At 41.2% G+C, this 144179-nt stretch overlaps 1 protein-coding gene, 1 long non-coding RNA gene and 1 pseudogene across 2 annotated transcripts; all 3 read left to right on the top strand.

Annotated features, from left to right (window-relative positions):
• Window positions 1-20356: 20356 nt before the first annotated feature.
• On the top strand, window positions 20357-22060 carry LOC125359375 (annotated as a pseudogene).
• A 12653-nt stretch (window positions 22061-34713) lies between these two features.
• Lamc1 (laminin subunit gamma 1) lies at window positions 34714-139127 on the top strand. The gene is made up of 28 exons (XM_048357938.1): window positions 34714-35484; window positions 93851-94155; window positions 97561-97691; window positions 101530-101696; window positions 104999-105187; window positions 105940-106057; window positions 106846-106944; window positions 107068-107204; window positions 108186-108308; window positions 108401-108590; window positions 109007-109119; window positions 111583-111804; window positions 111926-112114; window positions 113998-114243; window positions 115182-115335; window positions 115882-116024; window positions 117355-117533; window positions 118548-118704; window positions 124649-124854; window positions 125272-125351; window positions 126820-126957; window positions 127878-128022; window positions 128966-129115; window positions 129587-129701; window positions 131068-131267; window positions 132426-132584; window positions 135523-135622; window positions 136079-139127. Exons 1-28 carry the CDS (start codon window positions 35070-35072, stop codon window positions 136333-136335), a joined length of 4827 nt encoding a protein of 1608 aa, XP_048213895.1. The 5' UTR covers window positions 34714-35069; the 3' UTR covers window positions 136336-139127.
• Window positions 45354-65813, top strand: LOC125360005. The gene is made up of 2 exons (XR_007212635.1): window positions 45354-45411; window positions 65015-65813. It is a non-coding gene; the product is annotated as an uncharacterized LOC125360005 (long non-coding RNA).
• Window positions 139128-144179: the final 5052 nt, after the last annotated feature.

Raw genomic sequence — 144179 nt, 5'->3', positions numbered from 1 at the left:
AAGTACTTTAAACTTATGAATCACATCAAGCCCTTAGGTTCTCAACTATAAATCCATACTAATTTTAAGGGGAATAAAGGTAACTTTTTAGAATTTCAACATGAACCCATGACTTTTTGAAATTACAATGTTTGCAGCACCCCGCCGCTGGTTGCTCACACCTGTGATCCTAACTACTCAACAGGCTGAGATCCATCCGATCACAGTATGAGGCTAGCTGGGCCAGAAAAGTCCCAGGAACTTTATCTTCTAAATAACCAGTAAAATGAAGGGGTGGCTCATGTACTATAGAGTTAACCTAGCAAGTAAGCCAAGCAAGGTTCAAACCTCAATACTGGTTAAATAAAGAAAAAAATAAAATGAAAACAACATAAAATAAAATGTCACAGTATAAAAAAAACCCTGTAAATTCTTAATCCATACACCCTTAGCTTACACCTATAATTCTTGCTACTCAGAAGCTGAAGTCTAGGAATCATAGTTTGAAACCAGACTAGACAGGAAGTCTGAGGCCTTTTTTTTTTTTTTTTTGCCAGTCCTGGGCTTGAATTCAGGGCTTGAGCACTGTCCCTGAGCTTATTTTGCTCAAGGCTAGCACTCTACCACTTTAGCCACAGCACCACTTCTGGCTTTTCCTGTGTATGTGGTACCAAGGAATTAAACCCAGGGCTCTGTGTATGCTAGGCAAGCACTCTACCACCGAGACACATTCTCAGCCCATATCTGAGACATTTATCACCAATTAATCACCAAAAAAAAAAAAAAAGACAGAAGTGGATCTGTGGATCAATTGGTAGGTCACTAGCCTTGATCAAAAAAACCCTTAAGGACAGGGTCCAGGCCTTGAAAGTTCAAGTACCAGGACTGACACAAAAAGAAAAATAAACCCTATGAGATCGTTAATTTTTATTTTATTTTTTGCTAGTCCTGGGGCTTGGACTCAGGGCCTGAGCATTGTCCCTGGCTTCTTTTTGCTCAAGTCTAGCACTCTGCCACCTAAGCCACAGCGCCACTTCTGGCCATTTTCTATATATGTGGTGCTGGGGAATTGAGACCAGGGCTTCATGTATATGAGGCAAGCACTCTTGCCACTAGGCCATATTCCCAGCCCCCCCATTATAAGATCTTTAAAAACATTCAAATTATTTTAAATTAGCTTGTTAAATTTCTAACCAATAGTAGGAGTCCAAGCATTCTAGTAGCTGCTAGGTTTCTGGGAATAAATACCTGTGACAGGAGATGAACAAATACCTCTTAATTGGTGACCCTGCTCTACACTGTTGTTGGCTGGTCAAGGAGTTATTCATTCATAGAGGTGCACACACCCAACCAACCAAAGATCCTTGCTGGATGTCCAGGCAGTCTCCCAGCCAGGGAAAAGGGATTTATTTATTTTTGCCAGTCCTGGGGCTTGAACTCAGGGCCTGAGCACTGTCCCTGGCTTCTTTTTGCTCAAGACTTAGCACTCTACCACTCAAGCCACAGTGCCATTTCTGGCTTTTTCTGCATATCTGGTGCTGAAGAATCGATCCTAGGGCTTCATGTATGCGAGGCAAGTACTCTACCGCTAGGCCATATTCCCAGCCCCGAAAAGGGATTTCTTTATTTCCTCAAGGTGAAACTTTGATCAGTGCTGTGTGGCCGAGCTAAAATGTTTGATGGAAATTTAAACAAGGCCTTAATGGCATTTTGGAACCCATCCTAATTATTCTCCAGGTAAGGAAGAAAGTTACATGATAGATAAGGTCAGATGGAAATATATTAAGGAACTTCATGCTCATTACCACAATAAACATCCACTCTCCAGGCTGATGAATGTTGTTTTTTATTTTAATTTTTGTTATTGTTACTGCAAAGATGATGTACAGAGGGGTTATAGTTACATAAGTCAGGTAAAGAGCACATTTCTCTTTGGAAAATGTCAACTCTTTCCTTGGAATGTTTTATAAATAATAGTAAATTACTCACTTTGGTTCATCTGAGGATGTGATTATGACACACACTGTTAAGGTTTTTGTTTATTGGCTTGTTCTGATGTGTGCATTGGAGTAGTGTGGGGCTTGGACTCAGGGCCTTGATGCTATCCTTTCGCATTTTCACTCTAGGGTCACACTTTACCATTTGAGCCACAGCTCTGTTTCTGGCTTTTTGGTCATTAATTGGAGATAAGAATCTTATAGACTTTCCTGCCTGGGCTGGCTTCAAACCATGAGGTTCAGATCTCATCCTCCTGAATAGCTAGGATTACAGGTGTGAGCCACTAGCTCCTGGCCTCAACATAGTTTGACTATGGCTCTCCAGCCACTCATTTGAGAGCTCAGTACTCAACAAAAAAATGTTATATTACCTTAAGAAAAAGAAACCCTTTTCTTGTCATAGGTGATGACTATGATATCCTGTTCTATAATTTCTTTCCTTTTCTATTGCTAAGGATTGAGGCCAGGACCTTGTGTATGCTAGGGAAGCCCTCTGCCACAGAGTGACACCCTCAAGCAGCTGGTTTCAGAGGCAGTCTCACTAGGTAGTCTAGGCTGGTTTCAAATTCAAGACATTTCTGTGCTGAAATTACAGGTGCGAACCACACTACCCAGTGATACAATTTCATTTTGAAATTACAAATCATTATCCACGAAATTGATTTATGTACAAATTTATGTAATACACACACATTTTTTGGAACTTGAATTCAGAATCTAGACACTGTTCCTGAACTTTTTTGCTCAAGGCTAGTATTCTAGCACTTTGCATCACAGCTGTACTTCCTGTTTTTAGGTGGTTAAGTGGAGTCTCACAGACTTTTCCTGTCCTGGCTGGCTCCAAACTGCAACTCTCAGATCTCAGCCTCCTGAGTAACTAGGATTACAGGTGTAAGCTACCAGCACCTGGATGTATTTGATTTTTTTAAGTAGTTGTATAACGGAGTTGCCATTTAACATTTATCAATACAGTACATCTTGATCCATGTCACCCCTTTCCACATTCTCACCCATCCCTCCCCTCCCCTATATATTTCTTTCTTTGCAAAACCAGGCAAGGGTCCTTATAAACTAGGGCAAAGAATTTGGGAGATCACTGAAAGAGTAATAAGATTTAAAGATAAAAACATCATTTTAGCTGCTATGGGAAGATGAGTTGGCAGGATATGCCGGAGTAGCAAGAGGATGACAGGAGCCCGAGCGAAGGGGATGGCAGCCAAGGAAGCGGGTTGTGCCCATATGTGAAATGTGCTTTACAGACAACCATCAGGACAGACTGGGTGGGTGGGGGGAAGGGAAGGGAGGAAGCTATCCCAGGCAGGCTTTGGTGGCTGAGAGAATGATAGTGGTATTTGGGAGGAGTAAAGTAGAATATATGATACAACATTAAAAATCTCACTTCAAACATCTTTGGTTTGAGGTGATGAAGTTTATCTAAGGGATTTATCATATAATGGGAGTTCAGAAAGAAAGCAGAGAGCAATAAAATTAGAGTCTCTAACAAAAAGACTTCTTTTCCAGTACTGGGGATTGAACTTGCTAGGCAGGCACAGTAACATTTGAACCACATCCGGATCCCAAATAAATAGTATTCGTTTTTTAAAAATATAATTTTATTGTTATTATTAAGATGTGATACAGGGGCTGGGGTTATAGCCTAGTGGCAAGAGTGCCTGCCTCGGATACACGAGGCCCTAGGTTTGATTCCCCAGCACCACATATACAGAAAACGGCCAGAAGCGGCGCTGTGGCTCAAGTGGCAGAGTGCTAGCCTTGAGCGGGAAGAAGCCAGGGACAGTGCTCAGGCCCTGAGTCCAAGGCCCAGGACTGGCCAAAAAAAAAAAAGATGTGATACAGAGGGGTTGCTATTTCACAGTTCAGTTAATGAGTATATTTCTCTTTTGGACAATGTCACCCCTTCTTTCGCTTTCCCCCAGTTTCCCCCTCCCATCCCTGCCCACAATTTGTGTAGTTCATTTTCTACATAGTGTATACTGAATACTATGATAGTATTAATTTTTTTTAATTAGTCTAACCATAGAAACAGATACCCAAGAACTATTGAATGGATAAAGAATAATAATGAATGAATAAACAGATAAAGATAACGAATGTGGCAGCTATACACCATAGAGTATTAGCCATAGAGAAGGATAAAATTGCCAGGCACTGATGGTTCACACTTGTAATTCTAGCTATTCAGGAGGCTGAGAACTGAGGATTGTGGTTTGAAGCCAGGCAGAGCAGGAAAGTCTGTGAGACTTATCTCAAGTCAAACATCAAAACAGCTGGAAGTGACCTTATGTAACTGTAACCCCTTTCTATATAACCTTTATAATAACACAATAATAATTAAAACAACAACAACGGGGCTGGGGATATGGCCTAGTGGCAAGAGAGCTTTCCCCGTGTACATGAGGCCCTGGGTTCAATTCCCCAGCACCACATATACAGAAAATGGCCAGAAGTGGCGCTGTGGCTCGAGTGGCAGAGTGCTAGCCTTGAGCAAAAGGAAGCAAGGGACAGTGCTCAGGCCCTGAGTCCAAGGCCCCAGGACTGGCCAAAAAACAACAACAACAACTGGGAGTGGAGCTGTGGCTCAGTGGTAGAGCTAAAAAACTCAGGGTGTGAGTTCAAGCCCCAAGATGGGCACGGAAAGGGGTGGGGAGAGGAGGAGGAGGAGAGGATGAGGAAGAGGAGGAGGAGGAGGGGGAGGAGGAGGGGGAAGAGGAGGGGGAGGAGGAGGGGGAAGAGGAGGGGGAGGAGGAGGGGGAGGAGGAGGAGGAGGAGGAGGAGGAGGGGGAGCTAAGGCAAGCTCAAAAATACCAAATATTTACACTTTTATGTGGAATCTAGACCTAAAATGAGAATAGCAGCAACAATAATGAGATATGAACATAAACAGAGAACTGCAGGGAGTGGAGAGGTAACTGGTGAGAGGGGGGAGGGAAAAGGAGAGGTACTGGTGAGTGAATATCATTAAAATATATTACATACATACAGTGGGAGAAAATGAGGGAGTGGGTAACACTGTTAAAAAAGAAATGTATTCATTACCTTACTTATGTAACTGTAACTCCTCTGTAATCACCTTCATAATAAAAAATAAAATAATAATAATAAAGTAGATTACAAAAATATATATCTTTCTATCTTGATATGAATACACATAATGAATGATGAAATCTACTAAATACCATTTGAAGAAGGGATGGGAAATAGGAAATAGAGGTAAGGGAGTATAATATAGATATGATCAAAGTAGACTGTATGCATCTATCACAATATAAAAGCCCCTTTCTACAGTTAATTTACGATTGTACAGAAGGGACTTCAGTGTGATAGTCACATACTTGCATGTAATTTGGTCAAGTTTACCTCCTCTGAGAAAAAGTAGTCTTTTTCTTAATCCCTCCTATCACTTCTCCTCCTTTTTAGTTTGTTCCATTATTTTCTCTTGTCCTTTTAAAAAATATTTTTAAATTATCCTACATCCATGGGCTGGGGATATGGCCTAGTGGCAAGAGTGCTTGCCTCGTATACATGAGGCCCTGGGTTCGATTCCCCAGCACCACATATACAGAAAATGGCCAAAAGTGGCGCTGTGGCTCAAGTGGCAGAGTGCTAGCCTTGAGCAAAAAGGAGCCAGGGACAGTGCTCAGGCCCTGAGTCCAAGCCCCAGGACTGGCCAATAAATAAAAAAAAAATTATCCTACATCCATTGTATAATGAGGAGGGATTCATTATGACATTTCCAGACATATTTCCCTCATCCCTTTTCCTCTTTTTTTTTTTTTTTGCCATTCCTGGGCCTTGGACTCAGGGCCTGAGCACTGTCCCTGGCTTCTTTTTGCTCAAGGCTAGCACTCTGCCACTTGAGTCACAGCGCCACTTCTGGCCATTTTCTGTATATGTGGTACTGGGGAGTAGAACCCAGGGCTTCATGTATACGAGGCAAGCACTCTTGCCACTAGGCTATATCCCCAGTCCCCCTTTTCCTCTTTCTTAAAACAATTTCAATAGGGTTCAATGTTTTATTTTCATACATGTTATTGTACTATTTCCACATATAGGTATGCATATATGTATTATATATAACCATAGATAAGCAATATATTAAGAAATACATATGCATATATACATACATAAAATACTTGGAACATATTCACTTTATCACCCTCTCTACAATGAATAAATCATATTTAAAGTTACGAAAATTCTGGGCACCGGTGGCTCTTCAGGAAGCTGGGATCCAATCGTGGTTCAAGCCAGCTTTGCCAGGAAAGACATGAGACTCTAATTTCCAATTAACCATCAAAAATGCTGGAAGTAGAGCTGTGGCTCAAGTGGTAAAGCTCTGGCCTTGAGCACAAAAGTTCTGGAATAACACCCAGGCCCTGAGTTCAAGGTCCAGGAATGGCACTTAAAAAAAAAAGTCTGGGGAGGGGGAAGGTGATGGAAAAGTGAGGGAGGAGGTAACAAGTTAGATAAGAAATGTACACACTGCCTTCCGTACAAAACTGTAACCCCTCTGTACATCACTCTGACAATAAAGAAATGAAAAAAAAAAGTCATGGAAATGATTGTGTCTGTGTTGGAGAAGTACAGAGAGATGAGGAAAGAAAGGACTCAGAAGAGACTTCCAAGAAGAGGGGCTGGAGGTGGGAAGGGGAGATTGGATTAGGAGGAGCTGCCAGTGGAATGTGAGCAATGTGAACCCAGCTGAGCCTGAGAATGGCCGGAGTAGAGCCTGGAGGAGGAAAGGGCTGCTGAATGCTGCTCCAGGGCCAATCGCCAGGAGCAGGAAAGATTACCTTTCTGGCGCTATGCAGGCCTCTGGTAACGTGGACAGGACAGGGCCCTATCAGTGTAGGGACAAAGTCTGGATTTGAAGCTATAATCTAGGAATTCCACCTCTGAGTTGTAACAAATAAGAAACCCTTGTATATTTGCATCAAGAGAGCTAAGCTTAAGAAGTTCATAACAACTTTGGTCATTGGTACAAGAAACTGTACCGATTTGTGGTTTGTTTGCTTTTGCTTTTTGCCAGTCCTGGGCCTTGGACTCAGGGCCTGAGCACTGTCCCTGGCTTCTTTTTGCTCAAGGCTAGTATTCTGCCACTTGAGCCACAGTGCCGCTTCTGGCCGTTTTCTGTATATGTGGTGCTGGGGAATCGAACCCAGGGCCTCATGTATCCGAGGCAGGCACTCTTGCCACTAGGCCATATCCCCAGCCCCTGATTTGTGTTTTAACGAGGATGAATATTTGTGGAACAGAGTGGTAAACAGTAGTGACCATGAATGTTTGGTAAACAGTAGTGACCATGAATGTTTGAACATGGGTAGAGCTCACAAATTCACAAGGAAAGTCAGACAATGCCTGCACGCTTTACATATTCCTCCTCCTCCTCCTCCTCCTCCTCCTCCTCCTCCTCCTCCTCCTCCTCCTCCTCCTCCTCCTCCTCCCCCCCTCCCCCTCCCCCTCCCCCTCCCCCTCCCCCTCCCCCTCCTCCTCCCCCTCCTCCTCCCCCTCCTCCTTCTTTTTGGACACTATTCCTGACCTTTGCCACAGCTCTACTTCTGGATTTTTAGTGCTCAATTGGAGATAAGAGTGTAAGGCTGGCTTTGAACTGCAGTCTTCAGATTTCAGCCTCTTGAGTAGCTACAATTACAGATATGAGCCACCAGTACCTAGCTTGTTTAAGTTTTTCTCTCAAACAGCTTGCTTGTTTGTTCATCTTTCAATGATTGTGTGTGTGTGTGTGTGTGTGTGTGTGTGTGGTGTCACACTAGAAATTACAAACATTACTGACTTAAATTTTTTATTGTAAAATACACAAATCATAAAAGTTACCATTTGAACAACTTTTAAGTATATGGTTCAGTAACATTAAGATGCTTTTCTTTTTCTTTAGTGATAGTGGGGTTTGACACATGAGGTCTCACTTCGTAGCTCAGAGTGGCCTGAAACTCCCACATTCTGGCATTATAGGTACATACCACCACATATAGCAGTTGAAAGTTTATTTTTAAGATTTCTTAAAGTTAACTTGTCTTGTAAAATGCTGTTTGCAAAGAAGTTCATGTGTCTTCCTTTTTTTTTTTTTTGTCTGTCATGGGGCTTGAACTCTGGGCCTGGTCTCTGTCCTTGCTCTTCAGCCTGAACCCAATTCTGCTTCTGTAAATGGCTTGCTTAACTTGTTTGTTGCTTGCTCTACCCCATGCGTCAACCCCCTACATCTGTGATATGCTTTTACCTTTATAAACCCCACTCAGAGGACTGTTGTCACAGTGTTAGCACCCAAGTCTGCACTGTGTCTCTGGCCAGTCAGCCTGCCTTTCACTGTTGCAGTTCAGCTCCTGAGTCTGTGCTGTGTCCCTGGCCCGTCAGTTTGCTTTTTGCTTCCCCAATAAGCCCAACTTTTTGCTTGAGACTGTCTCTGAGTGGTGGACTCTTGAATGGACAGGGAATCCCCTCCCTCAAACCCTGAAACAGGACTTTTCTGCCCGGCTGGCTTCCAACCACAATCCTGAGATCCCAGCCTCCTGAGTAGCTGGGAATGCAGACATTAGCCACCAGCGCCTGGCTTCTTCCATTCTTTAAGAGGAAAAAATACTTTTTCCACCCCTCAATATTGAAAACACTAAAGAGATGACAGGCAGAGGAAAGATTTAATAAAACTAATTAAAATTCTTAGAATTAGGAAAGACATTGGTATCTTCTTAAACTTTCCATTTTCATTGTATGTATTTCTCCTGTAGAAAATGAATTACCTGTGTTTTGAAAACCTGCCTCACATGACAGGCTGCAAAATGGCCCTTTGTCCTCCTTCATGGGAACATAAATATGTTGACAAGTTTCCCCTGTGTCCCAGGGCTCTTCCGTTCATAATTCGGTGATGAGTAGAAAGCCCTGTACATGTGTCTCATGACCAGCGTTTGCACTGAGTGTGTAGCTCTAATCACCATCCTCACCCACAGCTCTTCCAAATGTAAATAGGAAGGACTAAAGGAGAGGAAATGCCGGACAGGCAAGAAAAACAGGTGATGGGAATAGTGCCAGAAGTGGTTTGTTTCAATGGCCATTTCTTTCTCTTTCTTTGTATGTATGTATGCATACATGCCTGTATGCATATATGTATGTATGTATACATACACATCCACAAGATATATCAAGCTTGGTGGGCCTTGGGACAAAATTTTATTCAGGGAAAGGAAGAAGAGAAGGGAGGAAGGGGGGAGGGTGTAAGGGAGGGAGAGGGGAAGGAGGGAAAGAGTAGATAGAGTTTTATAGCTCTAGGCTTAGCTTGGATGCTCCAGAGTTTCTCTCTCTCCTTCCTTCCTTCCTTCCTTCCTTCCTTCCTTCCTTCCTTCTGTCCTTCTTTCCTTTTCTCCCTCCCTCCCTCCAGCCCGCTGGCCACCTCCTGCCTGCCTGCCTGCCTATCTTCCTATCACTTTTCAGCCACAGCTCCACTTCCAGCATTTTGGTGGTTAATTGAAGTCTCAGGGACTTTCCTTCCTGAGCTGGTGGTTCTAAACTGGCATAGTCAGATCTCAGCCTCCTGAGTAAGTAGGATTACAGGCATGAGCCACCAATGCCTGGCTCGGATATTCTTCTTTTGTTTGCCTGTGACAGATTTTTTTTTTTCCAGTCCTGGGGCTTGAACTCAGGCCCTGAGCACTGTCCCTGGCTTCTTTTTGCTTGAGGCTAGCAGTCTACCACTGGAGCCACAACATCACTTCCAGCTTTTTCTGTTTATGTGGTGCTAAGGAACCCAGGGCTTCATGCATGCTAGGGAAGTACTCTACTGCTAAGCCACATTTCCAGCCCCCTCTGATAGATTCTTATTTTTCGATTGTCATGGGTACTGCTGTGTACATTCAACAGTAGTCAATATGCTGCAGCTAATGTAAATCCAAAGTGTATTTGACTTATACAACCATTATAAGAACCAAAGGAATAGTCTCAGGTGGAGTTGGGAGAGATGGGGGAGAATGATGGGAGGGGTGATATTGATTAAGACACATTGTACTAATAAACTGACATGTTTGAATTGAGACTCCTTTGTATAACTACTTAAAGATAATTTTAAAATCATATAAATAAAAAAATAAGCTAAAGGAAGCATCTCTGGACTAAGTTTCCAGTCCCTCCTCAAAGGTCATGCCACAGAGTTGGTCTATTGAAGTAGCTGCTGCCTCAGCTGTGGTCACAGAGCTGCTAAACCAGAAAGCTGCTTCCACAATGGCTAGTCCCAGACCCAGGCTGCCTCTGCTATAGCAGAAGATGCTGTATTGAAACGCTGTTTGCTACATTAGGAGAATGTCTGGGATTAAGCATGCCACCACTAACAGCTCTAGAACCTTGTCACCTCCCCACTGTCTGCCTGTCCATGTCCTCAAATAATTCCATTCCAAGGCAAACAATTCTAGAACTCATATGTTTGTCTGAAGCCAAATAATCTGAATCTGGAAAGTTTGTTTCAAGGGATTCTGGGATGTTTGACTTCCAGTTTTCCTGCTCTGCATTATAGAAAGGCATTCTGGGGGGCTGGGAAAGTGACTTAGTGGTAGAGTCCTTGCCTAACATGCATGAACCCTGGGTTCCATTTCACAGTGCCACATAAACTGAAAAGGCTGTAAGTGGCACTGTGGCTCAAGTGGTAGAGGGCTAGCCTTAAGCAAAAGAAGCTCAGGGACAGTGCCCAGGCTCTGAGTTCAAGCCCCAAGACTGCCAAAAAAAAAAAAAAAAAAAAGAAAGAAAAAGGGCATTTGGAAAGAGGCTAACACAGAGGTTGTGTATTCCATTCCACATTGTGTGTATGACCCTGTTGATTACCCAATATCCACACCCTCTTCCCTTCCATCAAAACTTCCCCACTGGGGGCTGGGAATGTGGCTTAGTGGTAGAGTGCTTGCTTTGAATGCATTAGATTCCACAGTACCACAAAAGTTATGTCTTGTGTTTTCTTTAACATGCTGATTAATAAAAACTCAATCATTAAAACAAACAAATTTCCCCACTGCTGGGGACTGCTGGCTCACAGCTATAACCCTAGCTACTCAGGAGGCTGAGATCTAAGGATCATGGTTCAAAGCCAGCTTAACTATCAAGAAGTTGGAAGTGGAGCTGTACCTCAGTGGTAGAGTGCTAGCCCTGAAATAAAAAGCAGGGACAATGTCCAGGTCTTGATTTCAAACCCCAGGACCAGCACACAAACAAACAAACAAAAACTTCCCCCATAAAACATAAAACACCACTTTATAGTTTGTACCAACGAAAACATCCTTACCATCTTCCCCCCCAAAGGAGATTCACAATTTAGTCACTGCATCTGAATGCTGTTCCTTCCTTGTTGAGTTCAGTCATAACCTCCCTCCCTCTTCCCCTATAACCTGTGAATTGTGAATTAAACTCATCACCATTCACACAGCCTATATAAAATAGTAGCGGAAAGAAAAGAAGAAAAAGGAAAATTGGTCATTAAATTGGAAATTAAGATATATCCACAGGAGCAGGTACCAGCGGCTCATGCCCGTAATTATTACTTCCCAGAAGGTTGAGATTTGAGGATCGCAGTTCAAAGCCATCCTGGGTAGAAGAGTCTGTGAGACTCTCATTTCCAATAAACTACCAAAGGGGGAAAAAAAGCCAGAAGTGAAGCTGTGGCTCAAGTGGTAGAGCACTAGCTTTGGGCAAAAAAGCTCAGAGACAGTGCCTGGGCCCTCAGTTCAAGCCATAGGACCAGCACTACACACACACACACACACACACACACACACACACACACACATACACATACACGTACATGTACATATTTTCATATATACACATTCTTACACACATGCATACATGTATTTACACATGTATACATATATGTACACATATATAGTAGCATAAAACACCTACAATTTTTTAAATTGTTTTCTTTTATTTTCAAAATGTCATTTTCCAGCTTACTTTTTAGGTGGCTACTCTAGCGTCTATACTCAGATCCATTTTAGCCAGCTGAAATCAAGAAAAAAAGAAAGCCAACTACTTTCCTTTAATGGTATGAACTAGAAACCACATTGCTCTCATATTGTATTTGCTAGGACTTAAATCATGAGGCCAAACTCAAGGGCAGCTAGGAAATGTAGTATTTATTTTATTTCTGTGCTAATACTGAGGCTTGAACTCAGAGCCTGGGCATGGTTCCTTAGCTTTTTGATTAAGGCTGGTGCTCTACTACTTGAGCTGCAGCTCTGCTTCTGGCTTCTGCTTTGTTAATTGGAGATAAGCTTTCTGCCCAGCTGGCTTTGAACCTTGATCCTCAGATATCAGCCTTTTGTGTAGCTAAGATTACAGGCATGAACCATCAATGCCCAACCAAGTAAAAAACTAGTCTTTATTTTGTAAGTCATATGAGTAGCTACAAAGCTCTACCACTGTAACACGGAGCAAGAGCACATGAGGAGACCTCTGGTCCATCAATGCTCAGTGCTCAAAAACTGGCAGTCTCTCAATGTTTTCCTTCTTGGAGGAGAGTCGGGTTAAGCATATTCAGAATAGATATGATTTTCTTTTTACTACTTAGCTACCAACAAAACTACGGGTTTACTGGATACCTTAATCCTCACTACAGTATCCACACAATGCTGCTTTTGTGCAGATAATTCGTTTTACAGCAAAACAAAGAACTGATATTATTGAGATAAGCTTATCTTCCCATGTATTATTCCCCTCAAAGCAACTGACCCTTACTGAATACTAGAATGCAATGGAATACTTGGAGATAACTTCAGCTGTCACAGCCTGGGAGATAACTCTTTTAAGCTGAAGATACATGCTCCTGAAAGTGATCAGTGTGAGACGTGATTTCTCCCAGATCCAAAACACCTGGCCGTAGGGATCAACATAATGGGAAAGGCACTTATTTGTATATCCAGTGACTTATAAAATGATTGTTTCTTCCTTCTCTCAGGTAACCCTGGCAACTCTGGTCTCTTCTGTGTTAGTGGTCTTAGGGCTCCAAAGAAAAATGTTTCTCCCAATGGTTCCGCTGAACAAAATCATGAGATTTCCACCTTGCCTCTAGGCCTCCTCACACATTGCACAAATGAGAGAACTAGCATACACACACACACACATCATATATTTACATAAGTCAGGTAAAGAGTACATTTCTTTTTTGGACAATGTCACCCCTTTCCTTGCTCTCTCCCAGTTATTCCCTCCCATCTCCACCCACAAGTTGTTATTGCTGCATGCATTTGTTCACCCTTTGTCCCTCCATTCCTATGCCTCCCCTTACTGAACTGGGATATTTATTGGGAAGAGAAATACATTTCATTCCTATTTTGGGGGAGGGGGGCTTTTGTTGTTGTTTTTGTCAGTCCTGGGGCTTGAACTCAGGGCCTGGGCACTGACCCTGAGCTTTCTTTTCTTTCTTTTCTTTTCTTTCTTTCTTTCTTTTCTTTCTTTTCTTTCTTTCTTTCTTTCTTTCTTTCTTTCTTTCTTTCTTTCTTTCTTTCTTTCTTTCTTTCTTTCTTTCTTTTTCTTTCTTTCTTCCTGTCTTTGCTCAAGGCTAGCACTTTGCCACTTGAGCCACAGTGCCACTTCTGGCTTTTTCTGTTTATGTGGTACTGAGGAATCGAACCCAGGGCTTCATGCATGCTAGGCAAGCACTCTACCACTAAGCCATATCCCCAGCCTCATTCCTATTACTTTTTCCATGCTGATGACACTGTCTTTTCAGTATGATCTCTAGTCTAACCTGTACCATAGCAATCACAGATAACCTTTGGTAAGGAACTATCCATTTTGTTAAGCCCATACATCATCTTCATTACTGCTATTACAGCGAATTTGATGCCTAATCCTACTAAACTGGGAAAACTTTGATGGACAAGCATACAGCACAAACCCATGCTTATCTGATTATTTAGAAATTTCTCTGCTGGATAGGTAGAGAAATAGATGCTCATTCCTATGGGTTATGGGAATGTACTTCTGAATGTTCTCTGAAAAGTTTGTCTACTGTGTACAGCTTATACAAACCTCATTCTTGTAATTTTTCCCAAAGGGCATTATTCTCATATTTCAGATCATACAGCCAAACAATAGATTATGTCTATAAGTCATTGTCTAGCCTTTGGCCATCCATCTATCTTTCCTGGTATAATAAGGAACTATAATTTCTGCTTAAAGTTCTTCCCACTGGGAGGGAAAGAATCTTTCAGGGTGAGGTCTTATGAGTGAAATCCAATTTGATAACAGTTTATTTTCTAGTGTCAGCACATATTCCCAATCAGGCCTAGAGATTGCCTCCTTAGTTCCCTGGTAACACTGGGTGATCATGAAGCCACATCTGCGGGTTGAGGAGGAGAGACGGCATAGAACATGGGAGGGGCATTAGAAGACTACATTGCAAGACTACCTGTGTTCAAGTATCTCCTTCAGATCAAACTCCCAACTAGAGCCTTCACCAGATGATGGAATGTCATTGGTCACACCCAACTACACAGCACTAGGAGAGAAAAACCCAGCCAGAGATAAGTAACCAGGGGGAATTAATCATTTAGTGTCTCCTGGTCCAGCCCCACAGTCTTTATCAGAATTCAATAACAAATTCAGAGGTATTTATCAAAAGGAGAATATTTATTTGTTGAAGAGAGAATGTCTTTGTGATACAATCCAAAGGGGCTTTGATAGTATTCTCTTGTTTAGGCCTACCCAAGTTTCTACACAGCATTCCAAATTAGCCACGGATTCTGCAATCACCACTGAGTCTCAAGAATCAGAAGAAGCCTTCAATGGAGCAGGGAACAGTTGACAGCCGCTTTTCATCATTCAACTTGTCCAACAGCCATGATTTTACAGTACATCAGTAAAAGGTCAGAGCTGTACACCCATTTATGTCAAATTGTAACAAATAGTTCCATCAAGAACTGTAATTTTCCTCAAAGGAGAATGAAGGTATATCAAGGTATCATTTCTTTTGGAGAGAATGTCTTATGTGGTTCAGACAATTGTAAACTTAGAAACTTTACTGATTGTGTGTGCGTGTGCGTGTGTGTGTGTGTGTGTGTGTGCATGTGCATGCGTGTTCCAGTTCTGGGACTTGGGCACTGTCCCCTCCCCACCTTTTTATTGTTTATTTTTTACTAGTCCTGGGAACTGAACTCAAGGCCTGAGCACTGTCCCTGGCTTCTTTTTGCTCAAGGCTAGCACTCTGCCACTTGAGCCACAGCGCTTCTGGCTATTTTCTATATATGTGGTACTGAGGAATTGAACCCAGGGCTTCATGTATACAAAGCAAGCACTCTTGACACTAGGCCATATTCCCAGCCCCTGTTTTCTTTTTTTAGTTTTCCTTGAGTATATTTTGACCCACTTTGCCAATATATATTTCTTTTATCATTATTTCATTTACCTTTTATTAAAAAATAAATTTCAAAGAGTAAAATGATATAGTGGTGAAATAATTTCAAATTAAATTTTCCTACTTAAAAACCTCATATAGAGAGCTACATTTGATAATGAGGAAGACTGGACATACCTTATTGCTATGAATAATGTCATTTAATAAAGGAAGGTGATACAGCTCTACATACAATCTTACCAGAAATTAAAACATGACACACAAGTGTAACATACATTAAGTCCTGCAGGTAAACATCGGCCACATATAGTCAGTTAGGAGAGAATTAGCCTCAGAATTAGCCTCAGAATTAGAGAGAATTAGCATCAGAGATGCAGCATTCTTAACAAATGAAAAAAAAATACACACCAGAGACACAAAACAAAATATACTTATAACTTTTAGCATGTTAAAAACAATCACACTGAAAAAAGTATACAGATAAAAAGTCATAGATGACATAAGAAATAGTGTGTGTATATATATTGGATATATATACATAAATCTACAATATTTATCACCATTTTGGAACAGTGCAGGTGCTGTTTTCATAAACTAAATTGTACAGCTTGGTTTATTACAAGTCTACAAAGTAATAGTTTAAAAAGTGGAATGAGGGCTGGGGATATAGCCTAGTGGCAAGAGTGCCTGCCTCGGATACACGAGGCCCTAGGTTCGATTCCCCAGCACCACATATACAGAAAACGGCCAGAAGCGGCGCTGTGGCTCAAGTGGCAGAGTGCTAGCCTTGAGCGGGAAGAAGCCAGGGACAGTGCTCAGGCCCTGAGTCCAAGGCCCAGGACTGGCCAAAAAAAAAAAAAAAAAAAAAGTGGAATGAATATCCTCCACTACCTTTTTTATGTACGTTTATTTCTCTGCTTCCACGTGATGTAAATCAAGAGCCCAGTTATTTTAGCAGGATTTTGTTCAGTTTCAGTGTCGTATTTGTAGTTTCAATACACTGCATTTGTTTTGCCATTTAATAACATAATTACCAAGTCGATTAAAATTACATTAGATTCATTATATACAAAAAATATCATGTTCACTAGCTAAACAAATGTTACTTTCATTTTAAGACACATCCAGCCCCTGTTTTCTGCTTCTTAAGCTACAAAAGAAGTGCATTTATCATATAAGCAGTTACATGCTGTTGGTGATATTTTGTGGATGTCATCTAGAAAAGAGGTCACAATTATAATTGGTGACTCTTCCTGACTAAAGTTATAATGATGAACTTCTAATGGTTTGTCTTCAGCATAGGCCAACTTCAAGTTCAATAAAAATATGAGAGAGACATGGTATTTCTCAACCATTCTCTAAGGTTGTACTGTTATTATTTCCATTTTACAGATGAAGAAATCCAGGCATTGACTCTAAGAAACTTGCTCAATGTGACATGCCAGGAATGAAATACATGTGGTTTAGATTAGGTCAACTCTTCTCATTTCCTTGTGAAGAATAAAATACCAGACCTTGCTTCACACAACTTGATCTCAAGAGAAAACTGAAGAAGTTACAATAAGTTATTCTTTAATAACAGATTCAACAGAGACCCTTGACATTCTTTTCTTTCTCCCTTTCTGCCTTTCTTTTTCTTTTCTTTCTTTCTCTTCCCTCCCTCCCTCGCTCCCTCCCTTCCTCTCCCTCCCTCCCTCCCTCCCTCTCTCCCTGTCTCTCTCTCTTCCTCCGTCCCTTCCTTCTTTCCTCCCTCTCTTCCTTCCTTGTATAGGTACAGGACTCAGAATTCTTACTCTCACCTAGTTTCTCCTCTACCCCAACCCCCAGCTCAAAGCTTTTCTGGTTTTCTGGCTTTTTACTGGTTAATTGGAGATAAAAGTCTTATGGATTTGTCTTTCTGATCTTGGCTTTGAACCTTGATCCTCAGATCTCAGCCTCTTGAGGAGCTAGGATTATAGGCTTAAGCCACCAATGGCCAGCTAACACTCTTGACATTTCTTAAAATAGCTAGACTAGGTCACCTTTCTGATAATTTTTCTTTTGTTTATATTCTTCTAATGGTTCACTTTACCAGTTGTATAATTGTTCTATTATTCTCCTACAAATGGACAATTTGATCTCATTGTTGGTCTTCCCAACTAATACAAGGAATTCCTTGAAGGTAAGGATTATATATTATCCTCTTTTATCTTTGGTATCTGAAGTATAATAGAAGACCACCCCAATATAAAAACAGTTAATTATTATTTTCAAAACAAATGGCAGTAATTACTCCTACCTAGTACTATGAACACAATCTATTCCCCCTAAGGGAACAATATTGTTTTAGAGTCTTTAGTTGGAAAAGTCCTAGTGTTGTTCTTGTCAGAGAGTTAAACATTATGTTTCTTATTTCACAAACCAGGGCACAGCTGTGGAAAAAGTTGAGCAACTTACGACAAGCCATAGCCAGTGGCAGAAGAAAACCATCTAGAAGTTTCTTGTCTTATTTCAAAAAGATTCTCCAAAGTTAAATCAATGTAATACCCCTACCCCAAATATAAAAACCGTGACAATCCTTTATCAAAGTAAAAGAAAAACCCTTTTTTGTGTGTTCTGGTTCTGGGGCTTGAACTGAGGATCTGGTATAGTCCCTGAGCTTTTCTGTTCAAGGCTAACATTCTACCACCGGAACCATAGCTCCACATTTGGCTTTTCGCTGGTTAATTGGAGATAAGAGTCTCATGGACTTTCCTGCCCAGGCTAGCCTTGAACCTTGATCCTCAGATTTCAACTTCCTGAGTAGCTAGAATTACAGGTATGAGCCACCAGTTCCCAGCCTAAAGGGAAACATTATGTTAACATTATGCACATGTTCTTTAAAAAACCAACCCCAATCACTGCAGAAACTTCTTTTTATTTATTTATTTTTTCCACACAATATTTCAGTAAGGATTGTATCCTCTCCTGAGATGTGCGGTGAGGATATGAGACAAGCTGCAGATGAGTGAAATTGTTTTGGCTTGGATGAGGAAATGCAGCTGCTCCTGGGGCTTCCAGGCTGGGAAGATAGTGAATCTTAGTAGGTGGGAGAAACTGGGCTCAGAATGGGAGGTGAGGTTGGAGGGGGGAAGTGGAAATGGAGGAGGTTTTTTTTTTTTTTTTTTTGCCAGTTCTGGGGCTTGAACTCAGGGCTTGGGCACTGTCCCTGAGTTTCTTTTGCTCAAGGCTAGCACTCTCCTACTTGAGCCACAATGCTACTTCCGTTTTTTTGTTTTTTGTCCAGTCCTGGGGCTTGGACTCAGGGCCTGAGCACTGTCCCTGGCTTCTTTTTGTTCAAGGCTAGCACTCTGCCACTTGAGCTACAGTGCCACGTTTGGCCGTTTTCGGTATATGTGGTGCTAGGGAGTTGAACCCAGGGCTTCATGCATTGGGGGGGAGCCGAGCACTCTTGCCACTAGGCCATATTCCCAGCACATTGCTACTTTTGTTTTTTTTTTTTTCTGTTTATGTGGTACTGAGGAATTGAACCCAGGGCTTCATGCATGGTTGGCAAGCACTCTACCACTAAGCCACATTCCCAGCCCTTGTTTCCTTTTTTTTCTTTCTTTTTTTTTTTTTTAAATAATAACAGGGGCTGGGAATGGCCTAATGGTAAAGTGCTTGTCTTGTGTACATGAAGCCCTGGGTTCGATTCCTCAGCACAGCATATATAGAAAAAAGCCAGAAGTGATGCTGTGGCTCAAGTGGTAGAGTGCTAGCCTTGAGCAAAAAGAAGTCAGGGACAGTGCTCAGGCCCTGAGTCCAAGCCCCAGGACTGGCAAAAAAAGCAAAACAAGTAAAAAAAAAAAATAACAAAGTCTACTCTTTCATTGGCAAACGTGTGTGTGTGTGTGTGTGTGTGTGTGTGTGTGTGTGTGTGTGTGTGTGTGTGTCCTGGGGCTGTCCCTGAGCCTTTTTGCTCAGGATAGTGTTTGACCACTTGAGCCACAACTCCATTTTTGGCTTTTTGGTGGTTAATTGATGATGAGTTACACCAATATTCCTGTTTTGGCTGGCTTTGAACTATGATCCTCAGATTTTAGCCTCCTAACTAACTTAAGGTTACAGGGACGAGCTAGTGGTGCCTGGCAAGAATTTATTCCTTCCTTCCTTCCTTCCTTCCTTCCTTCCTTCCTTCCTTCCTTCCTTCCTATTCAGAATATAAGCTTCCTAATACATTTATACCTTTTTCACTACTTATAATTACCTTATTTTCTTCTCTGTCTCTGCAAACCCTATCCTGCAGCTGTGGATTTCTTCCTGCCTTTTCCCAGTCATCTCCAGCCTGTCCACCTTCTTCAAGCTTGGTGACTTTGCCTCCAGAGTCCTTCTTCTTCCTTCATCACTGGCCCATCTGTAAGGTTTCCCTCAGGTCCCTGCACAAATGAGGCCACTGTCTGAAGGCTGTCTTGACACTTTCATAGGGTTAATCACTCCATGTCATACCTGTGGTAGAATTTTTTTCCCCCAGTCCTGGGGCTTGAACTTGGCCTGGGCGCTCTCCCTGAGCTTCTTTTGTACAAGGCTAGTGATCTAACCCTTACGCCACAGCACCACTTCCAGCTTTTTTGAGTGGTTTAATGGAGATAAGAGTTTTTCGGCATTTCCTGCTGGGCTGGCTTTAAACCATAGCCTCAGATCTGAGCCTCCTTAGTAGCTAGAATTACAGGGGTGAGCCACCAGCACCGGACTATGTGGTAGAAATTCTTGCTCCTCACTGAATAGTCTCATTTTTATTTTTGAGGCAGGGTCTGGCTAGCCCAGGCTAGTCTCTAACTCAAATTCTTCTCACCTGATCTCAGTGCTGTAATCGCAATTCACTTAATGTTCTATACCTCCCAGTCTCAGGGCTTGAATTTGAGTTTTGAGTTTTTGGGCTCACAGCTGATGCTCTACCACTTGAGCCATGCTTCCAGTCAGGTTAATCTTGTTGGTTACTTGAAGATGGAGATGGAGTCCCATAGACTTTTCTGCCTGAGCTGATTTTAAATGGAGATCTTCCAGATCTCAGTCTCTTGAGTAGCTAGGATCACATGAATGAGCCACCAGTGCCTGGCCCCCATCAGCCTCTTAATGAGGTAGGGCCAAGTGTCTTCTTGCTAAGGAGCCTGGGGTAGGGAAGTAAGATGTATCACTTCTACTTCAAAACACCTCTCCAGGACAATAGGAAAGCCGTGTGATGAGACCGGGAAAGCACAGATGGAATGGCTTCAACACACTATGTGGGGAGTTGTTCTGCAAAGTTCTTGAATCTTTATTATACTTTACATAAACAATAAATAAACTTTGGTTGGTGGACTCATGGAGCTTTAGGTTCCATTTGCTACCACAGTGGAATCCCACTATTCTAAGTAACTCAACATGCTCTAGATCTCTATTCAGACTTTTATTTTACTGAATTATAATATTATTTGACTCCTCTAATACTATTGACTCCTCTTCAAGTTTAGACACTGTCTTATTTTACATCTAACACAAAGTCCTGACCCAAACTGAACTTCTTGAACTTGAACTCATCATTTTCAATAATTTCCATATCTTTTTTTTTGGGGGGGGGGAAGGGAGTCAGGCATGGGGCTTGAACTCAGGCCTGGTGTTGCTGTCCCTAAGCTAGCTCTCCATCACTTTGAGCTACAGCTCCACTTCCAGCCTGTCTCTACCTCTTGTTGGTATTAATATATAAAACAAAAATTTCGGCCTTTAACTTCAGGTGATGTGAAATAAAGTGCTATGGCCTATGAGTGACAATAGGCCTATCTGATGTCTCATGCCTGCAATCCTAGCTACTCAGGAGGTTTAGATCTGAGGATCATGGTTCAAAACCAGCCTGGGTAGAAAAGTGTGTGAGACTCTTATCTCCAATCAAACACCAGAAAACCAGATGTGGAGCTGTGTCTTAACGTAGTAGAGTCCTAGCTCAGCAATAGCACCCAGGCCCTGAGTTCAAGCCATATGACTGACAAAAAAACACACACACACAAAAAAAAACAAACAAACCATCACACCGGGAAGTACAAATCCAGCATGTGAATACAAGAAAGGAACATATACAATCCATAGGAATTTTAAAAGTTTGCTTGTGCCTTTTGGCTGGAACCGCCATCTTTCAGTAATTTGCCAAAATGATGAACACAAAGGGAAAGAGGAGAGGTACCCGATACATGTTCTCTAGGCCCTTCAGGAAACATGAAGTTGTTCCTTTGGCCACATACATGAGAATCTACAAGAAGGGTGATATTGTAGACATCAAGGGAATGGGTACTGTTCAAAAAGGAATGTCCCACAAATGTTACCATGGCAAAACTGGAAGGGTCTACAATGTTACCCAGAATGCTGTTGGCATTGTTGTGAACAAGCAAGTTAAGGGCAAGATCCTTGCCAAGAGGATTAATGTGCGTATTGAGCATATTAAGCACTCTAAGAGCCGAGACAGCTTCCTGAAATGAGTGAAGGAAAATGACCAGAAAAAGAAGGAAGCAAAAAAGAAAGGAACTTGGGTTCAACTGAAGGGCCAGCCTGCTCCACCCAGAGAAGCACACTTTGTGAGAACCAATGGAAAGCAGCCTGAACTATTGGAACCTATTCCCTATGAATTCATGGCCTAGAGATGTAAAAAATAAAAGACCTCTGAACTATACAAATGACCTTGAGTAGAAGCATGGTGTATCTTCCCAAATCTATAAAGAAAACTTTGTCTCCCTGTTTAAAAAAAAAAATAAAAGTTTGCTTGTTTGCCTGTGTTTTTCCTTTCCTTTTTTTTTTTGTGGGGGGGGTGGGGAGAGGGGCCAGTTCTGGGGCTTGAACTCAGAGGCTGGGTGCTGTCCCTGAGCATATTTTACTGAAGGCTAGTGCTTTACCACTAGAGCCACAGCTCCACTTTTCTGGTGGTTAAATTGGAGATAAGAGTCTTGAAGACTTTCCTTCTGGGGCTGGCTTTGAACCACTATCCTCAGATCCCACCCTCTTGAAATCACAGCAGTGAGCCATTGATATAGGTCTCACAATGCATATTTTTATATAATGTCATCTGTCAACATTACTATGGGCATATTATTTCTATTATACTTGTGAAGTATACTTCAAATTTCAAAAAATTTGAAAAAAAATTAGGAAAGTCTTATTGATGAGATAAGCTAAACACAGACCAAGGATCAATGGTTAAAAAAAAAATCAGTAGAAAACTAATGTATCTTCAGTTGAAAATGATTAGCTGAAGGACTTAAAGACCTGAATGGATATACTAACATTTAAAGCTAAGAGTGCTCTGTTGCAATTTGAGGACTTTAATTACTGTGTACAATTTACCAGACAGTTCAGCCAATGTAACATGGGGTCAACTCTGACTGGCTTTGCTGTTGGATTTGGTTATGAGGTCGGGCTTCTCTAAACTTGGGTGAAAACCCAGCGTTTTCCCCTTATGTGGGGCTAACACAAAGTAAGCCTGTTACTACAGCATATTTGTGAAGTCTTTGAATGGTAAAGTTTAACTTTTAATCTAGGCTGCAGCCATAAAAGAATCAGTCTGTATGCATAATTTAAGGTCAATTGAATTTTGCTTCCCCTCAGCTGATCTTATCTATAACAGTCATTTCTTTTTGTCACAGAATACAAACGGCAGACTATAGTGTATATTTGTTGACATTATTGGGTATATATTATTTCTTTTTTTTTTTCTTTTTTGTTTTTTTGCCAGTCCTGGGCCTTGGACTCAGGGCCTGAGCACCGTCTCTGGCTTCTTTTTGCTCAAGGCTAGCACTCTGCCACTTGAGCTGCAGTGCCACTTCTGGCCATTTTTCTGTATATGTGGTGCTGGGGAATCAAACCGAGGGCTTCATGTATACAAGGCAAGCGCTCTTGCCACTAGGCCATATCCCCAGCCCTGGGTATATATTATTTCTATTATGCCTATAAAAAGATTTTACTGATGAGTAAGACATCCAGTCAGAATATCTCAGCATTGTGTGTGTGTGTGTGTGTGTGTGTGTGTGTGTGCACGCTCACTGGGGTTTGAACTCCAGGCTTCTTGCTCTGGCCCAATTTTTTTTCAATCATTTTACCATGTAAGCCACATCTCCAGTTCCAGTCTTATGCTGAATAATTGGAGATAAGAGTTTCTTGGATTTGTTTGTCTGGGCTGTCTTTGGACTGTGATTCTCAGATCTCAGCCTCCTGAGTAGCTACTGTTATAGGCATGAGTCACCCAGCTTGTCTCAGCACTTCTGGTGCAATTATCAGATGGATGCAAATGTTCATTTGGTAGTATGATGATGCATGTGAACCAATGCTTGACACTCCATGTCTCTGTTAAGTCAATGTAGGTTGAGAGACAATATTACATCATGTGAAGACCAAGACTGTGCAGCCGGGCTCCCTGCATTACAGTCTAGTCGCTGCTGCTGCCAAGTCTCTCTATGCTTCTGTATTCTCATCTATAAAGCAAGTTCCTAGTAAAATACATGTCTCATAGGCTTAGTGCAGAGATTAAGTGAGATAATATATACTAGATATTTAAAATGGCATTGCTGGGCTAGGGGTATGGCTCAAGTGGTAGAGTGTTTGCCTAGCATAGGCAAAGCCCTGAGCTCAATCTCTTGTACCACCCCCTCAACAAATGGCATTAATTTGCTAAAAAACAAACAACAAAAAACACATATCACCGCTCTACAGAAAACTCCATAGTTACGTTGTACATGGTGAATTAGGAGCATTGCCTATCATATCAGACACCTTGGCTTTGAACTCAGTAGCTCAAAGACCTTGGATAACTTCCTTAATTTCATACTTCAGTTTATTTATCTGATTATGTGTCTAATAAAAATAGAAAAATTAAAGTCTCTAGGACATAGTAAGTGTTGACTCAATATTAGCTAGTGGTAGAGTGCTAACGTTGATCAAAAAGATGCTCAGGAACAGTGTCCAGGCACTGAGTTCAAGCCCCAGGATAGGCAAAACAAAAACATTAGCTATGGATATTATTTTCACCTCAGGGAAACTAAGCTAGATACATGTTTCCTGAAGAGCAGATAAAATACAAAATGATACATATGGGATCAAGGGAAAATATATTCTGTTTTACTGTCCTGTTTCACCAGTTTAGAGGATACCTTAAGGCCACATATTTTCAGAAGTAATATGACTCCAAACATGGATCTTGGTTAGTATAAGCATGTCTTTTATTCGGGGGGGGGGGGGGGCGGGGGGAAGGCGTCCCGGTGTCATAGTCAGTCAAGGAGCCCAGGCATGGGTAGTCATCTCAAGGGGTCCACACTGATGCCTATTCTTTATTTTGGGAGGTCACTGCTACTCCTGCAGCAGAGCCCACTGTGGTGGTCAACTGGGTTCTGGGCCAGGCTTCTCTTTTCTTTTCTTTTTTTTTTTTTTGGCCAGTCCTGGGCCTTGGACTCAGGGCCTGAGCACTGTCCCTGGTTTCTTCCCGCTCAAGGCTAGCACTCTGCCACTTGAGCCACAGCGCCGCTTCTGGCCGTTTTCTGTATATGTGGTGCTGGGGAATCGAACCTAGGGCCTCGTGTATCCGAGGCAGGCACTCTTGCCACTAGGCTATATCCCCAGCCCCCAGGCTTCTCTTTTCAATGTGCTCAAACCAGAGAATCCTCTTTCCCATCTTCTTGAAGCAACACTGGGGCAAGACTCAATGAATCCAAGCCAGAAAAACCAAGGTGGGACTTATCCATTTTTTATTTTAATTAATTAGTTAGTACCTGTACTGAAGTTTGAACTCAGGCCCACTGTTATGATGTTTAGCTTTTTTTACTCAAGGCTGGCCCTGTACCACTTGAGATACTACACCTACCACTTTCGGCTTTTTGCTGGTTAATTGGAGGTAAGAGTCTCTGGGATTTTTCTTTCTGGGCTGATTTTGAAACCTAGATCTTCAGATCTCAGCCTTTTGAGTAGCTAGAATTAAAACATGAGCCACTGGTATTCGACCAATTACCCACTTTTAGACAACAATGTAATAATAAACAGTATGACAAGGAGAACTAGGAAAATCTGTAAATATGTGGAAATTAAATACCATACTTGTAAATGTTCAATAAGCCAAAATAAAAATTAGGGCAGAAATGAGAAAATAGCATCAATTGAATAATAATAATAATCACAAGGCACATCAAAACACATAAGATATAGCTAATGTAGTATTTACGGGAAACATTTTATCCTTAAGAAGATTTATTATGGGGCTGGGGATATAGCCTAGTGGCAAGAGTGCTTGCCTTGTATACATGAAGCCCTGGGTTCGATTCTCTAGCACCACATATACAGAAAACAGCCAGAAGTGGTGCTGTGGCTCAAGTGGCAGAGTGCTATCCTTGAGCAAAAAGAAGCCAGGGACAGTGCTCAGGCCCTGAGTTCAAGCCCCAGGACTGGCAAAAAAAAAAAATAGGAGATTTATTATGAAACAAATGATTCCAGTTAATTAACTGAGATTTCATCTCCAGAAGTTAGGCAGGATATCAATCTCTAAGTTAAAGGAAGGAAATAATAAAAACCTGAAATGAATAACACAATAAAAAAAACAATAGAGAAAAATTGCAAAGTTGAGAGCTGCTAATTTGAAATGAGTAATAGAGCTGATAGAGTATAGTAAGTAAAAAAGATGTCAGGAGTGAGTAAAGTTATTACACACCATTAAAAAGAGAGTAAAACATTAAAATGAATAACTATGCTCATAAAATTTAAATATAAATGAAATTGGCAGATTCCTTAAAAAACACAACTTTCTAAAATTGTAGAATAGAAATTCAAATAATATTCTGTAATAGTACAATACTGACTTTACAAATTGAATCCAAACCAGATGCTGGTGGCTCAACCTGTAATCCTAGCTACTCAGGAGACTGAGATTTGAGGATCAAGGTTCAAAGTTAGACCAGGCAGGAAAGTCTGTGAGACTCTTATCTCCAATTAGCCCCCAGGAATCCAGAAGTGGACCTGTGGCTCAAAGTGATAAAGAGCTAGCTTCAAGGAAAAAAGGGACAGTGCCCAGGCCCCTGATTTCAAACCCCATCATTATGGAAAAGTAAAAGAATCCACTGTCAAAAATATATCTGAAAAATAGCTCCAGAGTACTACAGACATTTTGAAAAGACAACCATGTTATTATAATAAAGCTTCAATGAAGCAAAATGCAGCAACAAGAAATTGCCACTCAAGTATGTGACAGGTTGTTGAAGGTCATGCATCAGAGTAATTAGGGAAAGACAGTATTTTCAATAATGGTGTTTTAGTAAAAGGGTAGCCATTTGGAAAAATATACCTGACTTCTACTTTGCACCCTACACAATAGTTATGTGTAGTGATGTAACGACTTCAATGTAGCTGGACACAATGGCACACTTAGTGCCAACTATTTAGAAGGCTGAAGCAGGAGGATGGCTTGGGCTCAGGAGTTCAGGGTCAGTTTGGGCAGCCCAATGAGATTCTCACTCATAAATTGTTTTTTAAAGTAAATGTGAGCTGGGTGAATGTTGCACACACCTGTAATCCTAGCTACTTAGTAGGCTAAGATCTAAAAATCAAAGTTCAAAGCCAGCCTGGGCAAGAAAGTTTGTAAAACTCTAATTTCCAATTAACCACCAAAATGCTGGAAGTGGAGCTGTAGCTTAAGTGGTAGAGTGCTAGCCCTTAGGTAAAAAAAGAGACAAGTACTTCAGCCCTGAGTTCATTCCACAATATGGGCACACACACATACACAAAGAAGCAAATGTGAAAGATAAAACAAAATTTCCAGATCATATTACATTGATGGATTCTTTGGATCAAAGCACACCATTAAATAAACTGGTATATAGTTGTAATTTTGCTTCAAAATAATTATGTGGTGGCTGGAAGAAGGTAACAGAGAAGTAAGGAAGGTAGCCAAGATAAGATTGGTCATAAATCTTTTTGAAGTGGTGTTTCACTATATAAGTATTTCCTGATTACAGAATTATTTCCATTTTTATTTTGGACTTTTTCCCCAATCACTAAACTTTAAAAAGGAAAGATACCATTAAAAAGGAAGACAAGAGTGCCTAAAATGAATAAGTAAAAGGCAGATAACTTAAGAGAAAAGAACAAAAACAAAGTAACACCCAGAAAATAGGATACTATTGACTCATAAGTATATGAAAGGAAATGAGCCCAATTAGTAATCAAGGAATTAGTAATTAAAGTGAAAGTTCAATACTACATACTCAATGACACCAGTGATTTATCTTTTGTTCAAATCCACATATAAATGGGAGCCAGAGGGCTTTAATTTCTGTACTTGTACTGTAACAAAACTAGCTTAGAATGTGTAGGACCAAAAACCCTTGAAAATATTAAGTTTTGATGAGGATCTGAACAAAGAGCAGGTCAAGGAAGAGAGATACTGGTACAAGTAGTGTGGAAAGTGGTGCGGTAGAGTCTGCCAAATGCTAGTATATGCCTTGTCCCTGTAACCTAGAAATTCCATTCTGAGGTATATACCTTCCAAAAGTGTGTGTGTATAGTGTGTTCCCCAAAAGTAAATAATCTGATAAGTAACACAGAACTTTGTTCATAATAATTGCACACTGAAAATCCTAAAATATCCAATAGAACAAAAGAATTATACTTTATACATCAGAATAATGTACACCAAAAAATAATTTGTGGGGCTGGGGATATAGCCTAGTGGCAAGAGTGCCTGCCTCGGATACACGAGGCCCTAGGTTCGATTCCCCAGCAACACATATACAGAAAACGGCCAGAAGCGGCGCTGTGGCTCAAGTGGCAGAGTGCTAGCCTTGAGCGGGAAGAAACCAGGGACAGTGCTCAGGCCCTGAGTCCAAGGCCCAGGACTGGCCAAAAAAAAAAAAAAAAAATTTGTGGCTACTATATATATCAATATGGACATGTATCAGAAACATAACATTCATCAAAAGGGGTTACCCATACACATAATACTCCCTGTGTGCTTTCATGTAAGTAGCATTAAAAAACAAGCAGAAATGTGACATGAGGGGCAGAAGTTACATTTGAGAAGAATGAAGGCTGGTGGGCAGGTAACAGGGAAGGGCTTTGGGCCAGGGACATCCATGATCTCAACCTCCCAATCCATAGATATTGTGCATTTTTCTGCTTGCCTACTATATTTTAACCAATATGTCTATTAAAAGAATGATAGGGCTAAGAGAGGGAATTCTAATAAACAAAGTCATTTTAGGGCTGGGAATATGGCCTAGTGGCAGGAGTGTTTGCCTCGTATACATGGAGCCCTAGGTTCGATTCCTCAGCACCACATATATAGAAAACTGCCAGAGATGGTGCTGTGGCTCAAGTGGCAGATTGCTATCCTTGAGCCAAAAGAAGCCAGGGACAGTGCTCAGGCCCTGAGTTCAAGCCCCAGGACTGGCAAAAAACACCCAAAACCCCCCAAAACAAAGTCATTTTAGTAGAGTTATGATTGAAAAAATTAAGAAATCTTTATAAAATCTGGTTTATTACAATGAAAATACGAGTGGGAAGGAAAAGATAGTTTAGCATTTGTTCAAGTACATATGTAAACCAGAGGCTAGTGAGTTCTAGACCAGGATAGTTTCAGCTGTGTGTGTGTGTGTGTGTGTGTGTGTGTGTGAGAGAGAGAGAGAGAGAGAGAGAGAGAGAGAGAGAGAGAGAGAGAGATATCACTGGGGCTTGAACTCAAGAACTGGATGCCAGTAGCCTCTTTGATTTTTAACTCAAGGCTGCCACACTACCAATTGAGTGCCAGCCCTACTTCTGGCTTTTTTTTTTTTTTTGTAGTTGTTGCTGTTGTTATTTGGAGATAAAGAGTCTGATGGGCTTTTCTGCCCAGGCTGGTTCTGAATTGGAATCCTCAGATTTCAGCTTCTTCTTTTTTTCTTTAAATTAAATTTTATTGACAAGGTGATATACAGAGTAGGTACAGTTATATAATAAGGTAGTGAGTACATTTCTTGTCTTATTTGTTACAAGATCTCAGCTTCTTGAGTAGCTAGGATTATAGGCATGAACCACAGGTTCCTGGATGAAAAAAATCTCAATGATCTTCTTCCTCCTCTTTTTCCTCCTCCTTCTACCCCTATCCAACCCTTGCCTCCTCCCCCTCTTCTTATGGTACTAGATTTGAACTTAAGGCCTTGGATTAGGAAAGATATATTAAAGATGATGTTTCTAATTTTAAACAATATGATCTCCAAACACTCTCCAAAATCCCTGCTGCCATATATCCCTAGGTAAGGAAATAAGTAATTAAACTGTAAGCAATTGAGTGTCAGAGAACACTACAATGAGAAATTTTAGTTTAAAAAGAATTTCCTTATTTATAGTAATTAATCACTGGAGTTAACAACTTGTTAAAGATGTTTTGAATTCTCACAATGAAAGATTATCTTTTTATTGTGAGATAAACATGTAGAGAATTGAAGCTCTTTTTTCTGTTGATTGATGGGAAGATTTGGGGTTAGGATTAGGTAGGTTTGTTACTAGCATTTGGAAATGCTTCCTTTTTTATTGTGTTTGAATATTGGGATAAATAAAGTTCTGTTTTACATCTTACAAACTATGGTATATATCCTTTTAGCCACTCCTTTAAAAAACTAGTATCCATTCAAGATGGGTTGCATAGGGCTTGGTGAAAGAAAGGACTTTACCTCATGCAAGAGGACTCCTGTCTTTACCTGAACAGGCCTCAAAAGATAGCTGATCTTGTTATGCTTGGACTTGTACCAAGTACCCCAACAGGATCTATAAAACTTCCACAAAGTACTGTGTGTAAGTTACTGTTACTTTGCAGGGGTTATTGTAATTCTCTTCCAGTATCACATTAATTTTCATCTAATTTTGAATTCTCATTTGAGAACCTAAAAACCTTAGGGGTGAAAGAGCTATTCCTTTACCTTCTTCCCTATGGGAACCTTACAAAACGCGGGGGAGGAGGTGGAAGGGATACTGCATAAGGAGCCAAGACCCACAGCCTCTTGATCTGGTTTTGCTCCTTACTAGCCTGAGAGGTTACTTAATTTCTTTGAGTTTTAGTTTCTTTCATTCTCCACAGGCAAAAACATCTTCTGCTTCAGTGAAATTTTTTTTTGTCAGCCCTGGGGCTTGCACTCTACCACTTGAGCCACATTCCCAGTGGAATTCCACATTCAGGGGAATTTTATTTTTTATTTTTATTTTTATTTTATTTTTTATTTTTTGGCCAGTCCTGGGCCTTGGACTCAGGGCCTGAGCACTGTCCCTGGCTTCTTCCCGCTCAAGGCTAGCACTCTGCCACTTGAGCCACAGCATCGCTTCTGGCCGTTTTCTGTATATGTGGTGCTGGGGAATCGAACCTAGGGCCTCGTGTATCCGAGGCAGGCACTCTTGCCACTAGGCTATATCCCCAGCCCCTCAGTGGAATTTTAAAAAGAGGAAAATGGTTATATTATTAGTAATAATTGTCATTTATAGATTTCACTTCTAAATATAAAAGATAAAGTATATTGTATAGTGGTGCTTAGATTTGGAAACAATACAGGAAAAATAAAGTCAGAAAGACTAACAAATAAGAAAATAAAAATATTGATAGCTGTAAAAGGATGAACCCCAATAACGCTGCCATCTTGAAAGGACAAATCAAACTTAAAATTTTCTTAAATCATACACGGTGAATGAGGAGACATCTGGATTTTGTGTGTGTGTTATATGTGCTGGGGCTAGGGCTGGAACTTAAGAGTTTAGCATTTTCCTTTTAGTCTGGTGCTCTACCATTTGAGCCACAGCTCCACTTCTGATTTTTTGGTGGTTAACTGGAGATAAAGTCTCATAAACTTTTCTGTCCAAGCTGGCTTTGGTTTGAGGGTCCGAATTCCTCAAATATCAGCTTCCTGAGCAGCTAGGATTACAGCTGTGAGCCACTGGTGCCTGGTTTAACTCAGTTGTTTTTTCCTGCCTCATCATCTGCTCTCTCCTGACAACAGGAACCTCTCAGCTTCTTGCCCCAAGCTCTATAGTTTTCCCCTGTGATAATAATCACATACCTACCCTGGTTCACCTGGTGAGAGGTGGGATTACCAGGGATTTGCAGGTGACCAAAGCCAGGCCAATGGACATCTTTCTTTGAAGTGATTGATCTAGATCTCCACAGGTAGAAATTTCTTTTCTTTGGCATCCTAAATGGGATTAAAAACATTTGCAGGGCTCTCTTACCTGTGAGAGAAGCAACATCCCTTCATCCTGCCTGTCAAGCTGCACAGAGGTACTGATGGCTGGCCAGTAAGATCACTGTTTCATAGGGGCTGAACTCAAATTTTCCTTCATATTTTTCTTCTACATATCAGATCATGTGGAGCTTTCAGGAAGCTAAGAACATGTGTTTTAAAGGCTTTGAAGCTGGTGCCAGTGGTTTATACCTGTAGTCCTAGCTACTCAGGAGGCTGATATATATGAGGATCATGGTTTGAAGCCAGCCAGGATTGGAAAGTGTTTTTTTTTTTTTTGCCAGTCCTGGGGTTTGAACTCAGGTCTGGGCAATGTCCTTAGCTTCTTTTGCTCAAGACTAGCTAATACTATTGATTCACAGCGCCATATTTCTGTTTTTGTGGTGCTGAGGAATGGAACCCAGGGCTTCATGCATGCTAGGCAAGCACTCTACCACTAAGCCACCTTCCCAGCCCCTGTGATACTCTTATATACCATAAACTATGAAAAAGCAAAAAATGGAGCTGTGATTCAAGTGATAGAGCATTAGCTTTGAGCACAGAAGTTCAGGGATAGCACCTGGGCCTTGAGTTCAAACGTATTGGTGTGTGCACACTTGCTTTGAGATTGTTGGAAAAACAGGATAATTTACAATAAAAAGAAAATCTCACACCCATTCTTTCTTTCATTTTCAATGACTAATTCTGTTTAGTTGCTATGGCATCATAACTTGTATTTTAAATCTCTTTCTTCTTTTGTTTCTCTTTCCCTCCTCCCTTCTGTGCTTCATCACTCCCTTCCTTATCTTGCATTGGGGTTTGAACTCAAGAAGTAGTTAGGAAGGCTGCTCTGCCACTTGAGCCATGCCCCGAGTTCTTTTATCTGTTGATAACATCCAATATCTAGTGTTTATATTTCTTTTTCTTTTTTTGCCAGTCCTGGGGCTTGAACTCAAGGCCTGAGCGCTGTCCCTGGCTTCTTTTTGCTCAAGGCTAGCACTCTACCACTTGAGCCAAAGTGCCACTTCTGGCTTTTTCTATATATGTGGTGCTGAGGAATCGAACCCAGGGCCTCATGTATACAAGACAAGCACTCTACCACTAGGCCATATTCCCAGGCCCTAGTGTTCATATTTCTAAACTGTATTCCAAATTGTGTTAACAAAATATTTGGTTTGTTTGGATTAAGACTCATACAATGTAACAAAATTTTTTTATCATCAAGCACTCTGGCTAGACATTATCTCTCTTCCAAATAGGTACTTTCTAGTTACTGAAACCCATTTCTCTGAGGAATGGAACTTGCAGATTAATTCCGTGTCTTTTACAAATATCAGACGAGGTTCTAGTCCTGAAATTATAGAGCACATAAGCATATGCAGTCATTTGAAGTTAACTATGGGACATTAGAAACCAAGAGTGTAGTGAAAACACATTTATATTAATTTTTGTTGGTTTTGTGGTTTCCTTACCTTTGTGTTTTGATTAGTAGTAGGAAAAAGTGGGACATACCTTTGCCTTGTCAGTATCTAGTAAAGTACTGAAATTTTAAAATAAGGCAAATGCACTGTTTATTAAATATGTAAATCTTAAGACCTGTGTCTTTACTTAGGACTAATCCAGTCATCTTGTTCTATGTGCTATACACTCATGTGCTATACACTCATGTGCTACATGCTAAATGCTACATGTTCTCCACTACAATGAGGAAGTGAGAATATCATCCCCTCTGAGAATACATTTATTTTGCCTTAACTCAAATATGAGAGAATGAACACAGTATTTTGGTCCCCACAACTTCATTTTCCCCAAAGACATGCCAGGGGTGAAGGCTTTGAGATCTTTAGGCAGGTATAATTTCTACTCACCTCATCAAATAAAGGAACAACAATGTCTACCCTATACAATAGTAGGTAATTATCCACTGAATTAGGTGGATAAGCAGAATAACAATCACCTACCATTTATTTATTTCATTGCTTCCTATCCTTACTATCCATACTCTCCTAATGGACTACCGGGTTTAAAGCCGTGCAGGGATTTTTTTCTTCTTCTTCCCTTATCATTAAATCCTAAAAAGTAAAAAAAAAAAAAAAAAAAAAAAGTAGGAAATATCCTCCGGTACAAACTTTACGTATGCAGGTTTAAAAACCTGCGGCGGTGGGCTGGTGCATTTTGACAGCACTCGCCCTGCCCAGGTCTGTGCGGGTCCTATCTGTGCTGGGCAAGTGCCCAGGTTCTGATCTGGGACGAAAAAACTCATGATCTTCTGGCTCGGGTTCTGCGGACTGAGTCATCCTGGCACGGAGAACATTCCGTGACTCAGCAGGCCCGAAAAGGAGGCTGTCAGGATCCATCGTTTCAAGTCTTTTAAAGGCAAGCCGGGGAGCACAAACAACGCACTGGAGGACATTCGTAGCGGGTCTGCGTGCCCAGGGGAGCGATGTCATTCCATTCCCAGCCTCTCACTTCCTTCCTCGCTCGGCCACACAAACGGGCCGGCTTCCACTTAGCGGCAGGAAATCGCTCCCAAAGGGGCAGAAATCTTTTGGTGCGGCCACCAGGCCTTCCATTCCCCAGAAACTGTATCAGCGCTCCCCTCCCTCCCCCACCCCACCGCTCCACAACACCCCGGGTCGCTTCCCTAAAAGGGTCAGCGCTGGGGGCCGCCAGAACGGGGCTAGTCCTCGGGGTGGCCGTCCCGGCGTCGGGGGCCCGCGGTCCTGGCCCCGGGGCGGTGACCTGAAGGGACGGACTCACAGACACCTGGCTGCTCGCGGGCTCGCCCGCCTCCGGCCAACTTGGCCTGAGGCCCGGCGGCCGAACTCAAAGGACCGACCCGCCTACCCGCGCTGGCTCTTTCGGGTCTCTTCTCCTGACTTTCCCGAAAAAAACAGTGTCCCCGGGACGCCGAGCCCGAGGTCCCCCGCGTCCGGCCAGTGCTCGGTGGCCGGTCCCGGCCGCCTACCCTTCTCTCCCGGCATGCACCGCCCCGCGGCCCTCCCACCGTCCCGGCCCTCCCCGCCCCCAGCCCCCCGCCCCAGCCGCCCCCTATTCCCGCCCCTCCCGCCGCCCCCGCTGCGCTCGCCTGGATGGACGCGCGGTCTCGGGCGCGCGGAGGGCGGGGGCGCAGCCGTAAGGGCGGCGGGAGCGGCCGAGCGGAGGCCGGGGCTGGGCTTGCTGCTCCGTCAGACCCCACCCCACCCCGCCGACCCCACCCCCTGCTCCTTCCTCCCGGGGCGCGCTTGCGGGTGCGCGCTCGGAAGTCGGGGGTCGGCGCCCAGCGCGGTCTGTGTGTGCCGGTGGGCGAGGGAGGCGCGAGGCGGCTCGTCCGGACCCGGGTCAGCCAGCCGTACGGGCCTTGCCAGGGACGCCCACCGGCTCGTCTCAACGGCGCGAGCCGCCGCTACCGCCACAGCCACCACCGTCGCGCCCGAGGCCCCCAGGCTCAGCCCGCGGAGCGGCCTCGGGGACGCCGCGAGGAGAGGGGTACACGCCGGCGCCCTGGCCTTCGCTGCAGCCCAGCGCGCGGGCGGCGGGATGGGACCTAGCGGACGGGCCGCGCCAGCCCTGCGGCCTCGGGGGCGACTCTGGCCGGTGTGGGTCGCGCTGGCGGCCGCCGCGGCGGGCTGCGCCCGGGCGGCCATGGACGAGTGCGTGGACGAGGGCGGGCGGCCGCAGCGCTGCATGCCCGAGTTCGTCAATGCGGCTTTCAACGTGACCGTGGTGGCCACCAACACGTGCGGGACTCCGCCTGAGGAGTACTGTGTGCAGACCGGGGTGACCGGGGTCACCAAGTCCTGTCACCTGTGCGACGCCGGGCAGCCCCACCTGCAGCACGGGGCAGCCTTCCTCACCGACTACAACAACCAGGCCGACACCACCTGGTGGCAGAGCCAGACCATGCTGGCCGGGGTGCAGTACCCCAACTCCATCAACCTCACGCTGCACCTGGGTAAGCGGTGACAGCCCTGCTCCCCATTACCCTCCCGGCTCACCGCCACCCGCTGGCACAGCTTGGCGGGACCAGGCGCGCGGGGTCTGGGGAGCTCTCAATTCCCCGACATGTGCCGGTTCGCCCCATAGTTGCTCTAACTCGTCTCCGGAGTTTCTGTTCTTTCTAATTTACCAAATTACTTGTTCATTTGCCATTTTGGTCGTTAGGATCTCGATCTCGATCTCGATCTCTCTCTCTCTCTCTCTCTCTCTCTCTCTCTCTCTCTCTTTGGTCGTTAGGATCTCTCTCTCTCTCTCTCTCTCTCTCTCTCTCTCTCTCTCTCTCTCTCTCTCTCTCCCCCTCCCTCTCCCTCTTCCCCCCCCCCCCCCTGCTTTCTCCCCTGTCCCCCTACCTCTCCCCCTCTCCTTTCTTTTTCGCTCTCTCTTGATGCGGTAATTAGAAGTACCCATGCGTTCTCTTTCCTGCCCGGGCCATCACAGTAAATTCGAGACAAGAATCTTAAACACTGTAACTTTTAAAATGTCTAGCTGATTCTTCTTCCGGGCTGGGCATGATTCCTGTTTGCTCTGTTAAGGGAATTTGAGGGGAGCAAAATGCCTTTACTGCCTGTATTACTTGTGGATAGTTAAAATGGAAGTTTACTTGCAGAGTTATTTTGCTTTAGAGCTGTTCAGCCTTAATTAGGGGCCACAAAGCCATTTCGTTGCTAGTCCTGGTACAGAGAAACAAAAGGAAATGACTGTATGCACTGTAATTGCAGGACACAGTTTTGTCCCTGTGGCAAAGCCTCTAGGCACTGTCTTTCCTTTTGCTTTGATTCAGAGCAAGTGTGGGAACACATGTAAGTGGTCTTTCAAACACCAGGAAAGGGATGTGTAGGAAACTTATGGTAGGACTGTTTGTGAGAAAGTTCATATTTTTCTGGAAGTGTTAAAAATCATGTTTGATAAAAATCATGTAGGTAGGTTTTTCTTTATTGAAATATGTAGTTTCGTTATTGTACTCAATAGAGTAATGTGTGAGAAACTGATGTTTGATTAGTAGGGCTTCATACCTTAGTGCATTGGAGAACTTGATTTTACCAGAAGTTGATACTAATGAACTTCCAGAGAGAGTAGACTGCCCCAAGCCATTCTTCTGTCAAAGCAAGCTAATTCTATAGAGCAAATAACATTATTTGAGGATGTTTGAAAGGGACACTTTGTACGCAAAGGTTCTTTTGATCTTGAAAGTTTTTCTTTCCACTCCTCACTAACACACTAAAGTCTATCAAGATTCTAGAGAATGAATATGACTTACTAAAATTGCTTTGAAACGTGTAATCAAGTTACTGTGTGGCTTTCAGAAAAGCAATATTTAACACCTCTGCAATAAATACAATTTTATTTGTAAATGAGTCTTCAGATAGATGAACCCTTTTGAAAAATAAGTTTGTAAAATCAAACTGTCAGATTCCTGGTCTTAAGCAGTTGAAAAAAATAGATTGTATGGAGTCCAGGTTTTAAAAGTACTGGAAATATATGTCACCGTGTCAGGGGCTTCTCTAAAGACATTGCAAAAGATTCAGGTTTTCCCCAAGGTCTTGTGGGGTTCCTTTTCAATTGTTTCTTGAAATGTTACATTTTTTAAGTTGGCCAAAATTATTTTTGCAATTTATATACAATTATTTTTGCTTATGTTTTGACTTGACTCTGTTCAATTTTGAATACCCTTGAAGTCTTATCTCTTTCAAATTTAAAAACTTCAAAGAAGAGACTTTGCCTTGATGTCTCCAAGTGCTTCAGATTCAGTTGAAAAGCTCTGAACAATAGGTTGTCAGTCTTGTCCTTTCCTAGTCCTAAGTGAGAGGTAGGTGAAGTGAGGCGTATTTCAGGTGATTGCATAGGTAGATAGATTACTCTGGCTACTTCTCCATTGCAAAGACAATGTGGTAGGGTGAGAAACTGTCAAGTTAGATTGCTAGTTCTGGGAAACCCATATATTCACTTTGGGTCCTGGTGATAAGGTCAAAAGAGATCTTGGCGGTCACTTTAAAGTTTTAGCAAGGATTTATTGAGTATAACAAGATAAAAGTAGGAACAAATTGAAAAAAGAAAGGGAAAAACATTTCCTGTTCTCCATAAAGGAAATGAGAGTAAAAGAGAGGTCTGGTTAAGTTAGGTCTTTAACATGGCTTTTTAACTCTAAATATGTTGTATGCTTAGACTTGTCCGTGGCTAAGGAATTTTTCAGGTGTTGTTAACATGTTTGCTAAATGATAAGACTATAGATTAAAACTCACAAGGAAAGTTATTTAAAATAATAAATAATGACAACAGCTGTTGTCATTAATGGTAAAAACGTACTTTAGGCTAGACAAACATACTTCTTAGACATTTTATAAAAACGTGACTAGAACTTACTGTATTTGTTCTTGAGTTGGAAAGGATGTCCTGCAGGAAATTGTGTGCAGTGGAGTATTGGGAAGGGAGGGAGGCCTGTGTTTAGTGAGGTGGATGTTTTCTCCCCTTCCTTTTTAATAGCCAGGATGTATGTTTGCATGCATGAATGTTACTGTCAGCAATTCCTGGCAGGTAGGAAAGGATACATACACACATATGTATGTATACACATGCACACACACAGGTATATCTCACCTCATTGTATGTTTTGATATTCAGTGACCGCCCTCTCTCCTCTAGTTACTCCATGGGCTGTGGCTAACTAATTATTTCCCATGAATTCAAGTACCATGACTGTGTTGTGCATCCATTAAGTCTCCCAGCCAGTTCACATTTCACATACCCTTAAACAAGTGATGCATGTTGTGCTTGCCCTTGCAGAGCATGTGAAACTCGAAGCGGGCAGTATGAGAGACTAGATTCAACCATCACTTTCCTAGCCACTTTTTTGATGTTGAACTTTAAACACTAAAAACCTTAAAAATTCACCAAGTCAGATCACACTTGTTATTACAAACATACACATTTTTGACACTGATCTTCAGTTGCTTTAAAAATTATCAAAATTAGACTTGGCATGGTGTGTTCAACAATAAATATAAGGACGTGTGGGTCTTACTCTGGTTGCTAAGCTCCATGCCTTAGAGACCAATAGGTACACATTCTTATGTAACCTCCCTGAAATGGTCACTTATCAAACGACATGGGTCTCTTTTTTCTTTAACATGTACCTTTTTGGGGGGGAGGTTGGGTGGGTGGAGGGTGTCGCTAAGGCATTTAAAACATATATGGCAGGTACAGATTAGATCATTGTACCTGGTTTTATCATGTGCTGTACAAAAGCCAGGACAATTAGTATTGATTCTGAAAGCTGTTGTTTTTTAAACTCAGTTCATACACAGCTATTGAGGGAGCAGGGGACAGAGCATTCTTGGAAATAAAGAGTTAAAGTTGTTTTGGGAACGAGGATTGCATTTCCTGCCTGTGGTGGGAAGAATTTCAGCCACACAGACTTTTCTAAAGGGAGGTCTTTTTCTCATTTTGCTTTCAGATTTTGGGATCTTCTCTCCTAACTTCTATATAGATTACTTAGTTGCTGTTTAATACTTGGCTTTTTTGTCTTATAATAATGTTATAAATAAGATTTATTAGTATCCAAGTGGGGGTAGATGATAATAATATTGTAGCTGAAGCCCCTTTAATTGATTTACAACCATTGGGAATAGAAACTTGGCAGATGGGGCTGGGAATATGGCCTAGTGGCAAGAGTGCTTGCCTTATATACATGAAGCCCTGGGTTCGATTCCCCAGCACCACATATATAGAAAATGGCCAGAAGTGGTGCTGTGGCTCAAGTGGCAGAGTGCTAGCCTTGAGCAAAAAAGAAGCCAGGGATAGTGCTCAGGCCCTGAGTTCAAGGCCCAGGACTGGCAAAAAACAAACAAACAAAAAAGAAACTTGGCAGATAAGGTCTTGGAGTAAGGCAGCTATCCCTCTTTCTTCAAATTATTAGGTTAAGGAAAAGAGTGCTTATATAAGCAGCTCAATCAAAGTTTATAGAACTCCCCAGATTAACACTGGGACCAAAATAGTTTCCAGACTCCTCAGACTTTAGGAATGGCTAGTAATTAAATGAGGCTGTTTAATTCACAATGTAAGTTTTCTGTGTGCATAAATCAGAATAATTGATAATTAAGGTAATTGCATTTTACTGTTCAGTCATCTGATAAGTGTACATTTAACAAGGAAAAGAAGAGCCCCCCCCTCCATCTTTGCATGGTATAGTTCATGCTGGTGACTTCACTGTGGTATTCATGTACCCTAAGGGGACACTATTTTAGTTTGTCTCACAAAGGCCTGATTTACATTTTGCAGGTTTCAACTTGAGATGTTAAGGAGCTCTTCTTTTTTAAGGGCCAGTAGTTGCTGAGCAGTTTTGTAAGAGTTACTGTTGGCTGTTTCCCTGTTCTGTACTTCACTGCTTTTTCTACAAATTCCATCTCCATTTTTCTAACTCTTTCAGAAAAAGCACACACATTAGGAGCCAGATTGGAGGAGTAGAAGGCTTCATTCTCACCCCATCAATTTATCCTTGGCCATTTTAATGGGAGGAATTACAATTATTCCAATTCAGAATCTTTTAGGAAGTTGGGGATATCTTTGCCCTGGGCTCTTCCTATGCCCACATTCTCATGTTACTGCCAGATATTCTGCAAACATATTTAAAATACCTATGAAATCCATACCACTATGCCTGATAGAAAGGTGGTGTAGAAGAGTAAAGGTACTGCTGAAAGTGATTTGAAGAGTTTACATTCTTCTAGATGGAATCCACAGTTGTGATGCCATTATGGTAATATATTGAGACTATCTTTAAGGTATTTTACAGTTTATAAAGTCTCTTGCTGATCAGCAATTAGATTTTATGTAACTCAGTAAGGCAAAAATGAAGATTCTGTGACTGATTTGCAAAAAGTCCTAGTGGAAATAAGTATTGGACTCCATAGTCTTGTGTAGCAGTGTAGTGGCCGCTACAGCTCGTAGCTTCTCCAGCAATTCTCTTGAACGAATGCTTAGTTTCTTTCAGGGGAACTCTAAAAATAAACTCATGTACATATTGATTTGGAGATGCCAGAATGTTGGTTATTTTCCTTAATCTTTTTCAGTTTTCTCCCCTCTACCTACTCCTCTCCCAAGAGGGTCTTTACTATATAGCCTAGGCTGGCCTTGAACTCTCAATTCTCCTGCCTGAGTCTCCTGAGTGCTGGATTACAGGGGTGGACCACTGTGCCTGGTTGGTCTGTTCATTTTTACGTACATTCTTTTTTTTTTTGGCCAGTCCTGGGGCTTGGACTCAGGGCCTGAGCACGGTCCCTGGCTTCTTTTTGCTCAAGGCTAGCACTCTGCCACTTGAGCCACAGCGCCACTTCTGGCCGTTTTCTGTATATGTGGTGCTGGGGAATTGAACCCAGGGCTTCATGTATACGAGGCAAGCACTCTTGCCACTAGGCCATATCCCCAGCCCCTTTACGTATATTCTTGATTTCTCTTTTTGTGCTGCTTACTATCCTTGAATGAACACATCTTAACCTCAAGGCCTCAGTTATTGTTGGCAGATTTATAGAATTGTATTTTTGGGTTAGTTTGTTCTTTAGACCCAAGCCCTTGCTGGCTCTGATTAATTTGGGATGTCCAGAGGCCTATTTCCTGAGTCTACTCTGAAAGGTAACCATGCCTGACAGACTTTCCCCAGTAAAGATTACTCTGTGAGCAGATTGCATCCACTGCTGTGCGGCCATTTCTTCCGAGCAGCTGTATCTTCAACCCTATCTGTGCACTCACTTAGCATGAGAAAGGCCTTGTGTTCCATCCCTGACACCACAAGAAAGCCAAACTTCTTGGAATGTTTTATCTTTCCATCCTTCTCACCCTGCCTTAATGTGGATCCCCCCACTCCTCAGCTTATAGTAGGGCTGTGACCCAATAAATCACACTTGGTACATATAGTAAGTTAGAAATGCAGCACAGTACACAGGAGTACACCTGTGGGAAGCCGCCCAGGAATTGTGCTTCTTTGCTGCTACCCAGTGTCACCCAGAATATCATACTGCAAGTCACTAGGCTGAGAAAGGTCAAGATTCAAAACAGAAAGGTTAAGATTTAAAATGCAGAATCTTTTTTTCTTATTGTGATCTGTATTGTGTGTCACATTGGTATCATTGCAAAACTTTGCAGTTTAGTCTTTTTGAAGACTAAAGTCAGGCTGTGAGAAGTTGGTCCAAGTGTTTAGTCTTACTTCAGATTGATTGATGAATCTAAAATACATGTCTGATCATAGCCAGTAGCTCATCAGTGGCTCTTCTGGTCACCTGGAAAAGTTCAAATCTTTTGCATGATGGGAAATGTATTGTAGTATCTGGAACCTAGCACCCTACGACTTGAGTCACAGAAGTATCTGGCTTTTTGCTGGTTAATTGAAGATAAGAGTTTCATGCATGGACTTTCCTGCCTGGGTTGGCTTCATACTATGATCCTCAGATCACAGCCTCCTAAATAGGTAAGATTACAGGCATGAACTACTGGGGCTGGCCAGATTTGAACTTTTTGTTGTGGTTGGTCATGGGACTTGAATTCAGGTACTGCCCCTGGGCTTTTTTTTTGCTCAAAGCTAGCACTCTACCACTTTGAGGCACAGTGCCACTGCTGGTTTTCTGGTGGTTTATTGGAGCTAAGAGTCTTAGGGACTTTCCTGCCCAGTCTGGCTTTGAACCTCAATCTTCAGATCTCAGCCTCCAGAGTAGCTAGGATTACAGGTGTGAGCCACCAGCACCTGGAAGATTCAAACCTTTTTAACCTGTAGGTTTATCTTTGTCACTTGACATGCACAGAGGGCCACTCTTTGGTTTAAACTCTTCCCTAAGCATCAATACTTCAGGAATCCTACCTGTCAGTGTGCTTTCTTTTCCACTCTCCCTCCCTCCTGGTCCCCCTTCCTCCTTTCTTCATTCTTTCTTCTTTCTTCAGCCTCTTTTCCCACTCACTGGAATAGAGTATACGTTCTGGTTTTACCACCCTGTAGGATCTGTCATAGCATTTATATCTGTTTCTTGTTCCTTTCTATTTCTAGATCATGAAGTAAGTCTCTGTGTTTGCAATTATTTTATGTTGAGAAGGGCCTGAAACTCTTGGTCTCAGGATAGCCTCCTAAATAGCTGGGACTACAGATATATTTTTTTCCCAGTCCTGGGGCTTGAACTGAAGGCCTGCACACTGTCCCTGGGCTTCTTTTGCTCAAGGCTGGCATTCTACCACTTGAACCACAGCACCACTTCCAGCTTTTTCTGTTTATGTGGTACTGGGGAATTGAACCCAGGTTCATGCATGCTAGGCAAGCACTCTACCACTGAGCCACCTTCCCAGCCCTGGGACCACAGATGTATACATTGTGCTCTGCTAACCATGCCCTCTTTGAAGGCAGGTTTAGGAACCTGCTTCATCTAATTACTATTGCTAAACACTTACTGTTTGCTGAACCTCAGTACCATGCACATTCTTTTTTTTAAAAAAAATTGTTATTATGAAGGTGATTTACAGAGTGGATACAATTACATAAATCAGGTAGTGAGTACATTTCTTTTTGGACAGTGTCTGGCCCCTTCCCTCACTCTCTCCCAGTTTTTCACTCCCATCCACACCCAGTTGTATACTGTAATTCATTTTCAACATTGTGTCCGTTGAGTACTATTGCTGTATTGATTTACCCTTTGTCCCTCCATTTGTGTGCCCCCTTAACCATCCAAAGACATAAATGAACTAACAAGATGAAAAGAAAACAGAAGTAACAATAAAGACAAAAACTTTTTGTCTCCATTTCCTGGAGTTCATGTCCATAAATATTATTTTATATGATCAAAGGCAAATAGGCACTGTGCCCTTGTGTTCCTCTCCTAAGAGTATCCTCCTTTGATCTCCTTACATATGTCTTCAGTGCTATATAATTTGTCATTTCCCAGGGTATTTTTTTTTTTGCCAGTCCTGGGGCTTGGACTCAGGGCCTAAGCACTGTCCCTGGCTTCTTTTTGCTCAAGGCTAGCACTCTACCACTTGAGCCACAGCGCCACTTCTGGCCGTTTTCTGTATAGGTGGTGGTGGTGATTCGAACCCAGGGCTTCATGCATGCTAGACAAGCACGCTACCACTAAGCCACATTCCCAACCCTTTTTCTTTTCTTTTTACTAGCATACATTAATTGTATAAAAAGGATTTTATTGTGATATTTCCCCATATGCATATGGTATACTTTGGTAAAATTTATTCCTTTATGCTCTAACTCCCTCTCTTCTTTTAAACCATTTTCAGTAGGTTTCATATCCTATTTTCATGTATACATACAATGTATTTAAATCACACTCCTCATCACCCACTCACTCTTTCTCTCCCCCTCTTGCTAGGACCCCCAAATCATCTCCCTTTAACATGATTATGGTTATTATTACTATTAGTATTTTAGGTCTCAATTCTGCACATGAGCAAAAACTGAGCTAGGGCTTAGGGGGTTGAGACCCAGAGAATCAAGATTTGAATCTATCCAAGATTCTATGAGACCCCATTACCAATTAACCAGAAAAAAGCTGGGCTAATGGCCTGGCTGAATGGAAGAGCACCAGTGGAGCAAGGAAGCTGAGTAAGCTAGAGACACCGAGTTCAATACGAGCATCAGAAAACAGAGTAAGGAATGAGTTGCGCTTTCTTAATTGGTTGAAGAAATCAAAAGAATATTTTGTAACATGTGAAAATTACATGAAGTTCAAATCTCTGTTTCTACAAAGTTTATTGGAACGTAGTTAAGCCCATTTAAGAACATTTGTTTATGGTTGTTTGTGTACTACAAAGGCAGAGTTGAGTAGTTGGGACAGACTCCATATGGCGCAGCCTACAAAAGCTGAAATATTTACTATCTGGACCTCACCACACAAGCTTTGTGACCTCAGCTGTAGATTGTATGTTTGTGTTACATAATAAGTCTTCAGTGAGTGATTTAATAAGCACAGTGAGGGCTCACACTTAACTTACTATTTGGATGGAGGCTGGAGACTTTGTATCTTAGCAATGTGTTTGGCTTAGTTTTCAGTAAATACACATACAGTAAATGAATAAACAAATATACTCTAATTATAAGCATCCTAGTACATTTTATGTTAATTCTTCAAAGCAATACTTTTTTGTTGTTGTTTGGTGCCAGTCTTGATGCTTGAACTCAGGGCCTGAGTGTTGTCCTTGAACTTCTTTTTGCTCAAAGCTAGTGCTCTGCTACTTGAGCTATAGCTCCACTTGCAGCTTTTTTGGTACTGTAGTTTAGTGAAGATAAGAGTCTCACAGACTTTGCTGCTATGGCTGGCTTTGAACTGCGCTCCTCAGATCTCAGCCTCCTGAGTAACTAGAATTACAGGCATGAGCCACTGGTGCCTGGACAGAGCAATACTTTTGAGCTCAGGTTGACTTATCAGTTTTCTCTCTCTCCTGAAGTATGTGCCACTGTAGTAGTTCATCCTGAGTATGGTATATGGTAATTTTTTTTCCCCAAGTCCTGGGGCTTGGACTCAGGGCCTGGCTTCTTTTTGCTCAAGGCTAGCACTCTACCTCTTGACCAAAGTGCCAGTTCCAGCCTTTTCTGTTTATGTGATGTTGAGGAATTGAACCTAGGGCTTTGTGCATGCTAAGCAAGCACTCTACCAGTAAGCCACATTCCCAGCCTCATGGCATTTTTTTTTTTTTTTTTTTTGCCAGTCCTGGGGCTTGGAATCAGGGCCTCAGCACTGTCCCTGGCTGCTTTTTTTTTTTGCTCAAGGCTAGCACTCTGCCACTTAAGCCACAGCACCACTTCTGGCTATTTTCTATATATGTGGTGCTGAGGAATCAAACCCAGGGCTTCATGTATACGAGGCAAGCACTCTTGCCACTAAGGCCATATTCCCAGCTCCCGGTATATATTTTTTAATAACAAAATACTAACATGTGAAAGTGATATGGAATTAAAATGTCTGTAACTGTCCTTTTTGGGTAAAAATCTTGAAGTCAATTTTGTTAAATTTTGTGTTCATAAATTCTCATATGAATATATTGTTCTTTCTAAACAGTTACGCTATAGTATTTTATTATACTTTTTTTGTCCATAGTGGGGCTTGAACTAGGGCCTGGGTGCTGTCCCTGAGCTAGTGTGCTCGTGTGCTGCCACTTTGAGCTACAACACACTTCTTTCACTATGGTTTTTATTTACTATAGTTTCTCCATGGCATTTCAGATGAGCATATATTGTATTTTTATCAGAATGGTACTCTGAATTGCTCTTTCTCTGACCCTCATGTCCCTGTTGATCAACAGCTTCCATTGAGGTTCCTTATGTCATCTTCATACATAGTTGCTGTGTATTTTTCCCCCCTTTCTTCCTTCAACTCCCTCAATGTTCTCATAGTTAGAATCATGTTCTATGTACACACACAAACACAAACACATATGGTCCATAGATGCACATACATGTCCACAAATGTCTTTTAGGTCTAACTTCCACTTATAAGGGAAAACTTATAATTTTTTGGCTTTTTGAGCTTGGCCTATCTTGTTCAACATGCTGCTCTCCAGTTCTACCCATTTTTCTGCAAAGGCTGTGCATATATGTACCTTATTTTCTTTATCTCTTCATATGTTCTTGGGTACCTTGGCTGATTCCATAATCTGGCTTTTGCAAATAGCACTGCAATAAACATGGGTATGCAGGTGTCTTTCTCATATATTGATTTATACTCCTTTGGATGTAGCCTAATAGTGGTAGGCAAATAAATACTCATCCACTGAGCTAAATCCCCAGCTTCTTTTATTTCTTTTTGAAACAAACAAAAATTGACCAAGGTGAGATAGAATCTTTGTGTGCTTTTGATTTGCATTTCCTTCAGATGGCCAAGGGTGGTGAACATTTTTTCATCTATCCATTTTTCACACTTTTAAAAATTGTCCAGTTGCACAATTACTAATTAGATTTTTCATTTACTGTTTAATTTTTTGAGCTCTTTTTATATTCTAGATAGTAATCTGTTGAAGAGCTGGAGCTTTTTTTTTTTTTCTTAATCATTCTATGGGTCGTCCCTTGGTTTTGGTTGTTAGGTCTTTTGCTGTGCAGACTTCAATTTGATGCCTCATTGTCAATTATTTTTCTTGCTTTCTGGGCAATCAGAGTCCTATTCAGAAAATAATTATTTCTCCCTATTACTTCCAGAGTTTTCCTGTAGTAGACTTAAAGTTTCACATCTTACTGTAAGTTCTTTGATTGATTTGGAGTAGATTTTTGTGCAGGGTAAGAGCTAGGGGTCTAATTTTAGCCTCTGGTATATAGACAGTCATCGCCGTTTGTTGAAGAGACTGTCTTTTCTCCAGTGTTATGTTTTTGTCTCCTTTGTTAAAAATTAGCTATGTGGTTCTATTGTTGGATATTTTATTCCATTGGTCTTTAGGTCTTTTTTTATTTTTACATTAGTACCATGCTGTTTTTGTTACTCTAGCTCTGTAGTATAAAGACTGGTATTATGATAATCTGTATTGCTTCTCTTTTTACCTAGAATTTCTTTTGCTGTTTGGAGGCTTTTATGTTTTCAAATTTTTGATTCATCATTCTGTTTTGTTTTTTTGCCAGTCCTGGGGCTTGAACTCAGAGCCTGAGCACTGTCCCTGGCTTCTTTTTGCTCAAGACTAGCACTCTGCCATTGAGCCACAGTGCCACTTCTGGCTTTTTCTATATATGTGGTGCTGAGGAATTGAACCCAGAGCTTCATATATATAAGGAGAGCACTTTGCCACTAGGCCATATTCCCAGCCCCTTGATCCATCTTTCTATTTCTATGAAGAATGACATTGGGACTTAGATCAGTATGGCACTAGGTCCATTTTCATGATACTCTGCTAGTCCATGAGCATCACATGTAAATATGTACTTCTGAAATTTTAATGTTAATTTGACTTTTTTCTTTAGAAAAAAGAAATGGTTATAAGCAAACTACTTCTAGAATGTATATTCACATGTCTGTTGTTGAAAAGGTTTTTTTTTTCTTGGTGTTGCTACTGGGACTTGAACTTGGGGCTTTGTGTTCTCCTCTCTTGGCTTTTTTCACTCAAGGGTGGTGTTCTACCATCTGTGCCACAGCTCTACTTCTGGCTTTTGCTTGTTAATCGGAAATGAAAGTCTCACGACTTTCCTGCCCCAGCTGGCTTTGAACTACAGTCCTTAGATCTCAGCTTCCTGAATAACTAGGATTTAGCCACCAGCACCCTCTGATTTTTTTTTTAAAGGGGTTTATTAAACAAATGAGGGGAATGGGAATATAAGGAAGTACCATATTTGCTTCTTATATATGGCATTACTTTTTAGTTTCTGTATATGGGTAGACTTAGAAGAAGTGTTTGCTGGGTATTCACTCTCTTCAAAACAGTAAAGAAGTATAAAGATAAAGCACAATTTATCTCAGTGACACATGTTTTAAAGTGGTCAGGCAGATGGGGAGTGATTATGTATTTGTCTAGAGTTAACAGGTAGCAGAACCAACTCATATTCTTGACTTGCTTATCTCCAGCTGTACTTAACTGACAGCCCTCCTGCTGTTCTGTGTGGATGGGGGTTAAAGAAAAGTATAGAGCCAGAGCTGTTCATTTTTTTTTTTTTTTTTTTTTACTGAAAAGACTTAAAAATGAGAGATTAATTTGTCTCTCATCTTAAATGGCCAGTTACTCTGGGTACAATTTTAAGATGATTGTGCATGGAGATTCTATTATCCTATCTTGCTTGCTTGCCCTAAGATTTATAAGAGGTCTCTACTGGGATTTGTAGTGTCTTCTTTCTTGAAGAAGATAAAGTTAGATGTTCATTCATTCAGGCCTAAAATTGACAGCTTGCTAATAGAGGATACCAGAACACTCATTTTAGGAAATGTTACTGAGGTTTTAGAGTATTGCATCAGAATTGGGTGGCACTAATTAAATAACATCTGTATCTCTTTCCATGCACTCTTCCATGGGGTAAGCCTAAAATAACTGGGCCCAGACAGTCTGGTGCCCTTTGCAGCTACGTATTTGAGAGATAAAATAAAGGGTCCTATCTCTTTCTTATATAGCACTTTGTGGGAGGAGAACCAGGAGGCATGGATTTACCTTATTTACCTTATTTCTTTTATAGTCTCTTAAACTTGCTTTTATTGTTTATTCCCAACTAGCTCTTTTCTCTTTATCACTTGTTTAGAAAATTGGTGGAAAATAAAATTCAAAATCAGCCTCCCTCTCTCCCTCCCTCCCTCCCTCCCTCCCTCCCTCCCTCCCTCCCTCCCTCCCTCCCTCCCTCCCTTCCTCTCTCTTTCCCTGTCTCCCTCGAGGCCTCCTTCCTTCCCTCCCTCCCTCCTTTTTTCCTCTCCATCTCTTCCTTATCCTTCCTTCCTTTTTCCTTTTTTCCCTCCCCTTCTCTGTTTCTTGAGTTGGGTACATGGTGGTATATAGAGTTAGGGAGTCAGTAAACTTTGTTTCACAATGGCGAAGTGCAGTACACATAAGCCTGCTGAGCAGTATGATGGATGGTTGGTTCACTGCTGTGACTATTCTGAGCCCATCAGTGTTCCAGAGGCATGCTTAGTGGGCCAGTCTTGTGTTTGTCTTTGTAGTTCTGATTTTGTGCTTTACATCTTGACCTGGTTATAGAAATTCAGAGTTTCACAGATTGTGCACATTTCATTGCATCTGCATTATTCCTCAAGTTAAAGAAAACAACAAAAACAAAACTATAAGCTGGGAATGTGTCTTAGTGGTAGAGTGCTTGCCTAGCATGCATGGAGCACTAGGTTTGATTCCTCAGTACAACATAAACAGAAAAAGCTGGAAGTGGTGCTTTGGCTCAAGTGGTAGAGTGCTAGTCTTGAGCAAAAGAAGCTCAGGGACAGTGCCCAGGCCATGAGTTCAAGTCCCTGGACTGGCAAAAAAAGAAGAAAAAACACCCCAAACCTATAGTAATCAATTAATTTCAGTATAAATAATATTAGGTAATTTGTTAGTTTATGGTGTAACTTTTGATTTGGAATAGGAAGAACACAGAATCTAAGTCTTAATTACCTAGGAGATGGTTCTCACAGTTTTTCTCCTCTTGTTTTGGAAGCTACTGACATGGATAAGCATGAACAAATATTTGTTGAGTGAACAAGCAAACCAGTTGGCATTAATTGAGCTATCTATCAGCCTGTTGGAACTGAAGTCCCTCAACGAGTTCAGAGAGGTATTGAAGGAAGGTCATGGCAAACTCCCACAGGGAATGGGCCTATAAGCTGTACCTATGGCCTTCTTACCTGTGTAAGGTAGGCTGTGATTCAGGTTGATGCTTATGGTTGATGTGGTAAGATGGTAAGTTTGTGGTTGTTGCTCCAGGTTTAGAGAATTGTCTGAGAATGTCTTTGTGTGGCTGTGCTTTTAACTATGTCTATAATTAAAAAATACTATTTAATTTCCATGGTAGAAAGGAAATGCTTCACAAATTATTTATTTCCTGTGAATATTCTTTTAAAAATTTCTTCAATAGGTACTACACTGTGATGTCTAATAGGGCTCATGCCTGAAATCCTAGATACTCAAGAGGTTGGGATTTAAGGATCTTGGTTCAAAGCTGGATCAGGCAGACAAATCTGAGAAACTCTTTTTTTAAAGTGTTGGTCTTGGGACTTGAACTCAGGGCCTGGGCTCTGCCCCTTAACTTTTCTGCTCAAGGCCAGTGCTCTACTATTTGAGCCATAGCTTTACTTCTATCTTTTTTGGTAGTTAATTGGAGATAAAAGTCTTGTAGCCTTTCCTTCCTGGACCAGCTTTGAACTGTGATCCTTAGATCTCAGCCTCCTGAGTAGCTAGGCTGACAAGTATGAGCCACCATTGCCCTGCTCTGGATTGCTATGCTAAAAAAAAAAAAAAAATAGAAAAAGATTTTACACTTATTTGTGAAGGAGAGAGGATTGTTTTCTAAGGGAAGAATTTTAGGTTTTGTTAGTAGTGTGTAACAGTCATCAATGCCTCTAGGAATTTCTAAGGAATTTATTGAATTTTGAGATGACGTCCTGGAGTTTGTCAATGTCTGCTGGTAGGAAAAGCGTATCCTACCCTCGGGTGATTGGTGCTTGTGTTAGGAAGGGGAATACCACCTTATCTCCTTCCACTGCGTCTACATAGAGGTTGGATTTCTGAGTTCATTTGCTTACTTTATCTGGCATCCTTGAAGATAAGGAGGCTTGGTTGATCTCCAGGATCTATTTTGTGCCCCTTTGTTCCAAGTGAATTCTCTTACATGGTTGATGGCTTTTTGTTGCTGCAACTCAAGTTTACTAACTGAATAGGTCTAATATAGCTTTTAGTGACTGATGGGTAGGTAACTGCTGTGATCTCAAGAGCTGCTATTTTTTTCATTTTCTCTTTCTGTCACTGTTTCTATCTTAGGGGCTTAGAAGTGCCATTACCTCTTTGTCTATATATTCAAATACATTAGTGAATCGCCCTATCCCTCTTCAGGATAACTTTTTTTGGGATTTATTTCAGAAGAGCAGTCATACTTTCGTTTAGGGCATGTATTTACTCTGTTTTGTGATATATTTTACCTCCTGTTCTAGAAATTGAAAACACACACACACACAGACACACACACACACACACACACACACACACACACACACACCCTTCTTTCTGGGCTGTCACTGGCCTTCTGCCTTTTCTGCTTTTGTACAGGCTTGCTTAGTATTCATTCTCTGAATTTCTGTGATGAATGTGGTTACATCATGACAGGAAGTGCTGATGACTTATGTTTGTGATCGGTTTCCTTTCTTGTGGGAAGGTCAGGTAGCATTGAAAGACTGAGTGTTGGGTTTAAAAGGTCCCTCATATTCCTGCTATGATCCCCGCCCCCCCCCCACAGTGCTGCCCCACCCCCAGTTTGTAAAATATGTTCTCTGGACTATTCCATGGACTTTCTTCATATAGAACAAATATATTGTAACTGTTTCCAGAGAGGAGCTTTACTGTTTTTAGGAAGAGGGTAGTGACTGGATGATAAAATGAAGTGAATAGTTTGGTCTTTCCCTTCCTTCTTTCCTTCCTTCCTTCCTTCCTTCTTTCCTTCCTTCCTTCCTTCCTTCCTTCCTTCCTTCCTTCCTTCCTTCCTTCCTTCCTTCCTTCCTTCCTTCCTTCCGTCCTTCCTTCCGTCCTTCCGTCGTTCCGTCCTTCCGTCCTTCCGTCCTGTACTGGGGATTGAACTCAGGGCCTCAAACTGGCTAGGCAATTTTTCTGTTCACTGGCAGAGAAAATTGGGAAGTAATGTTTTCCTGCTGTGACAACACAGACTAATTAGAGGCTGGAGTGGTCTTCCCATATGTTCTCAAAATCCACGACCATCTTATTTTCAGAAACTGTTAAGGAATACATTGTAGAAACTTGGCAATGTGAAATGTTTAGATCAAGGTACAGAATTTAAGGTTTTTTTTGACCCTGTCTCCTACGACATTTTGATCCTGTGTTTTCTGGAATGTGTGCATATCTGGAGGTCTGTAAATAATAGGTAGCTTCTTTGTTTTGAGTATATGCCCGCTGGAGTCCATGGGTTGGAAACTTAATCCTCAGTGCAGCAGTGTGAGACTTGGGACCTTGAAGACATGACCAGCTCATGCTCTTCAGTGCACTAACATCCCTATAGTGGATGTGGGTTTATACAAAAGTGAGTGTGACCTCTTCTGTGATGGTTTGTGTCACACTGTGACATAGCAAGAGGACCCCCACTGGTTGCCAGGACCAAGCTCTTGGAGTTTGTAGCCTCCAGAGCAGAAAGCTATTTCTTTTCATCACCAGTGGTCTAGCCCGTGGTATTCTGTTATTGCAGCACAGAGTGTGCTAAGAGAGTTGCTAAACAGAAAAATACAATAATGAATTTCTGGAGTTGGAAAGACACTTAAAATTACCTTTAAGCCGTAAAGAATAGTTTGGGAGCCAGGTGCCAGTGGCTTACATCTGTAATCCTAGCTACTGAGGAGGTAGCCTCCTGAGAAGCCTCTGAGGAATGAGGTTCAACGCCAGCTCACTTTTGAGACTCTTATCTTCATTTAATCACCAGAAAACCAAAAGTGGCACTGTGACTCAAAGTGGTAGAGCACTAGCCTTGAGCAAAAGAGCTCAGGGACAGAGCCCAGACGCCGAGTTCAAGCCCCATGATTCCCCCCACCCCCCCAAAAAAAGGTTTAGAGCTGAATTAGGTAGAAGTAGTTGCCTTGGTATTGCTGTTTCTAAGTGGTTCCTGTCTGCAGGTACATTATTACAATAGGACCAGTGATATTTTGAAGTTTTTAGATTCTTGTTTTATATCAGATCCAGATAAACCTCTTGTTTTCATTGAAATTGTTCTTTTTAGCTGGGTGCTATTGGCTCAGGACTGTAATCTCAGGTGGCTGACCTCTGAGGTTCAGGGTTTGAAGCCATCCCAGGCAGACAAAGTTGAGAGACTCTTACCTCTAAATTAGTCCGCAAAAAACTGAAAGTTGGAGGTGTGAGTTAAGTGGTCCTTGAGCAAAAAATGCCAAGCAAGAGTATAAGGCCCTGAGTTCAAGCCCCAATACTGACACACACGCATACATACGCACACATGGGCACACACATGCACCACGTTAGGGGACAAGGGAGAAGATTATGGGATGGACAGAGGAAGGAGAATTGGAAACCAAAGCAGCATTGGTGTACTTGATTACTTCAGTCATCTGACTGGTTTTTCCTGGGAGAAGGGTAATGTTTAGTGGATTTGTGTGTCTTGGATTCACTTTTACAATAGTTCTATACATAATGTTGCATTTATAGTGAGCATTTTAAATAAATGCATGAGACAAAAAGTTTATTAGAGACTGGATTCTTAGAATTCTAGGGATTATGAATTTGTGGGAACATCTGTGATGCAGCTGTAATAGAATTTGTTTACTTTATCAGGATTGCATTAGAGGCTCAAGCCCTTTTGTTTCTTGCTGTTTTCAGCATTTTTGCCACATGCAGAGAAACTCATTGATTCCTGGTGGATTTGAGAAACACTGGATTTTGTGGTCATTCTGATAAGACTTTGGTATGAGACTTACTTCCACTTTAAGCTGTTTTGTTCAGATACAAGTAATGGCTAAATGGACTGACTTGGAAGTAACTATGCCTTCCAGATGTCTGGAGAATATAGACTTGTTTTAGGTGCTACTTTGTGACTTTGTATGTTCTTAATGTGTCTATGTGTTTTCCTCTTTTTCTCATTTCATAGGTCACTTGGGGGAAAGAGACAGGGGGAGGGGTCTATTTATTGTACTGGGAAGTAAAATCTGTATCACATTTTTTTGGGAAACCTTTGGAAGTGCTGTGGTATTTCTGCCAAGGGAGGGAGGGAAGGCTTTGTTCCTGTGGGGTGAGCCGCTGGTAGGAGTGGTATTGGGTTGATGGAAGTCTTCCTTACATCTGTAGAGATTTGCAGTTAGGAGCAGCCCCCAGTGCTCTGAATCAGCAGGTTTCTCATGCCTGACCAAATAGACCTTGTTTTTGCGATCCACAGATTGCCTAGATCCCTGCTGTCTTTTTGTCCTCTTGCTCGCTTGCAGCTGTTTTTGTTCATAGATCATTTTGTGTTCTGCTGGCTGGTTACTTCCTCCTGTCCCTTTTATGGTGAATAATGGACACATGGGAGTTTGAATACCCAGAGTGTGTGTGGTTGTCCAAACAGGAAGTCTTAAGGAAGCACAGTAACCTTGTCAGAGGAACAAAAGATGGGACAGGAAAGGCCATTCATGATTCTAGGGGTAAAACATCTGCAGGGAAACCGGTGACAGTGTTAGAGATAGGACCTTCTGAAGCTTACAAGTAGTTGGTTTATTTGGAGTTTGTTGTCTCTCCTTAAATGCTGGAGCATTAAACCCTAATCCCTGAAAGACCAAAATCTAGGTGAAAAAAGAAATTAATGTTTAGACCTGTAGGTGGGGACAGGAGGGAAAAACTGGGAGAAAGTTAAGGAAGGGGTGACATTGTCCTAAAGGAAATTTACTCATTATCTGACTTATGAAACAGTAACCTTCTGTACATCACTTTTATAATAACAATACAAATATCTAATACAAAAAAAGTTATGAATGTTTTTATCCCCAGCACAGCCAGAAAGGAGTTGGGATGAGGAAAGGGAAGGGAAGGGAAGGGAGTGGCATCACTGGTTTTAAAACAGGAAGGCGGCTCTGGCTGTGATGGCTACAGGTCTGAGAAGAGGCTGCAGTTTCTGTCCTGATGAGGCAGCAGCAGTGAGGCTGTATCCAGGATGAGTGAATGGCTGGGACTCAGGTACTGCCAAGCTGACAGGCTCAGGTTAAAAGATTTATTTTTAAAACAGAGTCTTTGATTATTGAGCACTGGAAGAATATGAGATAAGATGAATGCAAGCTTCCCATAAAAAGCATGCAATAGGAAGTGGGGATGTGGCTCAGATGGTAGAGTGCCAACCTTGATTGGAAAAGCTCATGAAAAGCTCAAGGCCCTGAGTTCAAATCCCAGTCCAGTACAAAAAACAAAACCAAAAAACATGCAGTAGCCAAGTGTGTGGCAGTGTCTGTAATACTCAGGAGACAGAGGCAGAAGAGTTGAGAATTCCCTGCTTGCTTGGGCTGTATAACAAAACCTTGTTAAAACAATCCTTCCCCCCATGCACACAAAATAAGGAAAAGGAAATATGCCATTCTGTATGTAACTGTAAGGTCGACCCCTGGGAGGGCTCCATGCAGATGTCCCCCACCTGTTTAAGTCTGCACCCAGTACCCGAGTTACCTAGGTAACTGGCACACCTGGAGGCAATTACCTCCCCTTCTCTGAGGTCACATCCAATCCACCTGGCCCTATCTCCCACCTTTTCCTACATAATCGAGCTCAACACAGTCCCTGCTCTCTTTCCTTTTCTCTCTTGTTCTTTTCTCTCGTTTTCCCTTCTTCCTTCCCCTCTTTCTCCCCACACCTCCATCTTGTGCAGGCTGCAGTTTGCTCTTCTCCCAATGAACTCCTTTCTGCCTGAACCATGTGGTGGGTTTCCTTTCTGGTGAACCTTATATCTGGTACTGTGACGTGGATGGGGACAGAGTCAGGAGTTGCTGGATCCCCTCATTCCTCTGCTCTTTTGAGGGCTAATCTGCCTCCTTGACCACCCCTCCTGGGACCAAACTGCCAAAAGCCAGAGGAAACTCACTTCGGACTTCTCGCCTTTACCATTGCTGGCTATGCAACCACCACACCATCTCCTCTCTACCTCTGGTGAGTGACTCCCAGCTACAGGGACCCCTTATGCCTTTTGGGCCAGTCTGTTCTCATTTCAGGGATGCCTGAATTGAGAATTTGACTCTACATCCTTGCAGCCCCCTGTCTTTTTTCCTTGTGGACCCCCCCTCTACATCCTTATGGACTCTATGTCCTCACCAGACTACTCCATAAAGTCAGAATGCCTCATAGGCTAGAAAATCAGTTGCAATGGCCCAACCTTTTGACTTGTGCCCTCGAGAGTGTGATGCCAGCTGGGTTCCAGGGACCCCCCCCCCCTTGGTTCCTTCTTGAAGGCTAGCCATTCTGGGTTTGATCTACTCTACAAGCAAAAGGAAAAAGCAGGCAGTTTTAGAGAAATAACTCTGACAAGTATTTGTGGTTAATTTGCGGTCAAGTTACAGCCCCTGCCTCATGAGACTTCTTCCAGGCTTCATTCAAGGACCACTAAGGGGCAGCTGCTGCTTGCCTTCTTCCAGAGGGGCCACAGCTCCACCTTTTACTCCTAATGTTGATGCCCCTTGCCAGTTGGAAGTAGCCAGAGAGAGTCAGCGCTCTTTTTCATAATTATTAAAAGGCCAGAATGTAAGGTCCATCCCTGGGAGGGCTCCATGCAGATGACCCTCACCTGTTTACGTCTGCACCCAGTACCTGAGTTACCTAGGTAACTGGCATACTGGAGGCAGTTACCTCCCCCTTCTCTAAGGTCACATCCAATCCACATGGCCATACCTCCCACCTTTTCCTATATAATCTGGCTTAATCTGGCTTTTCTCTCTTTTCTCTTCTGTCTCCCCATGCCTCCATCTTGTGCAGGCTGCAGTTTGCTCTTCCCCCAATAAACTCCTTTCTGCCTGAGCCTTGTGGTGACTTTCCTTTCTGGCAAACTTTATAATAACCTTTAAGATACCCTTGAAATTTTATGATAGAGAAGACTTCAGAACTAGTCATGTGAATTCTGATTTTGGATTTATTATTATTATTATTATTATTGTCATTGTGGGGCTTGAACTCTGAGCTTGAGCACTGTCCCTGAGCTCTTCAGCTCAAGGCTAGTGCTCTACCACTTGAGCCACAGCACCACTTCTGGTTTTCTGACAATTGGAGATAAGAGTCTCATAGACTTTCCTGCCCCAGATGGCTTTGAACTGCAATCCTCAGATTTTGATTTTGGATTTAAAACTGAATTAAATCTGGAAGGTAAAGAAGGGAGAATTTAGTCTTTAAGCACATACGCAAATGCAAATGCTAAAGAAAAGAGTGTGTGGTTAATTAGTGGCAGCAGGGATACCCAAGTTCAGGGAGTCTGGTTTTGTGCCTTGTGTTATTAGGTTACTAGGTCCTAGGGAACATGTCCACACAGCATCTTTTCTTTCTTTCTTTCTTTCTTTCTTTCTTTCTTTCTTTCTTTCTTTCTTTCTTTCTTTCTTTCTTTCTTTCTTTCTTTCTTTCTCTCTTTCTCTCTCTCTTTCTCTTTCTCTTTCTTTCTCTTTCTCTTTCTCTCTCTTTCTCTCTGTCTTTCTTTCTCTTTCTTTCTTTCTTTCTTTCTCTCTCTTTCTCTTTCTCTCTCTCTCTTTCTCTCTCTTTCTTTCTTTCTTTCTTTCCTTCTTTCTTTCTTTCTTTCTCTCTTTCTTTCTTTCTCTCTTTCTTTCTCTCTTTCTTTCTCTCTTTCTCTCTCTTTCTTTCTCTTTCTTTCTTCTTTCTTTCTTTCTTTCTTTCTTTCTTTCTTTCTTTCTTTCTTTCTTTCTTTCTTTCTTTCTTTCTTTCTTTCTTTCTTTCTTTCTTTCTTTCTTTCTTTCTTTCTTCTTTCTTTCTTTCTTTCGTCTTGCTCCCTACTAATTGTCCTGAAAATCTCAGCTCCTGTGTGAAGACTTGGCCAATTTGGAATTCCTCTTGTGCCTTCTTAGCACTTGTCATTATGATAAAATTCATTATTTCTTAATTCTTCTAGCAAATATTGAGTACTTGTCAGGAAAAAGACACTGGGAAGTAATGGGGACAGTTCAGAAAAGACCCAAAATTAAGTTCTGGATAAAAAGCAGGCTATTCAGATGACCTGGCTTAGGGAAGGTTTTATTTTTTATTTTTATTTATTTATTTTTTTGGCCAGTCCTGGGCCTTGGACTCCGGGCCTGAGTACTGTCCCTGGCTTCTTCCCGCTCAAGGCTAGCACTCCGCCACTTGAGCCACAGCGCCGCTTCTGGCCGTTTTCTGTATATGTGGTGCTGGGGAATCGAATCTAGGGCTTCGTGTATCCGAGGCAGGCACTCTTGCCACTAGGCTATATCCCCAGCCCAGGGAAGGTTTTATTAGTCCCTTCACCCTCCCTTATTGACTTTTTATTTATTTTTTATTTTATCAGTTGTAGGGCTTGAACTCAGGGCTTGGGTACTTCCCTGGGTCTTTTGCTCAATGCTACTGCTCTACCACTTTTGATTTTCTGGTGGAGATGAAGAGTCTCATGGACTTTCTTTCTTGGGCTGGCTTTGAACTGAGATCCTCATGTCTTAACCTCCTTGTGAAATGGTAGGCATTTGACTATTCTTTGGTTGTCATATCAGAAGTCTTAGTTCTAAACTTGACAGAGAAGCATAGGGCTAAATTCAGGATTACAGGTGTGAGCCACTGGTGCCTGGCTCCTATATTGACTTTTATGTCTCTGGTGTACAGCATACTATCTCTTACTTTTTAACTCCATGTATGTATGAATGTGCGTATGTTTTGATGGTACCAGGGCTTGAACCTCAGCCTTGTACGCTCATTTGGCTTTTTTGCTCCACTTCCAACTTTTTGCTGCTTAATTGGAAATAAGAGTTGCACAGGCTTTTCTGCCTGGCTGGCCTCAAGCCTTGCTCCTCAGGTCTCAGCCTCTTGAGTGGCTAAGATTATAGGTTTGAGGCACCAGATCCTGGTTCCGTAGTATCTTTTTTTTTTTGCCAGTCCTGGGGCTTGAACTCAGGGTCTAGGAACTGTCCCTGGCTTCTTTTTGCTCAAGGCTAGCATTCTACCTCTTGGAGCCAGAACGCCACTTCCAGCTTTTTCTGTTTATGTTGGGCTGAGGAATTGAACCCAGGGCTTTGTGCATGCTAGACTAGTTCTCTACCACTAAGCCTCATTCCCAACCCCCATAGTATCTTTTATATGGTAGTTGGTGCTCAAAAGTTTGTGCTTCCCATGTAGCTGAAATGGCAGGTATAAAAGGGTTGCTGAATTACAGTAGTAATATTTATAACTATGAATAGGACCTTTTGTGAATGTCTAAGAGAAGAAAAGAAGTAGTATTGAAAAAAAAACACCTTTTTTAAGACAAGAAATTTTTCTATTCCTGTATGGATTTTGGTTCATTTTTTTTGCTTTTGTTCATTATTTTTGTAAAAAGACAATTTCATATCCAGTGCCTATGCAGTTTTGTTAGGAACCTGGCCTTGTTAAAAGTATCACTAAAGAATTTAATTCTCTCCTTTTTTTTTTTTTTTGCCAGTCCTTGGGCTTGAACTCAGGGCCCGAGCACTGTCCCTGGCTTCCTTTTTGCTCAAGGCTAGCACTCTATCACTTGAGCCACAGCACCACTTCTGGTCTTTTCTGTTTATGTGGTGCTGAGGAATTGAACCCAGGGCTTCATATATGCTAGGCAAGCACTCTACTGCTAAGCCACATTCCCAGCCCCAAGAAGTTCTCTTTCTCAGAAGCAGGTGATTTTAGTGATACCTGCTTCCTCTCCCATTTTCCCTTCCCACTCTATCCTAATGAGTTTATTTTTTCTTCTTCTTGTTTTTTTTTTTTTTTAAGTCACTAGTAAATCATTATCTCTGGGCATCTTTTTATCATTCAAACTGAGGATGCCCAATGTGAATGGTTATAAATGATTGCCTTTGCAGGCAGGTTTTCTTCAGTTTAGTTTTTGCTTTCTAAAAGATTGTGATCTCCTTGAACTGATACCTGCTTTTTTTTTTTCTTCCTTTCTTAGTTAATTACATTCTCAGAGCCCTTTGCCATTGCTTCTTGCCCAAAATATATCATGTTGTCTGTCCTCTGGGCTTTGTTGTCCCAGATTCTTTTGGAAGCAAATTCTCTTCTCTAAAAATTCGTATCCACATTCTAGAATAGTGATGCAACAGTGCTTATTGTACCACTTTAGAATGTGAGCATATTATCTTCTTTGGGTATCTTTTTATAGTATGTATTCAGCTTGTTTTTTTCATATGAGCTCATTGAGGACAGATATTTTAAGTCATTAGGTCAGTGATTTAGAACTAGGTACTTGACTTGTGAAATGGTAGGCATTTGACTATTCTTTGGTTGTTGTATCAGAAGTCTTAGTTCTAAACTTGACAGAGAAGCATAGGGCTAAATTCAGCCATTAAATATGTATAAACCCTGGCTTTAGAAGAGTATTTGAAAGAGCTGCATTGACTGGTCTTTGGAGAAAGGCCACAGTAGTGTTTTGACAAGATTTAAGACATCCTCCTTGTTGTGCACAGCTATAATAGAAGACCTTCCTATTTGTTCTGTTGAACTTTCTTTTAAGAACAAGAAAATAGCTGAAACCAACCATAAAATTGTTTCTTTTAAAAGAAGATCTTCTTTCCAGCATCCACAAATTAAATGCCTTTCTTTTTTTAGGAGAGCAGAGTTTCTCAGACTGAGACTTTAAGAGTTTCTGTTTTGCTAACTATAAACTCCCAGAAACAGGGGCATGGCTCAGTGGTAGCTTGCATGCCTACCATGTGTCAGGTTCTGGCATCAGTCTCCCATCACCACTCCCCTTCCCCCTACAAATCCTGTGAGTAGATCTTTGACTTTTTTTTTTTTTTTTAAAGTATGGATCACTAAAGCCTTCATGTCATTTGAAGCTTATTTATAATTTTCTCTTTATAATGCTTGCCTTTTTTCTAGTGGATTCATTCCTGGGTATTTTTTATTTTTACTGCTAATACATTTTTTTCCCTTAAGTTAAACTTTTTAACTCTATTACTGGTGCAGAAAATATAATTGCTTAATTCTCTTATTTTGATAATTGGCTTTAGATGTGTGTGTATATGTATGTATGTGCTCACGTGTGTGTGCACCGAGGCTTGAACTTAGGTCTGAGTGCTCTTTATTAGTTTTTTGCTCAAGGCTGGCCCTCCACTGTGAGCCACAGCTTCACTTCCAGCTCTTTGGTGGTTAATTGGAGATAAGAATGTCATGGACTTTCCTGCCTGGGGTTTGAACTGCAGTCCTCAGCCTTTTAAGTAGTGAGGATTACAGGTGTGAGTCACTGGTGCCAGACTGGAAACCTTACTTATAATCAGGAAGGGATTAAATTTAAAGGGTTTGGGACAAAGAGTGATGAATCTGTGGGAGTTGTAGAAATGCCATCTTGTACAATGTAAAATATGATGAGTGTGGGTCTCTTTAAGTTCTTTGGATAGAGAGACACCATGTGTCACTCATCTCATTTTCAGAAGTGGTTCAGAAAAGATACTACATTTAGGAACAGGAAGGAGCTTGAGAGAAGAGAGAGCCCCATTCAACAAAGAATTGCCCAGTCCTGACCAACTTTGAGATTTCTCACAAAACTATGGAAAAACTCCAGTTATAAGCTCAACACTGGTGGTGCACACCTGTAATCCTAGCTACTCAGAAGGCTGAGATCCAGAGGACTGTACTTTGAACCCAGCCTGAGAAGAAAAGTCTACAGCCAAAGGCCGGTCTGAAGGTGTAGCTCAAGTGGTAAGAGTGCCAGGTAAGCAAGCAAACCAAGAGAGCCCAAGACCCTGTATTCAAGCCTTAGTACTAAGCAAAATTGAAAAGACTGATTATAAATATATGAGTGTAAAACATGTATTTACCTTTTCATGTAGTATTTTTATAATATACATAATTTCCCATGAATGCAACTACCACATACATATGTTTTGAGTTTACTAAGAGCTGGTTGACAGTTGAGTTAAGCCGCATCTCTGCTACCAGCACTGTTGTATAGTGCTAGTTGCCCACAGTGTGCAAATCCATTGGCTTTTCTAGTATTTGTATTCAGAGTGAACCTGTGTGATTTGTATATTCTTAACTTAGTGGCCCTGAGTTCAAGCCCCCAGTACTGGCTCAAAAATAACCTCCCCCAAACCCTGCAACACAGAACAAATCCCAGCTTGATAGAACATGGGTCCAAGTGTCTAGTGGCTTTGTTTTTATACCTTCTAGTATAGCCAGCCTTGAGCCTTTACTAGTTGAAATGCATAGTGTGTGTCACACACACACACACACACACACACACACACACACACACATACATGCCAGTCCTGGGGCTTGAACTCAGGACCTGAGCTGCTTTTGCTCAAGGCAAGCTCTCTGTCACTTGAGCCACATTCCCAGCCCTGTGTGTGTGTGCTTTGATACTCTCCCTTTGCACGTAGGCTGGCCTGTAGCTACTTTCATGGAGCCGAGATAGCAGATGTGGTGTGTGGTAGTTCCCAGGCTGGCTGTAGAGAGGATAGGCAGCTTTTCCACCCTGGCCTCCTAGAGCCTGTGCTGCTACCCAGAAGTGATTGCTTTCTGAATCATGCTGGGGGGATACGGGTGGGTACTTGGATGAGTCTTCTCAGCTATGCCCTGCCTTCCATCCACCCCAGCTAGGGTCCCAGGCATGACTGGTCCTGCTGCAGCTGTGTACTGTGGATGATTGCAGTTAGTACTACCGCATGGCAGTAGTCTGGAAGCATGGCGGTCACCCAGCCGAGGCTTTCTCAGGTTCCTGACTCTCAAAATTGGAAAATACAAGAATGGTAGTTGCTTTGAGCCAGTGAGCTTTGAAGTAGTAGCTGGCAGTGCAGTTGATAGATAATTGAAATGGTTGAGTCTTTGGGGTTACTGATTTGGAGGGGTAGGCTGGTTTTCCCCTGGGGGATCCAGCCTTTTATTCCTTCTGGAATGATTGATTTAAAAGAACCTGTGGACTCCCAGGAGAAGTTGCACTTCAGTTTGGCTTCAACTACGGAGCAACAGGAAAGGAGCCAGGGATGTCCTGAGGCTGTGCATATTTTTGTGTGAGAACTGAAGCTTGGCAGAAATTTCAAATCCAGTTACTATCTTCGGAATCTTGAGTCTGAGAGAGCAGACTCTCTGGGTAGTATATCCTTTTGTGTCTACTGAATTGAATGAGAAACAGGTGTAGGGGACCCACCTGCAAGATGATTTCTAGGAGAGCCCTACCTATGCGTAACTAAGGGGAAAGAAAAAGCCCTGTTCCCATTCTTGGTATCTGTAGGTTCCTACCATTCTCCCTGACTAACTTGGGCTCAAACCCAGGGCCTTGTGCTTGCTAGACAAGTGCTGTAACACAGTGCTACACCTGAGCACAAATCCCTCCCCTTTTATTACAGTTCTAAGAAATTACTGGCACCCTGGTTGCTACTCCAGGTTGAACTGTGGGCCCAACAGGGTAACCATAGCCATAGCTCCCGGATCTGCTGCATGTGTCATCCAGCTCCTTGTCGTGTTTGTTTCACTACCTTGCCTTTCCCATCCCCCACTCTGCCCTTTGCAGCTATTCTGGTAATAGTAAAAGGCTGATTTCAGCTGGTTGCTCAAAAAAAAAAAAATCTTCCAGTGCTTTGTCTTTTCCCCTCCTTGTGTTGAGCACTGGCACTCAAATTTTGGGAGTACCTGCCATATCCCTTAGATTATAAGCAGCTTGTTTGTTCGACAAGGCTTACTAAATTTTCTTTTTTATTTCATTTTGTGCTGGTACTAGGGCTTGTACTCAGGGCCTGGGCACTGTCCTTTATCATTGTTGCTCAAGGCTGGCCACTGCTCCACTTTTGGCTTTTTTGGTGGTTAATTGGAGGTAAGAGTCTCACAGACTTTCTCTGCATGGGCTGGCTTTAAACTTCAATCCTCAGATCTCAGCCTCCTGAGTAGCTTGAATTACAGGCTTGAGCCCAGTGTCTTACTCAATTATAATGCACAAAGGTGCATTTTTACAGAGGAGGAACCTGAGATCCAAGCAAGCAATGATTGCCCAGTTATAGTCCCACTTTTAGATTAGTATTCTCTCCACCACTTTAAGATGACATAAAACAACATGCTCACACAAACACCCTTCCCCCACCAAAGAAACAGAAATAAGAGATTATGTAGCCTGATTTGTACCCTGTGGGATAGAGAGCCTCTTCTGGGTTCATTCTATCATCTGTCTGTCTGTCTTACACACGCACGCATGCATGCACGCACGCGCGCGCGTGTGCTAGGTGCTGGTGGCTCACTTCTATAATCCTGGCTACTCAGGAAGCTGAGATCATAGGATTGTGGTTCAAAGCCAGTGTGAGCAAGAAAGTCCAGGAAACTCTAACCTCCAATCAACCAGCAAAAAGCCAGAAGTAGAGATGTGATTCAAGTGATAGAGTGCCAGACTTTGAGCAAAAAAGCCAAGTGAGTATGCAAGGCCTTGAGTTCAAGCCCCAGTACTGCCACATAGATGCAGTAAGTTTGACAGGTGTCAGATGGTTGAGTTGGGAAGTTGAAAATATATGTGTAACTTTCTTTTAATCTCTAGTGAACTTTTTCTTTTTTCACTTCTTATGTAAATATATGCCCAAGCTAAATATAAATATTTCATCTGTAATTCAACACTTAAGTTACTGAATCATAATTGAAAGTCATCTTTTGGAAGGATTTGCTTTTGTCTGGCAAATAATACCAGATTTTATCTCTTTCTAAAAACAAGTCATAGGTTTTTATGTCATTGAGTATATTTCACTCATCTAAAAGGAGCTCTCTTCTTCTCCCTGTAAGCATGAGAGAACATTTATTTTTTTGTCAGTGATGTAGTTTTCCAAAAGTTTATGTCTGTTGGCTGCTTCATTTCTATTCTTTGTTTGGTTTTGGTTTTTTGCCAGTTCTGGGGCTTGAACTCAGGGCCTGAGCACTGTCCCTGGCTTCTTTTTGCTCAGGGCTAGCACTTTGCCATTTGAGCCACAGCACCACTTCCAGCTTTTTCTATATATGTGGTGCTGAAGAATTGAGCCCAGGGCTATCATGTATACGAGACAAGCACTTTACCACTAGGCCATATTCCCAGCCCTTCATTTCTATTCTAAATGTAGAAAATTCTTGGAAGTGTACTTAGACAATTTGAGGATTGTGTCTTAAGCTTGCTGATGGTGTGATTGAGTGATGGGAGTTTGGGGTTGGTTGTATGCTATGCCTGTGACATGGGAATATTAGAGGCAGGTCTGTTTTATAATAATGGTCAGTCTTGTACATTTTTATGTCTGTCTGCTTCTTGAATACATTACTGTTTGTGATAAAGACTCCCCTGTGGTTATTTTAATTTGCTTGGCAGATGCATGTTTGAGTTTGGCCTTCATTTTCTCTGTAGCTATTCAGAAAGAGATCTATATTGTCTTCTGTCCTCAGAATCCACTCACTGAGGTGATGAATTTGGTGACTTGGAAACGTGCTATGTGAGTGAATCATGGAAAAATGTATTGTAAAGGATTCTGGTTACGATTTTCTAGTTCTACTTCTTGTTTGCTTTCCTGTAACACCTTACTTCTCAATATGTAAAATTTTATCTTTACTCATACCAGTGTTTCTTGTTAACCAAATTATCTCCCAAGACTGTTTATATAGACTGGAAGTATGTCTTATGTCTGAGGGTGTGGGTGTTCTAAAGTACCTTCCAGAAAACATCTAGGAATTTTTGCCCACCTACTTGGTTTCCCTGGGGGGTAAGAGAAGGTGATTAATGGAAGATGAAAAAAAAATCAAAACCACCTCACAAAAAGCCACCAACAAAATGGTATCTTTATGTTTACATTTTTTTAAAGGTAAAACCCATCAGCTACAAGCTAGGCAGCCAAATAAGATAATACATATTATTCTGTTCTATACTATGTAAAATTTCCTCTTTCTTGGAAGATATTCTCTCCAAAGATTGTCTAAAAAATAGTTCTGTTCTGACAAGATCTGCTTTTTGTTATCTATCTCAGTTTACTGGATGAGAGAGGGAAACTGGGGAAAAGTAAAGGAATGGAATACATTGTCCAAAAAGGAAATACTCATTACTTGACTTATGAAATGGTAACCTCTTATGTACAACACATTAATAGCAACAGTAAAATTATTAAAAAAAAAACACCCATACAGTTTTTAAAAAGCTGGAAGTGAAGCTGTGGCTCAAGTGATAGAGCGCTAGCTTTGTGAACAAAAGCTCAGGGACAGTGCCCCTGAGATCAAGTCCCAGGATACATACACACACACACGCCTATCTTCTCATCATGTATCTAGAAGTTTAGATCTGTGTTGCATGTACCTTTCCTATGCTGCTTTTCATACTCTGATTGTGTCCCATTTGTGAATCTTCCATAGTTGTGGAGTTTGGATGCATTTTCATTTTAGAAAGCTATTTCTCCCTTGCCTGCCCCTCCCATCCCATTAGTTATCCTTTAAGACTCAAGTCAAATTCCATTTCTTCGGTGAGGACTGTTGGACCAGGCTTTCTCCATCTCTCACTTTCTCGTTTCCCTTGTAACTCACTACTATTGTGTTTCTATAGCACTCTGTGCCCCAATTTATAGCAATAGAGTGTCCTACAAACTGTTTATGTCTGACTCAGTTACTTATCACCATCTTTCCTGGGGACAAAGACTAGGCTTTAGACATCTTCATGCTCCTAGCTTTAGATTGGTGCCAAACACACAGTAAGGGCTCACTAGAGGCTTTTTTTTTTTGAATGATTAGATAAAGAGTAGCAAAATAGTATTATCTTGTATATAGCTTGAGCAAAGCCAAGAATTTAAATTTGTTTTATTTTGATGTGAAGGAATGAAAGAATCTTGAAGGAGCAGTTTGTGTTGAGGGAAGACATATAAAATAGAGATGGGAAATGTGATTACCCTCACAAGGCTTTGCCCAGGAAATCAATAAATAGAGATGTGTTATTAAAGTGGCCATTTTGAAATCTTCATTACAGGAATGATTTGGTTAGAAAATTAAGCTGAGTGCCAATGGCTGAGTGCCTGTAACCCTAGCTACTCAGGAGGCTGTGATCTGAGGATCGTGGTTTGAAGGCAGCCCGGGAAGGGAAGTCCATGAAATTCTTACCTCCAGTTAATCAACAAAAAGCCAGAAGTGGAGTATGGTAGAACTCTAGCTTTGAAAAAGCAAAGGGAGCACTCTGAGGCCTTGAGTTCAATCCCCAATACTGGCATTAAGGGGGAAAAAAAAAAAAAGAAAATTTAGTCTAGTGGCTAGAGGGTCTGGAATGAGGAAAGTTTGTCTCCCAGAATACCAAATGCAATACCAGATGTGCATTAATGAGGATTGGGACTTGGGTGATGTCAACCAGAAAGTCAAAAGGAGAGACACATTTAAAACAACAACCACAGAACCCTGGCAAACTAGTTCACTGTCAGATTTCTTGTTTTTTGGTTTGCCAAGAATATCTACCTCTCTTCTCCTTCAAAAGAAAAGTCCTTTCCAGTTGAGGCTTTTGACATTAATGCCTAAAAACACCACACTCTATAGAAGTTATTTTTTCTTCAGAGTTTTTTGCTGGTGGCAGTTTCAGCCCCAGCTCATCTTGCTGGGGTGGACTGTGGGCCCAGAAGGAAACTTGGGAAATCATTTGTCAGTTGTTGTTGGCAGTTACAAGATGTTCCTATAGTCACTTTATGGCATGGCTTCTGACATTTTGTTATGGTTGTTGGTGACAGTGTTTACTGGTGTGTGTGTGTGTGTGTGTGTGTGTGTGTGTATGCCTCTTTTATGTTGCATTGTTTCTTTGAGATATTTCGGGAAGGTCTTTTCCCATAGATGATGAAAATGTCAAAAATCCTTATCAGAAATCAACTTTGCCCTGGGAATTTCCACATTGAAAACCAAATGCTCTGATGAAGGCTCTCCTATTTTCCTTTAGTATTGAGGTAAATACACATGGACTCTGCAAGAGGGGAGGGCAAACCAGTTAGTGGCTACTCTCTCACAGTCTTGGGCTCCATAGACATTATTTGTATTGCATATTAATAACACCTGGAAAATGTTAATAGTTACTTTGTAAAGGAAATTAAGACTTTGGCCCATCAATTTGTCTCATTTGCATAATTGGAAAGTGGCATTGGAAAGGAAACTCAGATCTCCTGAGGATGATGCTAGTAGGCTGGACATTTGCAGGTACAGGTCTGAAACTTTCTTAGTGTCCTGCGAAATCAGGCTTCCAGTCCGTACTACAGTGAGGATAGTGTTCAGATAAGTACATTTGGTACATTGACGTTCAGGCTGGGATTCATGTTTCAGTCTTCACTTGGTTTCATCTTATAATTCCACACAATTCATTTGCCAAAGAAAATTCAGAGTCATCTGGATGCAAAAACTGTAGTAGCTTTTTTGTTGCATCAACACTGTTTATTTTTGTCAGAATATGCTAGAAATTATAATGTCAATCTTGAAACAGGTTTTTAAACAGCTTGTCTTGCAACCTCAGGGCAGCGTTTGATTATACTGAAAGATAACCTAGTAGGACATTTTGTTCTAGAATTGATTTAATGCAGGACTCTTATCTGATGACATCCATATTGCTTACCAGTTTAGTTCACTTTGGGGAGCAGGCTTAGAGTTGGAGGATATGTTTCCATATCTTCCCTCTCTCCCCCTCCCTCCCTCCCTCCCTCCCTCCCTCCCTCCCTCCCTCCCTCCCTCCCTCCCTCCCCACTCCTCCCCCTTCTTGAGGTTTGAACTCTGGCCTTGTGCTTGCTTGGCTTGTTTGGCTAGGTGTTATACTACTTGAGTCATATCTCTAGCCTGGCTTTTTACTTTTTTTTTTGAGATGGAGTGTTAGAGACCTTTTTTGCTCTATCTGGCTTTGAATCTTGATTCTCTAGATCTCACCCTCCCGAGCAGCTAGGATTGCAGGTGTGAGGTACCAGCACCTAGCCATGTCCACTTTCAATGTTCAGTTTATGGCAGGAACCTTACTGTAATTTAAGATATTCTTGGCTACTTAAAAAAAATAAATCAAAAGCCTATTATTATTTTTTTACTCCAAGTTTTAGAATAGTCAAACTTATTTTGTTTTGTGTATTGTGTCTAAATGAACACTTTCCTGAAGTGTAAGATTGGAGCATGTTCAGCAGGATAGGCAAATTACTGTATAGGAATGATGAATGGAATTTAACCAAAGTGATTTTAAAAAACTCACCTCAACAGAAATATTCCCAGTACATTGCCACAGAAAAAATAGCAAGGTTAGGTATGAACAAAGAATCTAGGAAGATGATCTCTTTACAGATGGCTTAGTGATAGATACTGTTTATATGGCATTGTCTCCTTTGATCAGAAAGATGCTGACATCGGATGTTTATTACTGACCACTGGAACACACGTCAGCAGTTGCTTTACGAGGGACCACGCCACTCCCATGGTCCTTCCTAGCATTGCTTTGACAGTACACTAATAGTTTATAAATCTTCCTTACATTGTTTCTGTAGAAACATGTTACAAAAACAAGCACGATAGATGCACATCTGTTTCATCAATGCAACTGAATCATTAAAAAGAGTTCAGTCAGCCAGGCGCCTGTGGCTCAGGTCTGTAATCACAGCAACTCAGAATGCTGAGATCTGGAGAAGCAATGTTCAAAGCCAGCTGGGGTAGAAACGACCTTGAGATTCCATTTCCTAAATAACTAGCAAAAAGGAGAGCCAGAGGTATGGCTTAAGTGATACAGTGCCTGGCCAACAAGGCAGGCCAAACAAGTGTGAGACTCTTTGAGTTCAAACTTCTCAGTACTGGTAAGAAGAGTTCAGAAAGTAGTAAACATGAGAAATTTATAAAATACAAAAGGGTTCTCTTGTTGAATTCCCCTGGATAGTAAGATAAGATAATGCTATTAATTTTATTATTCATAATAGTTTGTTCTCTTGGTTATTGTACTTGATGCAATTCCCCCTCCCCCCCTTTGGACAATGTCTCACATAGCTCATTCTGTGATATAGTAAGTTATTTTAAATAATAAAGTACTTTAATTTTTGTTGTCAGGTTTTTAATATAAAAGACAGTAATACCTGAGACTTTTAGGTCTGCATTAAAGTATCATAAAGCCTGGTACGTAGACTTTGTTATTGTAGGTCTTGTTCTTTAATTGTGGAAGGTGCAGGCTCCAGGTGAGCAGGTGTGTTTGAGCTTTACCTGGCTTTTGAATGTGCCTCACAGGAGTATGGATAGTGTATGTACTTATAAAAGTTTTATACAAGTGGACATGTCCCAAAGTGAATTTTCATGAACACAGAAGCACCATAGCTACCTAATGAAATGTGCATTTGTGAGCTTAAATATAGCAGTGGTGAGGAAAGGTTTTCCCAAGGTCTGCATAAAACAAATTGACGTGTCTGTGCAAGTTAGTACATTTGGTGGCAAAAGTTTTATACATAGTAGTACATTAAGTGTATATATTAGTCAAAGTTCTCCAGAGAAACAAAGCCAATTGAGGGGCATCACAGAGCAACTGTTGTTATAAACAGCCATGGAAAAAACAGACTAACTGTTCAAGCATGATGAATCTATCTCCCAGGAAGGCAGTAGAATGCGGTGTAATCCTGAGCCTCCTGTAATGTGATGGAGATAGATTTAGGGTTTGTTTCCTAGGAGCCTGTTGAGAGGCTTAAAGGCTAGATTGAAAATTGATTTTTTCCCCCTAGAAGGGCTTTTCTACAACCTTGTTACTACCTAAGATAATGTTGCATGTTAATGGGTTATCCATTTTGTTGGGGTATTTGTGTAGACAAAAATTACATTGAACACTGTTGGCTCTATCTCAGCTGCTTAAATGAATTTTTACTGTGAGTTAATTATTTTCAGGTAAATTGGAGCAGCACCTGGGCTACAGCACCTGGGCTATTATAGTCAAAGCAAGAAAACACAAGCTGGTACCCAAGCAAAATACAGAGCAAAGTAGAGTGAATGCATCCATTTAGATAGAAAAGAAGAAACCAAAAGCAAAGAAGAGTAGAGTCTAGGGCTCTTCAGATTAATCTGGGAAAGCAGCAGCCATTCACACAATCAAACCTACTATGTGCAAGGCCTATGTGTAAATGCTGGGCTTATATTCTATATTCATTGTCTTCATATTCCTTGAAATAGGCATTATATTATTTACAGCTCTACAGTCCTGTAGCCTACAGTCTTGGGGCAAAGTGCACTTCAGAATTTATGACATTTTAGATTTTTAAAGAGATGTCATGATTACACATACTTTGTTGTGTACCCACCCTCCACAAGCAGTGTTTGGCCAAGCATCCCATAATTGAACACATACCAAGTGCTGCAGTGGAGTATAGAAAAACCCACACGTCTGTGTGGGATGATGACTATAAATAGCTCCATGTCAATTCAGGTCAGGTTGTGCTACAGATGGGTTTCCTACCTAACAAGTTTGCTGCTAACTTGAGGGAACAAAATCCAAATGATTTACAAAGTTTTTTCAATTTCAGATTTGAGGTTAAGGGATTATTATGGACCTTGCCTCTTGTTTTTGGAGATGGATATGCTAGAGACAAATGAGCTTATTAGATATGTTAGTGTCTTACCTGTTTTGCTAAACTGATACACCAGACTCTAGCCCACCTAAAATGAGAGATTCACTTATAGACAGAAGTTGGCTGACTATCTATCTATCTATCTATCTATCTATCTATCTATCTATCTATCTATCTATCTATCTATCTATCTATCTAGCGTGTGGTGACTGAAAATGTTTGAGGGAATAGTGACTTGACTATGGTCTTTTCCTACTTTGATAATGTTTGTTGAGGGAGAAAGGGTTATGAAATAGTATCTTATGGGTTTCTGTAATTAGTCCCGAAGAGACTTCAGATTTGGTACATTGACAGTTCAAGGCACACACTACAAGGCTGGTCCTGCAAGAGTTAGTGTGAGATCCTATGTAAAAAAGTAAAGCTACAGTAAAAGGATGGAGATATAGTTCAAGTTAGCGAGCATGAGGCTCTTGAGTTCATACCCCCCAAAAGTAATTTCATTGCCTACCATGTTTGTGCAATGTGAGATTCATAAAAGATGAAAGTCAAGTCATTGTCTTCAATGTTACTGTCCACTTAGTGGGATATATTCTACTGTTTGAAGGAGATATGGAGTAGAGGAGGAACTATTGGCTCTGTTTTATAGAAAGCTTGGCAAGAGACCTATGGATGTCTAGTGTGTCAAGGACTTATTTCCTCTATATGTGAATGTGTATAATAACCCAAATGAATTGCTTTAAGAATTGCAAGAAGAGGGCTGGCAATGTGGCTTAGTGGTAGATTGCTTGCCTAGTATGCATGAAGATCTGGGTGGGATTCCTGAGTACCACATAAACAGAAAAGGCCAGAAATGGCGCTGTGGCTCAAGTGGTAGAGTGCTAACCTTGAGCAAAAGAGGCTCGGGGACAGTGCCCACCCAGATCCTGAGTTCAAGCCCTAGTACTGGCAAAACAACAAGAATTGGAAGAAGAATGCAAATTGTCCCATAGCTTATGGAAATAGAACCTAGGCAAGGGAGTCCAGTAGTAACTCACAGCTACCTGCCAACTTCAGTTACTCTGAGTTTGAAGGGAGAGCTGCGAGCTCCTGTCATCCCTCTGGCCATGGCAGATCCTTTTTGCCAATTTACCAGTTGCTGCCTGGACAAACTGTTCTTAGCAGTCTCCCCAAGCACACATCACCAACCAGTGTGTAGTCAATGAGGAGCACAAGAGGTAGGGAGGGCATCCTGGCCAAGATATTGAGCCCAAAGGAGAGTTGAGAAAGTTTTGAGTAGTTTGGGATGGCTCAGTGCCCAGTGTGTGGTAGATGCTTCATATGTAATTATTGAAAGAATGACTTAGTGGACAGATGAATGAGTATGCTGGACAGTCAGGTGCATGCAGTTATGTAAGCAGTTTTTAGACTTGGTAACTATGAAGGCCATATGTAAAGGAACTTTTTTTCCCCTTAGTCCTGAGTACCTTGGAGAATTACTGAAAAGATTACAAAAAAGGGATGGAAATGACCAGACTGTATTTTCTGAAACAGTATGTGAAATAAAGGCTTACAGCTAGCTGATAAATAGAAAAATCTTATTCATCAGAGGTGGTTAGGAGAAAATGGTCTATCATTTCATGAAATACTGATGTTATATATTTATATAATAACTAATACAAGGATGAAGAACTACATAAACTTTTTTTTTTTTTTAAATGCTAGTCCTGGGGCTTGAACTTGGTTTGGACTCTGTCCATGATGTTTTTTGCTCAAGGCTAGTGCTCTACCACTTGAGCCACAGTTATACTTCTGGCTTGTATTTGATAATTAGAGCAAAGAGTCTCATAGACTTTCTTGCTGGGGCTGGCTTTGAACCTTGATTCTCAGAACTCAGTCTCTTGAGTAGTAAGATTACAGGCATGATAAACTTTTCATGTATTTTTTTTTCTTTCCTACTTGAATTCTGTGGGATTTTCTTCAAGATCTTAAGTAGGAGTTCTCTGTTCTCTCATTGTAATGTTACCCCTGAAACATTTTTTCTGTTACTATATAAGGAATTGTTGGACAGGTGGAAGGGTAACTGAGCAGTGGGCAGGGGTGAGTTAAAGGAAGAGAAATCCTACAGAGGATAGCTGGTTGGATGATGAAGATGTGGTTTTGTGTGCAGATTCCTGTGTATTCCCTGTGGTGGTCTGCAGTGTGTGGGAGGCATTTGTTCTCATTTCCTGTTTCATCACAGCCTGCCACCTGCTGTGTGGCTATTCCCAGTAACAGTACTTTTAAAGATTGTAGTTTAGGAAACATGTTTTATATGTCAGGAAGCCAGTTTTTGTTCCCACAAAAGGCTGATCCAGAAAATGTCCCTCAAACCTCTCTATTTGAAATTAGAAAAAATTATGTGTGTGTACATGTGCACATATACATGCAAGTAAATATTATTGTTAGGAATTGGTGATTGATGTAGGAGGGGAAATCATGAGTAACTTGAAATTGTGTGTTGTGTAGATTTTTGGGGGGAGTGGTAGTGGAAGGAAATACTCAATTCTGTACTGTGACTGTTACCCTGTGAAGTTTCTCACTTGATAGTTGAAACTATCCAGATACAGCAGTACTTTAAAATAATAATAGAGTCTGTATTTATAAAACTGTATTTCCCCTTTTCTTGACACTGGGAAGATTTAGTATTACAATTGTTTTTTGAGAGGCATACCTGTGGCTCTCTGAAATCCGTCCTTGTTATTTACAGTATTTCACAGTATTATTTGCAACATATCGCAAATGTGTCACCCCCAAAATTGATGTTCATAGCTTTTTTGCATTCATCTGTGGGAGAGAGAGGGAGCATATGTCCCTTTTTTGCTTTCTTTAGTGCCATAGTTTTTGCATTTCTGTGCTTTCTGTTGCTACCTAAAACAACACCCAACTGCATTAGTGAAGTGCTGGCCAGTACTCTCAAGCACCAGAGGTCTGTGTTCCTCAGATAACAATAATACATTTGTGAAGTAAGCTGTGTAGACATGATTTTGCAGTGTTGTGCCCATGAATTCAATGTTAAGGTAGCAACAATATTTGCTATATACATGTTGTCTATACAGAATATAAACCAGCATTAGAGACTGATGGTTTGGTTAGATATTCATTGATTGCTGAAAATATTGATGGGAGAGCTATAGGTGCCTAGTCCTGTTTTATACTCTTAGGAGCAATGGCCCTGAATCCCCTAAGTCAGTGCTTTGTTATATAGTCTAAATGGCAAAAATGAGAATCAACTATTCTTCAAGAAGCTTATTGATCCTACTCATAGTTAAGATGAAGAATTTTTATGCTTTTAAAAATTAGGTTTAGCAAAATTTGCTCTTGAAAACAAAAGGAACTATTTGGTTTGTTGCTAAGGACAAATAATAGCACATAGATTGTTTGACTTTCTGAACTCTTTTAAGTCTGCTTGTAGGGGGACCATTTGTGATAGTGTAACCCTAGTGAACTTTTAAGTGTAGATAGACAGTCTTGTTATAACACATTCCAGAGGCAGTGAGTGATCTTCAAAGTCTGTAGAGATTTTGAGTGTCTTGGTTTCCAAAGGTCCTGGCTGACTGTTGTGTAGATCTCTGCTTCCTGAGAGGTCTTGCATTGCCGGGAGGAGCTATTCTTGCCCCTGGCTTTCAACACTGTATTCCTTTTGCAGAGATCCCTTCCACACACAGTTGTTTCCAGAGTGAATGCCTTACTTGGAGCTGGAAAATGGCAAGAGAATGTTTCCCTGTCACTACTGAAATGGAGCTATGAGAATGTATGTGGTGGGTGAAGGTCTTTCGAGTGGTGCAAGTAAGAGGACAATGCCAGCCATGCATAGTTATATGCAGTGAAACTGAAGTTTTTCTTTTTAAGTTCACTTTGATCTTTTCTATCTACCTATCTGTGTATATTATGTAAATATATACACATACACGCAATATACATGTGCATGTATGTATATATGCATATACATTAGGTTATAATGCATATATTATGTGTATATGCACACATTTATATAATGTATAAATGTACATAATGTAGATATGTGTACTATATATATGAACACTTTTCTGTGCCAGACTTTAATAATCATGAAAAGCAGTTACATTTTTTCCTTAGATACTTTTGTGTGTCTCTTCCTATCATCTAATACCATACCCTAAATATCTAAACACAGAAAGATAGTTTACCTTCTTGTCAAGCTAGTTAGGAAGGGCCTGTTGACCTTATTTTTAATTTTTTTATTTTTCTGTCTGATGTAGGGCTTGAACTTGAGGCCAGGGCACTGCTTCTGAGCTCTTTCGCTCAAGGCCCAAGGCCAGTGTTCTACGGCTTGAACCATAGCACCACTTCCAAGAGTCTCACAGACTTTCCTGCCTGGGTTGGCTTTGAACTGTGATCCTCAAATCCTCAGCCTCCTGAGTAGCCAAGGATTACAGGGGTGATGAGCCATCAGCACTTGGCTCTGTTGACTTTAGTTGTTAGCAAGTAATTGGCTTTTCATTACATTCTCTGGAGGTATCCAAGATGAGGTACCAAGTTGAGTTGGTATAATTAAGAGCTACTTTGGAGAATTGTATGGATTGCTTTTGTCTGACTTAGAATAGGAGAAAGGAGCTTAACATTGTAAATAGTCTCTTTTCTAAAGTTCCTGCAGTCTGTTTTTAGTTTTGTTTTTTTTGGAAAGCATGTATGCTTGCTAAAAGTCTTTGGGAAGTCTTTGAAGTGCTGACAGAACAATTCTATAGCATTTTCTTTTCACACTCTGATCTCAGAGGTAATCTCTAGGATCTTTCGGATAGGGGAGGCTATGGTAGCATTGCTGGCTGCAAGAAGGCCTGTTTCTGTGCCCTCTGCCTAGAGGTCAGGTTAGCTCTCAGTGTACTTTTCCCCTTGGTATCTTAGACACAGATAAAATTTAAAAAGGTATTGGTTCAAAAAGATTATTTCTGACAGGATGTTTATTGTATATGTTATTAACTAGTTGTGGCTGCTGTGATTTTCTGTGTCTGGAGAAAACGCTGACTGGAAGGATGTATATCACACTGGAATGTTAATTTTTTTTTTTTTTTTAATGCACCAAAGTTAAATTAACAAGCCTAGAATGATCAGATCCCCAAGTCTGGAGCCATAGTGGGAAAACTAAACCCTTAGTAGATGGAGTGATTTTTGTTTTTGTAGTTTATAGAAATTTATTGAAGTAAAAACAGATGACATATTTATAATTTGCTATCCCAGAACATTAGATGGAGGGATTTTAGCTTATTCTTACATTGTGATTTAAAGGCAACATTATGAGATTAAGGAGATCATGACAGATTGTTACTGTAAGAAACACTAATAAGTGTTAGTGGCATATAAGGAATGTTGAAAAATGAGAAATGAAGAGTTAAAAATGTTCATCTCCATCCCATTCTGGGAGAGGAGACTCCAATTTTATACAAGAAGACTGATTTTTTTTTTTTTTTTTTTTTTTGCCAGTCCTGAGGCTTGGACTCAGGGCCTGAGCACTGTCGCTGACTTCTTTTTGCTCAAGGCTAGTATTCTGCCACTTGAGCGACAGCGCCACTGCTGGCCGTTTTCTATATATGTGGTGCTGGGGAATTGAACCCAGGGCTTCATGGATACGAGTCAAGCACTCTTGCCACCAGGCCATATTCCTAGCCCCCAAGACTGATTATTTTTAAGAGAGCCATCACTAGAATAGAGAAGAGTAGTTTGCTATGATTTGGCAGAACTATTGCCCAAGGATGTTCAACTTTTTTGTCTTTTCCAGTTCTCTGCACACCAAGCAATTTGCTGCTCTTTGATTTGGCCTTTGGTAACAACTGTACTATGAAGGTATCTGTCTCTGTTCTCATAGAAATAGCTGCTATTGTGGATGTTTATGATATATGCATCAATTTGGTTGAGTTTGGTTGGTGAAACTAGATCTTTTCTTTTAAATATTTGGGGTTTGGGTGCTGTCCCTGATCTCTTTCTGCTTAAGGCTAGAGCTTTACCACTTTGAGCCACAGTATCACTTCTGGTTTTCTGGTGTTTAATTGGGATAAGAGTCTCATAGACTTTCCTGCCTGGGCTGACTTTGAACTATGATCCTTAGTCTCCTGTGTAGTCAGGATTACAGGTGTGAGCCATCAGCACCTAGCTAAGCATAAAGATTTTTAAGTGTAGTCAGTTTATGACATGTTACCTCTCTGAGTAATGAGAGACCCATGAAAGTCTTTTGCTTTGTTTTGACTGAACTTGCTGGGTTTTTTTCCACCATTAATACATAAGTGATCAGTATACATTCTACACTGTGTCTGTCACCATTGTTGATCTACTTTGAGAGCACTGAACAATGATACGTGTATGAATGTAAAACCTACAAGTAGAGCACCTGACTGGCCAGTGTGAAGTCCTGAGTTTAAGCCTTGGTATCATTAAAAATAAAGAGTAAATTGAGAGGTAGAGTCTTGTTTTACATGAAGGGGCAAAGCAGAATGGAAAGGGACAGAATGGGACCAGGCGGGATGATAGGAAAATATGTATTCCTGGAATCTAGCTACTCGATGCTTCTTGTCTTTACCTCCACTGCTTAGCTCTGGTCTTCCCTTGGGAAGATCCAAAGAGAGCTGATTGCTAAATCCTAAGATTGTTTGTTACATTGTAAGGAACACTTGTCTTCCAAAGTGACTGCCATTTTCCATTTCCATCAGTGATGGGAGAGTACTATAAGAATGCTTTTCAACCCTAAAGAAGTTGGTATGTTAATTATATTTTTGATGACTTCTTTTTGGGGCTATCATATGGCAAGGGACTATGAAGCTTGAAGGGTCAAAGTAAAGCACATGACTATTATTACAATTTTAAAGTTAATATAATTCTGTATTTAGGTATATGTCTGGGACGCTATAGATGGTTTAATTTGGAGTTTATCAGGATTAGTTGCATTCACATGGCCAAATAGTTACAAGGTAGGGTAGTTTACCCCTATTGCTATTGGTGTATGTGGGACCTTTTCAGTATAACCATTTACTGTTCTGCAACCTTCAAATGGCTTATTGTTTGCAGTATTGAGCATTTTCAAAGCCATACCTCACAGAGCTAATTCCATAAATGAGTTTTATTCTTTGCTTTTTAAAAACAAAAGAAAAGTGATCTCCTATATGAACCTCTGAACCTTTCTTACTTGCCATCATTTCAAATCACCTGAACGTATGATATTTAGAACTGTCTTTAGCCATGCATATATTCATAAATTCTCTGTGGGTTTCTTACAATGCTTTCTTTTTTAAAAATTCTAGTGTTGAGACCGACAATGCCAGACATTTTATTCAGTGCAAATATTCTTAAAATTCATGTGCTGAAGCATCAGGAAAAGCTGAGAAAAAATGCAGTTGAGAGTGTATGTTGTATTGGTCCACTGACCAAAACCACACACTTGTATTTTGTCACTTAGGAGAAATCTAAATTTGAGGACAGCTGCATTTCAGAAGTCTTTACAATCATCCATTTGGGCTCAGTTTGCCCTGTTTGTGCCTTTCTAAACATTGCATCCTATGTTGCACTCTGATAGAGGCTTCTGCTGGTTTGTAAGCTTTTTGATGGCAGTGAACACCTTTTCTGGATAGCTCCATACTCCAGGCAGTCAATACATATGTGCTTGGAAAACAAAGTTGAAATTGAATGCCACTAAGACCTTTGTAAATCTGGTTTACAAACTCTAAAGATACAGAAAATGATTCATAATTGGTTTGCCCTCGTGCTGTCTGTTTTTGTCATTTAGCTCTGCTCTTTCTCATATGCTTTTCATTTTGTCTAGAAATTCTTTCTTTCCAGGTTCTCACAGAACATTTAAGAACTTGGAGTATTTGGCTCTTGGCATGTGTTTGTGTCCACTTAAGTTTGGCCTTTTAAAAGGAAAGCCGTAATAAGAATTGGTAACCACACCAAGTTCAAACAGGCAAATAAGAAGGAGAATGCCTTTATCTGTCTTAACAGATACAGGCAGGCCTGTTTTATGCTAAATTACATAGCTCTATTATATGATAGGCTTAAAGTTCTGTTTCTGTGGAAAGAAGGGAGGCAATCTTGAGAAGGCTCCCTTGACTTATCAGGGTGAAATCACTGAGCAGTAATGTGCTACAGGGCTGCATTGCAATTCTAATCCGCCTACATGCTTAAGTCAATGGGGTCTTTGTTCCAAACTTGTTGAAGAATGTAGGAGCCAAGTAGTAGTGGGAGTTCAGTTTAGTTCCACTGGTTTGTAGATTTGGTAAGTTTTCAAATGGATCCAGACATTTACTTTTTCAAGGAATCGTAGAGCAGATAATCTATTCTTACTTTGCTTTTGAATAGCTTACCCTAAAAAGACTGTATATGTCACTTGTCCCTTCCCACCAAATATAAGTGGAAATGCTAATTTGGAGCCTGTAGATTGATCTTCAATGGACATAAAACCAAGAGTTATCTTTTTCTTATCCAAAATAGAAACAACTACTTGAGAACCCTGTTCTCAGTCATTTGGAACTGTTTTACTTTTGAAATGTACTTTCTTCTGTTATCCTTTGCAAATTATTCAACGTTTACCTGCAACTTGGGTTGATCTTGACAGCAGAGAATACTGCCGCAAGTATCATAGAGGTTCCGGAAATTATTTTAGACTTTGTATAGAACAGAGTTCACTGAAAACTTGCTGGCATTTCAAATATGAGTTAGATGCCATTCATTTTTGTCAAATGAGTTCAAATGGCATTATAGCATTTTGTTAGAATGTTACTAGGAAAAAGAAAATATTGAAAATCTCTGATTAAAGTGGTATATTCAGAAATGTTTCTGGCAGTAAGAGCTATTTGAAGCTAATGTATTCATTAAAACTTACCTTGTGTGAATTATTTTATAGATAATATGAATAGATGTATGTATAGGAAGTACTCCTCTTACTCTGTATTTTGTTTGTTTTCTGTCACTTGTATGGATAAGTGCTTTCAGGACAGGAACCCCCTCCTCCTCTATCCCTGTTACTTCAGTGCCCAACCTACTGCCTGGTATATAGTAAGTTTCAGGTTATGCTTGTGTAAAAATGAATGAACCAACCAACAAACCAAACTCATCTAGACTCATTGTCTCTCTGCTTTAAAAAAAAATTGGGGGGGGGGTTGTCATGGGGATTGAACACAGCCTGTGTGCTGTCCCTGAGCTCCTTTGCTCAAGGCTAGTGCTCTATCACTTTGAGCCACAGCACCACTTCCAGTTTTCTGGTGGTTAATTGGAGATAAGTTTCATGATTTTCTTGCCCAGGCTGGCTTTGAACTACAGTCTTTAGATCTCAGCCTCCTGAGTAGCTAGGATTATAGGTATGAGCCACCAGTGCCCAGCCATTGTCTCTTCTTAAGGACCTGCTTATTTGACAAAGTCAGACCTTTCTTCCTTAAAAGGACAAAAACTTAAAGAACAAAAACTTAAAGTAAAAGCACAGACAAGAGTCTTGAACCTCAGAATTTTATAGTCTTGAACATGCATATAGCATATTTAGACAATGCAAAAAAGAAGGAAGGAAGGAAAGAAGGAAGAAAGAAGCAGGTATTAATAATTCCAGGAGAACAGTTCCAGCAGCATGTGACAGGGAGAATCGCCCTTCCTAATAAATATCCAGTGACCTTTCTCCTGTAGAAATCTGACCCCAAGCACTGGGCATCCATCCATCCATCCATCCATCTGTCTGCCTCACAGAGAAGAGGTGTGGTCCGCTATCAGGAAGGTTCATCATGTGCTTATGGCTGAAGGAAACCCAGGAGCCAGGGCTGCAGAAATGAACTTCTTTGGAAACATTAATTTACACAGGGTTGGAGCATAGGCCATGTTCATGAATAGATTTTTTTAAATTTAGCTTTAGGAAAATGAATTTTAAAAAATTTTTGTTAATGGTATCATGTACAAAGGTTCTTTTTCATGTTGTCCTGTTTTTAAAATCACTGGAAAAAGGCCTGGAAAGACTTCACTACTAAGCTTTGTTATGGGAGCCAGAAAACATAGTTTCATTATAGGATTCTTACTTTTTTTTTATATTGGTTGTGGGGCCTGAGCTTTTTGTTTTACTGAAGACTAGCACCCAACCACTTTGAGCCACAGTGCCACTTCATTTTTCTGGTGGTTAATTAGAGACACAAATCTCATGGACTTTCCTGCCCAGGCTGGCTTTGAACTTTGATCCTTAGATTTCATCTCCTTAAGTAGCTGGGATTATAGGCATGAGCCTCCAGCACCTGGCTTCTCTCTTCTTATATATAATAAATGAGTCAGTATACTGAGAAAAAAAATATCTCTTGAATACCTTGTTTGTGCCAAAGATAGTGCCCTAGATATTATACAGTCGTTTTCTTGAAATTACAGATTGCAACTCCTTACGCTCACAATCTATTAAGTGATCTGCAACCAGCATTTCCTAATAAATGAAGTGGAAAATAAAATATCAGATTATATCATAAATATCATTGTTTTGTTTTATTCAGATTTATGTGTGTTTGTGTTTCAGGATTGCAATATAAAATGCCTTTAAAAATGTGTTATGGTTAGAAAAGTTTGAAAAATTACTCCTTTTAGAAGATACCAGAAAGGTTTGAGTTCTTGGTTTTGTTTCTGTTGAGGAAAGAAAATCACACAGAGTTTTACCCAAGTAGTGGACTATGTGATATGGAGAATAAGTGCTGTGTGTTCAGAAAAATGGCAGGATAACACAAGTTGGAAGTGTCAGGGGGCCTTGTGACTTGAATTTAACCTGGAAGGTTGGGTAGGGTTTAGAAAAAGCCAGGAGTATCTTAGAGGTAAGCAATGGTATATGGATAATACAGATGGCCAGACTGGAGTAGAGGTTTCCATTTATATTGGAAAGTTAGGTTGCGGTTTAGAGGTAGAAATGAAGCCTTGATAGTCAGACATAGGAATGCTTTGCAATAAATAACATGCGTGAGGTGTTTAATTTAGGTCCAATAACCTGCAAGGACTCTGAAGCTGGAGTTTGATTTAGATCCAGTAACCTGCAAGGATTCTGAAGTTGGGATGTGATGGGTACAGGCTGGGTTTGCAGAACATTTTCCATCTCCTTCCTCACTCCATTCTTGGAACTCTAAAGGGAATTTCTTCTAGGTGTTTTTTGGATACCAAGTCTCTGGCATCAGATCAAAGAGAGCCAGGAGGGACTTTGGCAGCACTCCAGAATGTAAATAGAAAGGTAGAACAAGTCCCATTGTGGGTACGTGTACAGTACTCCCTTGGAGGAGACTGTAGTGTTAGCTGTTTGAAATATGGCAAAGGATGGATTGGAAGAATATTTCTTCTTATATCTCTGCTTGAATGTTTGCTCTCCATGTAGAGAGAAAAATAGATATAAGGACCCATGCTTTTGAAGTATTGGGAACTTACCTGAAATATGAACTGTAAGTCATTTTTCAGGTGACCTTCTCTTTCCCTTCAACACGCCCTCACTGTATCTAAAAAATTTGTAAAACAACATTGAGTATGATCACAAAAAGTTGTTCATTGCTAGAAAAGGACACTTAATATTTATCTGTCAAATTCTATGACTTTCCAGTTGAAGAGAAATTCAAAAGTTTCTAAAGTGTTAATGCACATCAAAGGGAATGTGTTTTTATGAGTATTTCATCTATAACACTAAATAATACCAGTAAGTTTAATCGACTGCACATTGGATGTTGTATTCTTTGTTGTGAGCAGATCATCAAATGTTCAGAGTGGACTCTATACTAGGAATTACTGTGTGTTTTTGTTTCTTTATATCACTAAAAAAAAGAAACAGATGTTTATGTCTGGTAATGCAAGAATGTTTACCTCTAGTCTAGGGAGATTGCATATAGGTTAGATGTTTGATAGGGGCCATAATTCGATCAGGAACACCATAGCAAGTCCAAGGACAGCCCATGAGACACAAAGGGATGTGAAGAACACAGCTGAAGGAGTGAGTGCAGTGTATGCACTTTCAAGCTTCTGCAAGGAGGGTGGATGAATGAAAACTAAGGAAGGGGGTGTATTCATTTATACTTATCTTACGAAGGCATCTGCTCACAATCAGTGGCTTGTGGGGAGAGTGCCAGCTGGCAGAGTATTTTCCTGATGTAAATTGTCCATCTGCTCAGAAGAGCAGAGGGACAAGGAGGCCTTGTGTCAAGGACTCAATTCCTACCCAAAGGACAAGGGAGGGAGGTTTTCTTAGAGATCTAAGTGAGATCTGTTTACATTTTCCATCTTATTTGCAGTTTTCAACATGCCATTTTTCCTGCTATCCTAGCTATGATTGTGGTTTGACTTAATTAACCAACTTCCCCCTCCTTTCACTGTCACTGTTTGGGGTAGGACTGGGAGGGGCCTCCATTGGAAAAGTGGTGCCATTTTTTCCCAACAGTATTGTTTTCCTTGTCTTTCTGCTTCACTGGTTCATTTCCATGAGCTGTATGAGCTCAAGGATATTATTACAGAGTTGATATTTGAAGTAAATTAAATCTCTTATCCTCTTTGCCTCTAAACTGGTAATTGTTTTCCCTATTCATTTGCAAGAATAAAGCTTTTGTATGAAATAATAAATAATTCTAGGTATCAACTGTATTTGAATTGTTAATCTAGCAAAAATTCTGAATAGATTCCTTCTTCTGCTTTTTTGGGTATATTTCCTTGGGCCAAATATTAAAACAGTATGCTATACAGAGGAGAGGTAAAAAGGCTTTAGTAGAAAAAAATTAAAAAAAAATCTGTTCTTAGATCAGGGATCAGACAACCAATTTTTGTGTAAAGAGCCACATGTTTTAGGCTTTCTTGCCATGCACTGTCCCCCTCCATAGTTGCTCAGCTCAGCCCTGATACTCTGAAAGCAGCTGATGGCAATCTACACACAAATGGGTGTGGCTTTCTCCCAGTAAAAATTCACAAAAATAGCTGCTAGGCGAGATTTGGTGTCTGATGTACGTAGTTTGCTAACCTGTGTCTTGAATTCTGAGCTATTATTGAAGGTGCAACCAGGTATGAACATGGGAGGGGGCAGGATCAGTGGTGGAATCATTGTTTCTAAAATGAAAAGACAGTGCATCATAAAGATTAGGTGTGAATGCTGTGAGATAGAACCTAGAATATCCAAGTCTGGTTTTCTAAAGTGCTTTTAATTCTCATTTCCCAGCTTTCCTTCTCTATTCTTCATGTGCAGTATAATATAATATAATCATGTGAAATTAGCACATGTAAAAATGTTGGTCTTTGCCAAACAAAAGTAACACCCTCCTTGAGCATTCTAGCATTACCTGATAATAGACTGAGATTAAGTAAGTCTAGGCTTCTAGACAAAGTGTTTTCAGTTTTTAATTGTTATTGTAAAGATGATGTACCAGAGGTGTTAAAGTTACATAAATTAGGTAATAAGTTTATTTCTTTTTGCACAGTGTCACCCCTTCCTTTACTGTCTTCTAGTTTCCCCCTCTTCCCCTTGAAGTTGTATAGTTCATTTTTAACAGTGTCTACTGAATACCACTGGTTCATGTGTTCACTTTTTGACCCACCATTTCTGTGCTCTCGCCTCTTACCTTCTCCAGGACAGATAAACTTACAAACAAGATAAAAGGCACAGAAGACAAAAACAGCAACAAAGGGGGGAAAAACCCATCTTGTTTCCATTTCTTAGAGTACATTTCGGTAAACATAATTTTATGTGATCAGCTGCACGTAGCTATTGTGCCTGTGTGATCCTCTCCTAAGAATATCCTCCTTTGGTCTCATTGTGTGAATGTCTACAGTCCTGTATAATTTATCATGTCCAGTGTATTCTTTGTCTTTTACAATCCAGTGTGTTAACTTGTAGATTTATAGGCACATTCTAGTTACAACAGATGGGGCAAACAATTAAGCCTATGTTTCTTTGGGTCTGGCTTACTTTGCTGATAAAGTGTTTTCTTCTCTTTTTGAAACAGATTGTCCTTTACTGTGAGAATTGCTGGTGGTTCTATATCATTTCGTCAAATATTAACAGTTACTGGGATAGGAGGGAAAGAATCTAGAAAGGATAGGGAATTTGACTTACAGTGAGTCTTGACCAGTAAATGCATGTAAAGGATACTACTCCAAAATCCCGAGTAGTTTTCTAAAAATAAAAATCTCCCCTCTGGTCTGGGAAGTAGGGCCTTAAAGATACAAGTTGATGGCAGGGACTGTCTTGAGGTCCTGCAGATCGAACTGTTTGGGTCCCAGATGAATTTTTTTAGTCTAGATACTTACAGAATGGATCTGGACCCACTCTAATCCATACTATCCAGTAAAGTCCTCACTGTTCATGGTAAATCTAATGAACATACTCCAAACTGAGCTCTCCGGGGTGTAGGGCGCAGTGCTGATTTTGAGGCTTGAACTCAAGACTTCTCACTCTTATGTTAGCTTTTTCTCCTTAAGCACTAGCCACACCTCTGCTTTCAGCATTTCAGTATCTCCAATTGACCAGCAAAATGCTGAAGCAGAATGCTGAAGTATCTGTTGGATTTATCCTCCCAGGCTGGCCTCAAACCATGACCATTAGACCCTGGTTTTGGATCCATGATCCATCAGTGTCCAGCTTTCCATACCTGCTTGGGTAAGTGGCAGCTTCATCTTAAAGCCTAGACAGATCTCATATCTAATCAATTGGTTTTCTTAGACTCATCAGTGCTATTATCAAACAAGTCCAGAATTTGATCACTGCTTACCACTGTTCCCTTGGAGCAAGCTACCATTATTGATTACCTAGATTATGGCAACTTCTCCCCCACATCATTTTGTTTGTCTGACATCCCCTCTGTGGTCTTCAGTACAGCAGCCAGAGCAATCATGGGCATGTTACAAAAATCTCCAGTGCATTCTCATCTCATTCACAGTGAAAGGGTGTTACAGTAGCATACAAGACTTTTGTAATCAGCAACCTTCCCTTTCCTTAGCCTCTCTGACCTCATCTAATACCCTCTCTGATCTCATCTAATACCTTAGGTCTTACTCACTCTGACCTCCTCACTACTCCCGGAACTTGCCTGCATACTCCTGCCTCAGGGTGTTTGTACTTGTCATTCCTGGGTTGTCCCCCCAACTCCCCACTGACTATGTTAATACTGTTTCACTTCTGGTGTTTGCTCAGTTATCACCATATTTGTGCCACTAAGACTATCTTTGATAACATTAGGTTAAATATGTTAAATATGTCCATCCTCCATACTTCCATCATTTAACACAGAACATTTTTATGTATTTTTTTCTCCATACCTTACTCTCACTTGTTCCTTATTGGGCTATTCATTCCACCAGGTTGAGACTTTATATATCTCATTCTCTGCTCTGGACCCAGTGCCTAGGAGATTGACCAGTAGACAGAGCAAATATTTGTGGAATGAATGGAAGAATTTGGACCTGAGCTGTTATCAAGGCCAATCGTAGCTGTTAACCTTGACCTAATGCATGACTGCAGAAAGAAACTGCAATAAGCAACTATGAAAACTGAGAGAGACACTTATGGATTTAAGATGTGGTATTTATAGTTATTTATTCTGCTAAAGAGGGATGCAGACAATATATGATCTAGAGAATTAGAAGCCCGTTTATTAGAAATTAGAGTGAAAGGCTTCCAGAAAAATGAAAGGTTCAGGGCTGGGAATGTGGCTTAGTGGTAAAGTGCTTGCAACGCATACATGAAGCCCTGGGTTCAATTCTCAGTACCACATAAACAAAAAAGGTGGAAGTGGTGCTGTGGCTTAGGTAGTAGAATGCTAGCTTTGAGCAAAAGAAGCACAGGGATGGTGCCCATGCCCTGGCTTCCAGCCCCAGGACTGGAAAAAAAAAAGAAAGAAAGAAAAATTCAAGTGTTCTCAACAGTCATAGTGGGCTTATTTAGCAAATAGTTGTTGAATAGAAATAGAGTATTCAGTTTCCCATGACTTTGGTTACGGGAGTATTATTAGATTTGGTCTTAGTCTTTTCACACTATTATGATTAAACATTAGAACCTTTCCCCTAGGTTATTATTTTCTCACTATTCTTTTTATCATTCTTTACCATTCAGTATCATTTAAAGCCAAACCATAGAATTCCATTCTCGGTTGCATGTGAAAGTTACAGAATAGCTTTCTATGTAATTATGTCCTTTTCTTTTATATAGTTGAAGATTTTAAAATACAAATTTTACTTATTGTAGCCCATACATCATTGCCTTGTTATTCTTAGGTGCTCTGATTAGCTTATTTGTATTTTCTCTGTGAATCAGGGAAGTCCTTTGTGTCAGTCAGCCTTAAAAGGTAGAAAGGCGTATTAGCATGGTGTGTAGATTTTTTTGCCTCAGCTTGGATAAGTGGGAGTGAAGACTTGCCTCATTCCTTTAGCTCAGCTGGGATTTCAGGCATGTTTGTGACCTACTAGCCTGAATTAGGGCTGGTATTAAGTCTTGTAAGCATGAGTGTAGGTTAAATAAGGCATATTCCCCCAGTTCCTGGCTTAGAATTTCAGTTTTGAAACCTCTCTCTTTTTGGCAAAGCTGTCACATAAAATTACAAAGCTAGGGCTAGAAAATTTTTTCTTATTTTTTGATAAATGGAAAATATGTTTGCTACTGTTTTTAATTACCCTCCAAGTATATTTGACATTGTCATATTTAGTTAAGAAATCTCTCTCTGTTCACATAATGGCTATCTTATGAATTTTTATTTAATCGCTGTGTTAGGTCAAATCAATTTTGGTCCTTCAGTTTATTGATGTGTTGGGCATTTTTGGATATTGTGTTTGGGCAATAATACAAGCAAATAGATTTTATTTTGTGAGGATTGGTGGTCTAGGTAGTGCTGTGGTCTTACATAGCAGCAGGTAGCACTTGGAGATTGACAGGGAGAGTAATTGTGCTCTTTGACTTAAATGTTAACTGTGATTCTTGCTCTAAGTTTACATAAGAAACTATGTATTTATCCTCTTTAGAATTACCTTCTTGAATACTTGTTTTCCTCTTAGCTCCATAGGCATAACCACACCATTTTTAATTCTTATTTTGCCAGTCCTGGTGCTTGGACTCAGGGTCTGAGCACTGTCCTTGGCTTCTTTTTGTTCAAGGCTTGCACTCTACCACTTGAGCCATAGCACCACTTCTGGCCTTTCTGTTTATGAGGTTCTGAGGAATCCAACCCAGGGCTTCGTGCATGCTGGGCAAGTACTCTATCTCTAAGCCACATTCCCAGGCCCCTCCCCACCACGCCATTATTTTTGTAAATAGCCATTGGTGTCTAGAATTTTATTAGATTCAAAAATGCTACTGTGTTTATCTTCTCTTTTTTTTTCTTTTTCTACTGTGTTACACTTCATCATAGCTGCACAGAAATGAGATAATCCATCATTTAGCTCTGCTGCTCCTGCCATGTCTTCCTTCCTTTAATAGTGGCACAAATATGATAAGCAGGGCTTATTCAACTTGGAAAATGTGATGCCAAGGCCTTTTGTTCATGTATTGAAGAGTTCATGTATTAAAGATTTTACACTTTCTAAAACGGTAAGCTTCATCTCATTTGTTATATAATTAAGTTAGTTGGAAATTAAGATTTTCTACAAAGCTCTACAGTTTACCTCTCCTAATTTGAAATCATGCAGGTTTAAATGTGAGATGGTCCGGTCCCTTTGTACTGTTGACACTTGGCTGCTTGTAAAGGGAGAGGCTGTGCACAAGAAGCACAGAAATGGAAGGGAAGGGGCAGGATGAGTTTCAGAAACCATCTATTTTGAAGATACCTTTTAGGTGGTAGGTCTTCAGTGGACAATTAGGACAGAGTTTCCAGTAGCAAGAATGATGCCACTGTGCCACATTTGGTATGTTGTCTGCTTGAGGATCCCCATTTCAGCATTAACTTGGCTCTGGGTTATCTTAATTGGTAAGCCTCTATTTATGCAATCCCTCTGCTGAGGTGGAACAAAAACAGCTGGAATGCAGCTGGTCATGTTGTCCTGGGAACTCTTGTTTCGGCCAGCAGTTATGCTAACAAAATTGAAAAGGTTTTCAAATAGTTGCTTTCTGTCCCAACTGTTTGTGTTAACTGTTTAGAGAATCCTATTTAGTAGCCTAAACATACACCAGCTCTAATTGACTTTGTGCTAGAGCTTTATTAAAGTTTTATATTCCTAAGTCTGGCTGCAAGTGAACCTTCTGGATGATTTCTAGAGTTAGCACATAAGAATGTGAACCAGTGACTCTTAATTTAATACTTTTAGAATGAACTAGTCCTCTTCTTACTCAGGCCCTGGAAGGGCATTTTGAAATTTCATTAAAATTCTGTATGTCCATTGTCATTCATTACCAAACTGTGAAGGAGGTTATTTCACAAGGTCCTCATGGAATTCTTCTGACCCGCACATACAGAGGAGCATTTATGTTCCCCCAGCAGTCAGAGCCTGAATCCAATTCTTAAGACAGGAAGAGTTTCTACCCTACTCAGAGAGATTAGAAATACTTCACCACGTAGGAGGCCTAAATGGAATTCCTTGGCTTGGCCCTGCCTGAAGACAGACTGAATTCTCATTGTTCAGATAGCCTCCTTCTCTTCTCTCATTCTCTCAGCTAGCTTGAACAGTAGGATTTAGAGCAGAGTGTATTACTTAATTTTGTGTGCTCTGTTCTAAACATCTGCACTTGAGTTTCTTTTGTTTATGGAAGGAATTTGGCAGGGGGAGGGGTAGAGGTAGTAGGAGGTTCAGAAGCTAAATATTTTTTCTAGGGTGTGTATAGCCATGTCTCATGTTCCTGTGCATGAACAATAAGGTGAGCAATGGAAGATCTTCTAGTTGTATTGTTGCTGGAATTCATCCACAATTGTACTTACTCATTTCCTAATTGATTCAGCTCCTTTACCTTAAAGGAAATCAGAAGACAAGCAAAAATCTTTTGTTCACCCATCAGTTACCTAGATCATATTTTGTCAATGTAACTTGAATAAGATGGACCAATAAAGTATGGCCAGAGAGAAAGATCATGGTAGCTCTCAGTTGCAAGTATTTGACAAAATAAAAGAATAAGCTCTTCAGTTTTCCAGTTCTTGATTATCTTTGGTTAAAGAAGAGCTGAATTGGGACACCATGGTGACTAGAAAAGAACCAGGAGATGTGGCATGGCATAACAGTGCCTGAGCTTGTCCAGGGGCCTAAATAGAGTAGGGCAGGGGGCAGGGTCACAGGAAACTGGAGTCTTAGGCACTGGACTGACTGGTTTAGTAACCTATCAGCCAAGTGCCCACCCCTGCCTCCAGGGATTCAGACATATCCATCACCTGGGAGGCAGGTGCAGGGGGGGTGGGGAGGTGGAGGGAGCTTCCCATGAAGATGAGATGCCAGACCCTACCATTCACCATGTGGCCAAGATAGATGGCTCTGGCCAGACCTGATCTCCCATCTTTTTGTTAAAAAAAATTATTGTTATTATAAAGGTGATGTGCAGAGCGATTACAGTTACATGAGTCAGGTAATGAGTATGTTTCCTTTTTGTACAGTGTCTTCTGTTCTCTTACTCTTTTCCAATCCCTCCCACCCATCTCCACCCATAAGTTGTATAGTTCACTTTCTTCCATGGCCAGTGAGCTCCACTGCTTCATTTTTCCACCCTTTTCCCCTTGGTTCTGTACCCTCCCCCCACCCACTCGAAGATATACTCTTGAATACATCATACATAAAATAAGACAGAATCATTAAAAAATGTAAAAGAGATATCTTGTTTCCATGTTTTGTTTCACTGTAAGTGTATCCTGTATAATTTATCATCCCAGTGTCTTTTAGATCTGATTTCTGCGTATCAGAGAGCATGTGTGCTGTTTGTCTCTGTGAGCTTGGTTTACCTCAGTTAACATGATTTGTTCTATTTCTGTCCGTTCCCCTGCAAATAACATTGTTTTATTCTCTCTAATGGCTGTATAAAATTCCACTGTATATAGGTACCATATTTTTTTGATTCATTCATTTATTGTGGGACATCTGGATGGTTTCCGTATTTTGGCTATTGTGAATAGTACAGCAGTGAACACGGACATGCAGTTGTCTTTCTTTATGATATTCTGGCTCATGATGCTAAGGGTAGATGCCCAGGGTCATCTCCCCTTCTTGCCCTCAGCCTCTGGCTCCAGTCTTGCTTATTTACTGTTTTTTATTTAGTAGTAAATGGTACTACTCTACATTTGGCAGGTTTTAGACAGAAATCTGGCTTTTACGCTTAATCCTTCTACCTCATTGTAGAAGATCATGAGGAAAAGCAGCTTCAACAATGAGAGAGAGAGAGAGAGAGAGCGCATGTGTACAAGTAGGGTTCAAGTAGAGGAGGAGGGTTTCAGGAGGAGGGTTTCAGAGTGATTCCTGATCCCATTCCACTGGGTACTGTGTTATCTATGTTTCATTTCTACAACTCTAATCCATTCATTTCTCTCCATTCTGCTGTCTTTGTTTCTAGTTCAGGCTTTATCATGTCTCCTGGATTACTGCTACAACTTCTTAACCTGTCCACCTTTAGTCCTGTGTCTTCCAACTTCATCTCCATTCTGTGGCCTTAAAAAGTCAGATGAGAACATGTGTTTCTAGGTGTAAATCCTCCAGTGGCTGTTGCTATCATGTTGCGGTTGTTCTCATGCTTTGCATTTTATTTAGTTCATCTCCAGCCCTTCTCCCTAGTTCTATCTATCTGACACAACTGCCCTCCATTCTGTCTTCTCTTCTTTTTTAAGAGATGCTGTTTCAGTCTTCTAGACCACCAGCCATCTGCTTAGCTAATTCTAAGCATTTCTTGGGTCTTGGATTTAGATGCCTTTTCCTTTAGGAAACATTTCTTGGCCTCTGTGCATGATGTCCTGCCTCTGTCCTGTAATCACCACACGGAAGCACGCTTTCTGGGTACACTGTGGATTGACTGGCATGGAAGCGTGCTTTCTGGGTGCACCGTGGATTGACTGGTTTAGATCCGTGCACATAACTGTCTCATTGGGAGGAAAGTGTGTCTGAACTCTACAGACAGGTGACCACAGAACTGCTTTTCTTCTTCCATATGTGACTCGAAGAAAGAACAGGGGAAAACAGCTCTGGAGATGAAGCTGAGCCTTCAGGCCAGCTGCCTCAGCTGAATGCTAGTGTGATTGCTTCTGGATATTTTTGCCACCTATGGCTATGTGTCTGTGGCTTCAGCTCAAGTGGCTATAGATGCACATTTATTTCAAATGCTTGCCATAAGTTGGAGTTGATAAAGATGAGATGCCAGAACGGCAGAGAGTGAAGAAAAGCAAAGGTAATATAAAATGTGCAGGTTAATGACTAAGTCTGTGAATATCCCAAGCCACCAACACATGACATCAAATGTGGGTCTCCCCCCTCCCCATTCTGGAATGTCTTCGTAAGTTTATGGAATATCCCAGATACTGTACACTCACCTCATCCTTATTCAAAGGTGACATCTTGACATTCTTGACTTATTGAAGAGATACAGTTTAAAACTTGTGTTCTTTTAAGAACACACTCTACTTGGTAGATTGAGTAGAATGGTACCAGTATTACTCCTCCTGCTTTAAAAGTAACATTGTGCCTAGTTTTGTCTTTTTTTTTTTTTTTTAACCAGTCATGGTGCTTGAACTCAGGGCTTGAGCACTGTCTCTGGCTTCTTTTTCCTCAAGGCTAGCATTGTATCACTTAAGCCACAGCACCACTTCTGGATTTTTCCATATATGTGGTACTGAGGAGTCAAACCCAGTGCTTCATGTATATGATGAGGTAAGCACTCTACCACTAGGCCATATTCCCAGCCCCAATGTTGTGCCTAGTAAAGAGTAAAGATTTAAAAGCATTGAAGTGATGCTAGGCACTGGTGACTCATACCTGTAATCCTAGCTACTCAGGAGACTGAGATCTGATGACTGAAGTACTAAGTCAGCACAGGCAGAAAAGTCCATAAGACTGTTATCTCCAATCAACTGCGACAAGTCTGAAGTAGAGCTACGGTGGCTCAAGTGGTATAGTGCCATATTTGAATAGAAAAAAAATTAAGGGCTATTCAAGCTCCACTACCAGCGTGCACACACACACACACACACACACACACACACACACACACACAGAAATGTGTGTATTAAAGTGTTCAGAAGATCCACTTAGAAAGCCAGCAACTATATTCCTTTCTTAAGCTTTTGTTCAAGTATCCACATTAAGAATGAACTTTATATTCAGTTTTAGTTTTAGGAAATACGTTAGTAAAACATGCATTTATGCTGCCAGTTTTTACTGCAAACAAAATTTTCAGTAATGCATGTCATGACCCAGTCTTTGGATCCAGTGCATGAATTCAGCTGTCATTTGTCATTTTGTGGGGAAATGTACATTGTTTCTAGTTTTAGGATGCCTGTTGGACAAAACCAGGGTGCCATGTGTTCTGGAATCTTCCTTGACTAATGTCTAATGGTACTCAGGATGACGTGGATCCTCTTTAAACCAAACCAGGAGTTGGGCGGGTGTGTGTGTGTGTGTGTGTGTCTTACATTCATCCACACTTGTGAACTCTCTGATGTGTTTGTCCCACAGGCAAAGCATTTGACATCACTTATGTGCGCCTCAAGTTCCACACAAGCCGTCCAGAGAGCTTCGCCATCTACAAGCGCACTCGGGAGGATGGGCCCTGGGTCCCTTACCAGTACTACAGCGGCTCCTGCGAGAACACCTACTCCAAGGCCAACCGAGGCTTCATCAGAACAGGAGAGGATGAGCAGCAGCCCTTGTGTACAGATGAATTCAGTGACATTTCCCCCCTCACTGGGGGCAATGTGGCCTTTTCAACCTTGGAAGGAAGGCCCAGCGCCTACAACTTTGACAATAGCCCTGTGCTGCAGGTAGGCCCTTCCAGGGTAAAGGGGAGTCTGTTCATTTTGCCTAGCATATACCAGGTGGGAGAAGATGATCACAGTGAGGGTGATCTCCCACTGTGCAGGGGAGGGGTCTGAGGAGAATCTGCTTCCATACACAGGCAGCTGGATTTTATGCTGTGCTCCTGGGTACTAGTAATAACTCAAGGAAGGTACTTTCCTTCCTAAGGCCTGGTTGATGTTTGTTTGTAGGAACTTCTAGACACATCCTGGGATGTCAGCTTTTACAAATGTTTACAAAACTGAACAGTTTTAACTTTAGTCTTTGTATTTGAGGTAGGAACTCATACTTACTTGATCTGTCTAGTTTTCCATGTGTCCTTTCTTATCTCTTCTTGATTTGACCAAAAAATAAAAATAAATTCTTTAAAATTAGCAAGAGGAAACAATTGAAGAATTTAAAATGCCACCTCCCTTCATGATTATGTAAAGACACTTTGGATATGTCGGGCACTTTTGTCACTAAGGGAATTGTCTCACCTCTTGTAAGGCTAGGAGTTAGTGACAGAGTATCAGTTTATGGTTTTACTGAAAGTGTTAAATAGAACCCTTCTCCTGTCCAGCTGTAGAAAGAGTGAAAGATTGCTTCCCACCCCCCCATCAGTTCCATATGGACATTCCTCATACCCTGACATGGACTAAGTTGCTTAGATCTTTGTGGACTTTGTATATGATTATGGAAATACTAGCAAGCCATGTGCTATTCTCAGCATGTTAGCACAGAATTGGAGATGCAACTGTCATGTGGTTAAGTTAGCATCTAACCTACATGACACCTGTACAGTTACAATGAAGTGAGCATCAAATTGGTGGCAGCCAACATCCATAGGCTGAGAGAGATAAGGAAGACCTGACATGGCTTTGCAAGTGCTATAATCATTTTAAGATAAGCAGTTATGATTTCTAAATAGGAAGTTCTGGGGTTTTTTGGGGTGTGGTATGTGTGCTGATCCTGGGGCTTGAGGGTGCTGTCTCTGAGCTTCTTTTGCTCAAGGCTAGTACCATATGAACCACAACTCTACTTCTGGCTCGTGTGTGTGTGTATGTGTGTGTGTGTGTGTGTGTGTGTGTGTGTGTGTTTCTTTGGCGGGAAGAGAGGGTTAATTAGAGATACCTCTCATGGAATTTTCTGCCCAACTTGGCTTTGAATTGTGATCTTTAGCTCTCAGCCTCCTGAGTAGCTAGGATTGCAAGTGTGAGCTCTCAGAACCTGGCTTTTCTGGACTTCTTACTTTTCTTTCTTTCTCTCTCTCTCTCTCTCTCTCTCTCTCTCTCTGGAATTGATTATTATATTCAATAGCTCATTTTCTAATTTGGTTAGGTGCTTTTGAGCAATGCCAAACAATGCGAGTGTTTCCCTGTGGGTCCCCTGCCTTTCATTGTGTTTCTTTTTGTAGGTTGCTGGGAGAAATTTCTTGGTTCTACTGTATTTGAGTATTAGCATGTATTATTTAAAATAACAACAGAATTTATTGAACAGTTACTTGTTCTATAATGTAGCAAACACTGTGCTAAGTTATATTGATGGTTTTCAATGTCATTGTAAGTCTATATGTTACTTTTATTATTCCATATGACAGAAAAAGAATCAGTTCAGGAAGGAAGTGACTTGTCCTAAATCACAATTTTAAATGGCAGAACTGAGATTCAAACCCTATAAAGTCTGGCTTCAGACATCTTTTAAAGATGTCCATTATGAAAATAATAGGTGGCTTAGTATCAGCCTTGGAGAAGCTTTCATTCTCTTGTGTAAATGGGAGATGTGGTGAAGATGAGGCCTGTATAAGATAAAATAACTACTAAACAGAGATATGTTAAGCTACTTACGTTACAGAAGACTACCAGATTCCTACCGTTGTAGCCATGAGTGGGAGTTGTTATTGAGTTCCAAGTTTGGATATGGAGAAATCATCATCATTTCTCCTTTCTAATTACACTTGAAGCTTCATGAAGATTAGCTTTTATGAGCTCCCCATGTTGTTCCCTATGCCAAGTGTTTGGCATAGTTTAAGGCAATGGTTCTTAGAAGTGTGTCTCTTGCTCTCATGGGGAACCTTCTGAAGCATGGATGTCTGCATTTTTGCACTTGCTCTTTACAACGGTGAAGGTGATTGTGACATACGGGTGTTTAGGGACATCCCTGTCTTTGCTTGGTTATGTGTTATTTGCCATCCCCAACATAATAGTATTAGATGACCCTGGCTTATTCCTTCTCATGATTTTGTGTTAGCCCGGGCTCAACTAGGCAGATCGGCCTAGTCTCTCTCTCTCTCTCTCTCTCTCTCTCTCTCTCTCTCTCTCTCTCTCTCTCTCTCTCCCTCTCTCTCCCTCTCTCTCTCTCTCTCCCTCTCTCTCTCCCTCTCTCCCCCTACCCCTTTCCCCTCTCTCTCCCCCTTCTCCCCCTCTCTCTCCCCCCTCTCTCTCCCTCTCCCCCCGCTTCTCCCTCTCCCTCCCTTCTTCCCTCCCTTACTTCTCTGGTCTTCTTTCCTTAGGTGGCTAGGCTTACCTTTTCCATGTGGTGGACCAAGTATTCCACGAGGGCAAGTCCCTGTGCAGAGTGCTTCCCAAGCTTCTGCTTGTGTCACACTTCTGGTATCCCCTCCAGTAGAACCAGCCCCACACCCCCCAGCTTGGAACCAGCATGCAAAGGGACTGTACAGGGTGTGGCACACGCAGAGAGGATTCATTAGAATCATTATTTTAACATGTGAGCCTCTGATAAAATTAGCTCAAGGAAAGGGCCTTTATTATAAGGACTTAGATCTTATAAAGCCCTGGGGAGAAACTGTGCAACCTTTGCTCCCCTCCCCTCCCCTCCCCTCCCCAGAGTGGGAAAGATCAAGTCAAATTCAGGCTACATTTGATTGGTCTAGGTCTCTATAGTGACATGTTGCTTTGTACTTTAGTGGCTCCATTGGGAGGAACCAGGTCTAGAGAAAGGGATAGATAGATGGTACCAAAGGGATAGATGGAGGCCATGAACAGAATATCTGGTATGTTCTCTGACTATATCTGGATTGTGAGTTTGAGTTGGAGAGAAGAGACATGAACTGAGTACCTAATGTATGCTTGGTTTCAAAAGGTGTGTTCATTTTAAGACTCAATAGGCTTGTAAAGAAATTAACAGTATTGCTTTTTGAAACAGAGTGATACAGTAACTATGTCTGTGATTATCCAAGAAGGGAAGAATCAAGGAAGAGAAAAATAAGCAAGGAATTAAAGGAGGCACTGAGTATTTTCATAGACCTGGTACAAGAAAAGATCATAAGTTAAATATGATACGTGAACTATTTAAAAATTGTTGTCACACTTCTGTGTCTCATCTTTAGTCCCTTCTCCTTTGTGTTTCTGTTTTTGTCTTTTTCCTGGCAGGAATGGGTAACTGCCACTGATATCAGAGTAACTCTAAATCGTCTAAACACTTTTGGAGATGAAGTTTTTAATGACCCCAAAGTCCTCAAGTCCTATTATTATGCAATCTCTGACTTTGCCGTGGGTGGAAGGTAAGTAGACTATTAGATCTTCCTTGAAAGCTTTGGTGTAGAAATGAACATGACAGCTTGTTTATGAGTGTATTAATACTGTTGCTAGACTTCTTTATAGACAGCAGAAGTATAAGGAGAATGTATATCTGAAAAGACAGGCAGAAACCTGGAAACTTCTTTTTAATCAAATCTCACATTTTTAGAAACCTATGCAATTAGTTTTCTAAAACCATATCAGATCACACCTTTAATTAATTCTAAGTGACCTGTTAAGTATAAAACTTTATCATAGGTACAGTGAAGTTGCTGAGGAAAGGCAAGATTGACCTGAGAAGGTCATGACCTTCTAGGATATTAAAAATAGAGTGATATATGAATATATGAAATTCAGGTTGGTAAACCAGACATGATGGTGTACACCAATAAAACTAGCATTTGGAATCAAGTTTGAGGTGATTCTGGGCTACATAATGTAGCAAGTTTAAGGCCAGTCTGGCTTTTTAATGATACTTTGTCTTAAAAAATAAAAAGTAAGATAAAATAAAAATATAAATACAGATTGAGCATCCTTAAGCCACAATTTCAAAATTCAGAATGCTCCAAAATTCAAAAAAATAGTTGGGTGCTGGCGAAATATCCCAAGTGGACAATCAAAATGCAAACACATTAAAATATTATATGAAATTACCTTCAGGCTGGGTGTCTAAGGTTACATGAGACTTTGGTCTCATTCCAGATATTCCATTTATGTACATGTAAATATTCCAAAATATTTTTGACGAACATCTAGAACATTTCCAATTCCAAGCACTTCGTTTAAGGGATACACAGTATAATTTAGTTATATGTTTTAAAGTGATCAAGCAACAGTAGAAAAGATTCCAGGAATCCACAGAAATGGAAGGACAAAGGGTGAACAAATGCAGCAGTGCTATTTACTGGACACTATGTTGAAAATGAACTATACAACTTGTGGGTGGGAACAGGAGGATAAAACTGGGAGAGAGCAAAGGTAGGGATGACATTGCCCAGAAAGAAATGTACTCATTACTGAATTATGAAATGATAACCCCTCTGTCTGTCACCTCCATATTTTTTTAAAAAAGAAAATATGCTATGTATCAAGAAAGACGCAGAACTGTCAGACTACGGAAGTTGGCTCTTAAGGAACAGATAGGATCAGGAAAAGTAGGGAAGACATCTGATTAGGTGCTAAGAATCTTTTGTCCCTTGTGAAAAATTATTTTTGTGTTCTGGTGTAGAGTTGATCCCTAGTGAGTTGCTATGAACAGTAACTGATGAAAAACTGGGCTCACTTTTGGACAAAGGTGGTGATATCAACAGTGGGTTAGGAAGGTTAGTGTTAGTATACAAGCAGGATGAAAGTAGATACAAATGAGGGAATTTATATTCCTGTTAGGACACTGTGTCATCTAGGTATTAGGCAAGAAGTACTTGATAAACTAGTGGCAATAGAATGGGAAGGAAAATTGTATTGTGAAGGAAGAATTATTAGAACTATAACTTTTAAGCTTAATGACAAGGAGAACAGTGGTACTGTTATATTAAGAAAGTTGGTATTATGGACAGGCATGGATGACTCACACCTATAATCCTAGCTACTCAGGAGGCTGAGATATTAGGATCTCAGTTCAAAGCCAGCTCAGGCAGGAAAGTCCATGAGACTTTTATCTCAAATTAACCATCAAAAAGCCAGAAGTGGAGCTGTGGCTCTGGTGGTAGATGCTGCTAGCCTTGAACATAAAAGCTCAAGGACAGCACTCAAGCCTTGAGTTCAAGTCTCAGGACCAGCACAAGAATGTTGGCATATAGCCAGGCACCAATGACTCATACTTATCATCCTACTTACTTAGGAGGCTTGTGCAAACAGCTAAGGGATAGTGCTAAGGCTCTGAGTTCAAGCCCCAGTACAGGCACCAAAAAGGGGGGCCTAATTTTGGGGGAATGATGGAATGATAATGTTGAGTTGTAGACATGTAAAACCTAAGCTTGTGCAGCAGTCATAGGTAGGAGCTTGAGAGAAGGAAGACAAATTTTGGGGATCTAAATTCAGGTTTCATCTTGGTACACTGAAAATGATTCCATGTTTATATGTGTGTATGTATGTGTATGTGTGCACACCGGTTCTGGGGCTCTGGACCTGAGCATTGTCTCTGAACTTTTTTGTTCAAGTCTGGTGCTCTACCATTTGTACCACAGCTCCACTTTAGGCTTTTTGGTGATTAGTCAGAAATATAACTCTCACAGACTTTCTTGTCCAGACTTTCTTGTCCAGGCTGGCTTCAAAACATGACCCTCAGAGCTCAGCCTCCTGAATAGCTAAAATTACGGGTATGAGCCACCAACGCCCAGCTTTGTGCACATTTATTTTTAAGTGTTAGTTGCAGATATGGAATAGATTGCCATCTTTAATAAAGGAAGCAAGTCAAAGGAAAGTCCCTGCTCTGTGGCACATTAGCATTCATAGTGTTTCCTGAGTTTATTAGCATACTTGAATCTAGGGGATCCTTCAAGGATCCTCCCCCAATCAATCTGAGGGAATTGTCCAACTACTAGGCATCTTTACAGAAGGTGAGATAAACAATTTAGTGTCTCACTGCCTTCAAATAGAAATACATTAGAATCACTGCAGCATGTTATCATTGAGATTCATTAACTTGTATGCCTTTGCAGTCCTGAGCACATAAATAAAGCACCTCTGGTTAGGCTTAAGAGCTAGCCATCTCACCACAGGTGAAGTTTGGGTACACTGGTAAGAGACACAGGGGCTTCATACCCAGGCAGGTGACGTTCAGACTTTGCCCTTTTAACTACTGTTGGCTGCCTCCTGACACACTCGATGTCAGGAGTGGGTCCTGCAGGCATCTTCAGAAACTTGACAGGGCCTTTCCTCCCATGTCTAGATGCCCTCTCTCTGTTACATAAAACTGCTTTCTCTGAACTTGATTATACACAGTCTCTTAGTTCACACTTGGGAGTGGTCGAATTCAAAAGTAGTCCTAGGTTGTCTTTAAAAAATATATAATGTTATTGTAAAGGTGATGTACACAGGGGATACAGTTACATAAGTCAGATAATGAGTACATTTCATTTTGAACAGTGTCACCTCTTCCCTCGATTTCTCCTAGTTTTTCCCTCCTGACTCCCTCCCCGCCAAAGTTGTATAGTTTATTTTCAGCATAGTGTCTAATGAACATCACTGTTACATTTATCCCTTCATTTCTGTGCTCCCCTTTTCCTTCCCCAAACAGATAAACTTAAAAACTAGACAAAAAGTACAGAAAACAAAAACAGCAACAAAGGAAAAATAAAATACTCCTATTTTCTTATCTTGGAGTTCATTTTGATAAGTATTATTTTATATGATCATATGCATATAGTTATTGAGCCTTTGTGACCCTCTCAAGACAGAAACAAGCAAGAATTAGAATATTATAAGGGAATACTTTGCAAACCTTTATGCTAACAAATTGAAGAATCTAGAAGAAATGAAAGTATTATTAGACAATATTGATATACCCAAGCTGAACCAAGAAGATTTAAACCAGCTAAATAGACCCAGAACAAGTAATGAAATTGAAATGGCAACAAAAGACCTCCAATCCAAGAAAAACCCAGGACCCAATAGATTTACAGCCAAATTCTGTAAGGCCTTCATAGGAGAACTTACTCTATTCCTCTTTGAGCTCTTCAGTGAAATTGAACGGAAAGGTCACTACCAAACTCATTCGGTGTAGCCAGGATAACCCTTGTCTCAATACCAGATTGGGCCCATCAAAGGAAGAGAACTATGGAGCTAGGTGGTCTCAGTGCTATGTGTCTCTTCTCTCTCCAGGTGTAAATGTAATGGACATGCCAGTGAGTGTGTGAAGAATGAGTATGACAAGCTGGTGTGTAATTGTAAACACAACACACATGGAGTAGATTGTGAAAAGTGCCTTCCTTTCTTCAACGATCGGCCATGGAGGAGGGCAACTGCTGAAAGTGCCAGCGAGTGCCTACGTGAGTGTTGCTGACATGGTCTGCCCAGTTATCTTGAGGGTTCCAGAGGTTCAAGAAGGGATGGGAGGCTTTCTACTATTCATCCTTGAAAGGAAAACTGCAACATAGAGTCATTGAGTGATGAGGACAGTAAACTGCATACATGTCCTCAGAGGGAAGTCATAGATTGAAGGCAGTTGTTCAAGAAAATAACTCTTCTGGTTTTGTGTTCCCTTCATGAATATTATCTTGGAAGTAGTATTTTCAGGATTTGGAAATTTGCTTAGATTAAAATCCTGGAACAGTGTAGCCCTCTGTAATAGGACATGTCTAGTCTTTGTGACCATTTAAAACACTGCCATCACTCAGTAGCCACAGGAGATTGGTTCCAGAACCCTCTTCAGATACCAAAATCCATGATTCTTCAGCCTTTATTATATGATGGCATAGTATTTTCTTGTAGCCAACATATTTTAAAACCTCTTAAGGTTACTACTGCAACGTAAGTATAGTGTAGTTTTTGTACTGTATTGTTAAGGCAAGGAATCTTCCAGCTATTTCCAGTTGGTAGTTGGTTGAGTCTGTGGCTGTAGAATCTACAGGTACAGGGCTCTTCCTGTCAGTGCTTAACTTACTCAAGCAGCCCATTTGATGATCATGTGTCAGGACAATTATTCCAGACCAAGTCCGCCGTTCAGCAGATCATGTCTCAAAATTATTTTTCCTTTGTCTCGCTAAGGAGTGCAGAGGAAAGAATCCTGCCTCTCTTTGGCTTTGGGAGGAAGAATAGGCTCGGTGTTCCTAGGAAAGGGCACAGTGAAGAAGTTAACACATTGCTTATCCCTTCATAATGTCATGGTTTATTCTGAAGAGACTAAAAGAAAACTTAGGAGAAAGGAAGCATGGAACATGATTTGCTGTGGACGTAACAATAACAAATTTGAAAAGCAACTGTAGGGCTGGGAATATGGCCTAGTGGCAAGAGTGCTTGCCTCGCATACATGAAGCCCTGGGTTCGATTCCCCAGCACCACATATATGGAAAACGGCCAGAAGGGGCTCTGTGGCTCAGGTGGCAGAGTGCTAGCTTTGAGTAGGAAGAAGCCAGGGACAGTGCTCAGGCCCTGAGTCCAAGGGCCAGGACTGGCCAAAAAAAAAAAAAAAGCAACTGTAGTTTTCTTATGTTCTTATGAGTTTCCCTCCTCATACTGCACTGGGAATAAGAAAGAAGAAGCCTGAACTTGTAATGAAAACATTAAGAAGGGACCTGCTCATGATGACTTTTGCTGAGCTGCTGGGGCAGACTTCCTTCTTCATGGTTTTCTTTCCCTCAGTACATCCGAGTTGCACATGTAATTTACAGCCTCCCCCAGCATTTCTAAGCACTTGCTCAAGCTTTTGTATTCCATTGCTGCATTTAAATACCCGGTGTTAGAAGATATAGGATAAAGATTTGCACCAAAAAAAATTAGTCTTAAAATGATGGATCTAAATAAGTAGAAACATGAGATGAAAAAGTATTCTTATTAATCGTGTCCAATGTTTAGTTTATATAGGAAATTATAAGAAAAACAAATGAAGCATTGCAGGCATTAGCAAATGAACGGGCTGGCTGCTGGAGCTAAAAGGATTTGAGGAGGAACTAAGTCAACTGGTCTTGGTCTCTGGTGCCTCTCTGTGATCCTTCAAAGAGTGAAGCTGTGGGATAGTGTGACTACTGCAGTACTGTCAGGACTTTGAGGCTAGGAAACAACGTGACTACTGCAGTACCATCAGGACTCTGAGGCTAGGAAACAAGGAAGTTAAAGCTGCCTTCTCTCATTCTTGCTGTCACTGAGGAAGGTGTGGCAAGTGCTTTAGCTCTGTTTTGGAACAATGTGGACATAAGAATTGCTGTGCTTTGAGTATCAGCACAAGACCTTTAAGGTGGTATTGGCTGGGTTGATTGAGGTGTTAATCTCGGGTAGCCGGAGGGAAAAGAAATAGCTAAAGAAAGAAAAGGGCTCTATGAAACTAACCTAATAAACCTCAAGTTTTTAGTGCCAGTGACTCAAGTTTCTATAAAGGTTTTCACTTAAGCCATTTGCTGGTAGCTCCACCTGTATAATAGGATGGTACGATGGCAATAATAGGTAGTTTGAAGTCAACCCAGGCAGAAAAGTCTGCTAGATTCTATTTCTCATTAAGAAGCAAAATGCCAGACTGGAGATATGGCTCATGTGTTAGAGTAACTGTTGTGAATAAGCAGCTCAGCAAGAACATGAGACCCCAAATTTAAGCCTTGTTCCAGAAAAACAAAAAGACAAACCACAAAAGAGTTTTCAGTTATATCATAAGAACAATTGATTGTTTGGAAAGAAGATGAAAAAGACAATACGTGTACTCAAGTATTTTATAGTCTTTTATTAGCATATATTTCTTGTACAAGGGAGAGGGTTTCATTGTGATTTTTCCACATAAGCTTACAAAGCATTACAGTAAACCCCTCACATTAAAAAGTATAAATTTAATAATAGCCTGCTTGATCTGAAACCAGTAAAACTTAATTTTATTTAGAGCCCCAAATCATGTCTATACCTGTACCATTTTTTGTCTGGGGTTTGAGCTTAGGGTTCTGTGCTTGCTAGGCAGAAACTCTCCCATTTGAGCAATGTCCTCAGCCCTTAGGTACTTGTTCTTAAAATATAGTTAGTTGTGTTTAATAGCTGGCCCATTTGGCATTGTGTCTCCTGTAGATGGATGTATCTGAAGGATCCACATTTTCCTTTAATTATGCTTTCATTTTCAGAGTCACTATTAATGTACATGTCTCTAGTTTCCCTACTCTGGCTATGCAAGCAATTTGGCACTTTGAAAGTTAGTGCCATGTTTTTGTGTGTGAATCATTTTTTTGAGGTCTAAATGTGACCAATGTGTCTGAATTGGTACCTTGATCTTGGTGTTGGTACTAGAGGTAGAGGATAAAGAGTCAGGGAAATTGTAAATTGACTTGGTTTTTACGTACAGATGGACAAGTTCCTGGAGGCAGATTCTTCTCTGAGTGCAGAATTCTCTTTATTTTATGGTAGTCCTGTTTGTTTTTGTAAGGATGAATATTTCTTAGTAAATTGATCATCTGGCAATATAAAATATTTTATTGACATACTGATTGTTGTTCTTATGTTTAATAAGCAATGCATCTGGTGGCCATTCTTAGCCTATACCACCTGTTGGAGTAGAGATAGAGGAATTTAGGATTTGATTTCCTCCGAGTCTTCTAGAGTGTTGTTCTTCCCAGTACACAGATGTGACTGACATAATATGTGTGATTTGACCAACAAACAGCATGTGACTGCAATGGCCGATCTCAGGAGTGCTACTTTGACCCTGAACTCTACCGTTCCACTGGCCATGGCGGCCACTGCACCAACTGCCAGGATAATACTGATGGTGCCAACTGTGAGAGGTGCCGGGAGAACTTCTTCCGCCTTGGAAACAATGAAGCCTGCTCTCCATGCCACTGCAGTCCCGTTGGTAAGTGACATGAAGGACCCACTTCAACCTGATGAATTCCTGGTTGTTTGCCCCACAGTATAGAGGCACGGGCACGCACGATTGCAGCATGTAAATGACTCAGAATCTTCCTCTGCCCCTACCCTACTCCCTTTAAACAACTAGAATTTGCAGAGGATTTTCTAGTGTGTGTAACAGTGTGGGGTAGCCTGAGTAATGGTTCTGTAAATAATTAGCAGCAGGGTCATAGAGACCATTTGAACTTTGACTATAAGAAGGTCTTTCTTGTTAAAGATTTTGTTTAGTCTAATCTGCTTAGCTCTCTGACCTGCTTTTCAGCATATTGCTGTGTGTCTAGAAATGCATGGCATTTTTAGTCCATTTTACTTTTTTGATAGTTGGGCTATTATTTTGTTGTTCATTCCTGTAGTATATACTTAAATCCTAAGCAGGGACATACTTCTGCTTGCCCCAGAGAAGTAACTGACCTCGTGTGCAGCATATAGTTTGAATGTACAGTGATCCGTTTTATTAATCACTGATGAGTAGATCTATTTTAGGGTATGCCTGGAAAGTTAAACCATCATGGCCTAAAAGGGCATACTTTTGAGAGTTTTTATTAAAAATTTGATCTTTATTCCCTCTATAATCATCTAGAGATTACATATTGGTTGGCAGACGTTGCTTTAGTTACTGATTGCCTTTCGTACCCATTGATCTCACTTGCATGACTGTTCAGATCTGTGATTGATGGTGAACTCATTCAATTTTAGGTTCTCTCAGCACACAGTGTGATAGTTATGGCAGATGCAGCTGTAAGCCAGGAGTGATGGGTGACAAGTGTGATCGATGCCAGCCTGGATTCCATTCCCTCACAGAGGCAGGATGCAGGTAAAATGCCATTAGCACCAGAAAGGGTCAGAATCTATATACTAGTCAAGTCTTTGTATTCTCAATAATATGTATATATGTATAGTTAACATAAAGTACATGTACAGCTTATTGGCAGCCATGTAAACATGTTTTCCCATGGTAATTGTTAAAGAGACTCAAGGTGAGCTATATTGATGAGCAACTATAGAGCTTTGGTTTGCACAGTGTGAACAGAATTTTTGTCATAAGAATGTGATGAATGTCCTTGGCTAAAACCAAATCTAAATATAAAGATGACTTCAGGGGCTAGGAATGTGGCTTAATGGTAGAGTGCTTGCCTAGCATGCATGAAGCCCTGGGTTCGATTCCTCAGTACCACATAAACAGAAAAGGCCAGAAGTGGTGCTGTGGCTTAAGTGGTAGAGCACTACCTTTGAGCACAAAGAGGCTCAGGGACAGAGCCCAGGCCCCGAGTTCAAGCCTCAGGACTGGCAAAAAACAACAACAACAACAAAAGACTTCAGGAGCTGGCCACCTGTGACTCGCTCCTCTAATCCTTACGTACTCAGGAGACTGAGATCTGAGGATTGTGATTCAAAGGCAGCCCAGGCAGGAAAATCTATGAGACTCTTATCTTTAGTTAACCAGCAGGAAGCTGGAAAAGGAGATTTGGTTCAAGTGGGTTCATTTTGTTCTATATGAATTGTATATAAAATCTATTAATGTGTAAAAGAAAAAGACCCTGAGTGGAATTTCTTCCCTCCCTGCTCTTTTCTCATTGTCTTACTCTATTTTTCTTCAAACAGACCGTGCTCCTGTAACCCTTCTGGCAGCACAGATGAATGTAATGTTGAAACAGGAAGATGTGTTTGCAAGGACAATGTGGAAGGCTTCAGTTGTGAGAGGTAACTCATTCTTACTCTACCTGTATTTGTATTTCCACTGTTACCCTATTTAGGTGAAAAAAAAAAAAAGAACTGATTGTGTTGTCAGAAAAAAAAAACTGGTTGTGTTCTAATCTTTTTCAGATGCAAACCTGGATTCTTTAATCTGGAATCATCAAATCCTCGGGGCTGCACACCTTGCTTCTGCTTTGGGCATTCTTCTGTCTGTACAAATGCAGTTGGCTACAGTGCTTACACCATATCCTCTACTTTTCAGATTGGTAATTTAGACCTTATCTCCAGCCCCCTAAAATGGAGCCTACACTCAAAATATATGCCCTCCCCCCAATCAGTACCCTTTAAGGGTTTTTTTTTTTTTTTGGCCAGTCCTGGGCCTTGGACTCAGGGCCTGAGCACTGTCCCTGGCTTCTTCCCGCTCAAGGCTAGCACTCTGCCACTTGAGCCACAGCGCCGCTTCTGGCCGTTTTCTGTATATGTGGTGCTGGGGAACCGAACCTAGGGCCTCATGTATCCGAGGCAGGCACTCTTGCCACTAGGCTATATCCCCAGCCCCTTTAAGGGTTTTTTGATGACGGTTTTTCTTAGGTATCCCTTTAATGAAAACATAAACGCAATATTAGAATTCACTGTAGTGAGCATTGAGTACAAGTGTTACATGAACACTGATATGGCTAAATGTAGTTCACAGGATGTAGCAGCATCGTATAGGGACTGATGTAGGAGCCTCCTGTTCAAAAACTTTGTTTTTTTTTTTTTTTTTTTTTTTTTGCCAGTCACGGGTCTTAAACTCAGGGCCTGAGCACTGTCCCTGGCTTCTTTTTGCTCAAGGCTACTAGCACTCTACCACTTGAGCCACAGCGCCACTTACGGCCTTTTCTATATATGTGGAATTGAACCTAGGACTTCATGTATACGAAGCAAGCACTCTTGCCACTAGGCCATATTCCCAGCCACAGGTGCATTTTTTTTTTTTGCCAGTCCTGGGGCTTGAACTCAGGGCCTGACCACTGTCCCGGGCTTCTTTTTGCTCAAGGCTAACATTCTACCACATAAGCCACAGCACCACTTCTGGCCTTTTCTGTATATGTGTTGCTGAGGAATCAAATCTAGGGCTTCATGTATATGAGGCGAGCACTTATCACTAGGCCATATTCCCAGCCCCCCCAGGTGCATTTTTGTGGGACCTGTTCTCAAGGAGTTTGTGATGTCAAAGTGCTTGTGTCTCCGTGCTGTGCCTGCAGATGAGGATGGGTGGCATGTGGAACAAAGGGACGGTTCTGAAGCATCTCTTGACTGGTCCCCGGAGAGACGAGATATCGCTGTGATCTCAGATAGCTACTTTCCTAGGTACTTCATCGCCCCCGGTAAGTGAGGCTAGACAGCAGCATGACTTGCTGAGTACCGCCTCTCTTTAGTTTCAGTCTGACCATCTTGCTGATCTTGTGTCTGATTTCAGCAAAGTTCTTGGGCAACCAGGTCTTGAGTTATGGACAGAACTTTTCCTTCTCCTTCCGAGTGGACCGACGAGACACTCGCCTCTCTGCAGAAGACCTGGTGCTGGAGGGAGCTGGCTTGAGAGTCTCTGTACCCTTGATTGCTCAGGGCAACTCCTACCCCAGCGAGACCACAGTGAAGTACATCTTCAGGTGAAATTGCCTTCTTTGTAACATTAGAGCTTGGCCTGGTGACACACTGTTGTAATCCTACCACTGTGGAGCCCAAGGAAAGAGGATTTGGAGTTTGAAGGCAGCCTTGGCTACATAGTGATTTGAGGCCAGCCTGGGCTATATGGAGTGAGAACCTGACTCAAACAAATAAGTAAACAAAGACTTGACCTGCATTGTGAAAGTGATTTTTATATTTATCTGGCCTCAAGACATATGTTCAACAAAAGGTTGTCAAGGGGATTTTTATAAAAGGGAGCTTCCATTGTTGGCATTTTCTTTTCTGATTTGGTCAGATTATTAGATCATTGCATTGTTGATTGCATAAATGAGCAAGAAATTTTACTAAACCCAGGATTCTTTTTCAAAAGTTAAGTTGGACCTTTCTTTCTATCCAGGCTCCATGAAGCAACAGATTACCCTTGGAGGCCTGCTCTTTCCCCTTTCGAATTTCAGAAGCTCCTAAACAATTTGACCTCTATTAAGATCCGTGGGACATACAGCGAGAGAAGTATGTTATGATCTCATAATAATAATTACTATTATCATTATTTGTGGTGCCAGTCTTGGAGCTTGAACTCTGGGCTTGGATGCTGTCCCTAAGCTTTTGTGCTGAAGCCTAGTACTACCACTTGAGCCAGAGCTCTACTTCTAACTCTTTGGTGGTTATGGTCTAATTTAAGAGAGCTGTGTAAGAAGATCATGGCAGAAGGGTCTGTATACTGAATCTTAAGAATAACCACTACATTATGCATGAATTACATGTTTTAACCTGCCTTCAAGGGCCTGGAGAAAATTTGCTCTAAAGTTATAATGTAAAAGTGTATTGTTTTATAATTCATAAGCCCATGGGTTTTACTTTGTGTACAGATTTTCTGAAAGTTTAATAATAATTCTTCTGGTCCAAGTTGCTTCACCTCTGTTTTCTTTTATTTGCTGTATAATGATCAAATGCTTTTTGAGCCATGTCCTGATGTATGAAAAATTACTTATTCAGTGATCATTTGCTGTAATTTTAGATACACAAAAATGTAAAAATATGCTGCTTACATTGTTTTTTAAATGAAGGTCCTTTTCTTGAGCAAGATGAGGCTGTTTGTAAGGGGTGGAGTGAGACATTGTGAGCAGGGGGAAAGCTTTGGGTGAGTTGTTTTTTGAGATGCCAGTGGGACTATCCAGAGGAAACTGTTTTGTAAGTAGTTAGAAATGTGCACCTGGGCCTTAGGAAGAGATTTGGAGTAGAGAACTGTATTTTGAAGGCTTTCAGCCTATAGGCATTGATTTTTAAACTTGGAAACATGGTAGAAAACAAGGAACAAGAAAGAGGATTGAATCCTGGAAGCACAGTTAAGTTGTGTGCTCTGAGGTCCAAGCAAGAAAAAAGTTGTTTGTTTTTTTATTTTTATTTTTTTGCCAGTCCTGGGACTTAGACTCAGGGCCTGGATGCTGTCCCTGAGCCTATTTGTGTTCAAGGCTATCACTCCACCACTGAGCCACCACACCACCTCCAGCTTTTTCTGAGTAGTTCATTGGAGATAAGAGTCTCATGGACTTTCCTGCCCGAGTTGGCTTCGAATCACTATCTTCAGATCTCAGCCTCCTGAGTAGCGAGGATAAAAGGCATAAATAAGCCATTGGCTCAAGATTTTTTAAGAAATAGTTGTTAGCAAGTGTGGGAAGACTAGTATACCATGGGTTTTAGATTGGATAGTTAAGGAGTCATGGGAGAGGATTTCTGTTTCTGTATTTTTTAAGAGTTGAAACTGTAGTCAGATTGCAGGACTCTGAAAAGTTATTTGAAGGTGTAGCAAAAGAAAACATATTCTTCAAAAAAATTTATTTTTAAGGAAAGGAAAGCAGATGGACTATATAATTTGGGAGTAGGAAAAAGAATGAAGGAAGAATACTTTTAGAATAGGAAGACAAGAATTTTTATAGTGTTAAATGCATCTTAACCAGATCATGAGTCATGTTCTAATGGGCCAAAAAAGAATAATAATAACTGTATTAAAAATTAAGTTCAAGCCAATAATAGAAATAATCTTCAGCCTTAGGTTGTCCATTTCCAAGTAAATTTTATAAAATAACATGGGAGGGGCTGGGGATATGGCCTAGTGGCAAGAGAGCTTGCCCTCATATACATGAGGCCCTGGGTTCGATTCCCCAGCACCACATATACAGAAAACGGCCAGAAGTGGCGCTGTGGCTCAAGTGGCAGAGTGCTAGCCTTGAGCAAAAGGAAGCCAGGGACAGTGCTCAGGCCCTGAGTCCAAGGCCCAGGACTGGCCCCCCCCCCAAAAAAAAAAAATAAAATAAAATAACATGGGAGAAACATACTTTATGTATTAGACTACAAAAGACTAGAGAATGGAATGGAAATTGAAGGGGAGTATGAGGATATTATCAAGGCCACTTTCTTCTTAGAGTCTTGCTGCTTTTCCTATTAGGCACGTTGCTAGATCAGATGAGCCGTTATTCTAAATCACTATAAGGTGTCTTCTGTTTTTGTATCCCGGTGAAAAGAGAAAAGTATTGTGAGATACGGTTTGATGACTTTAGAATAATTGTATATTTGTCAGAAGTATTCCTGAGTATTAGAACTAACTTACTTGGTTTTGCTGTTTTATAGAGGGCAAAAGATAAAAAGTTGAATGGTTCCCTATGGACACGTGTTTTCCCTGCTTTTTTAGCCTTGAATTGTAGAGTCTGTGCCTGCTTCTGTGCAAAAAAGCAGAAACACTGGCTAAGCAGATTATTTTCTTCCATATTCTTGCTCATATTTCTTCTTTCTCCAAATGATTGTCCAGTGCTTTTCATTTTTCACTTTAAAATTACCTTACCTGGGGCATGGATTAAGTTAATTGCTGACTTTTGGTGGACTTCCAGATCTGGTTCCCTTTTAGAGTTACTGACTTCACATGGGCTTTTGGGAAATGGAAGGCACTTGGGTGATTTCTTTCTTCCTCCTATGCAGATACTGGCTATTTGGATGATGTCACCCTGGCCAGTGCCCGTCCTGGGCCTGGAGTCCCTGCAACCTGGGTAGAGTCCTGCACCTGCCCTGTGGGCTATGGAGGGCAGTTCTGCGAGATATGCCTTCCAGGTTATAGAAGAGAAACTCCAAGTCTTGGGCCTTATAGTCCATGTGTGCTTTGTACCTGCAACGGACACAGTGAGACCTGTGACCCTGAGACAGGTAGGAAGGCGAACTTTTGTAGGTGCTAGGCCTGATTTCTTTTTAGTAGTTGGTGAGGAAATGCCCATTGTTGTATTTACTTGTGTACTTGCCTGGTGCCTCATACCTGTTCTCTGAATAGGTGTCTGCAACTGCAGAGACAATACAGCTGGCCCCCACTGTGAGAAGTGCAGTGATGGCTTCTATGGAGACTCCACTGCAGGCACCTCCTCTGACTGCCAGCCTTGCCCATGCCCTGGAGGCTCAAGTTGTGCCATTGTTCCCAAAACAAAGGAGGTGGTATGCACCAACTGTCCCACTGGTACCACAGGTGAGTCTGCCTTTCCATCTGTGTTCAGTGCTCCACCTTATAAGAAGTCCAAAGGAGGACTGGGAGCCTGGCACAAGTGGGGAGGGGGGGAAGAGCCTGCCTACCACCGAAGCACAAGAGTCTTCATTCATCTCCAGTACCAGTCATAATCATAATAGAAATAGAACTAAAGACTTTAATAGGACCAGAAGGCCTAGGAGGAGCTTTGTCTTTTTTTTTTTTTTTTTTTTTTTTTTTTTGCCAGTCCTGGGCCTTGGACTCAGGGCCTGAGACTGTCCCTGGCTTCTTCCCGCTCAAGGCTAGCACTCCACCACTTGAGCCACAGCACCGCTTCTGGCCGTTTTCTGTATATGTGGTGCTGGGGAATCGAACCTAGGGCCTCGTGTATCCAAGGCAGGCACTCTTGCCACTAGGCTATATCCCCAGCCCCTGTCTTTTGTTTTTATGATGTGATTTTCCTTATAGGCAAAGGTTTTGTAGAAACAAATTCATTATGGGTTCACAAATGCGTATCAAGTGGCTAATACTGCCTAACATGTACTAAGTATTATGGCCAGGCATTGTCCTAGCATTTACATGAACTTCCTTATTAACTCTCATAATCGTGAGGGAAGTTCTGCTCTCTCCGTGTTTCAGCTAATAAACTGAGGCACAGAGACAATACATTTCATGGCTAAAGCTTTGGTTAAGCAGTGATTCCAACCCAGGCAATCTGGCTCCAAAGATAAAGATCGCTACAGTGTACTCTCTTATAAGATAAAAAGCCAAACTTGGTTTTTAGTGTGTGGTGCTCTGGGACTCTTGATATAAAGTGGTCATTTAAAAATCCTTCCTGGAAATAGTATATCAGAGTCCACATTTAGTTAGGGAAGAAATGTTTATTTTAATAGCTTTGGCTAGATCTCTTCTCATTCTATGTGTTTTGCTCCTTTTCAAGAAAAACAGAACTGTATCACTTGTAGCTTCTCAGACAACTCCCCATGCTGAGCTGCTGAGCAGGCCGAAGCTCCCTGACACAACAGCTGCCTTTTTTGTGTGCTTGGCCTACACTTGTAACAAAGGTTCTGACCAAGCTTTGGGTACAGCATTAGGGACAGATAGCACACGCCTTGAGAGAATGATCCTGCTTTACTCTGTCATTTGGAAAACTTGCAGTACTAATGGCACTTTATCTTTTGGGAGGGGAAAGGAGCTAGAAGCAGGGCTTGAACTCAAGGCCTGGGCTCTCTCCTTTAGCTTTTTTTCATTCAAGGCTGGTGCTCTACTACCCGAGCCACAACTTCACTTATGATTAATTGGAGATAAGATTCTCACAGACTTTTTTGCCCTGGCTGGCTTTGAACTGTAATCCTCACATCTCAATCTCCTGAGTAATTGAAATTACAGGTGTGAACCATTGGCTAACACTTCCTCTTTTTAAATATTTTCAGCCAAAATAAACAGGTGTGACTGTTCTGTCCCTGGGACTGGAGAGGCTTGACTCATTTACAAAGTACTTTCTTTTTGAGACAGGATCTCATTATGAAACCCAGACTAGCCTTGAACTCATGCTCTTCTTTTCTTATCCTCCCAAGTTTGGAGATTACAGTCTTGTACCTCCCTATCCATTTTACAAAGCAATTGGGATTGTCAGAACACTTGAAGTAAGGTAAGCAAGTAGTCAGTGGCTGTCTTCATTATCAGAAAACAGACTAGTCAAGAGTCACTCCACTGGCCCAGCATCATACCAGAGCTGCAGCCCTGGTCCTCTGCCCTCCACTGTGGTATGTCACAAAACCCCATGAGACAGTTAGACCAGACTACCTTCTAATCAGAGATCATCTAGAGCCAGAAATGTCGAAGACTTTTCTTTCATAACATCAAGCGGGTTGTCTCACCCTCAGGCAAGAGATGTGAACTCTGTGATGATGGCTACTTCGGAGACCCTCTGGGCAGCAATGGCCCAGTGAGACTGTGCCGCCTGTGCCAGTGTAATGACAACATCGATCCCAATGCGGTGGGGAATTGCAATCGCCTGACAGGAGAATGTCTGAAATGTATCTATAATACGGCTGGCTTCTACTGTGACCGGTGCAAAGATGGATTTTTTGGAAATCCCCTGGCTCCCAATCCATCAGACAAATGCAAAGGTAACCAGCAGCTGACTACACTGCCACAAGTATACCTTTTATATGACAATTACTGCACATCTCTTTAAATACTTATGGTAGTTTGGTGTAATATAGCACTTGTCCAATAAACATTTGAACTACTTTCGTAGTTTAAAACTTTTTCTACTTATCACATTAACAAGTAAAGAAAAAAAGGAGAAATTAATTTTAATTAGTTTTATACACACACACACACATTTTTTTTTCAGTTATAGGATTTGAACTTGGGGTTTGGGTGCTATCTCTGAGTTCTTTGGCTCAAGGCTGCTGCTCTCCCACTTTGAACCAGAGCTCCACTTCTGGTTTTTTGAGTAATTAATTGGAGATAAGAGTCTCATGGGGACTTATCTGCCCAGGCTGGCTTCAAATTGCAATCCTCAGATCTCAGCCTCCTACTGAATAGCCAGGATTACAGGTGTGAGCCACCAGCACCCAGCATCAATCCAATAGTTTTAAACCCTTAATAAAACCTTAAGCTCTTAAAAGAGCCCTGTCTCTTAAATGTTTTTTCAACCTAATATATCTAACATATTATGTCATTAAATGGTTGATAAAAAAATTGTCACACAAAGTCTTCAAGATCTAGTATATCACCAGGCAGACTAGCCAGCCATATATCAGGTATCCAAGAGCCACATGTGATAGGGCTCTGTATGAGAGACACAAGTCTAAATGAGTGTTTTATGTTTTAGTTTGGGGGTTGGGGGGCGGTTAGTCATGAATCCTAAACTCAGGGCCTGGACACTATCCTTGAGCTTTTCTAAGCTGAAGGCTAGTGCTCTACCAATTTGACCCATAGCTCCACTTGCAGTTTTCTGGTAGTTAATTGGAGAGAAGAGTCTCATGGACTTTCAGTGTTTTAAAGTATTTTCCTGTGCTGATTTGCATCTTTTGCTATCTCTGTCTTCCTCCCCTAGCCTGCAGTTGCAATCCATATGGGACAGTGAGACAGCAGAGCAACTGTAACTCTGTGACCGGGCAGTGTGAATGTCTGCCTCATGTGTCCGGCCGGGACTGTGGGGCTTGTGACCCCGGCTTCTACAACTTGCAAAGCGGGCAGGGCTGTGAGAGGTAAGATACCAGTGCCTTTTGACGAAAGTCGTCTTTCTGTTTCATGAATTTTTATAGGTTATGTTTAACAGTTGGCTTAATTGTGTTCAGGAATGATTTTACTGCCTCATACAGGAATGACTCCCTTTAGAGCAAGTACTAGAGAATTTTAAGGAATAACTAGAGAATCACAATAGGACAAGGGAATGGAGCCACACCTGTCCTTGTCATCTGGACTACATCTGAAAATTACAAGGTTCTTTCTGAGATGAGATTCTCCAGGGTTGAGCCTGGGAACTCCTTGTCAGTGCTGGTCAGATGTTCCTGATCAGTGCCCATAGTTACCAGTTGGAGACTACTGGTAGTGGTTAGGCATGGAAAGATGCCCTAAATAGCGCTTAGCAGTTATTTGAACTCCAGAGACTTAATAATCCTTAAGGCTCTGTTCTAGTAACCCTTAACATGGTTTTGAATTCCAATTGCGTCAGTACAATATTGACACACAGCACAAAGCTTTGCTCCAAGTCTGTTTTGTCTTACTGAGAAATGTCATCTGATCCTTTTCAGGTGTGACTGCCATGCTTTGGGTTCCACCAATGGGCAGTGTGACATCCGCACAGGCCAGTGTGAGTGCCAGCCTGGCATTACCGGTCAGCACTGTGAGCGCTGTGAGGTCAACCACTTTGGATTTGGACCTGAAGGCTGCAAACGTAAGATGTGTTGTAGACATGGGTAGAAGTGTTGGTAGATAGCTAGAAGTTACTCCCTGATTCTAGTTTGCACATGATGTGCAGGAAGGACTTTGACTCCCTTTCTCTGGCCCCCAGGCTTATAAACAGGGCCTATACAAGATCATAGTGGGTGCTTTGCTCCCTGAATATTGTTCTTTTTTCTAAAACTCTGGAAATTGAGGGAGGGCTTCTCTGTTTCTTTTCCACCATCTTTTATAGTGTTGTTTTTGTGTGTGTATGTGTGTGTGTATGTATGTGTGTGTGTGTGTGTGTGTGTGTGCGCGCGCGCGCCCATACTGGGGCTTGAACTCAGAGACTCACACTCTTGTTTAGCATTCTCACTCAAGGCTAATACTCTACCATTTGAGCCATAGCTCCACTTCTTCTGTCTTTTGTACTGATTGGAGATAGGAGTCTCACGGATTTTATCTGCCCAGGCTGGCTTTGAACCTCAGTCCTTAGAGCTCAGCTTCCTGGGTAGCTGGGATTATAGGCAAGAGCCACCAGTGCTTGATCTTACAGTGCTTTGTTTTGCTTTTCCCTCTCTTTTTCCAGTCTTTTTATTTTTCCAAAGATTTTTTTTTCCCCTGTGACTCCTGAGCTTGCTGGCTCTGTGTAATGAAACTGTATCGATTGCTTTGGGTACGATAGCTTAATAGTGAAGGATTTCGTCACAGTGTGTTGTTGACTCATGAGCTGCAGTTGCTTCCCACCCTTGGAGCCTTTTTGGGGCTGGTTGCATATAAACATCTGCTTCTCCTTGGCATAAACACTTGCTTGGAATTGGGCCTCAGAACAGTTTTGTTTTTTGCTTTCTGAATTCCTTCGTTTCTCCTGTGGAATGTACCCTAAGTCATTTGACTCAGGTCAGAGAACAAAGTGAGTAAACAAACTATAAAATAATGCAAGGAAAGTGTTAGTATTTCCATTTTCTCATACCGTAGACAAATATTGAGCAATGGAAAGATGACGGGACAGATGAATTCTTTTGAAGGGCACGAGAAAGTGCACTGATGAGCTTAATGATTCCTATAATTTTATTGAGATAAGGTCTCACTGTATATCCCAGGCTGGCTGCAAACCTGTGGCCCTCCTATGTGCTGGTATTACAAGCATGCACACCTGGCATTTCTATAACTGTTAAGTAGCATGAAATTTGTCCCAAAGGATTCACATTTTACTTGACACCTTATTTTAACTTTAAATAGGCCCTCAATAAAATCTACTTATTACAGGCAGGCAGCTTATTGTTAATATTCTGAGTTAAGGAAAAAAAATCATGCTTCCTTCCTTTGCTTACATACTGCAGCTTGTGACTGTCATCCCGAGGGCTCCCTTTCGCTCCAGTGTAAAGACGATGGTCGCTGTGAATGCAGAGAAGGCTTTGTGGGAAATCGCTGTGACCAGTGTGAAGAGAATTATTTCTACAATCGGTCTTGGCCTGGCTGCCAGGAATGTCCAGCTTGTTACCGGCTGGTAAAGGATAAGGTAACTGTCAGTGGTACATTCATTCATTCAGCTGCCACTTGAAAAAAAAATTCTCATACACCAGGCTCCCCTGAAGAAGTGGGCACCAAGTTAAGTATGATCATTCTTTTCAAAGACATGTAACAGATGGGAAAGCACGTAACAAAAAGTAAGTAAACAAAGGAAATCTTGAGATTGATGGCAAAAGATTATAGAGAGAATAACTATGGAGACCTACTCTATAGAAAGCCTCTCTGGAAGCTCCTGTATGGAGATTGTAAGGAGGGAAGAGAGTCAGGTGAGAATAATGGTCATTGTTTCCTGCAGAAGGAATGAAGTATGCAGAGGCCTAGAAGCTGGAAAGTGTCTGGAGCTGCCCAATGAAGGGAATCTGGTAGGGAGATGTTATAGCTCCATGTGTACAGTCATAAAGGATGACTCATAAAACCCAATGAGAATGGACTAAAGAAGCCCTTACAAGGTGGGGAATCCAGTTTGTGTTTTAAGAGACACACTGTGCTAACTGAAGAATGCTGGTTAGGAGCGAGGTATCACCAAGAGGGAGCCTTAAGTGCATTGGATAATGTGTATGTTTGGTGGCAGGATAGGAAAAGAGAAGGTTCAAGGATGGGCATTGGGTTTTTTTTTTTTTTATTAAGGTAGCTAGAGGTGATATTTACTGAGATGCCACAGAGAGAACAGATTTTAGAGCTGTTATTTGATATACCTGCCAAAGAACTGCATGGAAAAAAATCAAGATCATCTAATACTCAAGGGAGTGTTCCTAAATGAATTGTTAACATAGTATAAAAGCAAAAGCCTCAAAGCCTCTTCTTCCTTCTTGCTTCCTCCTTCCTTCTTCCTCCTTTCTTTCTTCTGCCTTCTCCTCTTCCTCTTTCTTTCTTCCCATATTTTCATGTTAAAAAAAACCTCTTCTTTTGAAGTCAGAGAAGCAAAGTCTGACCCTGAAAGTATCTGTTACAAGTATCTGGCGTGTACAGATCTCTCTCCCTTCTCTTCCTCTTATGTATCCAGGTTGCTGACCACCGAGTGAAACTCCAGGAACTAGAGAGTCTCATAGCAAACCTGGGAACTGGGGATGAGATGGTGACTGATCAAGCCTTTGAGGACAGACTGAAGGAAGCAGAGAGAGAGGTCGTGGACCTCCTGCGGGAGGCTCAGGATGTCAAAGGTACATTCGGTCAGGCTGTGGGTAACCTTGTGATGTGTTTTCTTGTTCACGGTTGATTGGTTGTCTATTAGAAGATTTTCAATTTTTAAATTACCTGCAGGATATGAATTATTTTATCTTCAAGCAATATTTCAGACACAGCCTATTCACTTAATGTTTTAAGATGTAATAAGCAGAAGGAAGTTTTGCTTTCAACAAATGACAGACTGTGTGATTTTCAAATTTCAAGTATTTTATGTCTCTTCTACTTACAGATATACGTTAAAGATATACGTTAAAACAAAGGTATTCACTTTTTAGAATGTCCATCCACCCTACCAACAACTTCTGTTTTGTGGTGCTGAGAGTTTGAAACTGAGTCTTGGGCTTGTTGGGCAGTCATTGGTACCATTTTTGCTGTAGTTATGTTTGGAGCAGTTCGTTATGTTTGGAGCAGTTCTTAAATTTTTGCATGGGACCAGCCACAGACCATGATCCTCTACTTACAGCCAGCCTCCTGCTTACTAGGATCATAGGCATGTCCTGCCATGCCAGAGGCATGGCTTATTGTTGTTGTTGTTGTTGTTTTTGGCCAGTCCTGGGGCTTGGACTCAGGGCCTGAGCACTGTCCCTGGCTTCTTTTTGCTCAAGGCTAGCACTCTGCCACTTGAGCCACAGCGCCACTTGTGGCCATTTTCTGTATATGTGGTGCTGGGGAATTGAACCCAGGGCCTCATGTATACGAGGCAAGCACTCTTGCCACTAGGCCATATCCCCAGCCGGCTTATTGTTGTTGAAGTGAGGCCTTGCTAACTTTTTAATAGGGCTGGCCTCAAAACTGCAATCTTCCTGATCTCCACCCCTGAGAAGCTGGGTGAGTGAGCCCTGAGCGCTTCTGCCAATGACTTTTGACACATGTTTTTAAGTAGAAAATTTGAACATTGATGTTTTCCCATCCTTCTAGTGAATGAGAATTTGTTTTATGGACTGCTTTATTTTCTAAGAATAGACTCTTTAAAGGAAAAATTATGATCTTGAAGCATTAACAGCACAGCTAGCTACTAAATATGCAGTACATGGCATTTGTAAAAATAAACAAGAGGTTAGTTCCTGTTTAAGAAAATTGGTGTCTGATCAGCAAACAAATGTGTTACTAACAGTATAGGGTTTTTGTTCTTGGTTTGTGTTTTTTTTAAGTTGGTGGTGGTTTTATCAGGTTGTTTTTTGTTTTTGTTTTTGTTGCCAGTCCTGGGTCGTGGACCTCAAGGCTAGCACTCTACCACTTGAGCCACAGCGCCACTTCCAGCTTTTTTCTATATATGTGGTGCTGAGGAATCGAACCCAGGGCTTCATGTATACGAGGCAAGCACTTTACCACTAGGCCATGTTCCCAGCCCTATCAGGTTGTTTTATGTGGTACTGGGGATTGGACTCAGAAGGTGTTCTACCACTTGACTTATACTAAAAAAAAGTGTATGTCTTATAAAGTCTAATTTTAATGTCCTTTAGAGCCATCAACATTCCAGTACATATTTCCTGGTGTACTTCAGATTTAGGAAATTATTCTTAAAATACTTTTCTAGGTATGGTAGTATATATTTGTCTGTAATCCTAGCACTCAGGAGGCTGAGTCTCAGGCATGAGTTTGTGAGTTTGAGTCCAGTCTTCCTGTCCCCAAAACCAAACAGGCTGGGTGTTGTAGCGCATACTTTTAATACTTTTAACCCTAGGTATTTGAGAGGTAGATAGGAAAGATTACTCTTTGCTGGGTCCCATCTGATCAGTAAAAAGCTGGGCATGGTGGTACATACTTGTTAACCCTTGCTGTGTGGAAAACACAAATAGAATTACATTCCAGGCCAGTCTGAGCATAAATGTGAAAATACACACACACACACTCACTCACTCACTCACTCCCCAAAACAAAAAGGACTGGGGTCATGCTCATGTGGTGGAGCATTTGCCTGGCATGTGCAAGGTCCTGAGTTCAAATTTAGTACTATCCAGGGAGGGGGAAAAGAGCAAGCTCCATTGACTTTCCAAGGAACTTAGTTTTTAAAACTTTGAAACTGAAAAATGTTCTTATAAACAATTTCCTTATTTTTAGGTCACTTCAGATTTTTTTTTCACTTCTTACTCTGTGAATTGAGCTCTTTTCTAAACTAGAGCAAGTACTTTTCAACACTTAACAAGTACCAGTAAGAAGCCAGATGCTGGTGGCTTATGCCTGTAATCCTGTCTACTCAGGAGGCTGAGATCTGAGGATCACAGTTCAGAGCCGGCTCAGGCAGGAAAGTCTGTGAAATTCTTATTTTCAATTAACTATCAGGGGGCTAGGGGTATGGCCTAGTGGCAAGAGTGCTTGCCTTGTATACATGAGGCCCTGGGTTCAATTCCCCAGCACCACATATACAGAAAATGGCCACAAGTGGCACTGTGGCTCAAGTGGCAGAGTGCTAGCCTTGAGCAAAAAGAAGCCAGGGACAGTGCCCAGGCCCTGAGTCCAAGCCCCAGGACTGGCCAAAAAAACCAAAACCCACCTCAATTAACTATCAGGAAGTAGTACTGTGGCTCAAGTGGTAGAGAGCTAGACTTGAGCAAAAGAGCTCAGGGACAGCATCCAGGCCCTGAGTTCAAGCCTCACAAACAACCCCCACCCAAGACAAACAACAACAAAAAACAAACAGTTACTGTGTTGAACATCAGTATTGAGAAGAAAAATCAGATACTGCTTCTGCTACCAAGGGGAGCTAACAAGGGAAGCCACCTGGTGTAGAACTTTCTTGCACACATCCACCAATGGTTATAGTAAATGTGCATTAAAACCAGTGTGCTTGAGATAACAGATATCGGCTTCACTGTTGAGTTTATAAATCTGTGTGCATTTGGAGTTACACATAGAAGCCTACCTCGCAGGGTGGAAATCAACAAAAAATTATATGTTGCTATTTCTTCTTTACCTAACTTTGGATAGAGAATTTCAATTTTCTATGATTCATGAAGTAAGTGGTTATTTCTGGCTTTGCTCAGTTTGATTTTTTTTTTAATATGAGTCAGAATTTATTTCATAGGGTAAGTTTTTAGAAACTGGAAAGATTCATAGTTTATTTTAATGTTGGGTGTTCATGATAGTTGTTTTGGCTTGGGTTATTGGTGTTATATTTCAGCCCTAAATAGAATATGAAAATTTAAACTTTTTTTTGTCATAGGACCTGAACTTGAGGCCTACCTAAGAACTATCCCTGTGCTTTTTTGCTCAGGGCTAGCACTCTATCACTTTGAGCCACAGTTCTATTAACAGTTTTACCATTTTATTTTCTTTTTTGTTGTCCTAGGGCTCGAATTCAGGGCCTAGGTGTTGTCACTGAGCCTTTGTGTACTCAAGGCTATCACTCTACTATTTGAGCCACAGCCCAACTTCCTGCTTTTTTTTTTTTTTTTTTAGTAGTTTAGTAGAGATAAGAGACATTGCTGCCTGGGCTGGCTTTGAACTGCAATCTGCAGGTGTCAGCCCCTGTAGTAGCTAGGATTACAGGTATGAATCACCAGCAGCGCTCACCTTGTACTAACAGTTTTTAGGTAGTTAACTGGAAATAAGGGTATCATGGACTGTCCTGATTCTGCTGTCTTTGAACCACAACACTCAGATCTCAACCTCCTGAATAACTAGGATTAAAGCTGTAAGCTACCAGTGCCTGGTTTAAACCTTTCATTTTTGTAGAAATAATAGTGGAGTGTGTTTGTGTGTGTGTGTTGGATGTTTTTTTATCTAGCATCAGCTGTTGGCACACATTTTTACTTTAATAGTTATTATTATTATTACTATTTTTTTTTTTTGCCAGTCCTGGGGCTTGAATTCAGGGCCAGAGCACTGTCCCTGGCTTTTTTTTGCTCAAGGCTAGCACTCTACCACTTGAGCCACAGCACCACTTCTAGCCTTTTCTATATATATGGTGCTGAGGAATCGAACCCAGGGCTTCATGCATATGAGGCAAGCGCTCTACCACTAGGCCATATTCCCAGCCCCTAATAGTCTATATTGAAACAGCAAATTCACATGAGTCTTGCTGAATACCCTAAAGAATGTACTATATGATTGTGTTCCTGAGTGCCAGCCAGACCAGCCAAGTGCTGGGGTCTGGCACACCACCGTGGCCAGCACCAGCACATTGGGGCGTAGGTTGGGAAAGGAAGGGTGGTCACTGTTGGTACCTGGCTAAACCCAAAGTGTACGAAAGTAGCCTCAGCTGTGTATAACTTCCTCAGCTACAGTTGCCTCTGTTTTCCTATGCCAAGGGGGTGACTTGGTTGAGTCATCTGAAGAGCGGGAAGCACAGTGAGATGCTCATTCCCATAGAAGCTGCCGAGTGGGCTGAGGTTAGGACTTCCCCTCCATTGTAGTATAAACTCCTGTGCATTTTGCAAATTGGGAAGGAGTTTATGGTGCAGTTAGGTCTTGCATGTAGACATGTTGGAATTGGAAGGCATTTGAAGGAAGCTTACCAGCTAGGTGTTCCATTTTCTTTTCAGATACTCATTTCACTAGAGAACTGGACAGATCAGGGGCCAGTGCTTTCCTGAAGCTGTGAAGTGAATGGGCTTCTCTAATACCACTGGCTGCTTCTACCTCCTAAATCTTCATGGTTTTCTCTAATCTAATTGCTCATCCTGGGGTTTGAACTGTGCCTGGGCACTGTCCCTTAGCTTTTTGTTCAAGGCCGGCATTCTCCTTGGGTGTCTTTTGAGGAATGGGACAGCTGGTTATAGGGTGTTTCTACTTTGTATCTTAAGGAGTTTTTACCATGACTGTGGTAACTTAAAGTTGCACCACTAGCATGAGAGTTTTCCTTTTCTCACCCTTTCCCCCAACACAGGTGATATATAACTTGTGTATATGTCTCCCATTGTGTAGGTAGCCTTTTAGTTTGACTAATTCACACTTGTCTATATTTGCTCTCATTTCCTGTGCCTCTTTGTCCTAACCCCCCCAAAAAAAAGAGAGAGAGAAAAAAAAGAAAACATAACCTGCACTATAGCCTTTCTCCTATTTTTTTTCCTAGTTGTTTTATTGCATTAGGTTTTTACCCCATTTGAGTTGATTTTTATAATTGGTAATAGGGGTTTTAGTTTTTCTTCTTCTGTGTGTGATTAGCGAATTTTCCTAGCACCATTTATTGAAAGTGCTGTTCTTTCTGTAGGGAATGTATTTGAGCACTTTATTGAAATCAATTGGCTGTAGGTGTGTGGGTTTACTTCTAGGCTTTCTATTCTGTTCCAAGAACTGGCTAGTTTCGAATAGCACTTACTTAGTGGATTTTCCTGTATCTTAATGTAACTTCATGACACATGGAAATTTAATACTGACGAGTTTGATATTTGTTTGGGCTTATATTTACCTTTTGATTTGCTAAGACCTAAGTTGGTTTACTAGGCTGAAGTCAAATGGGCATAATTAAACAAGAAGCAGTTTGAAGAACTGAAATGACATGAATATGGTAGGGCAGGGTCAGGAAGGAGGGATCAGAAAGAGTGTAATTGGTTCAAAATACAAAATGAGTCAAGCTTGCCATACTTCAATATCTGTTTCTCTATGTAATTTTTTTTCTAAGTTGTGATATATGTTTAGCTCTTAGGGGAGACAGCATTTTTTAGCATTGTACATTCCTGATTTGAAACTAGCATGTGCTGGAGTAAGATAATCAATCTTTTGTCATCAAACATCCCTGAGTTGTCTTCTGTTTGTCTGGTTGTCAATCTGATTGCAGGTACAGGGGTGGGTGGGAAAAAGTGGCTGCTGGTGGGCCACCCAGGCATGCAGTTAAAGAACCACACAAGGAATGGCATTTTAGGGAACTTTGTCCAGGACTGTATTTGGAAGAGTAAAGAAATACTGTGCCTCAATTTCATGCTAGATGTTCTGACTTCCTCATAAGTTATTGGCTGTTTTTCTACCATGCCATTTCAGATGTAGACCAGAATTTGGTGGATCGCCTTCAGAGAGTGAATAATACTCTGTATAGCCAGATTAGCCGGTTACAGAATATTAGGAATATTATTGAAGAGACTGGGAACTTGGCAGAACAAGCACGGACCCGAGTGCAGAACACAGAGCGATTGATTGAAATTGCCTCGAGAGAACTGGAGAAAGCAAAAGTTGCTGCTGCCAATGTGGTGAGTAGTTGGGAAGACAGGGAGTGAAAGAGGGTTGGGAGAGTTCTTTGATGATTTGTAGCAAGTCTGCTAGTGGCAGTAGTAGGGTGCTTCTTCAGCCCCACCCCCTTTTTGTCTGAGCCATGTTGCTCATAGGAACTAGATGAAAACCAGTGGATATCTACATTCTCATTCTCTCTCTCTCTCATTTTCTCTCTTGCTCTTTGTTCCTTTTATAAAGGCACTGCACAACTTAATGTGTCATTCTCCTTTTCAGAAAATAGAAATAATTCAGGGTCAGAGGTATTGATAATAAAGGTCTCTGAACATAAAAAGCATTAGTTTTGCTCTTTAATGTGTAATACAAATTCCGTTTTGAAGCTTGCTTGGTGAAATTGAAGTGATCTTTTGAGAGTACATGCTTTATTTCCTTTTCAGTCAATCATTCAACCAGAGTCTACAGGGGACCCAAACAACATGACTCTTCTGGCAGAAGAAGCCCGAAAGCTTGCAGAACGGTAACCTACCTACAGCCCCACAGGCAGTCATGTAGGCTTAGCTTTCCTAAGGACATCCCACCCCGCCCCCAGAAGCTTCCTCTCATCAGACATGGTCCACTCACTGAGGAGTTGTTAGTCTAGTGCACTGCTTCCCTCCTCCTTGGAAATTAGGATACTCACTTTAAACATGAAAATATGATTGTTGGAACATATTCCACAGAAAAATGCAACATTTGTCTTTAGATTGTCAACTTCAAAGCCTTAAAGATTTCTAAGAAGCTCAGTAGAATTTATTAGGTTTTAAATGCTTTTTTTAACAAAACTATTTACTTTTCAAATCCCAATTGAAAATATTTACTGACCATAGTGCATTTGAAAGTAAACAAACAAAAAAAATCCAACCATTTTCATTTGTAACTTGTTACCAACACTTTTAAGTAAAATAATTTCTTATGGAAATAGAAAGCTTTAAATTATAGAAAACATAAAGTTAAAAAAGATTTTTAAAAAGTGAGCCTGAGGGCTGGGAATATGGCCTAGTGGTAAAGTGCTCTCCTCGTATACATGAAGCCCTGGGGTTCGATTCCTCAGCACCACATGTATAGAAAAAGCCGGAAGTGGTGCTGTGGCTCAAGTGGTAGAGTGCTAACCTTGAGCAAAAAGAAGCCAGAGACAGTGCTCAGGCCCTGAGTTCAAGCCCCAAGACTGACAAAAAAAACAAAACAACAAAAAAGTGAGCCTGAGCTTGAAGGGATAAGTGAGGTTGGGAGAGATGGGGAAGAAGGAAGAAAGGAGTAACATTATCAGGGTGCATTTACTTATAAACTACAGACTGATAGGTTGAATTGAAACCCCTTTGTACAACAACTTAAAGGTAATTAAAGGAGAAAAGAGCATGAGGCCCTAAATAAAACCATACTTAGCAGCACATATACACATGCACACATGTGCATACTCATATACACCAAAAAAAATTAAATTCCTAGAATTAAAAAATTCTCCTCTTACCAAAAGAGGGAGGTATGTATTTATGAAAGTATCTTCTAATTCTTAACCCCAAATAATAGAGATCATGTTTTATACAAACATGAAGAGTTCGTCTTCTTGGTTAAAGACATGCACTTTGATCTAATTTGGAATAAACAAATAGAGAATGTTTAATGGGAGAAGAAAAAAGCTGGAGCTGCAACAAAAGCAGGATAGGATTTGCCTATCTTGTGGGAGGCCCTGGGTTCCGTAAACTGCCCCATAAAAGGTTTAAAAAAAAATAAAACAAACTTTTCCTCTGTAAGTTTTCTATCACAGATTTTCTTGGAGAAAATACTCCTTTCTCAGTTTATGGAATGATATGCGTAAACTTAGTCCCCATTGACTTGATTATGAAGTTTCAAATTAATGAGGTTTTTCAGTATTGGTCTGCCTGCTTCACTTCTTTCCCTATCAAATGGTGTAGTTCATGATTTTTTTTTTCCTCTTATGTGCATAGCCACAAACAAGAAGCTGATGACATTGTACGGGTGGCAAAGACAGCGAATGATACATCAACTGAGGCATATAACCTGCTTTTGAGAACACTGGCAGGGGAAAATCAGACAGCATTTGAGATCGAAGAGCTTAACAGAAAGTGAGTTCAATTAAGAGCTTCTCACAGCCCTGCCCGTGTTCTTGTAACATCAATTCCATGAAGAACTAAAGGCTGTGGATTCAGGGCATGCGTTCACACAATAAGTTTTTGTTGTTGTTGTTAATCATGCTTTCAAATTGACTGAGTAATTAGAGTAGGGGATGTGGAATCTCAGAGGGTTTGTTTGCAACTGAAGAGAGAGTAGCCTTGATACTCAGAAATCTGCACCACTTACACAAGAAGAGAAAAAACAGTACTAGAAAGAAAAGAAAATATGCTTGAGCTATAAATCTTTAAAGGGTTCTGAAGTAAGGAAGTACAAGTTTGAGTATTCCTAGCCTGAAATGTTTGGAACCAAAATTGTTTTGCATTTGGATTTCTGCATAGTTTAAAATCTTTGCAGTTTAGACCCAAGTCTAAACTTCAATGACTTTATGTTCATAGATACATAGCCTGAAATTTTATACAGTAGTTTTTGTGTATCTATATTTTGACTGTGACCCAGCAAATGGTGTCAGCTATGGAATTTTCAGCTTGTAGCTCAAAAAATTTCAGGTTTTGGAGCCAAATGTGGTTATGCATGGCTGTAATTCCAGTACCAGGGAATCTGAGATAGGAGGATTCTAAGTTTAAAAGGCCAGCCAGGGCTCCATGGTAGGTTCCAAGCCAACCAGGCTATATGGTAAGACTCTACAAAATAATAATAATAATGAATTTTGGAATTTTTGTAGGCATACCAACTTCTATATATATGGTAAACTGAATAGAAATGATGGGATAGAATGTAAATTTTAGGTAGCATTTTGTGTTAAGTTTTGGGATTGTTCCCACAGGGATATAAGGTAGATTGAATCTGGTTAGCATGAAGCACTAAAAAGCTCTGTTTTTTTTCCCTTGAACCCACAACCATTGTTCCTTAGGTATGAACAGGTAAAGAACATTTCACAGGATCTGGAGAAGCAGGCTGCCCAGGTCCATGCGGAAGCCAAGCGGGCAGGTGACCGCGCTGTGGAGATTTATGCCAGCGTGGCCCAACTGAGCCCTGTGGACTCTGTGGCACTGGAGGTACGTGTGCACAGACTCTGATGGTCACTGCTGTCACTACACAAATCCCCTGCCCTCCGACTGCCCCACGTCTCCCCAACTGACTCACTAGTAAAGCTTAGTTCTGAATTAACTATGCATACAGAACTTCTTGAGGTAAAAGGTCTTATGATTATAATAAATTAAGTAGCAAAGACTACTTTAGTGATAGGAATAACCACTCCCAGATCTTTCAAGTAAGTCCAAGCTATAATCTGTTTGAATTGGTTGGAACACAGCAAGCACTGTATAATGGAGACCTAGGGAACAATAGGAGAGATTCGTTTAAATGGAAAAACTATACTGAGACACTCTAGGCAGGGAAAATATTTGGGGATCAGGACTGTTTCTGTACTGTAATCATGGTCTCTCATAATTCTGTATAAATGTATTATTATTTTTTTTTTTTTTTGGCCAGTCCTAGGGCTTGGACTCAGGGCCTGAGCACTGTCCCTGGCTTCTTTTTGCTCAAGTCTAGCACTCTGCCACTTGAGCCACAGCGCCACTTCTGGCCATTTTCTGTATATGTGGTGCTGGGGAATCCAACCCAGGGCTTCATGTATATGAGGCAGGCACTCTTGCCACTAGGCCATATCCCCAGCCCCTGTATAAATGTATTTTTGTATTAAACAAGATACACTAAGTTTTCCTCTCTATAAGTGAGATATTGATTTGCCAAACACATACATATACTGTCTAATTCCATGGATATGAAATTTGACAATAAATGAGACTGGTCTGTAATGATAATGGTTGGTGTGGAGGCTGCTGCTGGTCTAGAGTCACTGAAAGTGGCTCTAAGAGGACTTCTTGGGGGTGGTGGAAGAAATATTCTGCATCTCAATTGAGATCTGGGCTAGTAAATGCATTCCATAAGTTTTATCTGTCTCATTAACAATGAGATGGTCTTACTTGTTTTTCTCAGAATGAAGCAAATAAAATAAAGAAAGATGCAGAAGATCTGGACCGTCTGATCGATCAGAGGTTAAGGGATTATGAAGACCTGAGAGAAGACATGAGAGGGAAGGAAGCTGAAGTGCAGGATCTTCTGGAGAAAGGGAAGGTTGAACAGCAGGTTGGTTCCATTTGCTGGGTGTTTTGTTTCTTTTTTTTTTTTTTTTGGCCAGTCCTGGGCCTTGGACTCAGGGCCTGAGCACTGTCCCTGGCTTCTTTTTGCTCAAGGCTAGCACTCTGCCACTTGAGCCACAGCGCCGCTTCTGGCCGTTTTCTGCATATGTGGTGCTGGGGAATCGAACCTAGGGCCTCGTGTATCCGAGGCAGGCACTCTTGCCACTAGGCTATATCCCCAGCCCGGGTGTTTTGTTTCTTGAGGCAACATTGTTAGGTGTGAGCTGGCAGTGTATGATAACCATGGTTCCAGAGGCAGCAAACACTGTGTTGAGAGGAAGGCCTTCCTCATGATGATGGGCCCAGGCAGGCTGTGTTCTTTGAAGACCTAAGCCCATAACTTTTAGGCTGCCCATCCATCAGGAGAGGGAAGGGCTGGCTTTGGACCATTCACCTTTGACCTGCCATATGTTTGCAGACTGCTGATCAACTCTTAGCCCGAGCTGATGCAGCCAAGGCTCTGGCAGAGGAAGCTGCTAAAAAGGGACAGAATACCTTACAAGAAGCTCGAGACATCCTCAGCAACCTGAACGGTAAGGGAGCAGCAAACAACAGCTGCTGTGCTGTGCTTGACCCAGACAGTTTGCTTTCCTTTTTTTTTTCATTCTATTCTCTGAACATAATAATATAGTAAGTCCCATATATTTGTTATTTACATACAACAGTTACCATGATTTTTAGCACAACTTAGTTTATTCCAAACGCCCTTCTTTGTTTTGTGCTGAAGTATTTCAAAGAAAAGTAAAAATGCTTATTTCCTTCCTGTATTCTTCAAGAAGAAAGGAGGGAGCACTTTTTGACATGATGTTGGAATCAACATCTGCATATTTAGCTGACTTACGTTGGTAAATGGAAACTGTTATCTTTGATTTTCTCTTTGATTTTCACCCAACATAGAAAAGAAATGTGCCAAGTTTGCCAATTTACTCTGGATTTACTTGTGATAAAATAATGATAGCTTTTGTGACTAAAAAGGATTTACGGGATAATAGTTGGCAGTATGGGCTTTGTTTCCAGTAGGTCTGGGTTTGAATTCCTCTGTAAATTAACCTCCTTAGTCAGTAGATTTCCTTATCTGTAAAAATAGGGCTGCAGGCCAGGTGCTGGTGGCTCATGCTTATAATCCTAGCTACTCAGGAGGCTGAGATAGGAGGATTGCAGTTCAAAGACAGTTTGGGCAAGAAAGTCAGTGAAACTCTTTTATCTTCAGTTAATCACAAAAAAAGATGGAGCTGTGGCTCAATTGATAGAGTGCTAGCTTTGAGGAAAAAAAAATAAAAAGCTCAAGAACAATGCCGAGGCCAGGCCTGAGTTCATCCACCGAAAAAGTTACCTGCATCACAGAGACACTAAGTTCTTTATTTTGTTTTGTTTTGTTTGCCAGTCCTGGGGCTTGAACTCAGGGCCTGAGCACTGTCCCTGGCTTCTTTTTTTTGCTCAAGGCTAGCACTCTACCACTTGAGACACAGTGCCACTTCCGGCTTTTTCTATATATGTAGTGCTGAGGAATAGAACCCAGGGCTTCATGTATACGAGGCAAGCACTTTACCACTAGGTCATATTCCCAGCCAGATATTAAGCTATTGACTCAGAATTTGACACCCAATAAGCACTAAAAGACTGACTTTCAGTACTGTTAAAGTAGTAATGCTATAATCAGTGCTGTGTGTTGAAATAAATTTTCAAGCAACATTTCTTTCCTCCACAATGTGTGTCCATGCACTCTTCCTGGGAAATCTGTGTAGAGATATGTGTGTCCTTTGCCCTTCAAATATGTTTTCATCCCCCTACCCCTGGCTGTTATTGCTCATAAAACAAAATCTAGTTGCAGTCCTGTGAAGCCTTTTCCTTTTGCTTGTCGGGAGTTGAGTTCACACGCATTCCTTGAACTCCCTTCAGACTTTGATAGACGTGTGAATGATAACAAGACAGCTGCAGAGGAGGCCCTGAAGAGGATTCCCGCCATCAACCAGACCATAGCTGAAGCCAATGAGAAGACAAGGGATGTGCAGCTGGCTCTGGGAAATGCCAAGGCAGATGCCACGGAGGCTAAAACCAAAGCCCATGAGGCAGAAAGGATCGCCAGCGCCGTGCAAAGGGTGTGTGCTATAGTTTTCTCAAACTGTCCCTCCCTAGCCTTTCCAGAATCTTCACAGGGGCCCTTTCTCACACTCCTGCCTAGCCTTTCCAGAATGTTTGTAGGGCTTCAGGCCCTTGCCGGGTTTCCTCAGCTCTAGTAAAAATGTATTAAGCCATCCTTATCTTTTTTTTAGCTAGGCACTACAGTAGGCAATTACTTTTTGTTTGAAGAAGGGGAATCAGTAAATGAGCTTCTTAAAGCTTCTTCCATGTCTCAGTGTGGGGTCTGAGTTCTCAGGAGACAGATGACATTTGGGGGTTTTTGAGTCTTTTCCCACAAAAACCATACACCTGGAAATAAACGTACTCCTTGGAGACCTACACAGGTGACATTTTTCCAGCCATATGTAGAGTGCTGTATCTACACAGCTTTCACCCCTTCTAAATGTCCTGTGTAGATTTTCTGTAGCTCTACATCTGCCCTCTGCCCTTCACTCACTTTGAAGAGTAGTTTATTCTAGCACCTTTTTGGAACAGATTCTAAAATTAAGTGTCTGAGAATCACAGAAATTTTTAGCTTCTTGAAGAGTTGGCTTTTGGATTATCTGACATAAAACACTTGTATTTCAGGATTTGTGATCTTTTCTGTACTTTATGACAAAGTTCTGAGAATAACCAGGCAAGCTTTGAATTTAAAACTTATCCAAGTGAAAGAGCCTGTTCAATATGATGTGGTATAACATGTATGTAATTAAAATGTTTATCATTTGCCATCTGCGTGACCTCAACTAAATATGGGAATGGTAGAACAGGAAGTTTCAAAGAGAATGCTTTATAAAATATAAAATGCTGACTGAGGGTATAGCTTTGTGGTAGAGCATTTATCAGAGTGGGCACACTCAGCCATGGTTCATGAGGCCATGGGTTTGATCCCCAGAACTGAAATTAATCATTCCATCAGCTAAATAAAATAAAATGCTATTAGGTAGCAGTTTTTTAAATGTGTCATTTTGTAAAGCCCTAAAATTGATTAAATGTGAGGAGATAGTACATATATATATAGATATAGATATATAGAATTGTACTGTCCTTTCTGGATTATGTATTTGAGCCTTCTTACAAATTGCAAAAGGCATAGGAGCATTAATTAGCAATTATCTATCATATTTTGTTCCTAGAATGCTACCAGTACAAAGGCAGAAGCAGAAAGAACTTTTACAGAAGTTACGGGTCTGGATAATGAGGTGAACAGCATGTTAAGGCAGCTCCAGGAAGCAGAGAAAGAGCTGAAGAGGAAGCAGGATGATGCTGACCAGGACATGATGATGGCGGGCATGGTAAGAATTGGCCGATCGTGAAGGCTGGCTCGGAAGCACAGATTCCGGCTTCCTGAGTCTTTTTCAGATGAACTTCTGTTTCTCATCATGTTTTCTTGTCAACAGTTGGGTTGTAGCTTACATAGAAGGCAAAGAATTTGCCTCTTCTGCCAGTTGTGTCTCTTGCACAGTTGTCCTGTCTAACCTACTTTCAGTTGAAAATCAAAACATAGTTTTTACATATTGGAAGTTTTAGGATATTTTAAGTATAATGCATTTGTTCTTTGGGCAGATAATTCAGTAATAATACAAATTCAAAAAAGAATTAAAAGGGAATGCAATGAAAAGCTCATTTCCTTTCTAGTTCTCCTAGGATCTTGCTAGGGGCAAAGACCACTTTCTTATACATATAAGAAAATTTTGAAGATAACGTTCTCTAACACACCACCAAACTTATCAAGCTTACATCCACTCAATTTTCACCTGAAATGACACCGTGCATCCATCGTGCACATAAATAAACTCCTTGGATCAGCACAGGTGACAATTTTTTCAGTGTTAGAAAAAGTGCTGTTTCAATGCAACTTTTAAACACAAAGTTGACTTGAGAATGATGGTGCAAAGAACTAGCTCTGCTTTGCTTTGGAAAGAACTTAATGGAGTTGTAACAGGAATTTTCCTTTCCAGGTTAGTGTGGCAGTCACAGTAATGATACACATGCACTTGTTTTCTTGCATACTTTCAGTGTAAGGAAGAGAGCCTTATTGCTCCCAAAATATACAGCCCCTCACTATTGGTCATTTTTCTCCTGGGATAGAAAGGAAAAAAACCAGGCCTAGGAAAATGATACCAGGAAGCATTCCTACAAAAACACCCAATTTTTTTTTCTTATTCTTTTTTGGTTTTTGTTTGGATTGACCTAAGTTTCTGTGAGATGGTGAGGCTCAAGTGGAAATTCCCACAAAGTGCAGAATGTGTGGATTTCTTTTTTGGGGGGAGGGGGGAGTAGGTGGTGGAGAGTAGGCCTTGAACTCAGGACCTGGATGTGCTGATGCTGAGCTTTTGTGCTCAAGGCTAGCACTCTACCACTTGAACCACAGTTCCACTTCCAGATTTTGAGTAGTTAATTGGAGATAAGAATTTTGTGGACTTTTCTGCCAGGACTGACTTTGAACCTCAATCCTCAGTTAGATCTCAGCCTTCTAAGTAGCTAGGATTACAGATGTGAGCCACTGACACCCAGCTGGATTTCATTTTAATAAGATTATAGAAACATTACATTTAGAACCTATAGAAAGTAAAACATACTTTCTTTATGAGCAAAAAAAAAGGATATGTATTTAGTTCAAAGTTTAGAAAGAAGATCCATCTTCTATTTTAGTAACAAACAGAATAATTTTTATTTTTTTTTTTTTGCCAGTCCTGGGGCTTGAACTCAGGGCCAGGGCGCTGTCCCAGAGCCTGTTTGTGCTCAAGGCTAGTGCTCTACGACTTGAGCTACAACTCCACTTCTGGCCTTTTCTGTTTATCTGGTACTGAAGAATTGAACCCAGGGCTTCATGATGCTAGGCAAACACTCTGCCACTAAGCCACATTCCCAGCCCCAGAATAACTTTTAAAGTTTCAGAAGCCACTTTATATATACACTAGTCCCTCTGTAGTTATATCAATTCTGAAAGGCCAGTCTTCAACCAGTGTCGTTTGAGTCTGTAACTTGTGTTTTAACTTCAAGCACAAAGGTTATGGTTTCTCCTGAAAGGAGGCTAGAAGCCATAGACTAGATCCAGCAGGCTTGTTCCAGTGGCCATAGTGAAGTTCTGTGTCCCTGAACTCTTGTAGGAATGAATGCCTGTGCAGACTCAGTGAGAGCTGCTATGATTTGTTTTTTTTTTGTTGTTGTTGTTGTTTTCTTTGCCATTCCTGGGACTTGAACTCAGCGCCTGAACACTGCTCCTGGCTTCTTTTTGCTCAAGGCTAGCACTCTACCACTTGAGCCACAGAACCGCTTCTGGCTTTTCCTATGTATGTGGTGATTAGGAATCGAACCCATGGCTGTGATTTGAACAAAGACTAATCATTTATTTGTGGCAAGAGTTTTATGTTTTTTTGCCTTTTTTTATTTTTAAAAATTTCACATTGTTTTGATCCTCAAATGTTTGCCTTGCCCCGACCCCAAAGCTAGGAAAAATAATTATGTGGTAAGGAGCTCAAAGCTCATTTATATCTTGCTTAGATTTACTTGTAAGAGCATCTGTTTTCTGATATTTAGACACTTCCTATTCCCCTGCTGTTTCCTGTGACTCATGCTAAATGTATTTGTTCAGGTTTGTGGAACTTTCCCAAATATATTTACCTTTAGTTGACTTTAAAAATGTCAGTTGGATTGTCCCAGTGAGTACATGTGTATGTGTGCTTGTGTGTGTGCGCGCGCGCACACATGTGTGTGTCTGTGTGTGTGTGTGTGTGTGTGTTTGGCTGTGGCTGGATAGTTGCAGGTTGGGGAAATTTTATAGAAAAGCTTTACTTGCTTAGGAAAATGTTCTAAAAATAGGACATTAGTAGTAACTTGCTATGGGTATCCATGTTTTTGTTCTGAAATATATTTTCTATACTTACCATTAAAATAAAGGAATTGTTTCAAGTTGGTGGCTCATGACTGGGAAGGTGAGAGGCATGGGTCCTGATTTCCTGAATGCACATGTGGTGAGCTGAGTACTGACTGTCCATGTGGGGCCACTCCGTGGGTAGAACCAGCACCATCCTCAGCTTAGAGACATGGCCCCAAACCTGCTCCTTACAAGTGAGAGCTTGTGGTGTCATTAGTTAAACATGGGGAAAATCTAGTCTCAAAGCCAGATGAATTGGCTTAGTGGGGAAAAGATTCTTTTAAAGATGAAAACACATCATTGGAAACACATCATCAGAACTGCCCCTGTCATTTACCCTTTTTCTTTTGCAGGCTTCACAGGCTGCTCAGGAAGCTGAGATCAATGCCAGAAAGGCCAAAAACTCTGTCAACAGCCTCCTCAGCATGATTAACGACCTCTTGGAGCAGCTGGGTAAGGAGCTATACCCTCTTAGCTCTGAATCCTTTGTGCTATTCTCAAGATCTGATAGGGCTGACTCAACCACATCACATTAATACATGAGTCCCCCCTAAAGCTGTTCATTAAATTATTAGTGTATCTTTTAGCTCTTGCTTATTTTTAATTCTGTGTTGTAAAACATGTTTATGGATTGCCCTGGTGGAATCTTTAAAATGAACTTCATTATTGCAATATTGAAATGTTCATCAACTTAAGGTACAAACTTAAGTCAATGACTTTAAATGGTATCACTCAGGCAAGTTCCTAACTTAGAACTTCTGCCTGAAACACAACAACCTTCAGGCCAAGGCCCCCTTTATGTCACGGCAGCTGCTGAGTTTCCTTGCTGAGAAGGCATTTGAGGGATTTGTGGGGATGGTGTGAGTCCCCACTGAACTGTTCTCTTTGGTGTACTTTCTGACTCTACAGGGCAGCTGGAAACCGTGGACCTGAACAAGCTAAATGAGATCGAAGGCACTCTGAACAAAGCCAAAGATGAAATGAAGGTCAGCGATATTAATAGAAAAGTGTCTGACCTGGAGAACGAAGCCAAGAAGCAGGAGGCTGCCATCCTAGACTACAACCGAGACATCGAGGAGATCCTGAAGGACATTCGCAACCTGGAGGACATCAGGAACACCTTACCAACTGGCTGCTTCAACACCCCATCCATTGAGAAGCCCTAGCTGTGGGAATGCTCAGAGATGGCTTCCCTGGACGGGGGGGCATTCGTGAGGCCACAGCGTGCCTTGACACAAAGATTACATTTTTCAGACTCCCCCCCTCCTCCACTTCTCTGCTGCTCTCCATCACTGTCCTTTTGAACCAGGAAGTCACAGAGTTTAAAGAGAAGCAAACTAAACATCCCCAACCAGGAACCAGGGTTTTATCTAATAGTCTCTCTTCTACTCATGTTGCTACTACCTTCCCCACACTTTTTCTTCTTGGCTGCCCGAGGACATGCATCCTTGAGTGGCATAAACACATCATATGAACCCTTGTATGCCAGGGCACCACTGGTGTACAACAACACCAGCAGAACCTCTCACATCAGCAAGCTCATGTCAACACCAGCAGAACCTCCTCACTCCTGTTCTTATTTCTATGAAGGAAAAGTTTGGCTCCTAAGGATAGCATTGTGATGGCTGGTGTATCCAGTCTAATGGATTAAAAACAAACAAAAAAATGGAGCTGCATCTTCTTCCCTCCTCTTTTAAGCAAAAGGAAATGTATATTCTGTGCCAAAAGTATCTGTCATTTAGAACGATAGTAGCCACCCATTGGTGTTGCTTAGTTGATTTGCATATAGGATGCTAAGCCAAACCACAGGGTAGGGACAGTTATTTATGAAAGTCTCCAAGAGAATATGACTGAAGTAGGCTGAAGATATCTCCTTTATCAATAATTGACTCTGAAGATGAACTTGTCCAGATCTTTAGGCAGCTGATAAAATAAATCTGGATGGGCAGCTTGCAATTACCATCATATCAATAGACATCTTTTGATATTCTTATAAATGGGACTTACACAGAAGACACAGGGACTTGATAACCACTAAAGTTTTTCATGGTTATGTTTTTCTTTCTTTTTTCCTTTCCAAAATCAAACTGAAATTTGTTAGTGTGTTAGTCTTGAATCTAGTATAAAAATATCTGTCAGAGGACAGTTGGTCTAGAAGATCTTGACAAAGGAAAGGGGAACAAACTTAGTTCCAGGCTTTTCTAGAAAAAGAATAAGACCAAGTATAGTGTTAGCATCCTAAAAATGCATCTTTTTTTTTCTTCTTTCACAGGAGAGAGTGAAACAGTTGACCCTTAGTTCCCACTTTCTCCTGATGTTCCCACTTTCTGTAATTCCTCAAAACATATTGCCAAATCCTGGTGACAAATGCTTATCCACAGCTGCCAACACCATCTAGTTCCTGCACTTGGTGATTCGGCCCACTAGCCTTTCTTCCTGTGGGGGGAAGGACCTTTGGTGTCTTCATGGGCTTCTCCCCCTTTTGCTCCTCAGCACCATGGTTTTCTTGTGAGACCACGGTGTGATAGTTCCCTGCCACAATGCCCCCTTCCTCCTCCCAACCTGCCTTTGAGATTGATATATAGCCTTTAACACTATGCAACTTTGTACTTTACATAGTGGCGGGGGGGAAAGAAACTATTATCTGACACACTGGTGCTATTAATTATTTCAAATTTATATTTTTGTGTGAATGGATTTTTTGTTTATCATGATTATAGAGTAAGGAATTATGTAAATAGACTTGCTCCTGTTTCTAGAATGGCACTATCTGCTCACTTCTCTGTTCAGGTTTTCTTCTTCACTGGCACATTGCCCCTGTGTATCTCCTTCACTTCCAGCTGGAACACTTTCCATTGTATTTGTCCCCCTACCCTTGGCTTTCCTTCTGCCTTGTGTCTGGACCACCTCCACTGTGTAGCATGAACAGCAACCGGCTTTTCCTACACACCCAGACTGAAGTGATGACTCGAGCCTGGCCTGCTTCATGGCAGTGCAGGTGGTCGTTCTTAAAGCCTGCTCCTGTGCACACTGTCAGTCTGCCCAGATAGAATGGGATGAGAACATTTGCTGAAGGGAATCTTGAACACTTTGAAACTCCACTGATGCTGAGCCCAGCAGAAGATGCAGATTCCCTTTCCAACATCTCTTTAGTAAAGCTTTCTGGGCCAGTTCTATAAAGGAGTACATTGTTGCTGAGAACTTGGGGACTAGGAATAGTGTTGCTGAAGGGGAGCTGTGGAGAGGGCTGTGTTCAGTTCATCCCCTCTCCCCTTTGCATCTATTGGGGAGTGCCAGTGGCTGCCACAGTTGTTGACTTGGTTACCCCTGGGCTACTCTTGTTCCTCCTAGCTCTCTATTCTCAGAAGAGGTGCAGCTCTGCCTTGCCAAGTTTCCCCATCAGTGCTCCCTGGCTAGTCTCTCTTCCTGAGCAACCCTCTCCCATCCTTACACCCTTCCATCACAGGCTCAGAAAAACAACTGCACATAGACTGTCAAGGCTGTCTAGCTTCCCTCCAGCAAGTCTTAGGCCACAGTGCGGTCTTTCAGTTTGGGGTCTTTCAATTTTGGATTGTTTGTTTCTTCATCCATGTGGTATATTTTTAAACAGAATTTTATTTTTGAAATGAAAATCCTTTACATGATGATACTTGGTATTGCACTCTTGCAATATAGCCATCATTTTGTTGTCTAGTTCCAGTTGTCTGGTTTATATTGAATAAAATAGACAAAAATGTCTGCTGGGGAAAGCCTGAGTGTCATGAGAAAGGATTCTGTTACTTTTCCCACTTGGGATTCCACCTGTGGCCTTTTTATATGTGCCTTTATTTTAGATGTTTGCCTTAAACTCTATGGTCTTGCTCTCCAGGGTGGTTAATAAACGCAACACTTGGCATTTTTTATGTTTAAAAAAACCCAGTATTTTATTTATAATAAAATCTGAATATTTGTAACCTTCTATATGTGCATGGTCTGAGTATGGTGCTGGAGATGCCCGTGCTTTAAAGGCAGTGAACGGGCCTGGCCTTGCGTCTCTGGATGACTTGTTTTCTTGCGAATGATCAACTTTTTCAACCTTCCTCAGATTGGAATCTTCCAGCATCACTCAGAAGTTGGCCATCTTTTTCTATAAAGAGCTAGATAGAGCTGGGCACTGGTCACACACACCTGTCATCCTAGATACTCTGGAGGCTGATAGCTGAGATCAAAGTTCAAAGGCAGAATGGCCAGAAAAACCTATGAGACTTACCTCCAATTAACTACCAAAAAGCCAGAAGTAGAGGTATGACTCAAGGGGCATAGCTCCAGCCTCAAACAAAAGCTACGAGAGCTTGAGGCCCAGAGTTCAAGCCTTAGTACCTGCACACACACAAGAAAGAAGTGGATCATATTTTCTTAGGCTTTGTAGTTCCATCCTGGTCTAGCCACTCAGCTATTGCATCCCAAAACAGGTTTGGACCCTCTGAAAGCAAGAGAACTTGGATGTGCCTCAGCAAAACTATTTACAAAAACAGGCCAAGAGGCTGCAAGGAGCTGCTGGACTCCTGATGTATTCAGGACAGAACGTTTTATGAGTGATCTGGACTTGCTGGAGCTAGGGGATGCCTGCATAAAGTTGGCTTCCTGTATCTTTAACCATGTACTTTTTTCAGATGATAATAAAACTTGAATCCTTGGTAGAATAATCAGAAAAAAATGTGGCAGACTGCACTGACAGCCACGTGCATCTCACGTTACACAGCCCAGTCTTAGGGTAAAGCAAAGACACAAGGAGAGCCTGCTAGATCTCAAGATAACAGATACCTCCTCTTCCCTAAGGTGCTGTGCTGATGGCTCTGGGTGTCTGGAGTCCATGACACTTTTCTGATCTTATAAATTGTAACTTTGGTACCTATAAAGAGCGTGCTTTGTGTTGGTACCAGGCTTTCTTGCTCACAGCTGGCACTCTTCCACTTGAGCCAGACTTCTAGTCCGGCATTTTGCTAATCAATTAGAGAAAGAATCTCTCAGAATTTTCTGCCTGGACTGGCTTTGAATCTCAATCTTTCAGGTATTTCGATGTCAGGCATGAGTCCCTGGCACCCAGCTAAGTATCTGAACTCTTATAAATAAATGGACTTTCTTGGGGAATGCTTTAGAGGGCACTAGTTACTAGCTTTCTTAACCTGTACGTGTTTGGTCCTACACACACACACACACACACACACACACCCTTATAGGTCTGAGAGGCAAATGTAAATCCCTCATTGGCACTGGCAGAGTGGTGGGTGGGGTGCTTTCTACCTGTCATTGTAAAAGCAGGAGTTTTGTCAAAAGTTGCTATCAACATAATGTGATCCAAAATGTCCCCCCATTGTTTACTATTAAAATATTGGTTTTGGAAATATTGGGATTTTGAACTCAGGACTTCACCCTTGCTCTACTCCTTGTGCCACACCTGTAGCCCTTTTTGTTCAAGATACTTTTGAGATAGGGTCCAGAATTTTGCTGAAGTCACACTGGACCGCAAACCTCCTATTTGTTCTTCTTGTAGCTGGGATAACAAGCACAAGGTAGAAAAGCAGTAAAAACGTCCTTGGAGCAGAAGGATGTATCCAGAGGAAAATCAAATCTCTCCAGGCTCATGGTTTAAGGAAACACAGGGTTGAGAATTAAAAATGTTAGGTAATAGTGCCTGTTCACTCTAGCAGGTCTGGATGAAGTGCATATAAACAAGTGGGAGAGAAAGCAAGGATCTTTGTGGTATACAACCTCCTGCAGGGACTTACTTGTCATGAGTCCTGGAATGGTATGCCTATACCCCACCAATGAATGAAATTCCAAATAATGGAAGTAACACATATGTTTAGGAAAAAAAGGGGGGGATATTTAGCAAAACTCCAACATAAGGCCCCAAAGTCCTTGATTTGGAATCCACACGAGATACACTTCAATATGGCACAAGCCATCATAACAGTTGCTTTGGCTCTTCGGTCTGTCTAGAGCCATCTTTTTTCCTCACAACAGTACAGCTTAAGGTGTTACTTGTGGGGCAACTGGTCAGTCCTAGGTTCACTGCACACCAAGCCCTATGGCTGACTTCCAGGAATGGCTGTTGGCATGTGTTTATGGTCCAGGTATTTCTCACCTATTTTTCCCCCACTACATCTCTGTCATTCCCAAGATTAAGGTCTATGTCATTCATGTTCCCATCCTGGGACTGGGAGGTAGAAGACATGGTCACTCAGGTGGTGTGATGGTAATCAGCCTTCCTCATCTCACACCTGTTGGTTTTCTTCTGCCATGGAGCAGAGAAGGAAGCCAGTGGCCAGTTATTCCTGCATTATCTCACCACCTTCCTCCATTATTCTGTACCCTCAACCCTCCCACCCAAACGAGATTGCTCTCTTGTTTGCAAGGAGATAAGCAAAAGGAATGTCTTGCACCAGACATCACACATACACACACACACACACACACACACACACACACACACACACACACACAGAGTCACACAGTCTGTAACTGGCTAGTACAGTGTAATTTTCAAGGTCTGTGCCTCTGGATCCTAGCCTCACACCAGACACTCCTAATGTTAGATGTTTATATCTTCAGGTTGTACTCACAACCCCTTCTGTAGCGCAGTCTAAGAACATTATTTCTTTTCTCTTTAACTTTTGGGAATGATCCCAGTAAAATGTTGCCAATTCGTTGTTTTATCCTATTTGTAAGCCTTGTAATTAATTTAGGCCATGAAAGTATTATGATTAATTCACATTTTTTTTGTGTTTAGTTCTATAAAAAGTTGGGCATCTGGCTCTTGATCAAGAATGTAATCTTTGGGCTGGGAATATGGCCTAGTGGCAAGAGTTCCACTAGGAAGCCCTGGGTTCAATTCCACAGCACCACATATACAGAAAACGGCCAGAAGTGGCGCTGTGGCTCAAGTGGCAGAGTGCTAGCCTTAAGCTAAAAGAAGCCAGGGACAGTGCTCAGGCCCTGAGTCCAAGCCCCAGGACTGGCAAAAAAATAAAATTAAAAAAAAAAAAGAATGTAGTCTTTGAAGTTGGGATTTAGCTCAGGTATAGAGTACTTGTTTAGCAAGTGCAAGGCCCAAGTCCAGTCTCTAGGACTGGGGGAAAAAAAAAAAAAAGGAAATTAGCACACAGTTTTCAAGCAAGTGTGGAAACAGATACTTTTGTAATGCAGCATATTTGAGGCTGAGGCAGGATGATCACTACTTCAGGGCCAGCCAGGGCTACATAGTGAGACTGTCATAAAAGAAAACAGAAACTTGCCATTGGATCATGCCTGTAATCCTAGCTATGAGAGGATTTTTGCTTTGAGGCCAGTACGGACAAAGAGCTCATGAGACCCCATCTCAACCAATAGCTGGGTATGATGATGTACATTTGTACTCTCAGCTACATGGGACACTGAGATTGGGAGGTTAAGGTTGTAGATCAGCCTGGGCAATAACATTGTGAGAAGTTTCAATAGGAAAAAGGTATGGTTGGTTTGCTGGGTACTGGTGGCTCACACCTATAATCCTAGCTACTCAGGAGGCCAAGATTTGAGGATTGTAATTCAAAGACAGGCTGGGCAGGAAAGTCTGAGACTCTTATCTCCAATTATCCAAAAGTGGCTTAAGTGGTAGAGTGCTAACCTTGAGAAAAAAATCTCAAGGATAGCACCCAGTCCTTGAGTTCAAGCCCCAGGACCAGCACAAAAATTAAAAACTAAGAAAATTCTATAGCTAGAAGTGTAAATAGGAGGACCTTAGTCTGGGCTGGCTGGCCTGTGCAAAATAAAATCAAGACTCTATCTCAGAAAATAATCAGCGCACAAAAGGGTTATAAGTAGCTCACTTGGCTCAAGCAGTAGATCATTGGTCTTGCAATCATGAAGTCTTGAATTCAAACCTCAGGAAGCTGAGATCTGGGAAAAAAATCACAATTTGAAGTCATACCAGGCAGACAAAATCCAAGGGACTCTTACCTTCATTTAACTAGCAAAAAGCCAGAGGTGAAGGTGTGGCTCAAATGGTAGAATGCCAGCCATAAGTGAAAAAGCTGGAGTTCAAGCCCCAGTGCTGACAAAAATAAGTAATTTTAAAAATAGCTTTCTGTATGTAAGTCCAAGTGGTTAAATTCATAAAGTGAGAATTTGGTAGTTCTCCATGAATCCTGATCAAACTTTTGGATATAGCTTCTCATCCATGTTGTGTTGTCATTGTAAGGTCCATACTCAAGAGGGCTCCATGCAGATGCTCCCCACCTATTTAAGTCTGCACCCAGTACCTGAGTTACCTAGGTAACTGGCACACCTGGAGGCAATTGCCACCCCCCCCAGGTCACATCCAATCTACTTGGCCATGTCTCCGGCCTTTCTCTATATATTCCTGCTCAACACGAGTCCCTGCTCCTTTTCCTTTTCTCTTACTCTCTCACTCTTTCTTTCCTTTTATTTCTTTTGCTCTTCTTCCTTACCCTCTGTCTTCCCACGCCTCCATCTTGTGTGGACTAGCAGTTTGCTCTCCTCCCCATTAAACTCTTCTCTGCCTGAACCAGGTCGCAGGTTTCCTTTCTTCTGAACCTTACAGTCACTATGGCTGGCGACAATGAAAATGCACTTGAACCTCAGGACTAGTGCTTTTAGGACCCATCCTATGATGATGGTTCCTCTCACACTGAGATCTTCTATCATTTCAGTAATGAAAAACAACCATCAAATTTGTTCGGCTTTAATTAAATAGTAAATGCTTGCTTGCCTTCTGGAATATATTAGCCGCTTTTGTCGTGATCTCTCTTGATGGCGGGCTCAAAGTGGAGTTGGTGCTGAGTAAGGCCAAGTTCAGGCTGAGCTGAGCAGGGCTGTCCTGGAGATGTGCTTTCAGTGGATTACAAGCTCCTGGGCTGCTGAGCCAGCGCCCAAGATAATGCCTTGAGAGACACAGCTATGATTTCCATGATTAAAGTGTTCAGTGTGGTCAGAGTCTGTGTCCTGACTTGCTGCCCTTCCTGCTCGCTCA

Source organism: Perognathus longimembris, chromosome 11 (genome assembly GCF_023159225.1).
Source record: "Perognathus longimembris pacificus isolate PPM17 chromosome 11, ASM2315922v1, whole genome shotgun sequence".
In the NCBI taxonomy this organism is placed as follows: domain Eukaryota; kingdom Metazoa; phylum Chordata; class Mammalia; order Rodentia; family Heteromyidae; genus Perognathus; species Perognathus longimembris.
Note: the sequence above shows the minus strand (reverse complement) of the source record. Positions and strands in the feature narration are given on the sequence as shown.

What these genes read in the sequence shown, in the direction of transcription:
- Lamc1 (XM_048357938.1), top strand. Translation starts at nt 35,070, where the DNA reads ATGGGACCTAGCGGACGGGCCGCGCCAGCCCTGCGGCCTCGGGGGCGA. An exon ending in AAGTTGCTGCTGCCAATGTG is followed by an intron (nt 124,855 to 125,271) that starts GTGAGTAGTTGG and finishes TTTCCTTTTCAG; the next exon opens with TCAATCATTCAACCAGAGTC. An exon ending in ACATGATGATGGCGGGCATG is followed by an intron (nt 132,585 to 135,522) that starts GTAAGAATTGGC and finishes TTTCTTTTGCAG; the next exon opens with GCTTCACAGGCTGCTCAGGA.